The 137,346-nt window shown below is 36.6% G+C and overlaps 5 protein-coding genes across 9 annotated transcripts; 1 reads left to right on the top strand and 4 right to left on the bottom strand.

Moving 5' to 3' along the window:
- Positions 1-16,004: 16,004 nt before the first annotated feature.
- Positions 16,005-33,492, bottom strand: LOC117422648 (DNA repair protein RAD51 homolog A). The gene is made up of 10 exons (XM_034037879.3): positions 33,254-33,492; positions 32,524-32,632; positions 31,767-31,904; positions 29,309-29,426; positions 25,890-25,981; positions 24,357-24,451; positions 20,653-20,766; positions 19,420-19,549; positions 16,814-16,935; positions 16,005-16,221 (listed from the first exon to the last, which is right to left on the bottom strand). Exons 2-10 carry the CDS (start codon positions 32,617-32,619, stop codon positions 16,098-16,100), a joined length of 1,029 nt encoding a protein of 342 aa, XP_033893770.3. The 5' UTR covers positions 32,620-32,632; positions 33,254-33,492; the 3' UTR covers positions 16,005-16,097.
- A 5,515-nt stretch (positions 33,493-39,007) lies between these two features.
- Positions 39,008-65,702, bottom strand: LOC117421937 (kinetochore scaffold 1-like). Of its 3 annotated transcripts, none has more exons than XM_034928064.2 (30): positions 65,531-65,702; positions 64,444-64,494; positions 64,000-64,039; positions 63,639-63,698; positions 63,138-63,214; positions 62,843-62,889; positions 62,570-62,597; positions 61,598-61,635; positions 59,882-59,934; positions 59,062-59,260; positions 57,406-57,430; positions 57,192-57,229; positions 56,942-56,994; positions 50,448-55,982; positions 48,965-49,118; positions 48,387-48,454; positions 46,657-46,755; positions 46,366-46,481; positions 46,089-46,179; positions 45,132-45,248; positions 44,815-44,902; positions 44,070-44,156; positions 43,636-43,675; positions 43,118-43,222; positions 42,856-42,956; positions 42,493-42,561; positions 41,845-41,954; positions 41,253-41,374; positions 40,682-40,807; positions 39,008-39,602 (listed from the first exon to the last, which is right to left on the bottom strand). In XM_034928064.2, the coding sequence occupies exons 2-30, from the start codon at positions 64,473-64,475 to the stop codon at positions 39,479-39,481; spliced, it is 7,842 nt and encodes a 2,613-aa protein (XP_034783955.2). In that variant the 5' UTR covers positions 64,476-64,494; positions 65,531-65,702; the 3' UTR covers positions 39,008-39,478. The 3 variants fall into 3 exon arrangements, with proteins under 3 accessions (XP_034783955.2, XP_058843410.1, XP_058843411.1); XM_058987427.1 differs by having other exon boundaries at positions 64,444-64,491; XM_058987428.1 differs by having other exon boundaries at positions 65,657-65,701.
- Positions 65,703-65,732: 30 nt separating this feature from the next.
- On the top strand, positions 65,733-73,052 carry LOC117421829 (small kinetochore-associated protein-like). Of its 3 annotated transcripts, none has more exons than XM_058987429.1 (9): positions 65,734-65,836; positions 66,214-66,303; positions 67,228-67,369; positions 67,731-67,760; positions 68,535-68,634; positions 68,909-69,023; positions 69,336-69,397; positions 69,704-69,778; positions 72,455-73,052. In XM_058987429.1, exons 2-9 carry the CDS (start codon positions 66,225-66,227, stop codon positions 72,611-72,613), a joined length of 762 nt encoding a protein of 253 aa, XP_058843412.1. In that variant the 5' UTR covers positions 65,734-65,836; positions 66,214-66,224; the 3' UTR covers positions 72,614-73,052. The 3 variants fall into 3 exon arrangements, with proteins under 3 accessions (XP_058843413.1, XP_058843412.1, XP_033892118.2); XM_034036227.3 differs by having other exon boundaries at positions 65,735-65,836; positions 66,214-66,288; XM_058987430.1 differs by lacking the exon at positions 67,731-67,760 and having other exon boundaries at positions 65,733-65,836.
- Positions 73,053-73,890: 838 nt separating this feature from the next.
- On the bottom strand, positions 73,891-80,285 carry LOC117422222 (L-amino-acid oxidase-like). The gene is made up of 7 exons (XM_034036957.3): positions 80,165-80,285; positions 79,369-79,583; positions 78,050-78,162; positions 77,015-77,216; positions 76,848-76,922; positions 76,132-76,268; positions 73,891-75,345 (listed from the first exon to the last, which is right to left on the bottom strand). The coding sequence occupies exons 1-7, from the start codon at positions 80,175-80,177 to the stop codon at positions 74,553-74,555; spliced, it is 1,548 nt and encodes a 515-aa protein (XP_033892848.3). The 5' UTR covers positions 80,178-80,285; the 3' UTR covers positions 73,891-74,552.
- Positions 80,286-86,200: 5,915 nt separating this feature from the next.
- Positions 86,201-110,312, bottom strand: LOC117422520 (adhesion G protein-coupled receptor G3-like). Its single transcript, XM_058987426.1, has 19 exons — positions 110,255-110,312; positions 109,742-109,819; positions 107,592-107,687; positions 106,618-106,722; positions 106,063-106,155; positions 105,557-105,685; positions 104,727-104,768; positions 103,791-103,859; positions 101,540-102,290; positions 100,677-100,821; positions 99,216-99,347; positions 97,343-97,450; positions 95,421-95,460; positions 93,663-93,763; positions 92,588-92,709; positions 90,643-90,911; positions 90,158-90,248; positions 89,329-89,609; positions 86,201-87,295 (listed from the first exon to the last, which is right to left on the bottom strand). Exons 3-19 carry the CDS (start codon positions 107,671-107,673, stop codon positions 87,174-87,176), a joined length of 2,682 nt encoding a protein of 893 aa, XP_058843409.1. The 5' UTR covers positions 107,674-107,687; positions 109,742-109,819; positions 110,255-110,312; the 3' UTR covers positions 86,201-87,173.
- Between the last annotated feature and the right edge of the window lie 27,034 nt (positions 110,313-137,346).

Below are 137,346 nucleotides of genomic sequence, written 5' to 3'. Positions count from 1 at the left end.
TCTGGGTAGGAGAGGATCCCTCATGTCCTTTGTGTTCATCACCTGCAACATTAAGGCACATTTTGACAGGATGTAAGGTGGCTCTTAGCCAAGGACGGTTTACTTGGCGCCATGACCAGGTGCTGCGATGTTTGGCCTTAGCATTGGAAGACAAGCGTAACATGACCAATAAGTTGTCACCTGTTCCATCAAAACATTACACACAAAAGACAACATTCCTCCGCCCAGGAGAGCAACCACCAAGAAAAGGTGTTAAAACCAATCCTCGCCCAGGACAACTGGAAGCTGCTAGAGACTGGAAAATGCTGGCAGATATTGGTCAACGGCTTATTTTTCCACCTGAGATTGCCACCACTAACCTTCGACCAGATATTGTCTTGTGGTCTGGATCAGCACGCCTTGTTCACCTGGTAGAGTTAACAGTGCCATGGGAGGATGCTGTAGATGAGGCGTATGAGAGGAAGAAACTGCGGTATGCTCAACTAGCCACTGAAGCGGAACAGCGAGGATGGAGAGTCCGGGTTTACCCAGTGGAAGTGGGTTGTCGAGGATTTGTGGCACACTCTACAACCCGGTTTCTCAGAGACGTCGGATTCAGTGGCCAAGAGTTGCGTCGCACAGTGAAGAACTTATCTGAAGCAGCAGAGAGGAGCAGCAACTGGCTGTGGTTGAGACGGAAAGATTCTGGCTGGGGATCTCAAGCACAATAGAAAGAAAGAAACGCTGATGTACAGGTAAGTAAGCTGGGCTGAGTTGAGTGGGGGACGGAGGGGGGTGATGCTGGGATGCCAGAATCACCGTCGAGCCCTCTTGAGGTGTCGTGGGCTAGTCGACGAAACACTGAGGATGGAAGGTGCCCACTTGAAAACCCCAGAGATGTACCCTACTTAGCTCAATCCAGACGGTTGTCATGCTGATGCGCTGGGGAGGCCGCACTGTGGTTGATCCCCGGAGCCAGCATCGCAGCCGTTGTGTGTGCTGATGCGCCAGGGAGGCAAAATAAGCTGATCCCTGGAGCCAGCATTACACTTCAGCCATTAACACCAGACAGAAGGATATCTACATCATCATATGGAAGGAAACGTAAATGGATGGAGACACATATGGATCACATTAGTTTACTGTAAAGCTACGTCTTAGTTGGTGCTTATCTTGGCGAGTGCCGAGTTCAAATCAGCATGAAGTTTTATCATCTACTCTCGTGTAATGGAAATCAGAAATCATACATCGCACCTTAAAGACAAGGGCAATATTATGTTTTAGATCACACCCTTACAGCAGCTACGTTAAACCTAGAAAGGCCTTTTCTTAAACACTACTAACAGGCAGAGGGTATCTAGTCTAGCCGCACTCTTATCTCAGAACCAGTTTCAATGGAAATTCCCCAGAGGAATGGGGTGTAAGGGTACGGTCTGGAGATATCAATCATCCAGTGGATCCTGACAGTAGCGATGTCCCCTCGGGAGTAAAGGAATGGTCATGCATTATGTTTTTGAACAGGAGACCCATTTCTAACCTGTTTCTGTAAGTTAATGTGTGTTTACTCTTCTCACAAATCACTCAACACAAAAAAAAACAACATTTCCTTCTAAGTTGGATTTCATCTTGGCAGCGATCGTGTCCCATTAGCCCTCCCTTGGTTACACTTTATCCCATCCCAATTAAACATGGCTCAGCTGTATTATTATGGGCAGCAATGCCACAGAAATGCCATTTTGTTTGAAAGCGGATATTTTATTTATAGATATATATCTTTTGAAAGGAATCTGAATATCTGGAATAGGAGCATTTTTTTAACAGCTAATATTGACCAAGTCTTTCAAGACTTGCTATTCCTTTAAACTGCGGAGTAACACAACACTATGCTACTATAGTACATGCTTAATCACTCTTTGGTCAGTCACATATTCATATTATACTTCCAGACCCTGCCGTCTACTGAAACGTGTAACCTGACTGTTCCATAACAAAAACAAACAGACAGAACACTACCTGTAATAGCAGCAGCTCAAAAGAGACAACAAAACAAGAAACCATCAAATTATAGTACTAAAATAATGTGACTCACTTTAGTTTAAGGAACCATTAAAAAAATAAATAAACATGGTATTAAAGGACCTTATAAAAATATAAGGAAAATGAATAGCAGTTTATTACAATAGCATTTTAATGATACATTATTAATATGTTACTCATTATATATGACTTAGCTGAGGGAAAACAAAGCCGCTTTGTGGCTTGGAACTTGGGTTCAAGAGACTAGTTTTCAGGCCACTGCTTGGCACACCATGGAAGACAAGGTTCGATACAGCAAAGCTGCCCCAACTAGGTCTACCGGTCTCCTGGAACCAGGTTTCAAGACACGGTTCCTGAAAAAGTGGCTTTGTGTTCCCTCAGCTTTAGTTACATGTATAGCATGTTATTATTATGAACAGTCTAGGATACTCACTGGACATTGATGGAGTACTGAATTTGTTTACAGTCTTCCTCATGACTGAAATAAACCAAATGTATATGTAAACCTAAATTAAACACCTGAATTATGAGAATTACTTTCCTTAGATCAAGCTCCACATCTGCTCAGCAAATTTTAGAAACAGTTCAATTAGCTATCCTGTCTATGGATTTGAATGAATGCAAGGTAGATCAAAATAAAATTTGTTAAAAAAAAAAATTCATTGCTAGACCTCTCAACGCTTGTTGAAAAAATATTTCTTATATATTTCAGTGAAGTTAAGGAACGTGTTTTGTTTTGTATTTATCTGCTCGTGGAAAAAACCTTCTCTTAGGTTAAACTTTTCACGATCTGCACATTTTATTAGTCAAAATGTTTTTTAAAAATAGCCCTTAACTAAACATTCCTTATATTTTTGTAAATAGGGTCCTACTGTATGTGCATTTTTATTCACTCATTTTAAAGCAAGGGCAGTTCGATTTTGCATCACAAAACATTGGCAAAATGTCCTTTGACATATAGACCTTGATAAATGTGTCACAATGGGATGTATCAAGTGAGGTTAGGGGTGAAAGGGGAAAGTATCGCCCCAGCAAGGAGGCAGTCAGTGTAATGTAATAGGAGGTCATTCCTATTTCAGAAGCAGGCCTGTCTTTCACAGTTTATTTGGAGAAGGAACTGGTCTTTGGAAGGTAACACACATGGTCTGAATGGCAGCCAAACTAGAAAGAGACCCAGCGCGTCCGTCTAATCTGAGAAACCACCTTGTTTTATAGCAGTGATTAATGGTGTATAAACATAGAAGGCTTAGTAGTAATGAGGGAGGGAGAGTTCTGTTTGCCAGCAAACAGAGTGATCACTTTAACTGTGGACACAATTATAGTACAGTACTGCTTTTCAGAGCTATAACCTGCAGTCTAGTTAGCTGAAAGAAATACCAGTGGAGTGTGCTGTTGAACAGTCACACAGTCACACACAAGAAAATCATTTTTTATACTTTTTGAGGTGCTGCTTCTTACAACCAATGTCAACGTAGGTTCCAAGCACCAAAATGACTTCTTTTGCCCGTTTATTTTTAATAAGTTAATGCAGCTGATCCTGTGTCCCAAGGGCTCACAAGAAGACAAATTATTATAAATAGATATAAAAGGTAATTTACTATAGGGGCCTAGGAATGGCATTTGTGACGCCATGGGGTAATTAATTGGTATCTTGGCCCATTAAATGGAAAGGCACGGGCTGGACGCAAACTGGAAACCATACGGTTCAAAGGTGAAAGTCTTACCATTCAACTAAAGAGCAAGCTTTGTAGTCGAGAGGCAAGTATGTGTCTTATGCTGATGTCAGGTGTAGGAGGAGACTCATTACAATGGACCAATGCCACTCAGTACAGATGCACTTTCTACAGTCGTACTATAATAGCACAATCAAGTGTGATTGATACCGACTCTCACATTTGTTTTTCCGTTTTCATTTTCTCATATCAATGTGAGATATTTGAGGATGTTAATAGATACCAGATGTAGAGAAGACCCCTCCCTCACACAGACACACGTTTAAGATATTTATAATATTTATGTATTAGTGTAGCCCAAGCAGAATGCACAAGGAAGTCCAAGTTTTAAAATGTCTTCTGGCAGCAGCCATGGCAAAAGTTGTGTGTCTGGATTATAACAAAACAAGATTGTGCAACCTGTTCAATTATAGGACATTGACCATTTTTTCCACTAAATGTTAGTGAACACCTCTAGGATGTAATTTTCCAAATAGATATAAAGTGTTATAGCACTGTGTGACAGAGAGCGAATGAATCCTAGTCAACAATCTCCCTCCCGATCTGTGAGGGCGCTGTTTAACAGGAACAGAGTGCCTCGTACTGGTTGGTCTGGAAGTTCATTCCAGGGTCAGTCGGAAGCCAGCTAGCCAGGAAGGGGGCGGAGTCACAATGCCTGACGTCATCGCCCTAAAGCGGTATGCGATGTGTCAGTCATGGATTGGAGGAGACGTGACTGGACTAGCTATCGCAGGGGGCGTGACTAAGGGTATAATTAGGGATGTGACGATGTAATCTGTTCCTTTGATGTGGTTACGAGATTTGACCAAACAGGAAACGGACATCATTAATTATCGTCAGTGTTTCATGTTTTGTTTGTTTGATGTGCTAACGGTTTGTCATTTGTCAATGTCTAATTGATGCAATATGGCAGTACATGACTCAAGTCCTCACTGTTTCTCTAACTGGTTATATTTAGGTAATGCAGGCTCTATATTATTTCCGATACATCTGATATAGGAGCATAAGAGGAGCGAAACATCATATTTTGGTCTGGAAGTATCCTCTAAAATGTCAACATTTAAAACAAAGTGTGACTTGCAATAATTTGACTTAATAAAATTTTTAACATTAAAACATACAATTACAGCACATACTTGCTTTTGAAACAGTCAAGGGAATGCTGTCCTATTTAATTAAATGAAATGTGCTTTAAAAAAAGTGGGCATTAAAGTTTTGTGAATAGGACCCATAGGGGATGAACCTGGTCCTATCTTATTCGTCTTCTGAAAGGTTAATCTTTTTGAGAAAAAGCTACAGAAAGGCAAGAAATGAGGGCATCTAAAAACATTCGCTTTATATGTGTTTCATGTAAGATTTCATGGAGACTGACTAAGCTTTCACTCCACAGAGAAACAAAAATAGAAATAAACAATGTAGGGGTTCCCAAATGCAACCAAGTTGGCTTTTTCTAAAGAAAAAAAAGTAGTTTGTACGTGTTTATTTCTTTACAAATTGCTTGTAAAATCAAACACAAAAACAAAATCGTTTTTCATCCTTTCTCATAAAAAGTTATATTCATTCACGACAGACTGTATAATTTGGAGTTGTCTTTCCTCAGGAAAACCTTCATCCTCAAAAAAGTAATTTATTACCCTTTCTAACCACAGCTCCAGACACATCTGGTGACCTGCAGACCATAAAACACACAACCCTCAGGAACCAGCGCCAGCAAGGAACTTGTGACCCCCACATTTTCGAAAAATCTCACAAAGGTGATACATTTCAGATTTCTCTTGTTCTTGAACAGAATCAGCCGTGCTGCCAGGCACATTGTTTCTCACACCATATGCTCATTTCTCATGTTCCATATGCACTTCTAAGAACGGAGAATACATGTAGCAATGGATCGACCAAAATCAAAACATCATTGTACGACAATTGCTGTGCAAGGTTGTGACACAGACAGAAAGAATCTAAGCTGTAAATCTCCCTCTCAACCAGAAAGGGCGCTGTGTAAGGTAAGCGGTATGCTTCTCCGCAGATTGGTTGACTTGGCGGTAGGCAGAAACCAGAGGTTCGCCATCTTGGCGGAAGCACGTAGCTGCACGTATACAAAACGAATCCCTTGCGATTGTTTACGAGGCAGGCAGTGATTGGACAAACCAGGGCGCTGGTCTGTTTGCAGGGAGGAGTTGGGTAGTACAAAGGAGACGCAGCTATGTGAGTATGGCCCCTTACACTGAGACGTAGTGATCAGCCGGAGTGTGTGCACAGTTTCGTGCACGGAGGATTGTGGCTACTGGAGTGTTATTTTTGTTTGGGACTGCAAACCCGTCCTATCCCATCACTGGTATAGGGGTGACTTGTTTTCTTTTGTTTGTGTAAATAACTTTAAATAAACACGGACTGTGTTTGGGAGTACTCCAGTGTACTGTGTGTCATAGTTATTCACCACTCACCAACCTGTCACAAAGGCACAATAAAAAATATACTTGTTGGAAAAATAGATATTGGGACAGTAATGTCATGTAACTCTTTCAGCATATTAATTTAGAAGAAAGACTATCATTAGATAACTACAGTAGTTAAATAGTTCCAGTTACTTATACTGAAAGAATACATACAAATGTGTATAGCTATACATATTAGTATGTGAGATTTGTTTAACGGATCCAGTTGTCATGTAAATCAACCAGAGTGGTTCTAAAAGTTCCATGCTGTGCTGATATGGTGACATATTTGCACAGGTTGGAACGCTTGTTAGCCAATCAGATCTCCACATGTAGTTACATTCTCTTCAGAGAACTGTAAACTAAAATAATCATAAGCAAACCAGGATTGTACTTGTATTCGCTGATAGACGAAGACACTAGCCCGTTTTCACAGACAGGCTCCTTAAAGAGAGTAAACATGATCAAATAACGTCTTCTTCCCATTTTTTTTTACAATCATTCTGAGTGATTCATATTGCAATTAGTCAAATATTCAGTTCTGGTTGCTGGCATCAACAACTGTAATGTAGCCTGGATCAGTCAAAGGGTCTTTATAGAAGTAAGAGACAGCTCGTGATTTGCTACAAGGACGTTTCCTTTAGTATTGCTGACAATACAGAGCACTGCTCTTGACAGTGCTGCTGCTTCCTAATATAAAGACACTTTGGCTGAACTAGAGGCTTCATTACATTTGTATGGGAGATAATAAATGCTCAAAGAAAAAAAATATCTCACATATGTTTCATACAGTTTTCTATAAGTTTAAAGTAATAAATCATTGCATGAAAAAACATCTGCATTCTAAATTGGGAAAAATCAGTTTGCCATGTTGGGAACTGCAAACACATGCAAAAATAGCTTTCAATCCGTTTTGCTTTTGCAGTATTTTTAGTATTCTCCCCTTTGAGAGGGGAGTTTGGGTCACAAGTGCACAGCCCTCCCATAGGCCTGGGATGAGTGCTGCTGTCGTCGTTGATACATGTTGACAGGACGGCTGTAGCGTGACAAGATATACAACACGGCCACAGAGCTCTGCGTGAGAACCCTGCCCTGCTCCTGCTTGGCTTGCTCTGTTTGCGTGACCATGCTGCTCCCTCTTCTGCTCCCTCACCTTCTCACAGGCTCTTTTAACCCCATTTGTGCAATAATTAGACAACAGCCTGGTTTATTTTTATTTTTAGGGAGGGGGGGGGGGCGTGAAAACGGAACATTTATTAAACAGCTGCAGTGTTTCTGGTCACACATAGAGAAGGCAACCTTGTAAAAAGTATGTTTTATTTTATTTTTAGTTAAACCAGTTATATAGGATAGTTATCAGCTAGAGCTGATAAATTCTTTGTGTCAAGTATACTGGATAGTCAAGTTTTTAAAAGGCTGGCTGTAAAATGTACTGTAATTTTCTTGCTAATCATTTTATTTTTACCAATTACTAAAAAAGTAATTTCTTCAAGTCAAGTATTTGCTCAAATATTTAGAATGTCTTATTTAAAATGTTCAATTATGTTCCCTCACAGCAGCAATTCCCCCACAACAGCTCAGGAGCCAATTGGCTCTTTACATCCAGGTACTCCACAGCAGAGGTCAGTGAGTTATCAGCCCATGGAGGGCAAAGACCAGCCCTGCAGGTATCTGCTTTGAGCTCATCAGGTGCCTGGCCAGTAGAACCATAGTGAGGAGAAGAAATGTCTTTTTGGTCCCCCTAACCCGCATGAGCACCAGGCGTTTCTTTTTGTATATACACAATAAAAGAAATGCAAAATGCAGACTTGAAATCCAGACCCATACTGCTAGGTATAATAGCAGACCACCTGTTTGAGGCATTCACTTTAAATCTGCATTTTCTCCTTTTCTCCTGGTAACCAAAACCTACTAAATACAGGTTTGTGTTACAGAAACCTTTTTTCATATATGTATGTGAACATCGGCTTTAGCAACCAGCTGTGTGTATTCATAGTAATATGTTTATCTTTGCTGGAAAAGCACTGTTAAAAATGCAGAATGAATAATTTAGAAGTAATTTCAAGGGTTTCCCTTCAAATCTAGAGAACTAAAAGCTGCTTAACCTTAGAACCTTTTTTTTTTCCCCAAACGTCAGGACAGTGCTTCCAAAAAGTACGTTTGGGATTCATTTCAACAGCTGACAGGATGAACAGATCTTTTATTTATTTTTATAAGTTATACTTCCCTTTGAATGCTTCATCTAGAACAGTTCTGTGAGAACTGTTTATTTGTAAGATGTTTATAGGAGGTATGATTGAAAGTTAACCAGGCTTGGGTTTGAACAGCCCCCTCCTGTATGGATTAAAAGGTTACAACACAGCCATACCTCGTCAACATCTCTTGAGTCAGTAACAAGCAAATACATGCACTGCTATAAGAGTATCTCGTATATTGCAAAAGCAACTTGATGACAGCAAGAAATACAACATTTCATCTTGTAATTAGCTAGAGTTTACAGTGCAAAAGCAGTCCAGCAGTTCATTTCAAATATGAAATAGTTTATTTTTAGTAAAATTGAATACATGAATTTCTATTACGTAGACATACTGAAGTTTATGTTTAGTACTTATGTTTAGTAGAATTGTCTTCTTTCTTTCTTTTTTTTACATCTATTTTATATTAATACACAACAAGTCAACTGTCAGCCCACTTCTAAATTAACACTCCAGAGATCTGAGTAATTTCCAGAAACATGAAATTCAATATACTAGGGGTTTTGTTTGAAAAACTAAGGCTGTGTTCACAATGAGCCCACGGCTGGCTTGAAAAATGTTTCTGGACAAAACGGATGCTTGGCAAAATCAGGTGTTAATATTGGTTCTATGAAGAAGAAAAAAAATTGAATATCTGAGGATTTCCTTTATGGTTAACATAATTTCTTTTTTGTCAGACAGACCCTTCCCCCCAAAAAAGTAGTTATTCATGGTCTCCTTAGCTCAAAAGCAAGTTCTAAATACAATGCTACAGCAAAAAGCATCAAATTAGTAATTTATATGAACATCATATTTTCAGCTGTAAATTGAAATTTCTTTAATCAGGCACAGGTTGTAGCAAAAAAAAACACATACATCTATCCTAATTGTAGTGCAATTCCATTCACAATATACATCTGAAATGTGCACTTTTGAAAGAAACACATGATATTATAAACACGTATTTTCATTTGAAAACATCTGCGACTACACTTGGAAGAATGAATTTCTCAGTTCACTTAACTTGACTTCCAGAAGGTCTCTTACACTTGCTAGCTCAGTGTCTTCTGGGTCAAGCATCTTACTGGTTGCAAAGCATGTCAGTCATTAAGGGAAGCATCTCGTTGGTGACTGACAGGAAGGAAGGCCCTGAAGAGGACAGTTTCACTCTCTAAGTACCAGGCGCCATGTTTTAAAATGAAAATACATGTTTGCTAAAACTACACATTAGAGACCTACTGTATACAGTGAATGAAGGTGTACATCGTGAAAAAAATATCTAAATAAGAGCTGCTTTAAAAAAGGCTTTTAGGTTAGGAGCCGTGCAAATTGTCTTTACACCCATGCTTCTACTGTATATATCACAAGATTTAATTGTGCAGAATATTACGGTACCAGAGCATTACCAGATCTTTCACACCCAGATTTCATTGACATTTACAAATGTCTTGGCTTAAAATAGGACGTCCTGTATTACCAACTGTTCCACTACGTTCTGGTTAAAATGTATATTTTAAACATACCATGCCTGCCTGCTCCGACTACACCCTGGAATAAGGGTGTGTCCTCCAAGACTTTTGCCGTGTATATTAGGTTGTAACAGCATTAAGGTAACGATTACATCATTGTTATTGACAAGAGAAGATCCTTAAGTCCCTCCAACTGCTTTTAATTACAGATGGCTCATTTTGATGTTTTGTTGTGAGGCGCATGAAGGAACAATAACTAACCAGAAACAAATGAATTCCTTTTTTCCAGGGTAGAATTCTATACAGTTTATTAAGCCTTGGCTTTCTCTTGTATTTGAATGCCAGCTGCATGGTTTTTTAAACCTTTTTAGGAATCATCCATATTGATTATATTAGCACTGTTCTGTGGAATGTACTTTAAAATGTTCAGTATAGCAAAGGGGTAAAAGACCATGGCTTTGTCGAAGTCCGGGTTAGCTTCTCAAGCAGCAACAGACTGAGGATGTTATTTGCTTTTGGTCCCCAGAGTGGTAAGCAAGTTGGACAAATAACAATTTCAATACAGTTCAGTTCTTAGAAGGATTAGCAATGAAAGAATGTAGTAAAGAGACCAACATCAAGGAATTCATTTGTATGATTATAGTGAACTGCTTAAAGCCTACAGAATAACAGGAGACCAGGATTGCATGAAATAAAAAATAATGGTTGCATTTATATATTATACCAATGGCCTATTGCTTCTCAGGTGATGTTAAATGCTTGTAGATAAGATATGAAATCTCTAGGTACTCTTTATATGTCCAGCAGGAGTTTGAATTGAATTGAATCCCTGGGGTTCATTTTTTGCTAATCGTCTGTTATCAGCAGTCCCTCAAATAAAATAATGAGATTACAGGTCCCTTAAAGTCACTGCAGCTACCAAAATAATTCCACAAACCTTATCTGCCATTCACTTCCATTCTCTACTTAGGTCTCATGTGTAGTTTAAAAAGAACATATGTTACCGGTACAGCAAACATGTATTTTCATATAACAAGTGTATCTGGTACTGCACTAGGTAGAAAAAAGTTCAAATTATTTACTTTCAGGTAGTCTGTTATTCTTCCTAGATAATTCCACCTCAGTGGCGTCAAAACATTTAACTGGTTGTAAAAAATGTCAGTCAATAGGGGAAGCAGCTGGTTGGTTAAAGTAGATGTTGAAGGGGTGGGGAAAGTCTCAGTGTCCAGGTGAAATTACCAAAGAAGAGAATAAACTACCTCAATGTACAGCTTGCTCAATATATCGAAACTGCACATTTGAGACCTAAGTAGCAAAAGGAAATGCACGACTGGCAAAATCGATAGAACTATTTTGTCAGCAACAACTACTTTAAATTAAAATGCATGCTAAAAGAAAATGTTACCTTAGCATTATAGAGTATATACTGTGATAGCAAGTTAAGTGTGTAATACATACAATATGAGGAGGGCAATCAGAACAGAAATTGTCGGCAAACACACACATATGAGTAGTTCTATTCTACAACTCACCATATTACTTGAATAAATAACAGTCTAATTACATATTGACACAAGCACTCTCAGCTTGCTGTACAGTACTTTTACATAAAAAATCTAGAAAGGCCAAAATCCATGCAAATAAAGATTATCACTTACTCAGTAACTTTTAAAAAAGGAGAGGCTGCACTTTTCACAGGAGGAATCAATGTTGTTGCTTTCTGTGGTTTAGAGTTTCTTTTAGGTGCAAAACCAATACGGTCAGTAACATTCAAACTGTGGAGACAGGTAACAGAAACTAAAGAAAATATAATGCACTAATGTAAAACCCAATGAATGAACATGAGAAATATCAAAATAAGAAATACAACAAACGAATGGACTATTGTACATTGGTCAACATATAGTGTGTAAAAGGGTTATTAATATGGGGATACAGTATCTCAAATTATTTTAGGACAAAATTGGTGTTCATAGAAAAGCTGTTTAAAATGCATGTTATATAAATGAAGTCCTTGAAGAATGTGTTCAATATGGTTCAAGCTAATTTAATGAAATGTATTAACTTGCATCCTTGCAGGGTTTTTAGTTTTTTTTAGTTGGCAGAATCACATTACCTCCACAGGATGTTATGTTTTTATTCAAGCACTGATGTGACATGAAATGTCACGAAAGCAGTAGTCTTTCATAATTAGAAGTAGTGGATTATAGGAAAGCGGTTGGTTAATTACAGTGAAATGGAGGAATATAAATTAAACCAAGAGTAGTTATTTAGAGTAATCAATCTGTCAAGTGTATACATGTTTGACTAGACTTCAAGCTCAAGTTTCCATAATGGGAAAAGTGGAGAAGTGGTTTAGCGGAAATGCTGCACATTTAAACTAATAACTACAAATGCATATTCCTACTGACCACACACAGCTATAAATATAAAGGAAGCGATATCATGCTACTGTGATTGCTAGCATCTTAAATAAACCATTTACAGCACAACACCAGAGCATTTTCTTTTTGAAAAAAAAGGACCTGCTGTACTTTCCCTCTTCCAGTGGTTAGGGATGAATTGAGTTGCGTATCTCAGCGAGACATAACTCCCATGGGATCAGCAACAGATGTTACTGACCACAACAGAGGCATGTCTGAGCTGTGTGCAAGTGGTGGCAAACCAGTCCTGGAAAAGATAATATCATTCTGAGTATTGTAAAACAATGTTGACAGCATTTTTATAATGAGGATCAGAGCTGTATGGAATAAACGACACTCTCCAGCTTGTTTGTTTGGTATACACTATATGAGCTTTACGTTTTTTATTTTACAGAATGAGTCCACGTCTAAATGGCCACTCCAGAGACATCGGAGAAATTCTCAGAAACGCCTAGAAACACGAAATTCAGTAGAGTACAGAAGTTAGGATTTTTGTTTGAAAAAACTAAGGCTGTGTTCACACCGAGTTTGGGGTTGGGTTCCAAACAGTTTGCTTCGTTAAGAGTGTAATGTGAACAACAAAGTTCACATGGCAAATAAACCAAACCTTAAGAGGTCGTCTCAGTTAGTTTGTTTGCTTAAATGTGAACTGGGGCAGTTAGTTTGCAGAGGTTTGTGTGTAGCTTGTTTGGTAGTCTGCAAAAATGTAAAGTACAGTATAAAGTTTGAGCGAATGTCCAACAGAACAATATGGACAGGGAAAAACGGAGGCATTTTTTGAATTTGGTCGGACACCAAAGTCCATGCAGAACTTGACAAAATATATAAATAGTATAATATATAATTGTGTGTCTTTGATAGGCTGAAGGAACAAACGATACCAGAATTGCAGGATCGTGTAAACACTGTGTCCACCAATCATAAGAAACAACTGCAGTGTGAACACAAATGAACTATTCTGAAAAAAACACTTCCATTTTACACCCAAACAAACTCAGAACATTTGCTTCCAGGTAAGTGTCAACAGCAAGCAAATCGATTAATTATTTTAAACGAAGGAACTGAACTGAGACTGTTTGGAACAAAGCAATATGAACGCACCCTAAAATAGCCTTTCACAAGAGAGACATAAAACCAGAAAATGGCCCTGTTCTTGCAATGGTCTTGCAAATCTATACATAGAAAAGAACAAAGCATCAGCTCCTTTACAAATATAAAAGACACCTGCAACTTAGCAGCTTTCATCTAGATGACAGCAGACACCTTCAGAACACATCACAATGTGTTTTTCAGTTTGTTCCAAGAAGCTGGTACTTTTTTCTTTTGAATACTGTATATACAGACGTGCTCGAATTTGTTGGTACCCCTCCACAAAAAACGAAGAACGCACAATTTTCTCTGAAATAACTTGAAACTGACAAAAGTAATTGGCATCCACCATTGTTTATTCCATATTTAATAGAAATCAGACTTTGCTTTTGATTTTTTATTCAACATAATATTGTAAATAATAAAACAAATGAAAATGGCATGGACAAAAATGATGGGACCGCTAACCTAATATTTTGTTGCACAACCTTTAGAGGCAATCACTGCAATCAAACGTTTTCTGTAGCTCTCAATGAGACTTCTGCACCTGTTAACAGGTAGTTTGGCCCACTCTTCCTGAGCAAACTGCTCCAGCTGTCTCAGGTTTGATGGGTGCCTTCTCCAGACTGCAAGTTTCAGCTCTTTCCATAGATGTTCGATAGGATTCAGATCAGGACTCATAGAAGGCCACTTCAGAATAGTCCAATGTTTTGTTCTTATCCATTCTTGGGTGCTTTTAGCTGTGTGTTTTGGGTCATTATCCTGTTGGAGGACCCATGACCTGCGACTGAGACAGAGCTTTCTGACACTGGGCAGTACGTTTTACTCCAGAATGCCTTGATAGTCTTGAGATTTCATTGTGCCCTGCACAGATTCAAGGCACCCTGTGCCAGGCGCAGCAAAGCAGCCCCAAAACATAACCGAGCCTCCTCCATGTTTCACTGTAGGTATGGTGTTCTTTTCTTTGAAAGCTTCATTTTTTCATCTGTGAACATAGAGCTGATGTGACTTCCCAAAAAGCTCCAGTTTTGACTCATCTGTCCAAAGGACATTCTCCCAGAAGGATTGTTGCTTGTCAATATGCATTTTAGCAAATTCCAGTCTGGCTTTTTTAATGTTTTTCTGTCAAAAGTGGAGTCCTCCTGGGTCTTCTTCCATGGAGCCCACTTTCGCTCAAAAAGCGACGGATGGTGCGATCAGAAACTGACGTACCTTCACCTTGGAGTTCAGCTTGTATCTCTTTGGCACTTATCCTTGATTCTTTTTCTACCATTCGCACTATCCTTCTGTTCAATCTGGGGTCAATTTTCCTCTTACGGCCGCGCCCAGGGAGGTTGGCTAGAGTTTTGTGTCTAGAGTTCCATGGACCTTAAACTTCTTAATAATATTTGCAACTGTTGTCACAGGAACATCAAGCTGCTTGGAGAAGGTCTTGTAGCCTTTACCTTTACCATGCTTGTCTATTATTTTCTTTCTGATCTCCTCAGACAACTCTCTACTTTGCTTTCTCTGGTCCATGTTCAGTGTGGTGCACACAATGATACCAAACAGCACAGTGACTACTTTTCTCCATTTAAATAGGCTGAATGACTGATTACAAGATTGGAGACATGTGTGATACTAATTAAAGAAACTAATTAGTTTGAAATATCACTATAATCCAATTATGTATTATCTTTTCTAAGGGGTACCAACAAATGTGTCCAGGCCATTTTAGAATATCTTTGTAGAATAAGCAATAATTCATCTCTTTTCACAGTTTTGCTTTATTCTATGACATACCAAAGGCATGCAAGTATACATGATAAAATAGCTTTAATTTCATCACTTTTCAGAAGGAATGAAGCATTATTTCAATGAGCTGTAAGGGTACCAACAAATTTGAGCACGTCTGTATAATTTCAACTCCATCTAGTCATTTATAAAGGCAATCTAACAACAAGAATGAGAAAGGAGTAAACTGCTGCAAGACAGCTGAATATCTACTGGTGTCACTGTGTAAATAAAGTTAGAGCCTGCAAACCAGGTGGTTTAAATGTTTTTTGTTTTTTTTTTATTTTATTAGTTTACATATTAAATCTTATATACAGAAGAGTATTACAGAAGACAGTGACTAACAAAATAGGATTGAAACTAGTCTTTTTTTTTTTAACTACACAAAAAAACTAAAACCAACAAACACTCCACTCTTTTCCACCTTACTGTAAGTTACTCAATAGTGTGGGTGTTTCTGATCAAGGTCTATGGAGTAAAGCAGGTTATAAAGCCATCTCTGGGTTAGTCATGTTGCCTCCACCTGTCATACATTCACAATGTTGACTATTGTGGAATCTCCTCTCAAGGACTGTCCCATAGCTACATGTTGCCTCTTTCCTTCGATGCATTGCAAAACCAAAAACAGCCACGTCTGCTTGTTGCAAAACCACAAAACGGCTTTTTTCAACCTTTTAAAATCACCATTTGGAGCCGTTTCCTAATGAAGCCGCCTTATACAAGCGAGAATTTCTTTCCAAAGCCATTTAACTAAAAGATAATTAGGCTAGTTCTACACCATCCAACAGTGCAAAGTGGCCATTATCTCCGTAGTGGATTTAAACTGACACACAAATGAAAGTAGTTTTTTTATTTATTGAAGTTCACATTGTATTTGTTGCTCTAGGGTCTCCATCTTCACGTGCAACAGGCTTCAGCACTATGAAGCTCAATCTTTTGCATCACCAACACCGTCCGGATTAATTGCAAACATTGCCTCTGCCTCCGGAAGGCAAGGGGAGTCGTAAATCTTACAGATCCTCGTTTCTCCTCGACCTTTTCTCAAGTACAGCCTGGTTAAAAAGAAAGATAATGTGGCAAGTTATAAAAATGTAATGTAAAAGTCAAAGCACAATGTACTTTGAAACCTAAAAATTCAATAACAAATGTTTACTGATAAGTTTTTTTTTCAGTTTTTAATTTCATTTATGAGGTCTGTGATTTCTAAATTCAGCACTATTGGTTATAGATAGCATTCCAACAGGTTAAGGAGTCTAAACATACCACTGGAATAGTTTACCCCAATAACGCCAGTCACACTGCACCAGGAATCGCAACACTGGTTGCTTTGAAACCAATAAAGATTAGCAAAACTATTACTGTACAAATTTAAGTAAGTAACACATTTTAACTGGCAAGTAAACATGTATAGCTCCAAATTGTTCAGCAACAAGAACACGATTGTAACACATCAGCTGAAAATGTGCAATTAGGTTGTATCAACTACTGTGTCAAATTCAGTTGAATTCTATAATTAATTGATTAATTAAATAAGGAAGTAAACATAGAACTTGCCCAAGGATCTATAATAAAATCAGTTTCCCTCTTATTTAAATTCTGTAGGTTTTTAAAATGTAATGGCTAAAAAATAAATTGTACTCTCACCTAGTGGTTGAAGCATGTGCAATAATATTCCCTCCAATCGGCTTCTTCGGATCTGCAGCAAACATTGCTGCACCGTCCACTTGTGCCACCACCTGGTTAGTAATCACCACAGCAACACCAAACTAGAGAGAAGAGACAACCATTTTACCAACACAGCTCTACCAGCAATTATGGCATTTTACTGCAAATCTACTTTCAAATGCAGTATTAAAAACTATGTAACCCAATTTATTTAATACAATGTCAAACGCAGTTACGTTTAGACACATAAAAAGTAGATATTGATACCACTGGATCTACACTCCTAACACCTGTTGATCATTGCCTTGTTGAAACCTGGAGATTCCCCAATAACTGTCCTTAGTAATTCAGAAATTCATGGAATTTAATTTTCCCTGCTGAAATGACACATTTTGGGCAAACAGACTTCCCAAAAATGACAATGAAAGGGAAAGAAAAAAGGTTTTAAAAACCACAAAATGAGTCAAAGAAAAAAAAAACTTTTGTTTGCTGATTTATTTCAAATACAAATGAGACTTTGATCGGGATTGGCAGAGTTTCTTCGTTACTAGAGGAAAACCAAAAAAGTAGTTTTGCTTACTTGGAAAGAAATAAAACAAAATAAATAAATAAATCACAGAATAAGAACCTCACTTCGGACAAGCTGTGTTATTGTACCCTCTGGCATAGCAATGAGACATGTAGAACTTTTGATGTTTATACAAAAGGAACTTTTGTATTTATATATATAAAAAAAAAAACACACACACACATGCCACACTTATGCAACAGTTAATCCAAAATAAAAACAGACTTTGGTAAATGTTCATCTGCTTTTACCACATCCGATGCTTGAAGCAACTTACTGCCTGCCTTTAGTAGTATGAACTTCAAATGAGCCAGTCTAGGTTAACATCAAGCCTGGTTTGTAATTGTTTCATTATTATTATTTTTTATATATATATATATATATATATATATATATATATATATATATATATATATATATATATATATATATATATATATATATATATATATATATATAAAAAATTAGACATGACATCGGGTAGAAGAATTCGGAGTTGGTTCTAGGCCTTCTAGGAACCGGGTTACCCGATTCCTGGAAAGGGTTAATTACACAGTTTTTGCCCCTGAAGCACTACGAAGTAATGCACGCGTGTTTGTGGCTGTAGGTTGAAATAATCAAGTTTGAAGGTCGTTGTACGTCATGGACGGAGCAGGGGAGAAGGGAAGGGAATGCAAGTCAGCTGACCTCACGCATCTGAGGCCAGCACTCACGAATCATGTCACATATAAAAAAAAAGGTTACAATTTTCGCAAACGTCTAATAATACTGAACAATGAGCACAAAGTGTGGTGATGGAAGGAAAATAGATAAGAATGGTAATGAAAATGTAATTTTCAATTAAAGAAGTTTACTTAGGTCTAGAAATTTATAAACACAATGATTATGCACATCATCTTGAAGTGCGGCACCTAAAAACAGAATAACACTAATTAATTAATATATATACACAGTGTGTATGTATGTGTATATATATATATATATATATATATATATATATATATATATATATATATATATAAAATATATCTCAGACTGACATTATCTCGCATTCGTAAATATTGACACTTGCTTGCCATTTTTATGCCTAACCCCTGAAAAAGTTGTTATTTTTTTTGGTTTTTTTGTTCTTGCATTTCTAACCATTTTAATCGCATCATAATTTCTCATTTATCGGTGCTTCAGTGGTACAAACAGATTGATACACAATGGTGCGATTGACAGAGCATTGTGTTTTGAGGAATCATATCATTACAACAGGTCGCGTAGAAAACTGAGATTTTTAGCAAAAAGGGATTTAAATCCTGAAAATGGATTCAGGTAATATTGAGAATACCTGAGTACCCGGATACCTGAGTACCCTATGTCATCTCTAATATTTATTTTATTTATTTATTTATTTTTATATTATTTCTTTTTTTTATTCTTCTATATGTCGCATTGTCTAATTTTAGCTGTTCTAATACAACAAACCTTACATCATTTATGTCATGTCCTTGACTGGTGAAGTGCTGTACTATCGGTTCATTCATTTAAAAAAAATTTTTTTTTCCAATTTTTCTGAATTATGTAGAATCTATCTATCTATCTATCTATCTTGAGTAAGTCATTACTAATGGGACTCTTTTGACCTTTTTATCTCTTTTTACAATCTACTAGATCATCTAGTTTTAGTTTATCTACTTTTCTTAACTCTAATTCTTTCTTTGTATCCTCTTTTTAAGATTTGTTTTTATTTCATTTCTTTGTTTTACACAGTTACTTTCTTTTGAGCATATGCTTCATATTCTTATTCATAGACCCTTTGGGATTTTAGTGTGTATTGGATGTGCAGATGACATGTGCAAATACTGGTGCATGTCAGTAGGTTTACAGAAGAGGTCAGTCTCAATTGAACCTTGCTCAAGTTTTATGGTATCTGAAAATTCTACTTCTTTTCTTGTCCATATATATAAAATTCTTCTTGGAATCAGATTATACATTGTGTGATATAACTTCAGCAACCACAAAACAGTACCTCATCTGCGAGTCGAAGCAGCATTCGTAGAAACCTGGCCAAGTGCATCTGTCTGGCAGCCAGCTCTCCCCTGCCTGAGTAATCTGTCCTGTACAGGGCTGTGGCGCTGTCCACAATTAGCAATGCATATCTGGGGACCATGAAAGAGTAAAATACTTCAATCCCTTGTACTGTTAGGGTATATAGCACGCCAGAAATCTATTTTGAATGTATTATTAGAACATGTATTTTGCAGCACAAACAGTTGTGACAGTAAAGACTTTTTTTCCTACTAAAACAAGAGTTCACAGTAGAAGACAATCTATAAATGCAGCAATATTACTTTTCTGTTCTAGGTGTTTCACCACCTCTTACCATAAACTTTTCTCTAACAGTGGAGAAAAAATAGGTTTGTGATTTGCAAACTTACTAGCAAAATAGACCAAAACATTCCTTTTATTTTATAGCCTACAATGCAAACTATAATGATTTTCATATGGGCAGATGATACACTATATTGCTATCTCTCCCCAAGTCGCAGGCTGACTGTACCAATTACAGACACCACTGGCTAGCTTTCTGCTGGCAGACCCAACATCTCATTACACAGCTGCAATTAAACGTTTATCTCCAAGAATTTAAAAACTTTTATACAAAAATGGCACGAGATGTTGACTTCTAAAGTTTCAACACGGAATCTGGTAATTATGTTCAACATTTGGGGTCTTTAAGAGGAAACCGATCTTGCAGAACAACCTTAATGAGTTATAATTTCTCAGTGAAAGAAGTCAAAGATATTTTGCAACGTCAGTCTAGCATCTGGATTACACAGCAGCTGCTGCTAAAATCACCACTATTTACTAGATAAAAAAAAATATTAGGGTTGCTACTCCTCACCCCATCAATCTTTCATTAGTAACCATCTCTTTAATAATACCAGATGGGTTCCAGAAGTAACTGGTTATGTTACATAGCTTCAATTAGGCAAAAGTTTTTTTTTGTTTTTTTTTATATTACTTTAATTACATCTTTGTGCACGACACTATAACAGCTATAGTTATGACTGACAGAATCCAATGGGGACATGACTTATAGTACTTCAAATAACTGCTTTTAACATAAGATTATTTTGGTGTTTATACATAGGGTAAGCATTGTACATCAATTATACTTCTCTATGTATTTTCAAGCCAAGGTTTATTCAAAGAAGCGTTCCCAAAATGGCACTGCTTTCCTCTTAAGATGAAATATTACCTGGACTCTGCCATCATAGCAGCTGCTTGATACAATAGCTGAGTTTGGTGGTCTGTGTTGAATGCCCGGGCGTATGCTACATTATCCAGCACATCACTTCCTGATAGCCCGTACCTTTAAATGGAAAAAAAAAAAAAAAAAAAAACCAAAGTAAATAACAATCCTAAACGGTTACAATTTTTACAACAAATGTGGTACACAACATTAATTAAAAAATACTAATAGGATCTCACAAAATCCATGAGATTCTGAAAGCATTAAAAAAAACACAGGTCAATGTATTTAATTTGGCAAAAGTAAATCTCAAGCAACACGCAGACGCAATTTTAAACTTAATGTTCAATGTATATAGGAAATACAGGAAATACAAAATGCAACAGTATACTGGCAGTTGACCTATATGCAATTGTGGCCACCTAGACAGTGTTTAAGCAGAAGTCTAGAGTTGTTTTTCACGCAATACTATTAAAAACATCAGGAAGGAGGTGGGACAGCCATACCGTGCAAGATGGGAGAAGTTGATAGAATATGTATAAAATATACGTATAGAATGACAAGGTAGCAGGTATGTTTTCAACCATGTGGTAAGCACCGCTAGATAATTAATGATCGGTTCACGGGTCACTGTGATAACTGCTGTAGGGCCTAAATCTCAGGGGTAAAGGAAAAAGGGAGGCCAGAAGTACACACGAACACAGCAGGAGAGCGAGACCTCATTATGTAGCACAGGGGAGCTCAAACACTTCATAGCAGCATGCCGTGAGAAGGCGAGAGCATGTTGCAACAGCAAAGGAAGCGTGAAATCATAGTTCAGGCATCCAAAATAATGTATTTTGCAGGTCTTTTAATGCTTTTACAGTGGTTGGGTAAATGGTTATACTTAGGGGTCTACTTAAATCGCGGTAAATTTACCATATTTTTCACGGGTAGGTTGCAGAATAAAATTAGGAATTTGTGGACCTGTTTAAAGATTAAATAAACCCAAGTAAACTGTATTTTAGAACACTATAAAGCCTAAAAATAGTGGTACTTGCTTCCTCACTAAAACAAAGTGCTGTCATTTGTTAAAGGCAAGCATGCAGCATCCCCCTGCAGTTGACTTGCCCATGCATTGAGACTGCACCTTCTGCATCCACTGAATTGATTGGAAGTTTGGAAATTTTATTAGTACCGAGTCAAAACAAAGAAAATGTAGATATTTGGGTCTAAAATTCCATCAGCGAAAAAGTAAGGAGCAGGTTGAACTGAAGCGAGGTGGCTGTGCTAGATCATTGTAGTATTGATTTAACTTGCCGACAGGAATACTTTTTGTCTGGGCTGACTTTCCAGGTTGGTTTCTGAAAGCTGTTTTTTTTTTTTAAGTTCTGTTCAGCAGCCTGTGTAGTAGCCTTTTGTTTAATGTGTGATTTTGAAGCTAAATAGTGATCGATCTTATTTTCTCCAGTGCTTAGGAAAGATTGTCAAATACGCATTGCTAACAACTAGTAGTCATTCACTTTGCTTAAGCCCAACTGTTTCTTTTATAACTGATAAATTGAATAACTTGGATGACACGTAAACAATTGACACTGTGCATAAACAGGTGACTACCAGAATCAATCAGCTTTGCACAGACTAGATTGGTTATTTTTGATAGAGCTGGGGCCTCAATGTAATTTTAAATTAATTAAGTTTATACTGATGCCACAGTTTACTGTTTAGGTCACTTCAGATTTGTTATGAAGTTCTGTCAGAATATACTTGGTGGATATGGAAGAACGCTACCCATTGTCCAGTTGCACTCTGGAGCCCTTAATATTATAAGCACCTAGTCCTAAGGGATGTTTAAGGATTACATACTGTACATCATCATGAACACAAGTAAATTCTAAGGCTGTAAGAGTTAAAATAACATAAAAGGTTGCAGAAATGACCAACAAGGCAATTCTCACAGACTATGATACACAGTGAAGTTACATACTAATTACATACACATTTTAAAACATATAAAACATTGTACTCAATTATTTGCTACCTGGATTAATGATTTTCATGTCTGCACAATATTAATTCCAACATTCTCTTGGAAGTTAGTTCTCTCCCTTGTAGAATGTGCTGACAAAAATGTAATGGTACTAACTAAATTTTAGGTTTAGTCTGATTAAAGTATAATAGAAAATCATATTCAACATTTTAATGATCTGAAAGAAATAATGAAAAGAATGCCAACATTAAGGCTTGTGGGTGCATTTCCAAACCACTACTGGTCAGTGTTAGTACCAATGATAAGGATTATATTACTTTTCTTCATGTGTCTCTTAATTATTTAAAATGATACAAAAACAAGACACTGCTTTGCCATTGTTTTCTATGGAGGTCATTAACTACACCTGTTCTGAAACCACTTACTGATGAAACACTTCATAGGGACAATCAAGCCCAGTTATCAAAGTTACCTCAGTAGACTACAATTATTATTTAAGGCAGAGTTAAAATAACTCTTAAAATTGACTTATTATTATTTATTATTATTATTATTTTTATTATTATTTGTATTATTATGATTATGATTATTATTATTATTATTATTATTATTATTAATAATAATTCAAATAACCTGTGGTCTCTGCCTTGGACTCAGGAGTTCCATTATAACCTTGTAACATGCCATTATCCCTTAACTAAAACACTACTGTAACACTTTACTACTGTAAGCCAACCATAGTTTCTCCACAAAAGCAACAATTTTAAACCAACAGGACAGAGTTAACTAAATGTTTCCAGTAAATCTTAGCTAGTATTTATTATTATTACCATCACTTTGTAGGTCTTACAGTTAAACAGTCTTTCATAGAAAGCCACGACGTTATATGACGTTGTGGTACAAAAAATTTAAATGGGACTGGGATTATTTGGGGTGCTTTTTTCTTAATGTTCCAGATTATATTGGTTTGTAAGGTGATGGGGGCTTGTAATAAAATAATATTGACATTCTCTGTACAGTAATGACATTTGTTTGGTTATTCACATGTGACTAGACAGTGAGAAACTAGACTGATTTCCCACTTCTGCAGACATCCTTCAGCATGATTCAGTCTGGTAGGTCATTACAAGACTGAAGCACCAGAACAGTGCATGACTTCCATTATCTTGTTTAGCACGGAGAGAAAGACAGGAGGTTATCCATGGTCTACTGCAACTCATTTCTGGTAAACAGGAAATGTTCTCACGACAGACAGGCACAGCCAGTGGGGATTACCAGATTGAATATCAGGGAAAGCCAGGTCAACAGTTTAGAACCATTTCTTCATCTTAGTCAAATCAGAAGTGATATTATACAAGACTCACCACCAGCATTTACCACAAACATTAGTATACAATTTTTCACACAAAGTTATATTTTTACCATGTTGACTAAATGAAGATACAACATAATGTGTACCTAGAAGTAAACGTGTTAGTCTGTATTGTCTTTTAATAATGAACATGTCAAATGATTATCATACAATCAAGTTTTATCTGTAAATTTAAATAATAATTAACCAAAAAAAGGAAGTGCTTGCCACTGCTACCAACTGCAGAGGGTTACAGAACTGTAATATTTTACTTAGCATTGGGGATTGGAATTTTCCCTTCCTGAGTTTAAAGTAGATTTCGGGCATTAGGCAATGTAAAACTGGCACAGGTAATCCCTGTACCACGACCTGGTTCCTGACAAAAATTACCTTTCAGCAACTGCAAGCAGTCGCTCAGGCCGGAAGGTCCCTTCTGTGTCAACATACATGGCTTTGCCCTCTCCGCCACCTTGGTCAATTGGAAGCTGGGAACAAACAAAAACACTAATCCTTTATAAAGATACTTAGAAATATATGATACACAGGGATTCAAATAAAAACAATCGACTTTTTAAATTAATACATCAAAAATTCTTGCAATGTTGTAAAGCTTCATGATCACACTGTAGAACCCAATTAAGCAATCCCTTGCTATACACACAATTTCAAATTAACTGCAACAAATACAGCTTTTTAACTATTTTTTGTTAGACCATTATGCCTATGCAAACACCCTGAGCTTATTGGGTGCCTGGTTGAATGGCCAAGAATGTTTCCAAATACCTTCCCAAAGCGATGATGTCAAACCGTCTCAATGCCTCAATGTGGGAGGGACGAGGGTTACTGAAGGTTGTCTTGATATTTCAAAGAACCAGCAATACTTACTAAACAAAATTGCACAAGTCTAATAGGCACGCATGGGTAGATCAACAAACTGTCTTTTAGGGAATACCTAAGGACAATCTTTATTGAGAAGTGATTAGCATGGGTGGGAGATCTGGCAGGTTGTGGCATTTTACATTTATTGTGTCTTTGTTCTAAAGTCATCAAGTAGTCAGCACTCACTTATCCACCTCTCATTAAATCATTCAGTCAACACTGTAGCATATTGATTCGATTATAACATACACATAACCGTGACACACATTTTCAGTTGTTAACTCTCATTTATCCATCCTACGACATGTACCTGGGTTAAAAACAAATCAGGAAGCATCGGGAACACACATTAATAGCTACTGAACCATGTAAATAGCCTAATGACTTTTTTTTATTTGTTAACGAAGTTGTTACAGTAATGTATCGTTGCCGGTATTGCATTTGATAAAATGAAAGCAAAGTGCTAACCGACAATACTAGTATCATAAATGCACTGGTGCTTTATATTGTAATACAATATTTTGTTTTATTTTTCATTACTGTAGGTTTTAGTGTTGATGTGCGTGTAAGTTTGTTTTTGTTTCAATGTGTTTTTCAGCACAGAACTGTACTGAGAATGTTGTTTCCGGTACTGTAACTTAAATTGTATGTCTTACTGTAAATAATGTTTGAAAAGTATATTTTTATACAAAAACGTATGTGCTTTTAGTGATTTCTGGTATAATGATGTTAGATATATATTTTTTCTGGTTCAGCATCGTAATCTAGTGGAGTCATAAAACACTAATGCTCATTTATCCGTAAGGGGAACGTCTCATGGTTCCATTCTTGCTATAAAAATGATTGCCAGGCACGTACGTTTATTTTCTATTCCTTTGTACTTTATCTGGTGGCTACTGCACACATGGGACATCAGGTACAGTAAGACCAATTCCAAACAACCATGTCGTCATGCACCAGGTTCAAGTTTTGCTTTGAATTGCAGTGTTACTCAACTGAATATTCAGAGAGGCCTGGCGATATTTAGATAAATATATTGATTACCTGACAGGTCACAGCCAGAGTATGGCATAGCTGTGTTTTACCAGTGCGAAACTCTCCAAACATTTCTGTAATTGAGCCTGTTTCAATTCCACCTGTAAATAAAATAGAAATGAAAAGACTTAAGCACTACACTTTATACCTGCTACAGTGACAGTTTACTACAGTTACCATATGTATTAGTAATTCAATAAAAACCTGTTTAATTTAGGTAGTAAATTAAAAAATGATATATTATATATACATATATATATATATATATATATATATATATATATACACACATACACACATATATATACATATATATATATATATATATATATATATACACACATACATATATATATATACATATATACATATATATATACATATATACATATATACATATATATATATATATATATATATATATATATATATATATATATATATATATATATATACACACACACACATACACATACATATATATATATATATATATATATACACACATATACATTATATATATATATATTTTAATTCAAGTGATTTAAATCAGCCAACCATGTATTTATCTATATCCAAGAACATACATAATTTTAATAATCAATAAACTCATCAAGGGGGTCAAAGGTTATACAAAAGCTTTTTCCTAATAAATTTATCAACGTTCATGTTTGACACAAACAAGCCCCAGAAGATCCTCCAAAGAAAACTGAAACAAAACTAAAGCCAACCTTGCTGTCTAAGTTTCCAGAGGTACGACGACCAATTCTCCAACATGAACAGTCCCTGTAATTCACACCCACACTGTCCTACTGTGGCCCTCAACGCTGTGTGCTTAGGCAAACTTGTGCCTGCAACACAAACTGACACTGGGTAATATGTACACTGATGTAGTACTGTAGTAGAGGAACTAGTTATTGGAATGTCTGATTTGTGCCATTTGATAGGTCTGTATTTTAATGTAATGTCATGTACAAAAATATTATCAAGCACCCAAATTACATGTGGCTATGGCCAAAAAACTGAGGACCACAGCTGTAGGGTTACGTGAAGCTCCTACAAAGAGGGCAGAGAAAGGGCATAATTACAGCGTCTGCTCAGCCATTTTCCTACCATCTGCAGTTTGTCAGTTTCATTCTCTTTGTGCCCAGTCCACCCAGATGGATCAATGGGGAGCTTTTGGTTTTCCCTAAACCGCATTACTAAGTTAAGATGATCCCTGCAACAGAACTTTGGAATGTATCCAGACTGTAAACACCCAACCTTTTAAAAATAACTTTCATTTTTTCATCTTAAAGAATGCAACATTTTCCTTATTATGAGATATGATACCCATCATAGAATTTTTATTTTTTTATTTTTTTTTAATAAGACACATGAATTTAACATAGTATTGAGGACAGTATGAATGGGTTTCACCCAAGACCAGTTTCAATTTAAAATGCTTGCATTATATATTCGTCTTTAATATTACAGAGAATTTAGCCAACACTATATAATTTATTGCTTTCCAAACATTCAAATTTTTCTCTGTCTCCTGATTCTTGAATCCAATTAGTTGCTGTTTTGTTTTTACTCATAGTTTTAAAAAGTCCAGTATTACTCAGTGACGGATCCTTCCATCACAGTCCAAGTATTACATTGTTGAAAAACTACATAGCTTCGAATGCATTGTGCAGATTAATCTTAAATTGATTACTAAGGACGACCTTCCCCTTAACCCAGCACATTTGTATTTAAAACTAAACTCAATCTTGTACCCCACAAATGTACCTTCCGAACAGTGGAGTTAAGTTTAATTCGTATGTCAATCACTTGTCAAATTTGCTTTAAAGCAGTAAGCACTACGGGATAGAAATCATGAAGAGACCCCATAGTGTGAAACACGATGGAGCTGCTGTTCCATGAAGTTTACAGTAGATGGCAGAAGTATTTTTGTGGGCATATTCCACATGTAGAGTGAGACTGAGAGCTGTTGACGGAAGATGGCCACAGGCTGCAGGGAGCATATGAACCAGAGCTTCAAAGACGGGGGACCACAGGGACAAACATGTTCCCCTTCCATGCACTGCCAAACTACCAAATAAATCTAACACAAGTAAATGGCTTGAGACAAAATGTGCTGCCACATTTTTAGCACTGCCCTAAAATCCCAAATTGAAACCCAGAACTATAAACTGGCTGCTGCAATGGTCACAACTGCTGTCAAGAAAGCAATCCCACAGTTTGTATACCCTTCAGTTGCATTTTTCAAACTTCGTTGAATCCTACAAACGACTACCCCCGGTACATCAGGAGGAGCAGATGCTATGGTTTAAAGAAAACCAAGATACAACAGATGCACTGGAAATGGGACAATGGGAAAAATACTGCGGACAAGAAAGATTTAAAGGACAGATTAAGGCCCTCTAAGAAATCGGAGTCTATAGAGAAGTACCCACAACGTGGGAAAAATCCAAACCATGCCCTTTACTGTATTATTGGGAAAGGATGGATATAAAAGAACACATACTACACAAAGCAAAAACTAGACTAAGTGAGCGTCTGGTACAATCAACAGGGTTTTAGATCTCAAAATTCAGAAGGACCCATGTTTCCTAGATCCTACATCAGCTTGATTGATAGATGTTAACTAGGGACCTGTCAGACTTTTTAGATTAAAGTACAATGCTCCTTATGAGTTTGAGTCCAAGATTTGATAGTGGACCCCTAAATTAACACATTTAAGTGCCCATCTGAAACACAAAATGTGAAGAAATTCAATCCCTGGTTTTCACTGTAAAACTATTAATACAGGAGTCAAACCTATGCCTCCAGCAGTCAGCAACCTGAACACAGCACCTTAGACCACTAAACCATTTTGAATCGGGCACTTACACATTCCTGTTTGACTTGTGAATACTGTACTAGATAATCATACATACTAATTAAACCATACAGACACAAAGGCTTAGGTGCAAGGTGTATTCCATAGTTCATTTCAATCAGTTTTATTTGTCATATGCTTTATTTAGGGGAAGAAAAAAATCACTTTTTGAACAACCATTTCTTACGATCTATTAAATATTTTAAAATGCTTTTTAATTCACATGCAATGTTCAAGTGTCTAGATGTACAGAATCTTACAGTAATGATGAAACTTCAGTAATTGCAATAGCTGTAGCAGAACCCTAGATTGCCTGTAAACTTTGGTGCCTTTCGTCATTATCTAAGTTAGCCGGAGTCACTATGTACAAAATCTATATTTTTTTATTAAACCATTTACATTAACCGTTAGGTATTAATGTTTTTAAATCATTTTATAGAAAAACAAGCAAAACAATTTTACAAGATCCCTGAACTAGGACATGTAAAAAACGCAGAAAGAGGGGAAACATAATTAAGCTTCAACCTAAAACTGTGACCACAAATGACACACAACCACTCACCTTGAAGTAGCTTGTCCAGCTCTTTTGACCCTGTTGAGATCTGTATTATCTCAGATCTGCGCTGATGGAATTCTGTGGCAGTTGTGAACCCCATTGGCACCAATTTAGCCGCCTCTGCCTGTCAAAGAAAAGAGCATACTACGACTTAACATTTAACAGGAATTCATTACAAGTCCTATTTTAGGGTCTTTTCAGGCAATAGGTTAAAGAGTAAATTTTTGGTCTCAGATAAAACATTTTTAGTTACATTTTGTGTCAATTTCATTCCAAATTTTCACCAAGCAGCCTTCAGATCACAGAAGAATTTACAGCTTTGTAAAGACACTTTAAATGCAGCAGAAAGAGACAGTTTGTAATTAAATTATTTTGTACATTTTGTAAACGAGCATGTTTTAGATGCAGTGGTTTTAAATGGGACCAGAGAACATTATGGGAAACAGACCTTTAGATCCTAATGGGGACCAACTTCTGTAGTTAATTAAAAAAAAAAAAAAAAAAAACAACAGACTAACAATGAAGATAGAGGTGTTAAAATAGCATTTGGTCAGTAGAAAGTTTGTTTGCAAACTCTCAGAAAGTGCACTGCAGAGAACACAGGAAACTATGCATTCATTTCAGCAGTATTCCTATTATAACAGCTTGTATGTAATGGAAAAACATGAGCGAGAAAAGTATTTGATGGTTTACAGTTAAAAGTTATGAACATTATACCTACCAACATTTATTACATTGTTAATTAATCTGTCCGGTAATGACTTGCAGGGGCAGTTGGACCATAATCATTCCTATATTTTAGTAGTTTTTCATTATGTTACAGGTTAAATGCATTCTGTATTGCCCTTTTTGCAAAAACAGGTCCCTTTAAGGAATAGGTGATATGATCTGAATCTGTACAGCAATGAAAACGACACATGTATCCTAATCATCATATATGCACTTATATAAATGATATTTTGCATGTTTAATAAAGTCATCAGAATATGTTCACTGTATTAGCATGAGATGCTTTAATTATGGAAAGGGCATGAAGTATCCCCTTATCAGCATGAATTTAAACTCCATTTTGCTGGTTGAGAGTAAGAAAAAGATTGTGACAAGCAAAAAAAAAAAAAAAGTCATAGTTTGTGAAATTTGCTTCTAATGTCAAGACACAAATCAGCCATGTTTCTTAATTTTATGGAATATATGTAGTGTTTATTTCAATCTTTGTTAGATTTTACAACTGGATATTAATCGATGTAGTTTACTAGTTTGTTGAACTAGAAAATTCAGATCAGTACAAAACAACTTTAAGCTGTAAACCTTTTTGTTTCATTAGCGGTCTTCACCAGTGAGTTATTGAGTGTTAAAGCTGCAACCTGGCCCTAACAATGTTCCATTAAGTTTAACATTTTATTAGCCATTGTAAAACATGATTTAAATATGCATAGACATCTTCCTTTCTTCCAAGTGGAGAAAAAACTGAATCGCCAAGTTTCAGTGGTAGAAGCTAATGCGTTATTCAACTGGTGTCAACACATACCTTGTATAACATTAGCTGTGACTCAGTTGCCTTAACTTGTATAAAAGACTGGGAGCCCATTTGTAGGTCTCAGGATAACACTGACTTTTAATCGTACACAATTGAGCCATGCTTGTTAATTATATGCTCAATTGCTTCAGACTGATGCTTAACAGGTGTAAAAATACTGCACAAGACTGGTACCAGCCGGAACATGATAAGTTTTATTATGCGTTCTGCAAGCATGGCAACAGATTCATCATGCACTACTACTGTAAATACTAGATTTTTGGGAGTTTCAATATTATAATACCTACATTACCAAAATAGTGGTAGCGTATTTTTCTTAATAAATATTCAGATTAAAGCGAGTTAAAATAATTAGATAAGTATATTTAACTGACATACATAAACTTTATATATACAATTATGAAATCTGAACTAAAAAAACACACATCCAATTGACAAAAACACAATTGAAGAGGACACCTTGTGAAAATGTTTGTACATGTAAATTTTTTAGATTATTTCGTTTAGGAACATTTTTGCGACATTGTTTATTTAGCAGATGCCTTTATCCAAGGTGACTTACAGAGACTAGGGTGCGTGAACTATGCATCAGCTGCAGCGTCACTTACAGCAAAGTCTCACCCGAAAGACACAAGGAGATTAAGTGACTTGCTCAGGGTAACACAATGAGTCAGTGAGTGAGCTGGGATTTGAACCGGGGACCTCCTGGTTACAAGCCCTTTTCTTTAACCACTTTTTTCTAGTAGCTATTCCAGTCCAGTATTTAAATGCCCTTCAAGTCCAAGAAAACTTAAATGCAAAAGTGTAATATGAGTGAAGAGCAATCCTTTAGCAGAGATATATTCTCAGGATTGATAACTGGAAAGAATTAACATCAGTCACACCTAATGTTGCAAAAAAATGGCTAATCAGAGACATATTTCTTACCAATATTTTCTCAGCTTTAGCTTCACTGATTCCTTTAATATTCAGCAACTCTTTCTTCGGTGCATAAGAAACTGCCTCCACTGTATGGAACCCAGCTTCCTCCAACTTTTTTACGTCGTTCGCACTGATCCCACATTGCTGTGCCAGGGAAAATGAAGCATATTACTAAACAGACGGTCACAGGGGTCTGTCACACAACTTAAATTTGTACAAGAATGGTGCTCAGTAGAACATGTTTAAAACATGCACCAGAGCACAGCAATGGACAATGGAAACAGCTGAAAAGACTCACTTCTCATTCAGTTTCATATTTAAACATTATCATCTTAAATATAATGCTTTGAAATGACTCAATACCTTATAAGCACAAACATTGGTTCTTAATTGGTTACAAACATTAACGATTAGCAGACGTGAGGTTTTTGGTTACAGATTTATAAGTGAAATAAACACATGTATGCTCTAGCACAAGGGTTCTCAACCGAGCTCTCAATTACTTTACTTGACCCTTAATTGAACTGATAATTTGCTTAATTAGATATTTTTACTTGTTTTCAGCTCTTAAACAGTTGCAGTTCAAGTTACTTACAAAATGTTACAGCTAACTTGAAATATACAACTGTCAAGAGCTGAAAACAAGTAAAAAGGTCTAATTAAGCAAATTATCAGTTCAATTAAGGGTCTAGTCAAGTAATTGAGAGCTCGGTTGGAATGAAAACCAAGTTTCAGAAGCCCTGCTCTAGCATATCCTTCATACCTCCAGCCTGCTTAAGGGTTGTGGTCCAAAATTCTCCTCCTGCTCCACTTCAGCGTCGGCGGTTTTATTATTACTACTCAACAGCTGCATGGCCATGCTGGAAAACTGTCTGAAAACACGAAATAAACACAGAGGAAGTAAATAATAATAATAATAATAATAATAATAATAATAATAATAATAATAATAATAATAATAATAATTACTGTGTTGCATTAAATCAATTCATCTTAGACGCCCACTTTGTGCAGACAGAATCCATATAATCTTGTTTAAATTAAGAATAAAGAGTTCGAGAAATAACTTTTTAAACCATTGAAAGCTACATTTCTTCTCACTGCCAAGAAAGCAGTACTCGCCTTATAATACAATACTATAGAATGATGAACAGACCACGTAAATAAAATCAAAATACAATTCCTGTTCTTACAAAATATTCAGACCTCCCCCTGAAAAGACAGACTGTTTACATGCAGAACGGGAAGTTAAGAAACATCTGGCCGGAGGCCTGTTCTACTACAGGCATTAGCTAAAATAAACTTTTACTACGGTAGCTATGCAAATGATGTATTCAAAACTCACATAGGCTAGATATAAAAAATATTTCTTGCACATAAGACATGTCATGGATTTGTGTTCACAGGACATTAATCCAAAATACAGTATGCAAATCAAAGTAAAATAACAAACATTATAAAGCTTGCCGTAACCAGTTGCATAATGTACCCACCGTGTTGTGTGAAATACAGTTCCGTTGGGATTTTTGCAGTAACACTTAGTTCTAATTAATTCCTTAAATAATGTATCTTTTTTTTTTTTTTTACAGTATTGCAATCTGTATTATGTTTTTCTTTCCGCTTTCTCCTCCTTCACTGTTGTGTTATTGTCCCTGTGTTAAATATTAAATCTCCCGCTCGGCCAGCCAGGAAGTTCTCGCGTGATGACGATATTCCTTTCAGGAGGGAAAAAAAAACATTTTCTTAAAGGTGCAGTGTCACATGGTGTTTTAAAATGGTCAGACACATGTGATTTATGTTTGGTATTTATATATTAAAAAAAAAAAAAAAAAACATATACAGTATATCGGTGTCAGATAGAGAGACACATAAATATGTCCATAGACAGCCTCCATATTCCCCATATCCCTAACATTTACCATGATTGCCATTACATGTGAGTATGTTAAAACGTCATGCTGATTTGAACTCGATAGATAAGCACCAACTAAGACGTAGTTTTACAGTACACAAATGTCTGAACATTGGTCTGAACAATGCCTACGTTCGCTATGCTCTATTACACTCTGCTTTGCTTTGCTTTTACAAGGGATGTTGTGATGTACTCAGTAACTTGTGAAAGAACATTATGATACACACACTAACAGGTGCTAAAGAAGAAGACATTGAAAAAGACTTCTAGTTGAAATGTTTGTCATTGAATTTCAGTTTCTTTTAGTAGTTCATATTTCAGCACTATTGAGTGTTTATGAGTCATAAATCATTACAATTGAACAAGCGGTTTATAGATATATGTAAAACTCTAAAGCACGACATACCATATACATGTACACCATCCTCCACTATGCCCTGGGCAGGGATATGCATCCCCAGCAAGGGATCGTTATATTTTCAACAAGCGCTTATAAGGTCAAATAAGTTAAATTCAGTTCTACACGGGTCAAGCTGGATGTGGGGGAGAACAGTTGCCTAAATTAATGATTATTTTTAAATTAAGGAATTATTAAAAATGTACTTTTAACAAATAAAATACTGAAATGGCTTAAACTGTAAAAGTTTGTATTTACTGTATCGTTATTGCTTTTGTTATTTAATTTCTGACATTGTAAAGCAATTTAAGATGCTTATGAATGAAAATGGAATTAAAGCAACTGGTTATTCCACATGCGGTGTCCTATTAATTGCATATACACAAGGATGTTAACAATATGAACTAATGATGAACGTTTAGGAGCTTTTGATATTTGTGTTAAAGTGTTAACAGCATAACAAATACAGGTGTTAACTGTTCTAGTATCTAGAATGACAAAGTTTTAAAGACTATAATATACAGACTCCAAGTAATCCTACTGTGGGACACTGCATCTTTAATTGGCTGTTACAAATGTAGTCTCGGGGCCTGTTGCCTGTAATCTGCTCAGAATGAGTGATAGTGTCTCAGTGTCTCAGTCAGATATACAGTACAAAGGTGTACATGGATTATTACAACATTCAGACATTTGCCAGCTGTGAATGAAAATTGCCACGGGCGTGTGGTCTGTTTCCATTGCAGAGCTGAATTATCGGTCCCCTGAGAGGACTTCAGTACTGGAGTTGCCATGCATGCTTCCTCTGCTTCTGTCTTACTATTATCTATTTATTTATTTGTTTGTTTGGCAGGTGTCTTTATCCAAGGAGACTTACAGGTGTTACAGGGCAGTACAGGGTTACAATGCAAGGTCAATATTTAAATACAGTTTGCAGTGAGCGCAAATTATACTACTAAAGTACAATATGAAATAAGATGCAACAAGTTAGGATTACAACAATTTACATCTACAAAGACATAGTAGTAATGCAATAGGGCAAGGATAGTGCATCAGCTGAGGATCCAGTAACGTGGTGCTGAGGTCAGTCCAGTACAGTGCAGAGTAGGAGGGGTAGAGCAAGAGGTCTAACAGATTGACTTCATTGAAGTTTTCCTGGCAGTTACTGCAGTATACCTTGCTACCTAGCAAAGTGTAGTAAAGCATAGTGAAAGCATGGTAATGCCTGGATATGGGAAAGTAAAATAGTAGAAGTTAGCAAGATATGTCTTAGATTCGGTCATATAACAAGGTATTAGTATTGTGTGAAAGTCAACATGATGTCCAAGTCAAATTGTCTATTAGAAGAGCGGTAATTAAGATAAAGGTAAAAAAAAAAAAAAAAGACTAATCGATGGATGGGTATATCTCTGTCAACAAGAATATAGTAACATGACTTCAAATGAACATTTGTTTTGGTAGCAATTCAGTTTACAGTATTTTATATAAATATTTGTTTTATCTTATCTAACCCCACATATTGCAGTTTTAAAGTAGTCCATTCAGCCATGTTATGATATCTTTACCACGAGCAAAACCTACAAGTGGCCAGACAAATTCACAAGACTGTACCTGTATTGTGTAAAATTTGTGAAACGAAATGTCCCAGAAATTTACATACAATTCATTTTGCATCGAAAAGCTTGTGATTCACAAAAGCACCCCATCAATATGGATCCTCAAATCTGGGATCCTTCCGACTGCCACATATACTCCACTTTATACATTATTTATATTTTTATTGTCAATAACGTGAGTACATATTAAAAGAGTAAGTCTCTTCTTCTTAGCTGATCATACACTGCTGTGATGTGAACCAGATTGTGCTGGTAGAATAGGAAGGTCAGTAAAGGGTACAGAGTGCTTTGACTGCAGTGTATGTAATGGGATCTCCGCTCTGGCCTCCAGCCTGGGCTCAGTGGCAGTGGGCATGACCTTCCATGCACAATCCATAGCCTCAGCACTGGAGTTAGATCAACGTATTCCTCGGTTAGTCTTTATTAGCCGCAGTCCATGTGCACAGAGGTAGTTTGAAGTGAGTAGAATCAGATTACAAAGTTACATGTCTGTGGGTTCTGCTTGCTCTAGGGTCAATCACATTGCTTAATTATTACCAGGCACGCAATGTTATTCACCTGAAACTACTGCAGTGTGGTATGGAGTGCATAAGCTTACTTGATTGTATATTTAAAATGATTTCTAGAATTACCTGTTATAGAATACTACTACTACTAATAATAATAATAATAATAAAGCAGAAACCATGCTGTTTTCCGTTTGACACCAGCAATATACAGACAGTTAACTTCAGTATAATTGTATATACTGAATATATTATAATTTAATAATAATACTGCACTGTCCCACAAACATATTCAATTATATACTAAAATATAATCAATCGATTTCTGTCTTCCATGAATGTGAGCGGAATAGGCATGTGTCTGCTTCTATTGCAACTGTAGATAGAGGACACCATGAAAACGTGATACATAGTGCTGTTAATGCTCAGGTCATTTAAGAATGAAAAAGATGTGGAGGTAGTACACCTGGTCCAGATTTCTCTGTCTTATTAAATTGCACCTTTATGCTGATGAGTAAAAGTGGCAGTATGAACGACTACCACATACGCTATATATACCCTGTCCACATTGATTCACAGGAAACACTGAATTATGGTTAAAAGTATTTCCTCAAGAATCAGTATGGAAGTCATCAGGTACAGTAGTTACTAGAAAGCAGAAAGCATACTTCGATCATTACTCAGCATGATGAAGTGAGTTTGTATGAAGTGGGCATGAGGTTGCTTAAATTTACTATTACATCTTTTCTGTGTGTGTCTTCTACTGCCCTCTGCAGTTTAGATTAGGTGGTGCATGTACTGCAATACTTTAGGTCAGTAACTGCTGTTCAAAAATGATTCAGTTCCCTGGGCTGGGAGGTCAGGGTACTTACCTCATCCTTTTGATCCCCATGTCATATGACGACATATTCAGACACATGTCCTACATCGTAAGTAAAGTGAAGCCACTGTATTGACTATGACCACGGCAGAGTCATTCGGTCAACTCCATTTAAAACAGTTGCGTTCACAACCATGTTACATTTTATAAAAACATAGAATTTGTAGGTAATCGTTTACTACAACATAACAAATGTATGACTCAGAGGAGGCCATTTGGGCCATCTGTGCTCCTCCAATTGCTATTAGATGATAGATTTTAAAACTTTGTAAAGTGGGGTCTTAAATTATCCCAGTGATTCAGCATTCAAAACATGACTAAGTAACCCTTTCCATACCCTCACTACTCTATGTAAATAAGTGTTTCCTACCCCTGTCAAGTCTATTTCCACATAATTTCCAACTGTCTTGTGGTCCTGGTTTCTCTGCTGCACTTTGATGGTTATTGGTTAGGGCTAACCACCACCCCTTTAAGACTTTAAGGCCTACAATCAAGTCCCCCCCCTCCCCCCCAATTGTTGTTTTTTCTAGGCCCTTTTGTGATATAGCAGGCCTCCCATGGGTAAGGAAAAAATAATGACCACCCACCCATTTTTTATACCCGACAATACTGAAAAACAAATGTAAAAAATATGTCAGATGCCTGCAGAGCTTGCAAGGCCTCACTTTTGCACACACAACACAATGAAGCTGGGGATCACCGTGGTTTCCAAGCTACGTAAACCCGACTTCCAAATACTTTTCATATTTTCTGAGCTCATGTTTTACTGAAGTACATCTTTCACGAGATCAACCTCCTTTGCTGAATGAGGCTATAGTGTTTCTCCTTTTATCAAAATACAATCCAGAATATCAAACCCCTATATTACATTTTTCTCTGTGTAGAGCAGAAATATAGTGAAATTTAGGATCACAAATATTTGTTATTTTCTTTACAATTTTTTTTTTTTTTTTTTTAAAATCAGTCTTGTTAACTTTAAGGGGTTACTTTCATTTCTATACATATTTTCTTTATTATTTGTTTATTTAGCAGATGCCTTTATCCAAGGCAATTTACAGAGACTAATCATATTGATATTACAATAAAAACAAAACCATACAACACAACAATATCAACTTTTAGCTTTGTGGTTGCCTTGTCTGCTTCTGAATTGAGTTCAGTCACAGAAGAAGTGCTTGCATCAGCAGCTGTTCAAATGACTTGCAGAGCCAGTCAATGGTTAAAGAATGGAATTTGCAGCATTTTACCTAAATGCATAACCCTGGTAAAATTAATAGATATCCACACTGAATTTAACCAGTTATACACCTTGAACCAACTTGGCCAGTTGAAAAAAAGCACTGTCCAATTCTACTACCAGGTCTGACCAGTGCTAGAGTATCTCCCTCAGTAAGATAAAAAGGTTTAAAAAAATAACAATAGTTTTGCACTCTGATGGATCACATTTATCCTACCTCAGCACCACATGTCTGATAGATGTAAAACACTCTTGGTTCTATATACTACTGTTCTGGTTAGCGCTTTAAATCAGTCTACCAATGAAAGGTGAAATATGCCACTGGATACAGCTTCCCATCAAAGCTTTGTCAGTGCTCCTCACTTCTTAACTGTCCTTTTGATAAATTTCTTTATTTAAAAAAATCTGATACCCAAGAATAGATTAATTTCCTAATAGTTCATGCAGTTTCAAAATGTCAAATCAAGTGTCCTGAGACAACTGAATTCAAAAATTGGGTATAAAATGGTTTGATCGGAATAGAACCCTTTATGTGTAGTAGTCAAGTCTACTTTATGTTAGGAGTACACAAAGTTTAATATATGATTGAATGTAAAAATTTACCACTTGGCATTAGGAGAGACCCACAACTCAAATGATTTATATTAAAAAAAAAAAAAAACAAAAAAAAAACACACACACAACAACACACCATACATATAGTTGGATGCAAACACATTTTATTCAACAACTGAATTCACTTTGTTTTTTAAAAAGGGACAAAACTCTTAAAAAGTACTTCTCTGATTTGGTTAGAATATCACTGCATTTTCAGAATGTAAAACAAAGTCTTTGTCATTTATTAGTAATGAAAAATAGCAAATGTTGCCCCTTTTTAAAATTATGCTGAAATAACATTTTTTACTTTATAAAAACATCAGAACACTGATTTGAATATCTGACAAAATCCAACTTTCTAAATATTATAACAAGAGAACACCAAGTTTCATATTACAACAATTCTTTACATAAACATGTTTCAAAGTTACAAAAAAAAGGTTGAGACAAGTTTTCAGGCTTTACCTGCATATATTATCCACAGTATTGGCAGGGGTTGCTGCACCCATATGGCTTTGTACAGCATCACGTTGCATTGCATATATACAGAATGACATGAGGATATATTGAGCTTCTTCAACACACAGTGTTCCAGGGATGCTCTTTAGTGAGTAGATTCTGGTGAATCTTTTCAACTATTCTGGTCAAATAAGAATTTGCTGGTTTAACAGTAGATATAATTTGTTCCACCTGGTCACAGCTGAAAAATGAGAAAGAATTGTAAGTAACAATTATTTTATTTTATATACCAGGGATGATGGCAGCAAAAAACTTCAATGAATGCCAGTGTCAGAGTGGGCAGGTAGAAGGTTAAATATGCATCTTTACTACAGGTCTATTGTATTTACATTTCTCAAGATATATTATCAACTCAAAATACCTGTATTGTTTTAGTAAAATCATTTAAACGGGTTGGTTTCCTAGTATAAGCATGTAAACCTATACATTCAGGGAGAACGAGAGAAATATAACTTTGGCCGAGACACTAGGAGGGGAAATCTTAGCCTGTGTCCTACAAGGCAAGACCAAAGGGTATTAGGAGAGATAAACAATAAAACAAATGGGGTCAAATGCAACATTCAGGAAGTAGGAAGAAGACAGCAACCAAGTACAAAATTAGGTATAATCCTTTAGTCCTGTTCTACTACTCCCTGCATTAAAAGAAATTGTTCCAGTAGCATCAAGTCGTACGTTGACATCTAACTTCCAGCATCAAGTTCTTTTGATGTGTTATTGAATTTATTAAAACCATCATGCGTTCATACTGTCCAAATGTATAAAAAAAGTCTATTCAAAGTTGTAAATTCCGAACAAAACAAGAAAATATATAACTATAAAATCACTAAAAAATATTAGCGTTTGGAAAAAGAGAAAAAACACAGAGTTAAACTTTGAGGCATGGTCTAATTTAAACCTGTAAATGGGGTTACATTAAGCCACTGCTGGTACGTAGGTTTTTAAGTTTGACACCTTGGAAATAAATAAATAATTTAAATGTGTGTGTTGAAATTGAGTCCACAAAGCAGTCTTCAAGACTACTTTAAACCTCAGTTAAATCCAGTATAAGTGCAACCTTGCAACTGACCCATGAAGTCTTGGTATAGTGTACCAACTAATTGCTTATGGAACCAAGAACTTTACAGATACTGTACTAGGTGATAAAATTAAGCTTTACAGAAGGTGCCTTTACACCCAAGTCAATTCACATACTGACAAGCCACTTCTAGCTCTCAGTTCTGCATGTACTTCTGTATTTAATTTTGATTACAACCTACTCACCTTGCGTTTCCAATGTAGTTTTTGAAACTTGACAGATGAAGTCGAGATGCTGGGTAAACTGGGGTTAGAGACAATGTGATCTCAAACTTGGCAAATGCTTTGAAACTAGAGAAGATGATCTTGATGCTGTACAAAAAAAACAAACAAAAAAAAAAAAAAAACACACACACACAATGAGAATTTTAGAATGGAACCACTAAACAAAACCCTAAATGAAATAATGTCTATCTAAGGTCTGTAATATGAAATACCCAAGGGGCCGGACATTGAGTCAATGTTTTGCGAATCTTGTGTTTCTCCAGTATTGTAACCAATTAAAGTAATGCCATTAATCTTTGTTGTGCACTTCTATTCACTATATACTGTAGGTCTCAAATGTGCAGTCCACCCCATGTAGGTGCATGAAAAATAGGTTAGACTGTATTTGTGATTACATATCTGGTCCTATGAGTCCAAATAAATCCGTGCACATTTGAGACCTCTGTAGCAAATGAAAGTGAACAGGTAAGTTTTAGGGATTTATTTTGTTAGCAACAACCACTTTTTACTATTTATCCCCTAAAGTACTTACTCTGTGTTCAAAATCACCATTTCCAGGATTTCAAACTTAGCAGGGCCATTCTTCTGGAGATAATGGAGTTCTTCTCCAAGGAGGCGACAACGACAGACCACAAGAGAAATATCAAGTAGAAGCTGTAAAGATAGCAATAGAAAAAAGTACAAAAAGTAATAAAATACGCACTAAATGGACAGAAAGTTAACATTTATTTTTATTGTTGCAGGAAATACCATGACATAAAAATGTTCACACGTGTTTTGATAAAGGCTGTCTAATAAACCAAATGTCTGATTCATGTCTTTTAGCATTCATATATGATAGGGACCCACTTGGTGTACAGGGATTTTCTCCAAGGACTACATCTTGCACCGAAAAACAAGAACTTAAACTAAAATGAAACAGTACTTGATGCAGTGTCAGAACTGTAGATTACATCATCGCACAACAGTAGTAATGCTTTACAATAACTTTGCTATTACATCAATAAACAAACAGAATATGATGTATTTTCTAATGGTAGTAATAAAAGTAGATGTACAGAAATAATTAAATATTTTTTTATTTGGCCAAAGTAAAGATATAAGACAGCATCATGCAAGCCTACCTTTTGAAGATCTTGCTGTGTTGTGTATTTCTGGCACAAGCTGCCTTTACTCTCAAAAAACTGGGTGATCAGTTTGTGAGCAACAAGTGAAGATGATGGGGCTGCCTCATCTGTGGAAAACAGTACATATTTAAAATCAAATTCAACCAAATGTGCTCTCAAATTACGATTTTACTGAATTTCCCTGTACCTCGAGAACCTGTAGTATACAATGATCCAACAATAATAATTATTATTATTATTATTATAATAATCTTTGTGATAATCCTTTATGAAAGGCGCTATATAAAACAAAGCGCTTAACAAAGGAAGGGAAGACAAGTAAAATAGCAATAAAACAAACTCATTACCTATAGAGAATTGGATACAAACTACTAACAAAAAACAAAAAACAACAAAAAAAAAGAAAATCAAAAACAAAGAATCTAAGAGAATGCCAATTTAAATAAATGTGTTTTAAGGTGAGATTTAAAAACAGGCAGGGACTCAGAAACTCGAATCTCGAGCGGCAGCGAGTTCCACAGGCTTGGTGCATAGGACAAGAAAGCCCTATTGCCCACTGCATCGGCAGACCGCAGAGCGCAATGGCTGCTAAGACAAAAAGGCAATGTTTGAAACAGGAGCACAACCAAGAGGATTCGTACGTACCATCCAGGAGTGTGTAAACCTTTATATCCAGTATCTTCTTGCCTGGTTTGCCATTAAACTGAACTCCATCTGTCCAGGGATAAAATAAAGTTATTGGCCTGGGTTTGTGTCGAATTGACATTTTTTTGTACACACGTGACTTGTTGCAGGCTTACCACAGTCATCAAGATGCCAACATTATAGCATTTAAATATCAAAATTATAAAATCTTAAAAGAAACGAAATACATTTTAATTACAGAAGTTTCGGCTTTTTCAATGTCTTCAACATATTATTTTGAAGTTCTAATGCTAAAGTAAAAAAGACAGAATAGGCAGAGATTCAAAAACAATGGTTTCTGTCATGTCTACTGCAGGTACCCACCAATTGGTTCTCCAAATATCAGTTCAAGTTCAAGGGAGCCATTAAGAAAGGTGAAGACGGCTCTCTCATCCAGCCATTCAGAAAGTGTCCATTCTGCCAAACTGAAAAGGGGTAAATATGTGATGAATGTGAGTGAAACCATTTAAACTACTCTGGATAGTACAAACCCTCTTTTTTGAAAGCTCATTACGTTACTACAATTCAAAGTTTTAAGGAAAGTCCTTCTAAATAATGAAATGCAATGCAAAAAGTACTAACTAACCTGCTGAGCTCTTGAATTGACATTTCCAACTGCCTTTTTTTCTCCTGCAACTTACAAAGTTTACTCTTCATGTTCTTTTGTTCAGAATATAAATTCAACTGTTCTCTGAAAAACACAAGGTTGGAAAGATATTTTAGTTTGCTTAATTTTTTTATTTGCATTATAAATCATGTATAAATTCAACCATTCACAGTACTGTTGGAAGGTTTGTTCTTTCTTTGGGCTGAAGAATTCTATCCAAATCTTTGATGAGTATGAAAAAGCATGCTAGATCTGCCTGGTTTACGCAAACAAATTACTCTTAAGTGGACTGTTGTCAAAATATTTATATTCATGTAACTTTAAATTGATCTGAGGGGGAGAGATGCAGTACAGGGAATTAGCTATTACTGGATAAGCATCAATGGGCTGAATGGCCGTCTCCAATTAATAACTTTTCTTATGTTCACCAAAAAATAATTAAAAAGCACTGGCATCCCATCTTCACTGGAAAAAAAAAAGATTAAACTGAAACTTACCTTTCAATATTTGCCTCCTGTGTCTTTAAATGTTCAAATTCTAGAAATTAAGAAAATGTATTTAGTATTATTGTGGAAAACACAAAATCAGAAAACTCACTTCATAGTTAGTCAGACAGAAACCTTGCTTTTACACATAAATGTACCATGTCAAGTTTGTGATGTTACAGAAAATGTCTTTCATCACGTTTATGGCAGATTCTAGTACACAAACTGAAAAAACTACAATTGAATTCCCCTATGTTACAATCAACCCTTAATTTCTAAAATATCAATAAAAGGCATTTAGGATATAAGGAATATTAAGATGTCTAAATGCTGCTCTACACATTCCGCACAAAGACTAGCCTATGTAATGGGGCTATTTTGACAGCTATACTTGTGGATGTCTCCATTAAAAAGTAATTGAAATCACATCCATTTGCTTTACTTACCTTCTTCCATGGCTTTCACAGCGAGTTCCAGCTCAGAAATACTGTGGTCATCATCTTCCACCTCAAATAAATCCATGTTTGTAGCTTCTAAAAAGAAAGACAAAACATCTTTGCTTGCCTAATTGTTGTTTATTCCCTCATGTAGCATGACACAGTGAATAATGAGCTTGTCTATGCTGTAGTTGAACATTACAACAGTATATCAATATAAATACTAATTCAAATTGTAACAGTACTTATGGCCAAATTAAACAAAACTAGGACAATAAAGCAGACTGAAATAAAGTTCAAGGTAATTTACCCTTTCCCAGCTACCATAAAATGCAAAGACTGTTGTTCAATACTGAAAGTACTGTACATATTTTCTTTTCCCATTTGCATTTCTGATATAGTAGGTGACATACTCTGGTGCTTTAATGTACAGTAAGTGTTCCCTACTGGCACCTAGAAATTAAAAAGTAATTTAACGTTAATTATTGCGCGTTTTTCATTACGAGTTAAATGTGATTTGCATTCTGTGTCTCTTATTTGTGTCTGTATTTGGGGATGCAACTTAAATTCGACTAAACATGGTATTATATAATATATATATATTATATAATCTCAAAACAGGTGGATCACCATGTCATTTTCATTCTAGTAGTATTCATATCATTAGTAGAAATCAAGGGAGGTAGGTTGCAAACTGGTGGCAATAAAGATTAAGCAGCATATTGCAAATGTGTTATAAAAATGCTCCATTTACCAGCTTCCAGAGAACTCATACATTCATCCAGGTCAGAAAGTAATTTGTCAGTCATGGTAATCTTGTCTTCCAATTTCTTCTGTTCAGACTACAGACACAGTAATGAATATACTTAGAAAAAAATATATAAACAAAAGATGTACAAATTGCATAAAACATGATAAAAAAAATAAGACTAAATGATACATCGAATTCTTCTCTACAAAAAATAAAGGTGTGTATGAATTGCATAAAACATGATAAAAAAAAGAAAGACTAAATGACAAACTTCTCTACAAAAAACAAAACAAGTCAGTGGGAGCTAAATCGTTTCTTACTTGTGCAGACTGCAGCAGCTTGGAATACAGGCCAACCTTTCTTTCGTGAGACAACATTTTAGATTTCCTTCTGAAATCTGACTTCCTTTCATTCAGCATCAATCCTAGGCTTCTCAACTAGATGGGGCAAAACAGTATCAGTAACAAAGACAGCCATTTCAGAAAATGCATGCGTCGTTATTTCAATATTTCCAGGTAAAGTCAAACATGAGTTATGCTAAACACTAAACAAACCTACAACTCTCTCCTACAACACAAGCAATCATGAAAGTGTTTTTAATTTAATTGAAGGTATTTTTTTTTTGGGTGCAACAAAAACAAAGCATCCTAGGGGGCATGGCATCTCGAAACATTTTGAAAAGTGAAACTGATATTTCTGGAGGAAAACCATAGGGCAGTGAAATACAGTACAGCTATGTACCAACTGTAAAGACAACGTCTTGTAATGGAGAACAATTTGGCAAATGTCAATTGGACATCACCTTTATTTAAATCTTTATTTAGAGAATTATAGAATACACCTGCGTACCAAGACAATAGTCAAAGCATGTAGCTGGATAAAACAAATGTGACAATTAAACATTCTTTTTTAATGGAATTTTAAAAAAATCTAAGAATTCAGATATGTACTAAATGTTAAGACAATAAAATGTGTAGTCTCCACTCCATACAAAAGAAAAATGTTACATGACCTCAGTATGGTAGCCATATTAAGTCAGAGGTCAATGTCATTGGGTATGGAGTATAAAGTCAGTACCTTTATGTGTTAGATCTTTAATGTCTGGAAACTTAAGAGTCATATGACCAAAGAGGTAGATAGTATCTTAGATTAAAAAGTGAAAGTTGTTGGCACCATACCTCAAGTTTTAATATCAAAAGGAATAAAAATGAATGTATGGACCAGGTATTTGTCTACAGGTGTTATGGAGCTCTTAATAAGAGTAAACTAAAGTTTACCTGTTCTTCAGAATACGTTTTCACCATCTTCCAAAGAGGTTCATTTAAACTCCTCAAACTTTTCTCCTGATCACAATTTCGTTTCTTTAACCTTAAAAAAAAAAAAAAAGATTTTTCAAAAGGTAACACTTTGACAATGACAAACTCTAGAAGCTTTTTAAGTAAGCCATACACTACATGGTGGCTAAGACCTTTAACGGCATTAACTCCTGTGTGGTCTCAGTTTTTTCTCTAGACAATGGAGTTCTTTGTTTACAAGATAAATACTTAAACTTACTTCTCAACGGTTTCATACAGGGCTTGGCAGTCTTCCTCATAAACCTTAAGTTGTGGCCGATAAACATACATCTCATTTAGCCAATCCTCAGGTGTAGGGGCTGCATCGGTTGCAAACTGAAATACGAAAAGAGTAATTGGTGTCAAGCTTCAATTAATAGACATGCTGACCATGAGGTGCTTCAAGTTTTAACAAATTCACATTATGCTCCACTCATCATAAAAATCATTTAAAGAGTATGGTAGCTGCTGTGCCAGGCACGATACAAGAAAAAACTGTTTTAAGTCTTACTTTGGGGGGAAGCTGGCTCTGTCTAGGTCTCTGGATAAGGATATTGACCCCAAGGACCTGTAAAAACTCTTTAACTGTGATACTGCCATCCAGACATTTCTGAAATAAAGAGGAGACGCTTACTAGGAAGCTAGGATACAAGAAACTTTATAAAAACAATGTGTACACATCCATTTAATACTCTTGTTTAAAAGACAAGAAATTCATGACATAGGGCTACATTTTAAGCAGCAGTGCTTTTACTGTCATCCATAACTATCAAAAGGAATTCTGGCAAACAAAAGGATTCCACAAATCTTAGCTATTTTGCAGTCCCATTAGCTACATATGTCCCAAATGTGCATTATTTAAAAGAAACATGTTACAGCACACATCTATTTTATTTATTTTTTTAAAAACACCACACCTGGTACTACTTTAGATTAACACTAGAAGCACTGGAATTTCAAACTACCTAGAAGCGCCAAACCTGTCATTTTAACCGGTAGCTTTTTAAACAGCTGTAATATGACAATGAAAAGCAAACAATCATACAAAACTCAAACATTTTATTTATAAACATCAAATCAAACATTTGCATTGCAGAAACACCATATTTAAATGGAAAACAAAACAAAATATTTTTCAAAAGGAGCAGTACAAACCAAGAAAAACAAATAAAATATAAATATACATTTCACTAGTAACTACTTTGTAACGGGTCTTTGTACATACAAAATTGCATAAACATTTAATTTGTTTGTAAAAATAACATCAAAAGGGTCTTTTTTTCTTGAAAAATGGTATAGAAATGCACTACAAAACACAAATAACTATAATAACTACAATAAACTATTTACATAACATTTCTTTAGCCTACATACCTGGTAGCTTTCTAACCTCTACAGTCCACACACAATACACGCTTCTCCACTTTCCCTGAACATTTACCGCACACTGCCCTTCCACAACCGGCGTAGACATCCAAAGTTTTGTTGTCGTTGCATTTTGCAACCTGGCATTGTTTCCTCTTGTGTGTGGGTGCAGCGGCTGCAGCACTGCCAGAAGGTGCATCTATCTCTGCCCTTTTCTGATCCATATGTGCTTGCCAAAGCTCCGTGGCTAACTGCAACACACACATTGATGGCTGCCAGGTCCAAAATGTTAAAATACAGCCACAAGCCACCGACGAGATCCGCCTTTGAATACTGTCGTGCCATCTGGTCCAGCACATCCACACCGAACTTTGTGGCATTGTAGTCTCAGGCTTTTTTTGTTTAGTGCATAGAGCTGAGAATAATCACTGTTTTGTTCTTCTTGCACTTGTAAACACTGATCGTGGCACAGTTGCAGTGCCTGAACAGTGTAGTCGAGTGCAAGGGTGCTCGCAAGCCTGGAGCTGAAGGGGGTAGTTCGCATCTCGCCTAAATTTACAGTTCCTTTCCTACCAGAATGTTTTGTTTTTTCTTCAATTCTCTGGCCATATACATTTGATAAATAAATATTTATTGAAATAACCGATTAAAATGACCTGTTTAATTATCAATTACAGGAAGTACAAGACCGTTAAAAAGCATGACTTCCAAATAGTTTTCTTTAACCTAATGTAGCACCAGATATGTTTTGAAATGAAAATACATGTGTGCTATAACATGTGTTTCTTTCAAAACTGCACATTTGAGACCCAAGTGCATTGTGAAGAAATGTTATTAATCATGACCATTCTTATATTGACTTCAAAAAGTTATTACCTCTCTTAAGTTGTGTTCATACCGATCACCATCTAGAAACTGGGACTCCATCTGACTGTATCTCTGTTCTGAGAAGTAACAAACAAGCAAAAAATTAATAAAAATCAGCTAATATTCCGGACCGCAAGAATGTTGCATTTCAATAGGGGTAATCCAAGTTAAAGTGATAGGACTGTGACCTCTTTTAGAAGTGCAAATCTTATGAAAGATGCCGTTCCTTGAACTCACCAAGAAACCACATCTTTATGAACTCCACTTCTTTGGACCAAATACTATTACCAAATTTTCCACTGTATATTGCAAAACAAGAAATGTTTTTCATAACATATTTATAAATATAACGCATGAGAAGGTACGATCATATAAATCATATCACATATACAGGAATTACTTTAAGAACATAAGAAAGGTAACAAACGACAGGAGGCCATTTGGCCCATCTTGCTCGTTTGGTTGTTAGTAGCTTATTGATCCCAGAATCTCATCAAGCAGCTTCTTGAAGGATTCCAGGACCCCCTTGTAGATGAAACTGGAGTAGACAGAGGCTTTTAAATTAATTTAAGTATAGTTGTATTTACCACTTAAGTCACCGAAGGTACTATCACATTTGGTGAAGTTCAGTGTGTTGCTGCTAGAGTTGGTGCTGTCCAAGGTCTTAGCCAGCATGCTTGGTGGATTTTCTGCTGCGATACCTTCTCCACTGCTGTCCCACTGGCTCGTATACTTTGTCACCTATAACAGAAAAAGAATAAACAGTTAAGTTTAAAACAATTGTTATAAAAAGAACAAGCTGAAACATTTGTCTAATGAGGCATACATACTACACAAAGTATATGCACAGCTTAAATTTAAAATATGGTACAAATAGCATTACAATTTACAATAGAACACAAAAACCATGTGTAATATTAACAATATTTTTTTATTCATATAAATAAATAATTCTCAATTCCCTTCCAAGTTCAGAATTAGAATGGTAGCACCATAAAGCAAACACAAGAGGAATCACTTCAAGAAGTATGTTTTACTAATACAAGCGAAAGAGGTGTACAGATGTACATTTGCTAAATGCCTTTTAGAGAAGTTGAACTGAGTTCACCACACTACCATTTTGTTTTGGACGGCACATATACTCATTTTGTGTTTTCTTTGCATTTCATGGTTTTACTTCAACTGCTCAGAGTTGTGTCAGCCACAAACTGGCCTCAGTGTTGCTTCTCTATCATTGTCTGCAGTACTTCTATTTTAACATCATGTTACCAGTAAATCATATACCTGATGCTTATTTATATACACTGTATATATATATATATGAAAATCATGCACGGCATTAGAAAACTAAGAATGTTGCCATAATACGATAATATAAAATGTGTCTGTCTACACAATCTTTTTTTTTTTCTATGCATGTTCATTGCGCGGACCGCTCCATTCTTTGTGCTATGTTCGAGTCATGCTGTGTTAGCTCTGCATGACTAGTCTGGCACTTAAAACAGTACCAGGCTCTCAGAGTGACGTTGCAGCCACATGTGGGTAGTGGAGCTCAAGTCATGCTGTATTCAAGTAGCATGAAAGTCTGCGACTGCGTACTGTCGTTAGCTCATACTGATTTAATTTTGTTTGCACCTTTAGAGCGCCCCATAATGCATTGCGCACCAAACAAGGCAGGCAGGCTAGCCTTTTCACTGGGTCCTAGTGCCACCCAAAAGTACTGGCTTGTGGTATATGAATAAAATTACTGAGAAAGAAAGAAAGAAAGAAATAAATAAATAAATAAATAAAATAAGCAATGGCATATTTTCTCAAATTAATAAATCAATACCCGGGTAGTAAAATTGGACCCGGGTTTGTGTCGGGTAATTTAAATCCCAACGGGTACCCAGTTTTCGGGTACCAGTGCCGACCTCTGTCTAATGTTACATTCATATAGTCTCACTGCATGCCACTGATTATATATATTTATATATATATATATATATATATATATATATATATATATATATATATATATATATATATATATATATATATATATATATATGCTTTTTAAAACAGACATACCTGTTCTCTGTTTGAAGACACCCCATCTTGGCTCCTCCTTTTCTCAGTACTCTCAATTAACATTTTATCCTCACTGCTGTCTTCTGGCAATGGTCTTTTCTGGCCTCTTGTTCCCACTGGTTCTGGGCAGACAAAGAATGAATCCTCTGTGTTACTCTTTTTTTGAAGTTCCTCCATAGGCTTGGTCTCGTCATAACAGCTTGTTGGAAATTCACTGTTCAAGCTTTCAGCTGAATCCATCTCGTCATTAAATTCTGGAAGTATTTCTTCATGTAGGTTTTCCACTAAAGAAAATGTACTTTGTGGCCTAGATGCATCTTCTAGAGCTCCCAAACCAGCTGTTTTAGTGAGGTGTTTTCCAAAGAGATGGTAGCCTGTTAACTTAGTCGGATTACTGTCATCCAAAAAGCCTTCAGACGAATGTGGTCTCTTTTTATTCGGCAGCTTAGGACGGAAAACTCCAAGTGATACCCGTTTTGTTTGAGGCGTTTCTTTGCTGAAGTTTACTGGCGTAGTCACATTCCTAGTTTGATCTCCAAGAACAAAACTGCTTTCCAATGGCTGATCCCTAGGCTCTTCAGGTGCTTCTTCCATGAACTCACTTTTGTCAGCAAAGCTTTTATTCTCATTTCGACAGCTTTTGTTAGATAATGCATCTTCTTTCTTGCGATCTGTGTTTTCAGGTTTTAACTCTATTACCTGCAAAGGCAAAGGGGCTGTATGACTAGACATTTCCTTCTCTGGACATTCTTCATAAATCTTTCGAATGCTTTTAAGCTTTGAATGGATATCAGCAAGACTCCTCCTTCTAGCTTTTGTGGCCACTAGTAGAGGCTCTTCTCCTGTAAATATGGATTCTTCGCAGAAAGATGTTTTCTGCAATGATATATTTCCATCACTTTCCACCATTGGAGGCTGGTGGGGTGCATGCTCGTCATCATTTCCCATGTTTAAGTTTTCACTTGCCTTATCCACATGAACAGTTTCAGTAAGTTCTTTATTTAGTGTCTGACATCTGAAACTTTCAGTGTTTTCCAAAAGAATAGTATTCAAACAGTTTAACTCGGTGGTTGGATCTGTACAGATTATTTTTACTTCCCTTTCAGAATCTAATTCATGTTCTGGAAATCTGAAAGAAACACTCTTTCTCTTGAGTTTTGCAGTTTGATTACTGACATGAGCAGCATCTATCTTGTCTTTAGAATCCACAACTTCTGCCTCTTGCTTCTCAGGGTCAAAATTTTTTTTTTTATTGTTTAGATGTGCACTGTTATCATTACTGCCACCAATACCACGGTTTGCACTCATGTTTTCCCCTCCAGAGAAAACACTGTTTTGCTCATTAGGAGCAGTCAATACTGATTCTCTCACATTCTTAGTGGTCTGCAGATCTTTGCTGTCGATTGCTACTGTATTGCTTCTGGTTATATCCATATCATCCTGTTCAGATGAAAATACTACAGTCCTATTATCAGATGATGATGCAACACTGTATATACCTCGAGTCTCCATAGGAAGCTGGTCATCTATACAGACAGTATGACTTCTGGTCATTTCCATTTCATCTTCAGTCTTTTTGTTCTGAGAAATCCAATTTATCTGCAGGGAACTTGCTCTTCCAGGCTTATTTGGCATAATTAAGTTCTGTTTTGCACTGGCCTCAAAGCTGCTACCGTCAATAGCAACTGTGTGACTTTTAGTAATTTCCATATCATTCTCTTCCCCTGAAAACACTACAGTTTTATCTGATGGATGGGATGCTAAACCAGCACTTTTCCTAGAGATCCCCATTACTAGTTCACAATTTAAATCAATATTTTTGTAGTCAATTGCAACAGTTTTGCTTCTTGTTATTTCCATGTCTTCTTGCTCATCAGACAACAAAACAGCACTAAGGTCACTTTTACACAAAGAAAGAGTAGATTCTAACACAGTCGTTTCTTTGTTTGGAGCTTGTAAGATGCTCTTGCTGTCAATAGCTACTGTATAACTTTTAGTCATGTCCATATCATCATTTTCCTCTGCAAACATAACAGTTCTATCTGCAGGAAGAGAACATATACCAGCCACACTTTTTCGAGATTTTCTCGTCCCAAAAAGTGGATTAACAGTCTCTAAATTTTTGCAGTCTATCTTTTCTTTACTGGAGGACTCTGAAAGGACCCTGCTGTCAATAGCCGCTGTATGGCTTTTAGTCATGTCCATATCATCATGTTCCTCTGCAAACATAACAGTTTTATCTGCAGGTAGAAAAAATAAACCAGTCACACTTTTTTTAGGCTTCCTGGTGATCTCCATTTGTGGATTAACAGCATCTATATTCTTGTAGTCCATCTTGCCTCCATTTGAAGTTTGCAAAAGGCCACTGCTGTCTATAGCCACGGTATGGCATTTAGTTATGTCCATATCATCCAGTTCTTCAGAAAACACAACTGTTTTATCAGTGGGAAGTGACATTACTGGGGCACCAACACTTCTGCTGGTCCATGTAATTGGATTGCTAACTGCCTCAACATCCTTGTAATCAATTGCAACTGTCTGGCTTCTTGTCATGTCCATATCATCCTGTTCTTCAGCGAACATAACAGTTTTATCTGCAGGAAAAGAAAATAAACCACCCACACTTTTCCGAGGTTTTCTACAAATCTCCATTAGTGGATTAACTGTTTCCATATTCTTGCAGTCCATCTTACCTCCAGCTGAAGTTTGCAAAAGACTTCTGCTATCAATAGCCACGGTATGACATTTAGTTATGTCCATATCATCCAGTTCTTCAGAAAACACAACTGTTTTATCAGTGGGAAGTGACATTACTGGGGCACCAACACTTCTGCTGGTCCATGTTATTGGATTGCTAACTGCCTCAACATCCTTGTAATCAATTGCAACTGTCTGGCTTCTTGTCATTTCCATATCATCCTGTTCTTCAGCGAACATAACAGTTTTATCTGCAGGAAAAGAAAATAAACCACCCACACTTTTCCGAGGTTTTCTACAAATCTCCATTAGTGGATTAACTGTTTCCATATTCTTGCAGTCCATCTTACCTCCAGCTGAAGTTTGCAAAAGACTTCTGCTATCAATAGCCACGGTATGACATTTAGTTATGTCCATATCATCCAGTTCTTCAGAAAACACAACTGTTTTATCAGTGGGAAGTGACATTACTGGGGCACCAACACTTCTGCTGGTCCATGTTATTGGATTGCTAACTGCCTCAACATCCTTGTAATCAATTGCAACTGTCTGGCTTCTTGTCATTTCCATATCATCCTGTTCTTCAGCGAACATAACAGTTTTATCTGCAGGAAAAGAAAATAAACTACCCACACTTTTCTGAGGTTTTCTACAAATCTCCATTAGTGGATTAACTGCTTCCATATTCTTGCAGTCCATCTTACCTCCAGTTGAAGTTTGCAAAAGACTTGTGCTATCAATAGCCACGGTATGACATTTAGTCATGTCCATATCATCCAGTTCTTCAGAAAACACAACTGTTTTATCGGTAGGTATGGTCCCAGGAGTACCTCTTTTGCTGGAACTCACTGCTGCAACATTTACTGCTTCTATATTTTTGTAGTCTATTGCAACAGTCTGGCTTCTTGTCATTTCCATGTCATCTTGTTCATCACAGACTAAAGCACTGTTTTGGCCACTTTTAGACAAAGACTTGGATTCTGAAAAGACTCCTGAAGCTTGCATAAAGCGCTTACTGTCAATAGCCACTGTATGGCTTTTAGTCATGTCCATATCATCATGTTCCTCTGTAAACAGTGCAGTTTTAACTACAGGAAAAGTCAAACCAGCCACACTTCTTGATTTTCTGGTGAACTCCTTTAGTGGATTAACTGCCTCAATAGTCTTGCAGTCAATAGCAACTGTTAAGCTTTTAGTCATGTCCATGTCATCCTGTTCCTCAGTGAACATAACAGTTTTATCTGCAGGAAGAGAAAATAAACCACCCACACTTTTCCGAGGTTTTCTACAGATCTCCATTAGTGGATTAACTGCTTCCATATTCTTGCAGTCCATCTTACCTCCAGCTGAAGTTTGCAAAAGACTTCTGCTATCAATAGCCACGGTATGACATTTAGTTATGTCCATATCATCCAGTTCTTCAGAAAACACAACTGTTTTATCAGTGGGAAGTGACATTACTGGGGCACCAACACTTCTGCTGGTCCATGTAATTGGATTGCTAACTGCCTCAACATCCTTGTAATCAATTGCAACTGTCTGGCTTCTTGTCATTTCCATATCATCTTGTTCGTCTCTAAAGGCAACGGTTTTATAACCAGGAATAGAACATAAGCCAGACACGCTTTTTCTAGATGTTCTTGTGCTCTCCATTTGTTGATTAATTGCCTCAATATCCTTGTAGTCAATTGCAACTGTCTGGCTTTTTGTCATTTCCATATCATCTTGCTCATCAGGTTGGGAGTAGTGAGTAGTGATGTTCTTTGACAGATTCAGACCAAGTTCAGACCTTTCTGTACGATTCTCTACAGTACTGCTTGTCTTTAGAGATTTTCCAGATTCACAGCGGATTTCCCTACCAGTCCCAAACACACTTTGTCCAGTCATGTTATGTTGTAGACTCTGACTATCTATTGCAACTGTGTGACTTCTAGTCATATCCATATTGTCATCTCCAGCAAACACAATGGTTTGATCTTTAGGGAAAAGGAATGAAGAACCAGGTACACTTTCAGACAATACCCGGTTAACAGACTTTTTGCTAACAGTGCCACTCCTTTTTAGTTCCTGGTCAGTGGGAAATAATGACATACTTGGTTGAAGACTGCATGGTCTTTGATTTCCAGTAAAATCCTCTTGTTGACCAGTTAACTGTCTCATAAAGTTGTCGTCAATTGCAGCAGTGTGGCTTTTGGTACTCTCCATATCCGGCTCCTCAAACAAAACATTCCTTTTTTCTGGAAAGAAGTTCACGCCTAAACTATCAGTGTTAGTTGGCAAAGAACTATTAGCATTGTTCGCCCATGGTTTGTCCAAGTCAAAACTGAACATCTCTGTACTTGCAGCAAAACTGTTTTCTTTAGCAGTCGTGGATTTACCCGCATTAAGTCTGGAAAGAAAATCCTTAAAGTCTACTTTTCCATCTTTTAATGAAGGAGGATTTGGCTGAATTACTGGCAGATTATCAATTGGTCCATTTAAATTTACAGATGCACTTTGTCCATTAGGGTTAATGCTTGACAGGAACCCTGTAAACTGAGATTTGTTTTCTGCAAGGGCTTTCCCAGAGAGCGCTTGATCTTCAGAACTACTATAAGGTGTATGGGCCTGCCTTCTTCCGGACAGATTATCCTCCTCACTTGTCTTTACACCTGAAATTAACGTTTTGAAATCCAACTTGACGGAAGTAGAAGCTCTACTTTTCCTTTTATCATAATTTTCATCAATGAGAACGGTGTGGCTACGAGTCACATTCATGTCTTCATTGTTATCACTGGAAAATACAATTGTCTTGTCTCCCATGGTTCTTTGCAAGTTGAATTGATCATTGCAGTTTTTCTGATGGGAAAAAAAAAAAAAAAAAAAACTTATAAAAAGTACACATAAACACAAACTTAACACCAAGACAAAACCTTGCAGTAGTATAGTATGAGGGCTGATGTTAAATAATGATTTTTTAACATTATTATTGTTATTACTACTACTATTGTAGCGGTAAACCTTGTAGTGGTGATTGGTTATTCACATGTAAAAACATATACTATATAAAACACATACATATAAATTTACAAACGAGGAGGAGGCTATTCGGACCATCACAGGTTTTAGGAGCCGATTGATCTCAAAACTTTGTCATGGTGGTTCCAAGTGGTGTCAACATGAAAAGGTAACCCTTTCCATACCTTCACAACTCTGTATGTGAAGAGGTTGAAGTAATATGCTACCACCCTCAATAATATTTACAATATATGCATTAAAATTACATGTTGCTGGCTGGATCATTAATTTTATTAAAGAAATGTGGTCTACTCATGATACAGATCATCATGTATTGGAATGCTAATTTTTATAAACACATTTTTCACAAAAATATCAAGAACTATAAGGACATTCAATCTGTTTGCATTCCCATTTCTACTAAATATAATGGCATCCAATCTTTACTAATGTGAAATGGGGTTACAGTATACTAAACTATACATATCAATTTCTCTCACGTTATTTTTTTTAAATATAAATGAACACATGCAATATTAACATGTAATAAATTGGAGTACAAAAACCATCATGTTTCATATTTAAACCAATATTTGGAAGCAAATGTATTATTGCATTTGAAATATCTTCATATCCTCAAAAGCAAATGAAGAACCAAAAGATTCTCAGCAACATAAAAGTGGACCAGTAAGAACATTAAAAAGTGAAATAAGAGTCAAGTAAATTAGCACTATGTCTAATAGTAGTCTCCAAGTTCAAATAATACTGGTTTTCACAGGACTCAATACAAAATGTTTTACCTCAAACTTTTGCAGTGTAACTGGGTTGGAATCACAAATAAAGGCTTCCATGTCTGGGGAAAAAAAAAATTCAATATGCTAGCTCATGCAACCTTAAAATACATGCAGTCTTTACAGATAGTGAGGGTGTCAACAGCTACAATATTGAGCACAAAGTAACTATAATTTGTACTGTAATGCTGAATTATATCAGCATTTATTCACAGGTCTTCATTCACCCACAGAAAATGTCAGTTAAATAAATACTTACCACTTGTCTGACGGTGCACATTGTGATTTTTTGTTATCCTAGAGTGACAAAAGTGCTTAGTTAATTGAGTATTCTTTATACAAAAAAAGTATATTATATATATATATATATATATATATATATATATATATATATATATATATATATATATATATATAAATAAATAAATAAATAAAAAGAGGGGGAGAGATTTAAAATTGGATTTTGTACTTACTTTAATTGTTCATCTGTTTTTTTTGCTGGAATGTGAGAGAGAAAACAAGCTGTCTTTAGTGCAATTATAAAATCCTCTTAACAGTTGAAGGACCATGTCCTTAAAATAAATAAATAAATAAATAAATAAATAAATAAATAAAATATTGTGGCAAGGTGGGGAAATGGAGGGAAAAGTGTGAGTTGTGGTTGGCAGGGGAAAAGAATGCTGCCTTAGTGAGTCCTTTGAGTCCTTGCCTGGAATGTGGCTGAGGCATAAATTGGGTAATTGGCGATCAATTAAGCCTCATCCACATGGTATAAAAGCAGGATTTGTTCTCAGTATAGGGGTGGGCTGCCAGGGAGCTGGGAACAGAAAGGAATGCTGTATGTTTTGACCACTGAAGGCTTTGCCCAGCCTGGTCAAATTAAAAAGAATGGTTTTGTTGGGAAAACCATCCCAACCCTTCAGTTAAGGAACTTGTGTTTAGTCTAGGTCTCCAATTGGAGACAGGCTTGTGTTTTGTTTATTTTTAAAATGTATTTATTTATTTATTTTGATTTAGTAGTCACCAATTTTTTTAATTTTTAATTTTTTTGTTGTTTTCTCCCCAATTTAATAGTGTCCAATTATTTTTGTTTAGCTCAGCTCACCGCTACCACCCCTGCGCTGACTCGGGAGCGGCAAAGACGAACACACGCTGTCCTCCGAAGCGTGTGCCGTCAGCTGACCGTTTTTTTTTTTTTACACTGCAGACCCACCATGCAGCCACCCAGAGCTACAGCGTCGGAGGACAACACAGCTCTGGGCAGCTTACAGGCAAGCCTGCAGGCGCCCGGCCAGACTACAGGGGTCGTTGGTGCGTGGTGAACCGAGAACACCCTGGCCGACCTAACCCTCCCTCCCCCTGGGCGGCGCTCGGCCAATTGTGCGCCACCCCCTGGGAGCTCCCATCCTCTGTCGGCAAAGGAATAACCTGGACTCGAACCGACGACGTCCAGACTATGCATCCTGCACTCCACGTGGACTGCCTTTACTGGATGCGCCACTCGGGAGCCCCCTTGTTTTGTTTATTTTTGTTGAATAAAAGTGTGCAACCACGCTGAAACTTACAGTTCCTGTGTGTGTGTCGCTAATTGAAGGGTGCAAACCAGCGTGGGCTGGGACGCTTTGCTACAAATAATATATATATATATATATATATATATATATATATATATATTATATATATATATATATATATATAAATAAATAAATAAACAAACAAATTAATTACACCCACATCTTATACATGTACATAAATAACTTTTTGCAATTAAACTGGCTTGCCATATCCCTTAGATAACTATTAGTTTGCGTGGTCACCGTAAATAAATATTTTTGAACAAACAAGATATGCACTCCGATGTATCGGATGCATGATGCTGATAAAATTCAACTTCATACTACTTTTTTTGATACTCCAAATTTCAAAATAAGGAAGCAACAATTACAGTTCTAGCTGCAGAATGTAGAAAAACCAAATAGCACATCAAACGATATAAAGCTGGTTATGCAAATTCCATTTGATGTTTATACTGTTATTTATGAGGCACTATAGTGAGAAATGGACAGGTTTCCACATACTTTGTATGTGTGGTAAACATTCAGTAAATAATGGTTTATTTAATTATTTACCTGCATTAAGCCTGGAAAGAAAATCCTTAAAGTCCACTTTTCCAGTTTTGGATGAAGAAGGATTTTCATTACTGGCTGGATTTTCATTAATGAGAACGGTGTGGCTGTAGGTCATATCCATGTCTTCATTATCACCGGAAAACACAATTGCCCTGTCACCCGTGGTTCTCTCGACGTTGACTTGTTCATTGTAGTTTTCCTGAAAAACATAGGAACACAACCCTTCAAGATTCTTAACCACTCAATAATCCACATTTTTAAAAATGGCATGTAAAATAAATTAGAAAGATTGTATTAATTAGTATGAACAAATTACACGTGCTGTGCTATATACATTAAAAACAATCAAAAAGACTTTGGAAGATTTTCCAGTTTATCATTAATAAAATAACTAGTCAGAAAGAAAATAAGTTATTCAATGAATTCTGCAAAGGAATGCCCACAGTAGTAATGTTTATAAAAGCTCCATTATTCATACATTTAGTACTTTGACAATTCTGTGTTTACATCAGTTGCTTCCCCATCAACAGGGATTGCATAAAGAATACACAACCACAACGAATACAGAAGTTGTGTGATAGATAATATCTTGGAATGCTGGGAAGTGAATTTATATATTTGATCATTTCTTGACAATGTATTTCTGTTTAATTTCAAGCTACAAAGATCTGTTACAAATGAAAAACTAAAATAGATGCTTTGCTTAAACCTTAGGCTTGCCAAATCAACCAGCAGGCACACACACACACACACACACACACACACACACACACACAACTTCAATATATAACTTCAACCAATGTTACACAAAATATCTTACCCCAAACTGTTGCTGGGAAACCTGGATGGGAGCATGAAGCAATGTTTCCATACCTAAAAGAATAAAGAAAAAACACAATTATTACAATTCATATTTCTGCTAGTAATCGTGTTGTGCAAGTCAAAAAATACTGTTACAATTTGGATGAATGTGAGATTTTGTATCCTATAAAGTGCACAAATTAACCTTTAAAAGGTAACCGTTTACATTACGGCACAAATTGCCATTTTTTCCACACTGAAACACATAACTAAGGGCAGCGTTGTCAGGAACCACTAATAGCTAGTTTCAAACACCTAGATTAACACTAATCGTGGACTACCTAATGTTATTTTACCTTAATGTTATTTTAAGCGTGGATGTTCCTAAAGCATTTGAGTCCAGAAGAATTAACGTTCAACAGGGGTCAATTAACAGTAGCAGTACTGCAAGCATATATTTTTTAATTCCAATATATCCCTTTCTGAATCCACTGATCATTGGAAATCGGCACCGATCAATAATAAAATACCATAATCTGCTTTTCAATGTAATTGATCAACAATTATTATTATTTATTATTATCTGCCATTTGTAATGACTCCACTGTAGCCAAGCTGCAGTGTAGTGAACATGCTGTGTTGATTCCAATACATATCAAATTCAAAGTCACCGTCCCAGTTTTCATCTCCAATCCACACTGTTTAATGTATTATTTTTTTTATGTTGGTATTGGTAACACAATATGAACACGTGTTCTGTTTATGCATAACCACCGTTTGTATGCTTGAGGCTTTTCAATTATTCATCATCTGCCTTTCTTTTGTTATTTGTTTAATTTAGCAGACACCTTTATCCAAGGCGACTTACAGACTAGGGTGTGTTAACTATGTATCAGCTGCAGTCACTTACGTCTCACCCGAAAGACAGAGCACAAGGAGGTTAACTGACTTGCTCAAGGTCACACAGTGAGTCAGTGAGTGAGCCGGGATTTGAACCCGGGACCTCCTGGTTACAAGCCTTTTTCTTTAACCACGGCCACACAGCCTCCTATGGACCTTTGTATCAGGTACTAAAGGTAATACATAATAAACAGGCTTGCATACATGTGAAATCTACAGAAGTATGTTGTGTTTATGTTTTTGACACAAGTATGTTGAATGCACATTATTATTTAGTTTCTTTGCAGTCTTATTGTAGCATTTTTATGTACCAAAATATTTCTAAATAAAAATGGTTTTCAATGCAAGCTTGTCTAATAATAATAATAATAATAATAATAATAATAATAAAAAAAAAAACACACTACCTTTACCAATGCAGTTCTGAATACTTTAAACCTACCTCAACTACTGAGTGGCAGCAAATCCCTACGTTTCTATTGGAAGTATGTGCCTGTGACTAAGCTTTCGTTGTGGAAGTCAGCAAAGAAAAGATGGTACAACTTAAATGTGCAAACACTGTCGAATTACTATATATTGTGCCAGGAAAAAAAACAAACGGCCAAGACTTTGGAAAATAACCGAAAACAATGTCATACACTATATAAAAGCAAAAAACTCAAATCGCTCAAAATAAGCATTGAAAAATGAAATTTATAAAACAGAAGCCCTAAATTTCGGTAACCTGAATCAGGCCAGATAAACACACCACAACAACAAAACCACCACCACACCACACAATCTGTGCATCCCTTGTGTTATATAAATCCTCATTTTAATTTAAAAGAAGACTTACCAGTAATTTGTCGTTTCACATCTTGAACAGCGTCCATCCTACACAATGAAGAAGTTTGTTTTAATTTAAATTACATTTTACAAAAGTGTATACAGATTCGGTTTCAGAAATGATCATATTAATAATTCAACTGGATGCAAACGGATTACAATCTTACACTTTTATTACTGCAGCTCACGTGTACACATTGTTTTACTAATCTTTAACTAACTTTAACCGAACACACGCTGTCCTCCAAAGCCGCCCGATTTTTTTACACTCACCATGCAGCCACCCAGAGCTACAGCGTCGGAGGACAATGCAGCCCTGGGCAGCTTACAGGCAAGCCCGCAGGCACCCGGCCAAACCACAGGGGTCGCTGGTGCGCGGTGAGCCGAGGACACCCTGGCCCACCTAACCCTCCCTTCCCTGGGCAGCGCTCCCTCCCCTTGTGCGCCGCCCCCTGGGAACTCCTCGGTCGGCAAAGGAAAGCCCATTGTAAATATAAATATTAACTTTGAAATAATTACCGGTCCTAAACAATAACAAACACACTCTTACAATAAAGTGTGTGCATTAGCAATTGTGGTGATATCTTCCCAAAGTTAAGAATTCAAAAAAAGTTCAATGAAAAACAAATCAAACAAATATGTATCTGATAAAGAAGTCTCCAAGGTTAGAAAAAAATGGATCAAAAGCATCAGTTACCCATGGTGTGCAGATTTTTGTTTGTTTCACAACATTTTTAAAAAATGGTTAAACTTGCTGTTGAGTGATGTTTGGTTAATTATTCAAAATAACCCTAGCAATAATCAATTGATAAGATGAATAATCATTTCATGTAGCAGTACTACCTAGTAACAAATGTTTCTTCAGTTCACTATATAATTACAATAACTTGCCATATATTGCTGGGAACTCTAATGTGGAGTTACCATAACAAATGTGAACTTCATGAACAAATTATCTATTTTCAATTTTGTTTGTACTTACTTCTGCTGCTCCCCTTCCACTTCCTTTGCTGAAATATGAGAGAGAACTTTGTGACATTTTAATTACCCCATCTATAATGTAACAGTTGTTTTCCCTATCTGTGTTAAAACAGAGTCAAACATATGTATACAGCTCAAATTCTTACACATGGTGAACTTTTTTTCCCTCACTGGGGTTAAAGAAAAGCTAATGCTGTAGGTTTGCTGTCTGTAAAAGCAGAATATGGACAATATCTAAAATCTAAAACACCTGTTAACAAAATTATAAGATTACCTGCATTATTCAAAAGTGTTATCTCTGTAGCATCTTTCTCAAACACCCTGGAAATTAAATCAACAATATTTCAGACATTGGAATTGTTTCAGGGTTTTTTGATACAGTAATGTTTTGCTCTACTTTACAAGTGGTTGATTTATTATTATTATTATTATTATTATTATTATTATTATTATTATTATTATTATTATTATTATTATTCATGCAGTTTGCTAAGGAATTACAGACCAAATTTAAAAAGTTATCAAAATGTCAATTAATATGAAAAATACATTATTTGTTAATCTCTTACTTTACACCTGTGGTCTCAGCAAAGCTGACTCTCCGAGATTTGCGCTGTTTTTTTTCAGCTGGCTTTGTTGGACACTCCTAAAACACACACACACACACATAAATATATATATATATATATATATATATATATATATATATATATATATATATATATATATATATATATAAAATCAATAATTCTTTGCAAATGTAAAATAATTTGATACTGGCCCCTAAACTTGCAAATTCATTAGCATTAGAAAAGCAAGCAATATGTGCAGTTAGACTATATATATATATATATATATATATATATATATATATATATATATATATATATATATATATATATATAATATTTGTATACAAAAGGCCCTGTAGATAAAGCATTTAGATCCGCTTAGATCAAATAAATAGGCTCCTTCGTCTAGTTCTTAGTTTCACTTCCATTCTGCAGATTCTCAATTATTATTACATTTAGAAAATTGGAGATGTTATGCTTTCATTACTGAAATATTACCTTAACTCTGTCATTGATAGGCCCAATAGACGTAAGGGGACTCCGAGGTGCCTTCAATATCTAAAACATAGGGAAAAATATATGTTTACATGTAAATTGCAGACATTTTGAACACAGCATAAATATTGGAACTACACATTGTACATTATTTTTTTTTTGCTCTTACTCAAGTCGGAAACTATATTTTTTTAAATGTACATGTCCTGGGGCATAAATCAGCCTGGGGCATGGCACTAAATCAATTTCACTAATCTCCTCACCAAGAACAATTTACAGTATGTTTGAGAAAAATCTTTTAACACTGTAAATATGGGCATCTTTTATATTTTAATTAAGTTATTTGACAAATAAATACACTTACTGATGAGATCCTCCTCTTCGGTTTCAGTTCAGTCTGACCACTGCATAACACAATTCAATGACGAGATTAAATTATACAATTATTCACTTAAAATAAACTTGGTATTAATACATACGATCCAAAGATAAGCAATTACAATATTGAAAACAAACAGCCTATCTGGATTATGGTCCTGTGTTATTAGTATCCTGGATTTGTTTCATTATGCAAGTATTTGGCAGCTTGGATTGTGGGATGTGGTCAATTTTGAAGATATTTTCTTTGAAATCGTATATTGATTATGTACACATATCAGAGCTCTGGAAATATTGATTTTGTAGTAACCAAGTTTCATCATTGGATAATCAGTTCAAGTTAACCTTGGGCCTATCAGGCAATATTAGGAAGTAATATCAAGAAGCATTTTCAAAGTCAATATATTCAATTGGAATTAAAAAAAAATACTTTTCATTTTGTACAGATCCAGGGTCCTCCATTTGTGCATGAAGATACCTGCTGAAAAAATATTTTACAAAAATGAATTATTAAAGAAATGATTGTACACATATGCAAAACTAGAATATCACCAGCATGGTCTGCTTTGCACTTCTGATTACAGATGTACTGTAGTGTCAGAATGTTTGTTAGATTCTCAGACTTCATTAGTATTTCTAAAAGATTGGACGTTACATGATATGAATTAAATACTACACTATACAGCAACAGCCACGACCTCACTGTAAAAAACAGACCTAAGAAATATCCCCAACCTTTGGAGAAAATAAATAAATAAATAACTTTAAAAAAACTTAATTGCTTGCTTTATATTAAAAAACATAATAGTGTAATGAACCACCAGCCTGTCACACACAAAAAATACGAACACCTTCAATCATTCATGCTGCATGCACCCAAGTTACGATTTTTGCAGCAGGAGATGCAGCTTTACGAAATCTATATAATTGAATTGAAGAATAATAATAATAATAATAATAATAATAAAGCATTCACAAAAGGCAGCTAAAAGTGTGTTATGGCCCTGTGGTTTTACTAACGTTTTCACCCCGTCCAGCATAAATTGTAACTCATGCATAGCTATAAAAATACCACAGCATCATCATGCAGTTAAATCATGCTGGAATCTTGGATAAGGCGATTAATAGTAAATATTATTCCTACTAGTATAGACCAATTGTAGCACTAATGCAGTGCAGTCCGTGAAATTACATGAAATGCAATTTTCAATTATGAATACGGTAAACAAAAGGGAATATCCTACAGACTCTAACTTAGTACTGTTTACTCTAATGTAAATTATATACAACGATGACATCGACTGCAAGCAATGTATATCATAAACGTCTTTGCACAAAAATGTGTATAAACATTTATAACATGTACTTCTAAATTGCATATTTCTATTTCGTTGCTGTATGAAAAAACGTAACAAAAAAAAAACAAAAAAACACTTCCGCTAGTCGAGCTAGTAAACAAAAAAATCAGGCAAATAAGTTAAAGTTTGAGCGCTATCAATTTAAAAGCTCTCACTTACCTGTTACAACAGTAAGGAAATGTATCTGTATGATATATGTGTCTTTTTCCAAATAATACACACTCTTAGTAATCCTTTCTCTTGGCATTGTCCTCCAGATACATTTTTTAAATTTAACCGCCTTACCAAACGCATGCGTAGTCACTGCTGTCACCACCAATTCCGCTCCCTGCAAGCGGTTAAAGGAAGTGACATTAACATTTTCAAACGGATTTCAATATTCATGACGTATATTTGTGGGTGGTGCAATTTTTCAAACTTTAGAGCGGGTGTTGGAGATTGTCCTGCAGCGGAATAAACAAAAAGGTTTGAGTCTAGTATGTTATGTTATGTTTAAGACGTAAGTTATTTTATAACTAATAATGTCACTGCAGCTTGATGAATAGCGCACCCACGGTAGTTTTCTGTAGTTACACAGATGGTTTTACTGGTGTAAGTCTCGATACAGGCGTGAAATTACAGGGGATATACTTCAGTTTGTAAAAGTGGGAACGGTGAAAATGGTCATCACTTAATATTAATTATTTCCAAATTATTAAGAGAAAAAAGGCTTCAAATTAATCGGAAATATAGTTAGTGGGTACAAATTCAGAAGTGGTAAAAGACATGTCACAAACTTCAAATGTAGGTTGTTTAATGACAAAACCAGCTGTAGAAACAAATACTATTCTATATCTTTTCAGGTATCAAATTCATGGAACAAGGAGACATGCAGTCCTCAAAACTTCCATTGTATCAAGGCTCAAAAGATAATTTGGGTAAAAGACTCCCTGGTAAACTGTTTATTAAAAATAATAACCATACTGCAGATGTAAAACTTTTGTGTCAACATCACATTAATACATACTACTTGAAAGTTTATGCTATGACCTCATGTTGGAATTCAGTGCAGTTTTCTGTTTCTGATTTTTAGACAACAAAATCAGTATTAATTTTATGATAAGTATTTTTTTAAATAGTTGATAAACACACATGCAACCACATATTTTTGTTGTAGAAAGGCACAGAGGTTTTAAGAATGTTATTTAGAAAAAATCTTGTTTGTTCTTGGGGATTGGTGGCACCATTGTATTCAGTGGGCCGCGTACCATCGTATTCATATTTCCATGGGATTTCATGACTTCTGCCTTGTTTTCACAAGGTGGCTTGCTCAGCCCCAGCACCCTTTGTGTCCGTACTTGCCTCTTTATACACCCCCAGTCCTGATATCATTTGCTTCCAGTGCTGGGCCAAGCGGACAGGCTTTGAAAACAAGGCAGGGCCAACAGAGGATCAGTGTCTGGCTGTTATATTCTAGGTTTCTGTCAGCACTTTTAATACATAAATGTTTCAAAGGGTAGAGAAAAATATTACTTTTATACAGTTTATTTTAAAAGGGAAAATTGCATTTTTTTTATCCATTAATTTAGTTAATTTTTACAAAAGTGTATATACTGAGGTGCTGATGAGTGTACCAAACTACTAATTATATATATATTTGATAAACATAATTAATGTGTTGGAATAGAATCCCCAGAAGGCATTTTTAGCTGCAGGGACAAAAGTTTTCCTATAGAAGCAAGCTTGACTCGCAGGCTTAGTAGACCTTCAGCAGTAGGGGGTTTTAAATGACCTTTTAAGGAAAATGTTGTCCAGAAAAACCTTCAGAGCTCATATTTTCAGAAAAGGGTTTTATAATAATCTTGCATGTTTTTCAGCTTCCAAACCTATAGACAATGGAAAGAAGACATTTGTTCCCAAGCTTGAGCTCAATAAAGAATTACCTGTTCTTTTCAACTTTGCTTCTAAAAGTCAAAACGGTGCAGTATTCAAAGCACAGACTACAGCTGCCAACCAAAGGTAAATAGAGACGTTGGTGGATAGTGTTTGCTATTTAAGAACAACCCCTATTTATATACATCATCTCTCTTAATTAAACTTCCAATGCAAAAAACAGTCACTCATGCAAATTGAATATTTAAAAACATTTCTCATCTGGCTGGATTATAAAGCAAAATATGCTTATTTTAAATATATAATATATATACATACTTACGTATAAATGATTTGTACTGATCGAAACGGGAACAATCGCTGAGTGCTAAGAAATGATAAACTGGATTTTACAATTACTGTTCTTTTTAAATTGATACTGCAATTATTAGAAGATCTGAAGCAGACTAGAAAACAAGAGTATTGAGTCGCTAATGTTCTGTTACAGGAAAAAGCCTTCTACGTATGCTGCCAGAGGGTGAGTTAACATTTTCATCTTGTACCTGGGCTCGAAGTCAATGCTGGCAATGGAATTGTATCCTAATACCCTTCCATGTTTCTTTCCATGGGTAAACTAACTGTCATAAACAAAACTGTACTCTATAAACATGGATATTTATTGATTGTGTTTAATTCACAAAGTACAAACCAAACCAATTGCCGCAATGAAATTAAAGTCAACATTCAGTAACAATATTTTGCCCAAATTCCCTATTTATTAAGCGATGCATTATATAATAAAATAAAGTCTGTGTAATAACAAAGCAAATTACATTACATTACCCAGCATTTGTTGCAGTGATTTTTGGGACAGTATTCAGAAACAGTAACAGTTGCCGGAGAGTTTTTTCATAACTTTAAACTGTGTTGTAGCTTCAGTTTCATAAATGGTGCTATCAAATAAAAATGCTAACAAATACGTATGGGTATATACCATATTATATTGCAAGACAGATGTTTTTTAAACGTGTTTAATACATTTTAAGGTTATACTTGCTGCCAGAATAAACCTCACACGACCACAAAGACCAGTGTTACAGCCTTTTATTAAAAATGTATTTATTGTCATTGGAACATCAAGGGAGACGAAAGTGACAAGAATGCTTGTCAAAGACACGGAAACAGTTAATGCAGAACACATTCATTAGTTATAAGATTCTAAAGATATTAATCTAATAGCATTACTAATAATGCTAAGCACTTCCTTGCCTATATAAATCAATGTGCTTGCACGTGTTTTTTGTCTTTCCAGACCGGCAGCACGACTCAAGTTGGAGGCAGAGCTCAGAGACAAGAATCAATTGCTTGAGGCCGCCAATCATCAGCTCATTGAAAACTTGTCGGAAGCAAAGGTAATTTACAACCTTCCTGTCACCTATAACAACTTAATAGGCTCTTTGTTTTATTTTTTATAAACATTACTGGCTCTTTTGTTTCTTCACTTCATCTTTTTTATGTTAATTGAGGATACACTGTAGAAAAAATGCAGCATCGTGGTTGCTGTAGGTCACATGATCCGACTGCAGCTATACCATTGACTTGAATTTGAACTAAAACTCCTGGAGTGAATATGTATCATAAAGCAGACCCTGCTTTAGTGAATTGAGATATTTTTCTGTTTCTAAGGAGAATATTGGAGAGCTGTTGGAGAAAAACACAAAGCTGGAGGGCAACAGTAATGAACTACAAAAGCAGTTGGAGACCTGCATGCTGTATCTGGAAAGCAGCAATATTGATCCAGGTAACCTTTTACGGCTGCACCTTTGTGTTACAATAAAGGTTTGGGTTTTGTCTGAGCTGTGGATTTGCCTGTGTAAAAATGTTTTTTTAATTAATTAATTAATTAATTAATTAATTAATTAATTAAAGAACAGTGGTATTTGGATCCAACACTGTTTAGATCCATGGGTATTTTATGGATTCATGAATGATGTGTATTTTAAATTGTTTGTTTTATAATATTACAAAGAAAATGCTATAAAACGTATGCAGCTTCTGTTGAATTACTGTATTTTGATTGTATGTATTTATTTATTTTTATTTTAATCATTAGTTTCCGGTGGTAGAATCCTTGAATCAGCACAACAGAATGATGAGCAAAGAAAAGAAACCATGGTAAGCAAAACAATAACTCCCCTTCTGTTGAATACGTCACCAGAAACCAGACCTTGTTGGTATTTCTAGATTAAATACTGTACTTACCACTGCTTTTTAAAGTAAAGCTTCACAGTAAAGGGTACTCCATTTTAAAAGCAGTAACAGTAAAACATGTCTGATCCAGCCCCTCTATAAACCGCCATTCTGTATAATTCGTCATCATTTTTCGGTCCTGACAGGCTTTACTGTTATTTAGGATACTGGTCTTAGAAACGGATGGCACCAGGATAAGATTAATAGTTTGTCTTTTTTTATTTTCTCTAGAGTCTAGTCCGGGATCTAAAGAATGAACTCGAGCAGTTCAGCAGGAATGCTGCTATACAGAGAGCACAACTGGAGGTAAATGGACACACACAGTAGATGACATGTATAGCAAGCATATCGGTGGCATTCATGCCCTGCCTCTGCTAAAAATTCTGAATTGGCATCAAACAGGACATTTTTTTTTATTATACTGATTAATATACTGTACCTCCAATATCGTGTACTAAAATATGTCCAGACCAACTGAATTAGTGCCTTCCTCTCTCTGTAAAAACTTGGTGTAACAAAGATGGAGAGACAGACAGGTGCACATACACCCCAAATGCTCTTAATAATTCACCTTTTAATAGATCAATTAAACAAATTAAGTGAAGTGTTATAATGCCCCATATTTGGTTAAAAGAAAAAAGAAACGTAAATAAATGAGGAGTGCATTCATTTTATATTAACTTACCTAATGGAGGTCACAGCTGTGGAGTGTTCATTAAGGTTCAAATTAATAACCCAATAATACAATTAATGCCACCAATGTATACAATCAGAGAATTTATTGTTTGTTTGTTTTTACCGTTTTGTGCTAAGAGCACAAAGGGTCAATTGCAGCATACCAAATTTAGGCCCTGTCCAAACTACATAACCGATCTTGAGAACCGTACTCAAAACTGCTCTAATTAATCCAGCTCAAAGTGTCCACACTGAAGTACCGTTTCATGTTTAGTCAGGCTTATTGCGTCCACACAACATTAGAATAGTTCAGTTACAATTCCCAGCAGCGCAACGAACCGTGGAAATTAATACGATAGTATCCCACCATGCACTGTATCTTATTTTAAAATAATGTGTTATGCCCCATATTAACAGAGGTCCATATTACATAAATGAAATATAACAAGTATTGCGGAAAAAGTAAATCCGAACACACACACACATCACACATACACACAAGTAGGGCTTGAAGTTTTCAGGTTTTATTTTTAATCAGGTAAAGTCCCTTTAAACAAATTGAGCTGATTCTGTTTTATAATTAAACTCAGAAAAAGCTGTTAATTACAAAACAATCTTTGTTTTTACCTTCATATCTTGCCAGAGCCTAATTCTGGTCCTCTTAATTTTATTTCAAACAGAGCTGACAAATTACGTAATTTGTTCATCCCCGATCCTACTTTTAACTCGCATTTCATTTTTTCAGTCGCTTAATTTAACGTTGTGTTTTTGTTATTTTGCCCACTAGTTTAACAGAGATGTCCTGACAGATTTTTTGAAGCATAAAAATGAATACCTAGTGCGGAGTGTACACTGATAGCAAGTCTTTCAGGTGCCTGCTCTGAGTATTTCGCCAAACATACCACAAAGCATTTTGGGATATTGGAGGATACACAAAAAATGTAGTTTGGTATTACAGTGTTCACACTTCTGATAAACCGCACTACCTGATGCGATCTAATTAGAACCTGACTCGAGACTACCTCCTGAGGTGGTCTCAAGTACGGTATTAAATGCTGCGTAGTGTGGACGCAAACCGTATTTAGCACTTTTAAGCCGTCTTAAATGCAACTAATACGGTTTAAAGGCATAGTGTGGACAGGGCCTTAGTCCACTTGCTGTGCCTAACTAGTGGATTAAGCAGGTTTAGTCCACTTGATTGGACTAAAGTTAGTACACCTTCAAATCCCGATTGCAGCATACCGGAAGTTAAATCACAGGTGGATCATCTGTACGTTTCTTATGCCCATCATGCTCGTGCAGTCAGATCCGTGAGAATAAAGTCTTGCACAATATATACATAGTGTGTATGTGTGTGTGTGTGTGTGTGTGTGTGTGTGTGTGTGTGTGTGTGTGTGCGTGTGTGTATGTATATATTATAATTAGACCCTACATTTAAAATACACTTTAATCATGTACCATTGATACCGTTTTCAGTTTAACGCAATACAATTTCAGTTAATTTTCTTTAACTATAACTATGGTCCATTATCAGGCAGTTAAACTTTTCTGTGCCTATGTGTCGGTAGCTTAAATAAATGCAAATATGAATGTGCACAAAAATACATGCCATTTATTTTTACTTAACTATGTTTGGTGTAATAATTTTTTTTCTTTTTGTATTTATCTGACACTGAATTCCACATATCGGATTGGGTTTACACAGCTATGGCCAAAAGTTTTGCATCACCTAGAATGCAAAACTGAGACGATTAAAAAAAAAAACAAAACAAAAAAAAACAAACTATATGAACATAATTTAGATCTTTTATTTAACATCATGTAATCAAAGAACCTACAAAATGATATTGCAAAAAAGTCTACTGGAAGCCGTAATAGTAGTGTAGTATTTCGTGTTAAATTTCGAAATGGCACATTTCGAAATTTGTTAGGTTTTTGTTAAGTAGGTGGAAAACTACAAAACGGTATGCAATTTAATATACTAATGTAACATTATTTAGTAGGTTTCATTCGACTTTATGAAACAAAATGTGTTAATTCTATAGGGTGATGCTAAACCTTTGGCCATAGCTGTAGGTTAGTCCCCATTATCGGCCTAACTTGTTCCGATCAGTTAAACCAATTACCGGGATCATGTGTTTGGTACGCTCCAGTCAGGATTAAGTTAGATAGATTTGCAGGATGTTCTAGTTTGTATTTTGATGTAGACTAAGTCACTGGCACACTGCAATTGACCCATAGGGTTTGGTGTTTTTGTTAATGTTTTTGCCATGATAATATATAAGCTATTTGTATTGTCACGTACAGGAACTGAATAACAAGGGAAGAATATTAAAGGAAGAAAGAGGGAGTTGCCTTCAGGAGCAAGGTGATTTTCAAGCCGATTTGGAAAACATGCAGAAAGAACTGGAGGAAGCACAAACGCTGCTAGAAACTAAAAATGCTGTAAATGTACAATATTTGTAAACTATTTTCTAATTAAAGTGTGTACTGTACTGTATGTCTTAAGTCATTCATGATTTCCACAGAACCCTTACATGCTGGATACCCCTCTCTGTAAAAGCGTGGTCAGCTTGAATTGCTTAATCATTTAAAAATATATTTGTATCCCCTTCACAAGGCTGGAGAAACGGTGTCAGGCTGTTGATAGGCTTGCAGGTTTATCAGCTTTTTAAATTATTAGCTACACTATATACACTACTTTCTTCCCATTTGTATTTAAGTGCACTGTAACGCAGTGTTTAAAAAAAAAAAAAAAAGAATCTTCAAAGGATCGCAACTTATCCTGATCAATGCTTTGGTTTTCTGTTCCCACAATATGCGTGCAATGTTTAGAAGGAAATAATCTCTTCGGTCCAAGTTTATATACCTATGATTTGTGAAAATAAAATATATATCAAAACTACTTGTATCAGGAATATGTTGTTGCTGTTGTTGGTGGGGGGAGGGATTTGCTGCAATGCGGACAACACGTATAAACACAGGAAGAGGTGCTTGAAATATGCTTGTTTCATATAGGTTCGAAGTTTATTAAACTCAAGAATACAGTCGTTACGTTTTTCTTCTGCTCCACCTGGATGAACCTTACAGCACTGGGTAATCATTCTGGGCTGCATCAACCACTTCTCTGTAGTTATCCTGGAATTAAGTGGTTGATGCAATCCAGGATCCTGGTACTGTAAAATTAAATTAAAAAAACAAACAAATTGTGTATATATAGAATGTAGTGGCGAGGTTGGTTAAATCTTTGAAGTTTTTTATTTAAACTATTGTCTTAGCAAATTTTATAAATTATCACAGCAGCTTTAGGAACTAAAATAGTATAGTAACAGCAACATTTCCTTGGCCCCATTATTTTAAAATAAAACGACGGCACACTCAATATTTTCAGCTGAGGAAAACCTTGTTATTGAGAATTCACTATAAAAATCCTGAAGCGTTTCGACAGCAACGTCTTTCATCTAGCTGATGTACAGAACAAAGCTGATTTATAAATAAAATGTAATACAGTACACCGTCGCTATAACGAACCTGTTGGGGTCCAAGCCTTTTGTTCGTAATATCAAGGTGTTCTATAGTGAAAGGACAATCAAAATGAACGATACACTGTTGGAGTAAGTTAATGAGATGAGATTGTGAATAAAAGTAGAATTACACATATCTGTTCGTCTCACGTATGCAGTATTCTGCCTTTACTATCCTATTCGTTAAAGAATTAAAACACAGTACAGAAAGCACAAATCCCTAATTGAAGCTGAACATTTATTCAAAATCAATCTGACATCTTCATATCTGAAAAGTCAAACATAATTGTAAACAACATATTTCCAAAGTAGTATACAGATTCATAATCCAATATCTGTACATGCAAAGATCATAAACATCAATATATAATATAAGATAGTTTTACTGAGATCCAACTCTTCATTAAGACCATCTGGATTCAAGGTGCCCAAAGTGTATATCCAAAAACATTAACATTTTAACAAAAGATAATTGACAGTGACACCTCTTTTGGGCACAAAACCCCTTTCAATACCCAAGAATCTAAACATAAATAAATTGTGTTTATTCTACAACAAATGGTTGGTAACAGGATTGTCAATAGCACTGCGGCATTGGACAGGATGTTTTACCAATATAAGTCAAATCACGGGCATGATTGTGCTGGCTCCATTCCATAAAATCTTTGTATTTTCCTAAAAAGTATCCAGTACAAAATCATGTCTCTTTTTTAAAATTGTATGCCTGTTAGTTTGCAAAAAAAAAAAAAAAAACAGAAACATACAGAAACAAATGATCAAGTTTTACAAATATTTGTTTCAGACAAAAAGGTGGTATTTTCACATTTCTGCCTAAAGATGATTTGTATATAGACGACAACACTTTTGAGTTTTTTTTTTTTTTAAAGTTCTGTCTTTTCATTAGGAAGGACTTCAGTACATGCTTCATTATTAATATTTCTGGCTGCCCTAACTGCAGACTTTATCGAAGTCTCGATCCAAGCATGAGGGAGGGCAGTGTGTTCTCCAGCGAAATGTACTCTTCCTGCAGGCTTAAACACATCGGAAGAATATTCTGTCAGCTGATACGGGGTGAACAAAGCAAAGGCACCAAGGCTGTACTCATCCAAGCTCCATTTTTTCACCACACCACCTTCATAGAGGCTTCGAATCTTTTCACCATGTATTGAAGCAAGGTCACTGAGTGCCAATTGCATGCATTCATCATCACTCATTCCAAGAAAGAATGAGGAATCATCTGACCAGGTATACGAAGCAAGCACTAAACCAACTCCACTTGGGAAACTGTTACTGATGTAGTAAATGTACCTTGATGGGTGATCTGTGATTGATTTCCCACCACGTATCCCTTCCTCCACCCAGAACTTCTCTCGAAATGCCAGGAATATTTTAGTTGAACTATCATAGTGGGTGTTACGAAGGGCCTCTATTTTAAAATCTGGAAGTGGTGGGTTAAATTTTACATGCAAAGCAGCCTTTGCTGTCCCAGTGAACAGAAGGTAATCTGCCTTGAGGTTAGTGACTGAGTTGTCATCCTTGTCTTTGTAAACAATTCTGACATCCTGCAGGTTTTGATTTATTTCCACAGCTTTTGATTTCAGAAGAATTGCACAACTAAGACGTTGATATATAGCTCTGGGCAGTAGTTCAAGACCACCACTTATTCCATGAAATCTGGAATAAAAAATAAAACATCTTTACATGTATTGTATAGAGCATGTCGATTTTTTAAACTTTTATTTAAAGTTTAATTAGTCCTAATTTGATCCTATTGACAATATAAAGCCCCCTTAAATATTAGGTAAAGTCCTGCATTCAGTATTAAGGCCACCCTCATTATTCCCAAATATATCACACCATAATTACCTAACATCAGCATGCTGTAGACTACCAAACCCTCTGAAAACTTTGATATATAAAACAATAAATTAAAACAGTTAGAATAGAAGAAAACTAAAACAAATCCGCAGCTTAGTAAAAAATATTCGACAAATGTGTAGTAAAGCCATCCCTCTTATTAAGGCTACATTTTGTTCATTCCTTGTCTGGCTTTCACTGTACTGGTCAAAAAACGTAATAACTGACCATTTTCATGATTATAGTTGCTGTTCTTGGAATAGTCAGACAGTAGGCTTTGTCACATGGAATGTTCCACATGAAAATATAAACAGATAGACCTCACCATCGACTGGCATTTGGGTTTCCATGATCAGTTTTCTGTGTTGTTTTTCCAAACCCGTTTACACACTTATAAACTCTATAGCTTGTCTCAGTAACAGCACTTAGTAAATTACATTGTGGTACTAAAGGTTTTCTTATACTTCAGTATAAGTAATATACAAAGAAGAAACAAACAAATATTGAGAGTATTGTATGAAATCATATGTACCACTTGCAACCACCCCACTCCCTAGTATGTTTAGTTATAAAGAAACAAATGCAGATTTGAAAATATCTTACGTGACTTTGTCATTGAGGTCAGCTTCATCTCGTAGACTTTCAGTTAAAGCTGTGTAAAACAAGGACTGCTCATTGAGAATATCACCAACCATTCGGACTGCTGCTCTACTTAAATTGCCTTCCTTCTGTAAATATTCCTGTTGAGACAGAAAAGTATCAAGGAAATTAGAATTCATTCAGTTTTGGTTGGAGATTGTACAAAGCGTAAGAAGATGGTAATTCCTGAACACCTTGTTGGATTAATCTGAACATTTTGCACATGACTTCATATTGATGGGAGTACAAAACCTGCACAAGTACAGATTTTTATACCATACTGTTCATTCGAAACAACCCAAAAAAACAACCCGCTGACTGTTAATAGATCTGCAAGCTGACAGTGGTGTCATTTGCCGAGCTCGGAAAACATCTACTTGGTGATTGAATACTAAACAGCAGTTCTAAGAGTTGGTGAGGGTTGTCTTTATAGTTGGTTGATTTTCCCAGTAAAGCTTCATTGCCATATTGTTTTTTACATCTGGACATAGCAATGATCCTAATCTTTTATACATACAGTATCCACACTATGCCCCCCGGAGATGCTTTACACACACACAGAAAAAAATCATTAACCATATCTTCATCATATCTTGACGAAGCATAATTGAGATAATTCTGGAAATGATCAACATCAGCAACACAAAACATGATTTTTGAAAATGGAGCATTTAGGTCACCTTTATAGAATAGGAGTCATATTTCTTGAAGACGGAACTGCAGTTGGCTGGGGTTCTCTTCATTTCATCAGAGATCTAGGAAAGATTTATTTCACAGATAAGAGACCATGAGAATTTCTTTTCAGAGATTATTCACCGGCATCTAAATCACAGCAAGCTTACATTACCTTTGCAACTGCCTCAGTGTACAGCTGGTCAGCAGATTTCCCCTTTTCATCTTCTCTCACGGGATAGCCCAAGATGTCAGGGTTGTCATCAACTGCGTACGTTTTTGTGCGGCGTCCATTGACAAAGTGCCATGTGTTTCTGTCTGTATGGATGAAGTTGTTTAGGCTGAGATTGTAGTATTTAATGTAGTGGTGGATAATTCTGAAACAAAATGCAACAGTATTAGATCTATACATTTAAAGAAGGGATTGCGTTAAGGTGAGGACATGATCAATATTAGAAAATTAATCTACTGTTATCCGGTCAGTTTCTAGCAGGCTTCTTTCAGACGGATGTAATCACCTCGACTCTGATCAATCTTTGTTAGTACCAGCTTTTTCATTTGCACAGCTGAGCTTGATAAAGTGACAAGGCTTATATTAAAGCTGAATTTGCAACTATGGGACTGAAAATACTTTCCAATGGCCAAATTGGTCCAGGTTTTCCTCTATTGGAAAAAGGCCAAACTGGTTTTTAAGCTCAAGCGGTTAATCATGTGCTTGCCATATTCAACTATTTGGAATTATTTCTCAGAGTAGAAGACCCAACCTTCACCACACTTGCATCATACACTCCTAGCCTCCTACAGACATTTAGAATTGCTGGCCTTCAGGGAGATAGAGAGAGATACAATATAAAGCCAATATGGGCTCCAAAACCAAGAGCTAAGGTTTTTTGTTGTTGTTGTTGTTGTTGAAAAATACACCTGCTGAATTGTGATTATTTGAGATACAGGAGAATTCTAGGAACCCATCAAAGAAAGTCGAAGCAGAGAGAGTTTGGATCAGAGAGGTAACTCCTGTATACTGCATCTGTCCACCAATAATATATTAATACATCTCTCTTGCAGTATGTGCTGTGCTTTTGCATTTACCTCTACCTAAACCTCCACCTTGTTTTTGGCCTCATCAGTCAAACAGTCAAGGCTGTCAGTCATAATGTGCCAGCAGTACACAGTTTATCTGCCATGTTTACAGCTGAGCTCCTTCCCTTACTTGTGTGAAGAAGGAATTCTCATTGCTCCCAACTCTGCGTACCAGCCCCTGCTCTTGTTCCTGTAAGTGAGTACGCGCCCACCAACTCGGTCACTGGCTTCCAGGATAGTTATCTGTGAGAAAATCATTCCTTACTCATTCATCTCATTTATTCTAATACTAGCAATCAACATTAGCTCAGTGGCATCAACATCCTAAAAAGTGTTGAGTGTAAATATAAAAAAAAAAGTTTTTCAGACTGTATTCATAAAGTATGTTTACCAGGTGTTTCACTTTAGATGTGGATAAAAGTTGCACACATGCAAGGTGTGTATATCTGTGGCGGAGTGTCCCGCCCCTATATATATATATACTGTATATATATATATATATATATACTGTATATATATATATATATATATATATATATATATATATATATATATATATATATGCGCTGCTATTATTGCATTATGATTTATATTATATACGACAGCAAAAAGCTGTGTTATTTGTATTTTATAATTTTTTGGTCGGACAAGCGAGATGCCTTTCGCCATGGTATTGTTTTGTATTATTTATTGTTTAAATACCTTGTGACAATGCGTTATTAAACTCATGCAGACTATGGCCGAGGGGTAATAAGATAATTACTAGCTAGTTAACCCCTCGGCCATAATATAAAAGACCTGCAGTTTGGCTGCGCGGTGATGAGTGTGTTCGAGAGGCAGAACGATTCGGGTGGTGAAGGAAAGTAAAACTTTAAAGTGAATAGACTTTGAGGAAGGGTGCTAACGCTTTGTCACAAGGGTAAGATTCCTAGTACACATCCTCCATAACCTCCCTTCAGATGAGCTCTCAGAAGAACATCAATGATTGGACACCAATTGGTAGAAAAATGTGTGTTTGGGAGAATGTGAATAAAAAGTACCTTTATTAGAATATATTTTATTATAGCTCAATGTCTTATATATTGATTTTTTTTTTCTTAATTTCAGTAGTCCCTTCTGTGTTTGACTACTATTTTAATACTTAAACAAGCTCTACACATGTGACTGAAAGCACTGACAAGATACATTTAAAGATATATGAATATGGCACTTAAAATAGCTGCAGGTTTTAAGTTCAGCTAAAAAAAAAAAGTCTCTGTGAGATAAACATTCTTTATGAATACAGCTCTAATGGCTGGTTTCACAGACCCTGATTAGTACTAATCCTGGACTACCCAATGTTAATTTAGGTAAGGTAAACCAAGATTAGTGCTAATCTGGGTCTGTGAAACCAGCCATACATGTTTAGACTCTACCAGAGCAACTATAGAGAGTATCTGAATACCATACCCTGTGGCCAGCTTCCTCCAGCAGTTTAGCAGCAATTAATCCAGACATTCCAGCTCCGACAATTGCAATATGCTTAGGACACTGAGTCTTGTTGAGGCCATTTTCCGCAATCTGTAGTAGAAACTCATAATCGGGATCATGGAAGCATTTTTCAAGGGGATTCTCCTCTGTTTGTGTCCTTGGTAATATCACCAGAAGACCTACCAACAAGACACCTTGGAGAAAACAGTAAACAGTAAAGACAATTGCAACTTGATTCTTTGTAAACAAGTATGCGTGTATTGCTATATTTATATTGTATACGACAGTGTGACTTTCTTTATGTAATCTCATACAAGAACACCTAAGGGCACCTGTCTTTAAGATGGTGGGTGCCCCTACTCTTATTTCTGAGAGCAGTGTTTTGACTCTTTAAAAGATTATACAGCAGCTAAGTATTTACACCAATACAAAAACTTAAAGAGTAAGTAGCGGGGCTCCAAAACATATTGCGTTACACGTCCCCACGTGTTGCTACAACTGTGTAAATACAGTGTTACACATCTCCACTTGTTATTATGTTTTGTTTTTTTAAATTAATATTCCACCAGTCTTGGCAATTATCACTACGGAATTTTTTTTTAACTGATGCATAAATCGGAGAAAAAAGCTTACAAAAATATTTTCTTAATTCCTAGTTTCTGCATTAAAGCACCAATATTTATTTATTTTTATTGTACAAAACAGTTCCAATAATATTGAAAAACAGTTTTCACAATTGCCACAGCAAATAGAAACATACACTAGGGTTACATACCGCATCGCTCCATGTTTCAGTGTAACGAGAAGGTGATTGTACAGAATCCCTTATATACTGAAGTGGGACTGCAACTAGTACATATTGCTCAATGGTTCAACTTCTCAGAAATGTATTTTTCTGGTTATTAGAATGGCTCCTGCTTAACAGGAAGCAATGTTTTAGGACCATTTGGAACATTGCTGACACATTTAAAATAAAAAAAATAAGCAGCTGACATCAATACCATAACACTAACACTTGCAACACCCCCAATCATTTTATACAAAAAAGAGACATCTATACAAAAACTTTAAAGATCGATTGATATTAAATTCTGAGTAATCTTTGCACAGTGTAATAGTGAAGTGTAAGGTTTGTTTTGCATGTCTCACAGTAACGAGCAGTGTCACATTTTAGCATGCTTTACTATTCAGTACCTCTCTAGGCTTTACAATGCTTATCTATTCTATACTATGCTTAGCAGTCTTTATTACACATTGTCATGCTTTTTACTGTGACTTTTTTGAGGGATCTACTGTATCTGTCCATTTAAGTCAAGCTAGCTCACACAAATAAGACTTAGAACCTTTGAACTTATAACATAAGAACATAAGAACATAAGAAAGTTTTGGTATTGATAGCATTTGTTAAGAACATAAGAAAGTTTACAATTGAGAGGAGGCCATTCGACCCATCATGCTTGTTTGATTGTTAGTAGCTTATTGATCCCAGAATCTCATCAAGCAGCTTCTTGAAGGATCCCAGAGTGTCAGCTTCAACAACATTACTGGGGAGTTGGTTCCAGACCCGCACAATTCTCTGTGTAAAAAAGTGCCTCCTTGTGTAAAGCATAGGAAGAAATGACATCCCAAAAATATGATCTAGAACATACCTAGGCGACGAATCTGATAAGCATCACTGTCATGAGCTACTTGACCATACATGGTGTTCATCAAAGGCTGAGCAGAGTCACACACATTAACAGGGTTCGCTGCTGACAGCAGTATTAGTTCTTCTAAGATCTTTACACTAATTCATCTCTTTACATCATTGGGTTCACTTAAACACACTGCCTACTTTGAACTTTGAACTTGTTGACAACTTTTTGGTACCTCAGTTCATACTTGATACCTGAGCAAACTTGTCACTGCTACATGCAACAGCAGTTTCTCACTTGGTGAATTCCTTGTGCCTTCAGGGCCTCCATCTGCAAAGAAGTAGAGCAGAATCCCTCGAAAAGAAACTTTTCAACTTCCCCCATAACCAGTCCTTTCAGCTCTGATGACGTGCAAGAGCACGTGCTCAGTCTCAGAGTAGTCATCTCGGAATATGGGGGTTATTCTTGTGCCTCTTCTGCTAAGACAAAACCTTGCATTACATTCCAGTAATTACACTGCTGTACTAAGCAATTCTTTCTCAGTTGAAAACTGCTCATACTGAAAGTAGCCCTGGTAAACTTATTTCAGCAAACAGGAAGCATACTGGCTGCCTTGAGGTTTAGAGACCACTTCATAAAATTGTGTATGTTTATTAAAGGACTTGAAAGTCCAGAACTTAAATAGCAAACATCAGCTCATTAAACCATGGTTGAAATGAACTGAAACTAAAAAGGATACCATACAATTGATGTATACTCAACTGTGAATCATACAGCTATATTATAATACGTGGTGACATAACATAATAGTATTTTTGTGTTATTCTGCTCTCCCATACATTTCTCTGTCTTCTTTGGGTCACACTTTAAATCTCCAGGCCATTGTTGTTTGTTTTGGTATTGATAGCGTTTTGTTAAGAACATAAGAAAGTTTACAAACGAGAGGAGGCCATTCAGCCCATCTTGCTCGTTTGGTTGTTAGTAGCTTATTGATCCCAGAATCTCATCAAGCAGCTTCTTGAAGGATCCCAGGGTGTCAGCTTCAACAACATTACTGGGGAGTTGGTTCCAGACCCTCACAATTCTCTGTGTAAAAAAGTGCCTCCTATTTTCTGTTCTGAATGCCCCTTTATCTAATCTCCATTTGTGACCCCTGGTCCTTGTTTCTTTTTTCAGGTCGAAAAAGTTGTGTTGAGTTTGTTTTTAAAGATTGAGGCTAACAGTTTCATCATCAACCTTATTATACACAAGTCTTGCACCACCACTGTGTACAATAAGATAATGATCCTTCACTATCTATTGTAAAATTAATTATTTTAAATTTTTGCAAAGAGCTATTTTTTTGGCAGTGTTTTTCTCCATAGCTCCACAGCTGCAGCCATTTCTTTTTAATGACCTTGCTTATCAACTAAAATACAAAGCACCTTCTACCACTCTCATTAGAAGCCACCTACAAATGGCACATTTTGAAAGGCTGTATAAATGTTTCATATGAAGTAAAACAAACAGAGTTGAAGAAGTCTCGAAACCTCAAGCCACCCTGAGAATGCTTACTTCTTATTTGGTCAAAGAAGTTTGCCAGGGTTACTTATCAGCAGTTTCAGTTAAGAAAGAATTGCTTGTTACATGAGGTTTAGTCTCTCATGAGATCTTTACCTCAGAAGGCTCATGAACATATGGTATGGAGTTTGGATTTGCTGACATACAAAAATCCATAAATTGAATTTGTGGCCATGTGGAATGCTACGGCACTCAGCTGGATTTATTAAATAAACAAACCAAACAAAATATTTGAACAAAACAACACACTAAACAAAAAGGCACAAGGGCCAAACAAACCAGACAGACAAACAAGTAAGTGTCGTGCTGGCTAATCCAGCACGTTTTAGCAATTGTTATTTTAAAGTCTGTCTCCTCTCTATCTCCCCGTACCTCCTCTCTATCTCCCCGTACCTCCTCTCTATCTCCCCGTACCTCCTCTCTATCTTCCCGTACCTCCTCTCTATCTCCCCGTACCTCCTCTCTATCTCCCCGTACCTCCTCTCTATCTCCCCGTACCTCCTCTCTATCTTCCCGTACCTCCTCTCTATCTCCCCGTACCTCCTCTCTATCTCCCCGTACCTCCTCTCTATCTCCCCGTACCTCCTCTCTATCTCCCCGTACCTCCTCTCTATCTCCCCGTACCTCCTCTCTATCTCCCCGTACCTCCTCTCTATCTCCCCGTACCTCCTCTCTATCTCCCCGTACCTCCTCTCTATCTCCCCGTACCTCCTCTCTATCTCCCCGTACCTCCTCTCTATCTCCCCGTACCTCCTCTCTATCTTCCTGTACCTCCTCTCTATCTCCCCGTACCTCCTCTCTATCTTCCCGTACCTCCTCTCTATCTCCCCGTACCTCCTCTCTATCCCCCCGTACCTCCTCTCTATCTCCCCGTACCTCCTCTCTATCTTCCCGTACCTCCTCTCTATCTCCCCGTACCTCCTCTCTATCTCCCCGTACCTCCTCTCTATCTTCCCGTACCTCCTCTCTATCTCCCTGTACCTCCTCTCTATCCCCCCGTACCTCCTCTCTATCTCCCCGTACCTCCTCTCTATCTCCCCGTACCTCCTCTCTATCTCCCCGTACCTCCTCTCTATCTCCCTGTACCTCCTCTCTATCTCCCCGTACCTCCTCTCTATCTCCCCGTACCTCCTCTCTATCTCCCTGTACCTCCTCTCTATCCCCCGTACCTCCTCTCTATCTTCCCGTACCTCCTCTCTATCTTCCTGTACCTCCTCTCTATCTCCCCGTACCTCCTCTGTATCTTCCCGTACCTCCTCTCTATCTCCCCGTACCTCCTCTCTATCTCCCCGTACCTCCTCTCTATCTCCCCGTACCTCCTCTCTATCTTCCCGTACCTCCTCTCTATCTCCCCGTACCTCCTCTCTATCTTCCCGTACCTCCTCTCTATCTCCCCGTACCTCCTCTCTATCTTCCCGTACCTCCTCTCTATCTCCCCGTACCTCCTCTCTATCTCCCCGTACCTCCTCTCTATCTCCCCGTACCTCCTCTCTATCTCCCCGTACCTCCTCTCTATCTTCCCGTACCTCCTCTCTATCTCCCCGTACCTCCTCTCTATCTCCCCGTACCTCCTAGCTATTAATTATCTTATTACCCCTCGGCCACAGTCTGCACGCGTTTGGTAAGGATGCGTGACTTTCAGCTAGTTAAATAATCAGTAGCTGATCAGTCACGCATCCTCACGGGTTTTAAATTATAAATAATAACAAAAGACGCAGAGCTTTTAACTGCGCCGCAAACAAAAATACAAATAATAATAAATAGGGGCGGGACACTCCGCCACAGGCCATTATTGTAAAGTGTTACCATTTTTTAAAATGAAAATACATGTTTGATGTGCTTCATCCAAATTGTATGATCTACATAGTTAATGGAAGTGCAAGACAGGTTTGTGGAAGTTCAGTGGTGAATGTTCAGTCACCATTTAGGATCAAACATTGGAAAAAATAGCATTATTCAAAGCAATCATTTGTTACTTTACATTACAGTTTATGCCACCAATCCATTTTCTGTCCTTACAAGAATATTTTAAAATATAATTTACGACAAACACAATGTAACTTATTTGAACCTTTATTAAGATAAATGATATCCACAATACACACACATAATTGAATTCCATATTCCAAAACTCATTCATAATTACAAAATTAATATATGATATCTTTATTAAAACATGTATAAATTACTGATGTAAAACATAATTACTACTAATAATATCAAAAAGGTATATGATTATTTGTAATACTACTACTACTAATAATAATAATAAAGCACACCTGGTAAGAATGTCATTTTATTTCACAAGAGAGAAGTTACTTCTTGTCTCCAGCACTCAGTTGTAATGGATCTCCTCATAGTGGCTGATGAGTTAATAATACTGACATCAGCAGAAGACATGTACCTCTCTACTATAGAGCTTGCTCTTCAGTTGAATGATTATTATTATTTATTTCTTAGCTGACGCCCTTATCCAGGGCGACTTACAATTGTTACAAGATATCACATTATTTTTACATACAATTACCCATTTATACAGTTGTTTTTTTTTTTTTTACTGGAGCAATCTAGGTAACGTACCTTGCTTAAGGGTACAGCAGCAGTGTCCCCACTGGGCTTTGAACCCACGACCCTCCGGTCAAGAGTCCAGAGCCCTAACCACTACTCCACACTGCTGCCCTTATAGGTGTTTGTCTTTAAACTGTATGGATTGCAGTTGGTGTCCAGACCTTGCCTTTTCATTTAATGTGTTGAGATGCCTATTCATTACACAGTGTTAAAATGAAGGGTTTCTGCAGTTTGTCAGTACATTCATAGTTTATTTTCTCAGTTTTGCAATATTTTCTTGTTGAATACATTTTTATTCTCTTGGAATCTGTTTGCATTTTTGCTGGTATGTTTTCTAACTGTCCTTGATGAAGGCGGTGAAGATGTGTGTGCTTTTTAACTACGAGAAGCATGTGCAGTCTTACTATCCCATGACAACTGTAAAATAATAACGCTGTAAACTCCTGTAGGTATAAACATTACTACTAATTGTAATACAAATAACAACTGCTAGCTAACTATACAGCATGGAGTATTCAAGCATTCTCTAAGTAAAGCTTGATTGCGAGGGTTCTATTATTAAAATAAAAAGGTCTGAAAAGTAACTATATATTTTCTAGTTCATTTTCCACCTCAAATAAATCACAACTTAATATTGAATACGTCTACAATGACTACAAGTCTATGCTACATCATCTTTGATAGGAACCTAGTTAAAAGTTAAAAGCACAGTATTGCATGGTACTGTAAATGGTTGACTGAAGTATTTAAATGTAAAATATGTAGTTAAAACCTAACAAACTGTACTTTTAGTATGATATATATATTTTTTTTTTAAGTATTCATTCAGTAAACGTTAGTATTTTTATTTGTTTATTTAGCAGAGACCTTTATCCAAGGCATCTTACATAGACTAGGGTATGTGAACTATGCATCAGCTGCAGCGTCACTTACAATTACGTCTCACCCGAAAGACAGAGCACAAGTGACATGCTCAGGGTCACACAATGAGTCAGTGGCTGAGGGGGGATTTGAACCGGGGACCTCTTGGTTATAAGCCCTTTTCTTTAACCACTGGACCACACAGCCTCCTGTGACGTGAAACACAGCATACCAGAGGAAAATGCTCTCTACACAGTCTGAAAATGGAGGAATGGATTTTTTTTTTTTTTAAGGTTACGGTTATGGTATTGTTTGCTTTTTACGTTGTACAGACATGGTCTGTCAGTGTACATCAATAAAATAATGTATTTTATCTAAACCATGCCATCTTCCATAGTCACATGATCAATGAATCTCTCCCGATTGGACAAAGGCAGTGTTTCCTTGTGTATACTGGGCTTGGTAAACATTTTTTTATTTACATATTAATCTTTAGGAGGCTGTGTGGTCCAGTGGTTAAAGAAAAGGGGCTTGTAACCAGGAGGTCCCCGGTTCAAATCCCACCTCAGCCACTGACTCAATGTGTGACCATGAGCAAGTCACTTAACCTCCTTGTGCTCTGTCTTTCGGGTGAGACGTAATTGTAAGTGACTCTGCAGCTGATGCATAGTTCACACACCCTAGTCTCTGTAAGTCGCCTTGGATAAAGGCGTCTGCTAAATAAACAAATAATTTAGGGCTTTTCAGAGCAGTTGAACATTTTTCATGATAAGCGGTAAAGCCATTTCAGGGTTTATTAGGAGCTTAATTAGATATATCCTTGGTGATAAAGTTCACACTAAGTGTCTCTAATTATGGTGTCTTTACATAGTAGTTACTTAGTAAATACATGTGTACTTACACATAATTGCAGTGGTATTATGCATAGTTAGAATGTACTTAATTTATAAATCTTTTTGCACAATATATGTAAGTATACAATTGTATCAGAAAAGGGTTAGGGTCTTGTGATTTCACAGGCCCTGATTAGCACTAATCTTGGAGCATCTAATGCAGTAGTAAGGTAGTGTTAATCGAGGTCTGTGAATCCAAACCTTCATAAGAAAACCATCTCATCCCAGCCCTGCCATGTCTTTAAGGCATGGTTGAGGAGACATGTGTTTAACAAGGTCTCCCTGTATCTGTCTTAGTGTTGCTGGAAGTGCTGTCAGGCTTCTGGCTGATTGGGTCCAGTGGCTTGGGAATTTGGCTTGATTTGTAGTACCACACGAACAGAAAGACACCTGTTGGGACAGGGGTAATAGAATGTACTGATAAGTTCCTGACCCTGTCAATTCAAACAAAACAAGGTGATATCTTATTTCCTGACGTTACACCTCGCTGCACAGGGGAATTGGTTGCAGCTATCACGATTCTGCATTATGGTACGGCAGGGTGCTGGGATGTGCCTACGGCATCGTGCCTCATAACACCTTCAGCCATTGAAGGGGTTAAATGAATTATAATGTAGTATTTCTCCAAGGATATGTGTGAATAACATAGGGTGGAACTAGGATAAGTGAGTCAACGTTTTGCTAAATATAACATCTTCCCTAAAATGTAACAGAGACAACACCCACATGAGTAAATGTTCTACTGCACGTAGACAACAAGTCTACTCCTTTGATAGTTATCTTGTCACTGGTATACGTACATAAAACAGGTCTACTTCTTTGATCATTTCTTTGATATCTTGTCTGTGCACTGGTATAAAAGGCTGTAACTTGTGATTACGCGTCAGAGAACTAACTGCAGACTTCCAGTATTACTTCTCTCCAGAATCTGTACAATATACTTCGCTGTTACATCTACACACTCAAAGGCTGGTTTTATTTCTTCTGGGCCCCTACACCGTTTTTATATTTCACAACATCACAAAATCCTGGAGAACCATAATTCATCATTCATTTATCATAATTTAACCATTTATCATCATTACTGACTAACATGCTAATCAGGTACTTCAGCTCTTGACTGTGATTTTCATTGCTGTGTCCTTCTGCTGTTTTAAACAAGAATGTGTGTTTTTTACGCTGTGTGTTTTTAAAATACAGTGCAAGGTGGGATATTATCGTATTCGTTTCCACTTTTCATTGCGCTGCTAGGAACTGTAAATGAACTTTTTTAATAGTATGTGTACGCATTAAGCCTGACTAAACATGAAACAGTACTTCAGTGTGGACGCTTTAAGCTGGATTCATCAAAATGTTTTTGAGTACGTGTGGCAATGTGCCCCGCCCCTGTGTGCATATTATGTGTTGTATGTTGCGTGCGTGTGTTAATGTTGGTGTATAGTCATTGGTACACAGGATATAAACGGGTCTGTGTTTCACGTGTATTTAAAAAGTGTAGATTTGTATTTAGGCACGAGGAGGGCACAAATCACTTCACGTGCTGGTTAAATGTAATATGTGAGCACGGGGTTGCACAGAATTAATTCACGTGCTGGGATTCAAGTGAATAATTAATTAGTAATTGAATCCCAGCACAACAGTATATATAGATGCACGTTTCATTCACTCGGGGTTGGGTGTTCAGTGAGTGGAGAACGGGATTGGAGACGGAGGTATAATAGTGATAATAATAATAGTAATAATAATAGTTAAACGTATCTGCTCACCGTGTTTGTCTGTCTAGTCCGTTTTGTTTGTCTATTTGTTTTGGCTCGAGTGCCGTGTCCTGTGTTTTTGTTTCAAACCTTTTATTTTCTGTTCTGTTTGTTTATTAAATGCTGAGTGAAAGCATTCGCTCAGCTTCACCAAACCACACCTCTCTGTTGTTTTATTTCCTGCATCTGGTCTGACACCACCTACTCCGGCCGTCTTTGTGACAGTACGGTTCTCAAGATCGGTTATGTAGTGTGGACAGGGCCTAACAGCATGGCTTAATAACTGAGGGTCAGATATTCAAAGATTTTGCAAATGTGTGCAACTCTGCTTGCATTGTGACCTCTTCAAGGAGTGCTAACCAGTTCTTTAAAATCAATTTTTTACCTTTCATTAGCCTTCTTAATATCATTACTGCTATTTTGCTATGTTGTGCTGATAACCTTTATGTAGTTTTTCACTTGTGAATGAACTTGAACTAAAACACATGTAGTCATTAAGTACAAGGAAGCAGCGTCTATTTCCGAAATATCTACATATTCCAACCAAAGAATTAAAGGTCTTCAGGTAAAGAATAGGTGGATTCGTGATATCAAGGGAAGAAATTCATTTTAAAATCATGGTTTGCAATCCTTAAAAGGCAGTGGCAGCACATTTTTCATATTGCTTACCTTGCAGGGAATTCAGGATACAAAAGATATAAAATGAAGGCTCCTGGAGGGGTCCAAAGCTGAAGAACATCACTCCCCATGTTATGCCCAGTAAGCAGCACAGGCCAAGCAGGATACATGCATTTTTCTTGACAGTATCCTTTTGTGAGTCAGGACCAGCCTTTGTCAGACGAATGATTCTCACTGCCACTGCAGCGAAGATCACCAGGTTAAAGACAAACAGCACTGCATAGTAGCCAATGATGGTGATGTACTGGGCTACAGGATCCATCAGCCAACACCTGGTGAGGAAGGAAACACCAAAGCTATATCAGAGACAAGTAAACACGAGGCTGTAGAGAAAAGACTGCTGCTCTGACTCTTATGCTATAGCCAAGGCCCTTTATTCTCAGCTGTAGGTCGTTGTTTACTGATTGGTGAACATACTAATTTAAACCAAGAAAATCCATGACTTTACATTCGGTAGGGGCTGTCTGTTTAACATACTGAACTTAAGAACTGAGACAGTTGAATTCTTAATTCTTATTAGAATCACTGCACATTAAAAACTGCTGGCCTGCTTTTCTTGAGGCACCACAGCTTAACCTGTTCCTAGTGAGAAGTGGCTGGTGTCCATTTGAATGCATTAATAGAAATTATTATGAATAAATGTTTATTACTGTTAAAAAAAAAGTTAAATATAAATATATATATATATATATATATATATACACACACACACACACACACACACAGTATAATGCAACATGTATTTAACTGTAAAATAGTAATGCTAATAGTAAAATATTCCTTATTTGATATCTGGATGTTAGTATACTACTTGACTTACATGTAAACAGACTTCCCATCCTTAGTGGATATGCTGTATTTTCCATACTTGCCCAAACTTCCAATCACCATGACAATTAACGTTGGTAGTCCTAAAATAAAAAAAGCAAGATTCTGTTTGACACCTTAATTAATAGAAGTATAAAAGTATTTCTAAAATGTCCAGACCTAGCAACAGTAAGTAATGTACTAGCAGTAAACACCACATGGTGTTCAGCATCTTTCTGAATTATAGACAGCTATTTTCTGAAGCTTTCCTCAATGATTTGAGGAAATAACATGGAACTAAAGGTCAGAGGGTAATTATGATATATTTTAGCAACGGGAATAAACTTTGAATAGTGACTTAAAAAAAATAGATTTGTGTTCAGAAAGTTCTGCTGGCCCTGATAACACAGTTTTAAAAAAAACATGTAAGTTTTGAATGCTATCTTCAAAGCATTTCCATTACTCCACCACCTCACACTGCAATATACTGAGCCTCACCCCAGCCAACAACAGCCAGCTTCCTCAGATAGTGCTTTATCTCAATGTTGAAGACCTTTATCATCAGCAGGTACAAGTGGAAAGCTTCAATTCCAAACCATGTAAAGGTGCAGAGCAGGGCATAGTGCATGGTGCCTCCGATGAAACTACAGAGTCCCTTGTTATTCATGTTTGCCAGCCACTCGTTAAGGAGGAAGGTGAGATTTAGCAAGGCCAGAGCAGCACACAGGTTTATGAGGATTGAGGTGGTATTATTGGATTTGGCTTTCCTGAAAGAAAATAACATTTCATGACTAGTAATGTTCTTCCTGCTGTACTGTACATGCAACAAATATCTGAATATCCAAATGCAAATTTTTAACGTGTGTTTGAAGGTAAAAAAAAACATGTCCGTATCAAATCGTGCTTTGTCTTGCACCGATTTACAACCTTGCTACAATTTGTGTGACAGTTTCTAAATTAGCAAGCAGAAAAATGGCTCTATCTGTGTGGGATTTCTATACTACCATAAAAATTGAAGATCAACACTGATGCTTTTTTGGTCCTGTACTTACTTCTGGATCTCCAAAAACCAGCATTTTAAATTTGGATACGCACACAAAATAAACTGCCAAACAGTGATTTGGAAGCGAGTCAATCGGGGTCTGTTTCTGACTTCCATATGATACAGATCAGATGCATCACTCTGAAATGCCTCACGGTTTCAACACTGGCCCAACTTAATAAATAAATGTCTTGTATACTGTAGGGGTCGACAGCTTGTCTTTCTTTAATGTTGCGATTCAACTTTTTGTTATGTGGAATGTAATAAAAGAGAATTAAAAAACGGTAAAAAAAAAAAATGTTATTGTACAACACCTTGTAATTTAAAAAGTAATGTTCTTACTTTATGAAAATGTGTCTATGGCCATTTTGTTTATTGAAAAGACACGACAGTGCAGAGGTTATAAAAGAAAAAGTGTGTTGTCTACTTTATGTACTGCTTATACCTGAAATACACACAAGGCTATTTTTTAACCATAACTACTGTATGCCGGCCTTTGTTTTGTCGTTAGTTCACTAGGGTAAAGTAAGGTCTTCACAACCTATTCTTATGACTGGGATATTTTTCAGCTTTCATACAGCGTTCCATATAATGTCTTTGATTACGCTTTGCAAATGAACGAATATTCCAATACTTGTCTGAATCTTGAATGGATAAAATCACCATGTTTGTCCCAGCACTGTTTTAAAGTGTAACCAGAGGTTGTTGAACAAATGGAAAACATCTTAATAGAGTTAACCTTTGTGTGGACCAGGTTAGTTTACCCCCACGAATGATGAACATGGACTGGTGTTAACAGCTAACAAAGTGGACTCACTGGATTCATTTTGTGAAGTGTCAACTACAATATTCAAGTAACACAAAGGAATGTTTATTAACCTATTATTTAAATCTTTTGAGAACACTGTCTGGAATGATTAGTTTCACTTGAATCAATTCAAGTGTAACTAATGACACTTTTGGGAATTTTTAGTTGCATTAACACTTGAAGGAATGCCCCCCTGACCACATGAAAATATTTTAAAATTATAAACATTGTGAAGGGTTAGTCCATTTGTGGCAGAGCTAGAGCTCTGCCTGTAAATAATGTAGTGTTTTATGGTGTTTTGGTGGTGGTTTAATCTGAACCAATAAGTACAGAAACCAGGTCCAGAGGACATAGTTGGAAATGAAGTGGAGATAGACTTAGGATAGAGGGAAGGAGGCACTTCATTACACAGAGTGGTGAGGGCATGGCATGGGCAACCTAGTCATGTTCTTGAGGCACAATAACTTGGTTCCTTTAAGAGCCAACTTGGCAATGTTCTGAGATTAATCAGCTACTAGGAACCGGATGAACAGATGGGACAAAAGGCCTCCTCTCCTTCAGAAATGTTCTTATGTTCTTAAGTTATACAATACCTCAACATGCAGTGCATGAACAGGACCACACACAAGAAAAAGAAGGAAGTCCCGCAGCCGATGTATGAGATATAGGTCAGAGATTTCAAGGCCTCTGCACTGATAGTGATGTTATCGGGGCTCTGTGGGAAATCAGAGAACACAAATATGTATCCCAAAAAATTGAAAAAGAAATGTATTCACTTGGATTTAAAGTGATTGTTAGTAACAAAATCATTTCATACATATTACCCATTTTGCACTTCCATTAGCTATACATGTATTTTAATTTAAAAACATCTGGTAATACACTTACACTAAGTTAAAGAAAGTTCCCAGTTTGCTTGCTTTGCCATCCAGGAAGTCTGTAACTGCTGTTACTTGTTACTGCTCATTTCACCCGGCAGTGTTTTGTAGGTCAAAGCATGTTACTGGTTGAAAGCATGTCATTCAGTAGGCTGCTTGTTGGTTATTGATAGAGAAGAAACCAGTGAAGGGGTGGGGACAATTTTACTCAGCAAATGAAATGAGCCAAGAAGTGCAAGCCAGTCTAAAAGCATTGCTTGAAAATAGAGATTTCTTTAGGTGGAGCTGTACTAGATATTACTTTTTTTAATTTAAATATGTGTTTGTTAAAACACATTTATTTCAGAAATTACACATTTGAATAGATATGCAAGTGAAGTGATACCACAAACTATTATCCAGCAAGAAATACAGAACTGCGGTTGGAGCATTTGTTGCCCCATTTTCAAATACATGAAAAGGATTTTAATAAGCAATGTCAGTCTTGCTGAAACACATTTTGGGGGGGATAAAATGCCTCATCCATCCTTTTTGCTTTAGTAGTAAATGAATAAGTTTTGGGGTACCATTAACCTGTAGAGTGGAATACCTATTACAATATTATGATTATTTTTGAATAGGAGGCAATTATCTAATTGAATTAGACAAGTTCTTAATTCAGCACTACTGAGTGTTTAATAGTTACGGATGATAAGATAATTATCTAAAGCAAGTATATTAAGATATTTAGTGAGCACAAATACACCTATTCCTAAATATATGAATCAATCCAGAAATATTTTTTTCTTACCACTAGTACAGCAAAGAAACTCAAGTGATAACTTCTGCAACTGATTTTATTTTCTTCATAAACAGTTTCAACCCCAGTTTCGCTCCAGAAATCTTTGCCGTCTGTGGGAAAAACAGAAAGACAAAAAAGAGTGAAGCGAAATGCATTATCATTTTGAAGAACTGGTCAAAGACTCTGCAATGCTGTGGCCACATATTCCTGCTTGACTAATTATTTATACAAATTCCATCCCAGACACATATCCTGTACTAGAAATAAGCTGCACCTCCATGTTGTAAGTCAATTTCAGACCCCAATTATACAAAATGTATAGTTGTATTTATATCCATATATCCATATCTGTGAGCTGAATGTTGGGTACAGAGCCACTATTTACATTTCTACAAAATACTTTTGAACTGGTTTTGCATAATTCCTTCCTTTGTTTGATCTTTTCATTGTAATACTTTGCATGCTATACAAAAAGCTTTTTGTTTCTTAACACGAGTTGTAGGGAAATGTTGTCTTAACCTGTGAAATGCATGTCTAGTGTTGGTTGGACTATATTCATTTTTATTGGATATTACTGTAGATGTACCAAACCTGCAGGACATAGTTAGAAAACATACTTGAATATAAATTTATAAAATAAAGCAAACTAAAGAAACACATGACTTGGTGCCGGACTGCACGATTAGACTGATTTTAGGCAGAGAAGACTTGCATGTCATGATGGAATCCGGACTGTAGAGACTATCAAACCATTAATAGGGATTTAGCACCAAACCCCAAAATTGTGCCGAATTATAAAGAGTGTGGGTTTGCAGAGGGCCTGGATTAGACAGGTTTAATATATTATACACATTCTAGGTCTGAATGAATCCAGCTGTTCACATGAGCTCCACATGACAGCTGTATTAGGGAAGAGGTCAGTGTCATAGTCATGGTAATGGTATGCTGCTATTTTGAAAGCAGTATATTCCCATATATAGCGTATCGTATGCAGTTCATTTTAATTTTTCTATAACAGTAGAAATTTAGTTCTGACAGCCTAGCAGTTTATTGTAAATTTGAATATTATGACGAAACAGATGAAAGTAGTTAGTAGTACTTTTTTTTTCCTTAATCGTGGTATGGAAACAAATTTAGCATGGTTATTTTTTGGTGAGATAAAATGAAATAAACTTCCCTTAACTCACTCGCTATTTGGATGGAAAACCAGTTAAAGTGAGTCAGTACGCAACAAAAGTAATTCTAGGACCAAATGTCATACTTTTTAATGTTGTATGCTACTTAAGAGTTAATTTATAGTAATAACACCAATTGTCCTTTGCCTGTAGCATACTGCACTTCTGTGTGTCTCCAGCAATTGCTTGAATTCCTTATCTAAACTTTAGCATATTCAATCTGTTGCCGCAATCATACACTACAGTATAAGATCTATGACTTGAAGCTCTTGTATTTCAGTGACAATCTGTTAAATTCCACCTTCTAAACACGCCCTCTAGTGCACAAAACATGCAAGAAAGGTAACCCAAAGCCTACATCACATTGACTTAAATTGTGGTGCTGAGCATAGAGTGCCACACTTGATCATTTTTATAGCTGGGCATGGCTGCAACTGTACTAAATAGAAGCTTGGGCAACTGTTTTTCTACAAGCTGACTCATGCACACACTCACATATGAACATATACCATTTTAAATATGTGCTTCTTGCTTAGGAATAGCCTCATAAAAAACAGATGAAAACTAAAGAAAAGAATACAATTTAAAATACCTTTTCTGTCCCTGAATACACATCGAAGAGTAGAATTGTTCTGAAAACAGAAATATGGAATTATCCTTGAAAAATGTTACAGGAAAACACTTCAGTTTAGTTAGTACCATTAACATTAAAACAAAGTATTATAATAATTAGTACACATATGCAGCAATTCCGAGACTACAATGTAACAAAAGGAATACTGTCTCATATTTTCCCTGTCCATGGCACAGAATATCTCTTTTTAATTAGTATGGCATCAAATCATAAACTCTGACAGGTCTTTTTCATTAGCATGTTGTGGTGTGCATTTTTAGTGCATTGCTGTCTGGAGAAACATGTAATTGCTTGAATGGATGTAGTAAGTGATTTAAAGCAATTGTAGCTAACAAAATAGTTCCATAAATATGACCTGTTTTGCACTTCCATTAGCTTCAGTCACAGGAAAGAAGCCATTGAAGGATGGGGACAATATCACCCTCAAAGTGACCAAGCAAGTGCAACATTAATGGAAAGCATGGCTTGCAAACAGAGATTTCTTTAAGAGGTAGTACAGCATTATGTATCATGTTTTAAAATAAAGATGTCTACCATTGCATGTGGAGTACCCAATGAAGGTCCATACAGTATGCTGTATTTATTTGCATGTCGGATAAGAGCCACTATTTACATTTTTACAAAGTATTTTTGTACTGATTTTGCATAATTCCTTCCTTTGTTTTATCTTTTCATTATAATACTTTGCATGCTGTACAAAAAGCTTTTTATTTCTTAACACGAGTTGTAGGGAAATGTTGTCTTAACCTGTGAAATGCATGTCTAGTGTTGGTTGGACTGTATTCATTTTTATTTTACTTTCTCCATTATGTGCACATGGATATTACTGTAGATGTACCAAACCCGCAGGACATAGTTAGAAAACATACTTGAATATAAATTTATAAAATAAAGCAAACTAAAGAAACACATGACTTGGTGCCGGACTGCACGGTTAGACTGATTTTAGGCAGAGAAGACTTGCATGTCATGATGGAATCCGGACAGTAGAGAATATCAAACCATTAATAGGAATTTAGCACCGAACCCAAAATGATACAGAATGTGAGTTTGCAGAGGGGCTGGATTAGACAGGTTTAATATATTATACACAGTCGTTTTATCCACATTCTAGGTCTGAGTTACACTTTTTGTACTTGACAACACCAGTAACGGACTAAGAAAATCAAAGAACACAGCTGTTTACATAACATTAAGACAATATCTTAAAGTGTACTATCTCTATACAGCAGAAAATCACATGACCTTGCATGACAACCATATTAGGAAAGAGGGCAATGTCATGGTCACCACCACATTTAGCATACAGGGTTTTGAAGTCACTACCTCAAATGGTATCTGAGATAGCAGGCTTGGCAACTTTGTACTACTGGCACTTAATAGTTCATTTGTCTTCTATGGTGAATTTAACTTTAAAGGGGTGCCAAATAAGACTTTTCAATCCTTTATTTTTAAACTTAATTTCAGAATATACAGATTTTTAAGTATGTGTAGAATTATTATTTTTTTATTATTATTTATTAGCAGACGCCCTTATCCAGGGCGACTTACAATTGTTACAAGATATCACATTATTTTTATATACAGTTACCCATTTATACAGTTAGGTTTTTACTGGCGCAATCTAGGTAAAGTACCTTGCTCAAGGGTACAGCAGCAGTGTCCCCTACCAGGGATTGAACCCACAACCCTCCGGTCAAGAGTCCAGAGCCCTGAGCCCTAACCACTACTCCACACTGCTGCCCAGGAGAAGAATCCTTGCAGATCAAACAAATGCTACTGTTGTTTAGGATCATTTACCTTGAAGTCTTTCAAGCATTTGAATCTAATAATTTGTGATGACAAATTGCTAAATGCTTAGAAACATGAAAAGGTCTTACTTGTGAATTGTAGGGAAATGAGATTGTTACAGGATCTGTGAGATTGGAAACTGGACTCAGCTTTTCAATCCCAATCACCTCAGCACTTGAAATTAAAATGTTGTTATCCTAAATAAAACAAAAACACAGACAGTAGCTTGTTAGAGTTAGGATTATAAAGTAAGACTATATTATTTTTCACACAATACATATCAGTACATTGATAAAATACACAACCGAATTATTTTTATTTGGAGTTATTGGTCTTAAAATGACTCAGCAACGTGCACTTGGTTTGTGCTTATGCATTTGGGCATTTCACATTCTGGATCAACGGTCTTCCTAAGGTCATTCACAATTATTAGCAACCTACTCAGTGACTGACACTTGACTTCAACACCAAAAGCTCATACGAAAAGAAAAAAAATCCTGTACAAATGCATTAGGAGGAGGCAGTAAACATTCATTCCTAAAAGGACAATCCTGCTGGCCTCCTGGATTTCTAAAATAAGCTACAGCAAGGAAAATGGATAACAATACGTGGACCTTCAAAAAGCCTTTGACAAAGTGCTAAGACAAATCCTGAAGCTCAAAATCAGTGGGAATCCAACGTAGCACATGCAAATGGATCGCTGCTCTTTCTAATCTAGATAAACTATCTTGACAGAAAGGAATATTAGCAATCTTGTATTTGTGGCAGCCCAGGAAACCCAAAGAGATTTAGATAGCAGGCAGAACTGGGATGAAACAAGGCATGTTACATGTTTTCCATGCAGCACACAATAATGTAGGATTTACATATCAATGGTATCTTGCTCTTATTGTATTACTTGTATTGTAACACTTGAAATGTATTTGCTTACGATTGTAAGTCGCCCTGGATAAGGGCGTCTGCTAAGAAATAAATAATAATAATAATAATAATACATAACTAGAATATAGAAAGACCTTATGTTTAAACAAAACTGAAACATCTGCCATAACTCTGTTAACTGAGTGTAGGGCCACCAAGGGCAGTTTGGGCAGCTGCTTTGACTGTTGAGAGGGATATGTGACGATCCTTCATTTCACCATCTCTATCTTCAGAAAATGTGGTGTCAATATGTAACAGTTAGAAAGTCATTGCTTTTGTGTCTGCTCCTCATGAAACAGTCATGTTGGATGCATCTTAGAGCCTACTGTGTATTCTCCCTCAAAGTCTGATCTGTTGCCTCTATCTTGACCTTAACCGACTGACAGCAACCCCTGTGCATCCCTAATGTCCTTGTGTCACCTCACCGGAAAGCCTGGTACAGGTTTCCTGTGATTAAATAACACAGTAACCATCTTTATTTACTGTTGTGCTCGGCATCAAATGTCCACTGGCACTAGGAAACTGGTGGGCGTGTACACCAGGGATTCAAAATTATAAAGCAGTAAGCTTTTTACGAGTGAAAGACTTTTTCAATTCTCAATCTTGGATACTCAGATGATCCAAGTATTTGGCACACCCCTTCAGTTTACATTTGACATATAGCCTAGGAAAATATAGACAAAAAAAAAGGTCTGTTGTCTGGTTTTTGTTGCACTGCAGTAAATAAATAAATAATCACATCAGTGATCTCACCAATGGCTCGTTATGATAATTTAATTTGGCAAATTTGATGTTGTTTGTTTTCTTGATTATTCTTATTATTTCTGTTTCAGAATGCACTAATTCGAATTTGGAGGGCAGCCAGGTTGTTGGAGAACAGTATTATTGAAAAAGATATATATTTGTATGAATACCATACTGGTACTGACCTCAACTGCCCCTCACAGTGGGGTTCAAGACTTGAGCTGACTCAACTGCTGGGTGGCAGAATGTATTTCTTCTGCAAGACTTGGATTGGGGAGTTGTTTTAATGAGGCTTACCTGAAAATATATGGGAGCAAAACTGACAACAGCAACTTTTACAGTTGTTTCTGTGCTATTCTTCCTCAATGCTTCCACTGAAATCTGTATTGATCCTGTAAAATTATTTGTAGGTTTTAGTGTTTCATGGACCTGAAACAGAAAAATGGAAAAAGAAACTAAACACACTCTGTATATTATATTTTCACAATATAAGTGGTGTTTATGAGAGGAAGAGTGAAGTCCTTTAGCATTTTAGGCAACCTTGTTAAAATCACAGTTTTTTTGTCATTGTGGGCTCTATTCACAAAGCTTCAACCCTTAAGTTTTATTTAAAGAATGTTTTTTTTTTTTTAAAGTCTGTTTTTATGAATTAGACATAACTGTTCTGGAATATTGGTGGTTTCCTTAACAACAGTAAATAACTATGCCATAAATATCAGAAATATTCAAAAACATTCTTTAAACAACTCATGAACTAAAGCTTTGTGAATGAATCCCGATGTCAAGTAGGTCGTTCACGGCTCTCATTGTGAGTGAATTAAGCACAGCACTCTCTGAATGTCCATGGAGTATTCTGATTATATAACATGCACAGCTTTGCAGCGTGGACTAATTTAGAACAGTGCGATTCGCCAGGTCCTTCCATCATTGGATTTAATGAATGCAAGATTTCTTGCTAAAGGTTATCAGTAGAACAAAAAGCTACACCCTCAAAAAAAATTAACTCCTACTGCTGCAAGTAGCTCAGAAACTGACGTGGTGGCTAGTAGGATACAATGCGAGAGAAGCTTGTGTTCTCTCCTGCTATCAGGGATTTGAAGTTAGCTTTAAAATGAACATTAGTGTATGATGCTGCAGCTTTAAATAATATATTCACATTTGTCTGCCCCAACAATCAAAATACACAGCACATCAAGTTTTGAACCCTTTCTGTAAAATGAATTCATAAACGTCTATACAATGGAACAAACTGTAATGATGTATATTATGATATCTCAAGCAGGAATAAAGACATACATGTTACAGCAATGAAAACAATTGGTTTAACTAATAAACTCTCCCGTGTGATTATGTATTCACCAGAGCTGAACAGGCAAAAACACTCAAAAAACTGGAAACCCTGATTGTAAAATAATTTGAGTAGAGCAGGCACACTGCGGAATAGTCCAGCACTATCCCCTCTGTTTGAGTACTGCATTTACTTTTGAGTTGGGTTCTCAATCCCACAACAGCAAACAATATCAAGAAAAGGTTGTGTCCACTCAAAAATGTATTGGAGGTATAGTCATAGATTTCTACCTTAAATTAGACAGTCTATACTCATACAGGGGTTCCACTACTTAAGTGTAAAGTTACTCTACTTTCAAACTTGCTGTTTTGTTGTCTGCACCATAGCATTTATAACCACAACAAAAAAGTCCCTGAAAATCGTATTGCTCTTGAAATATGAGCCTTATTATAACAGAAACTAGCACTTACTCCTTGTGCAGAAAAGTCAAACAGCATGTCTTTAAGGTCACTGGTGTTGGATTTCACCACAAGCCCTTTCATAACATCTGTATCGATTATTTTGATGGACCCATTGAAATCTATGTCGTCATCCAAAAGTTTCATTAAAAAAGATCTGTAACAAATAAATACACCCAGTTTATTTGCACACCCTTCGCCCAGAATGGTAGGCAAATAATTGCATACTTCTATAGAGAGTTTGCCTCTGAGAATAATAATGGGTTTGGTAGGCAGGAATACTGAGGGATTTACTAAAGAACAATCATGAAAATACTGGATTTCTATTGGCTGCTCAAAGAGGGATGCTAGGTATATTTTTCAGCTGAAGGACTTTTGTCTGAAAAGTCATGGTATTCTTTTTAACCCTTTAAAACATGTGTACATCCACTATTCTAAATATATAATAAAACAAATCTGAGGAATACATATCAGGCCGCTACAGTATATTTCATATATATACTTCACAATATTTCACATGTTCCAGACTCAAACAATACATTCAATAAAGCATTAGAATGTTTGCCAACTTGACTAAGCTTGTCTTTAATTAATTTCCTGTCCTTAACTGTATACACCTTAGTATTGCAAATGTAAATTGTCCATGTTAGAATATTCTTTATAATTCAGGTAAATATGTTCATAATCATTGTAAGGCCAGGTGTAAAATTAAACCCTTTATCCCACCAGATTAGAAAAAGTAAATATATACCCAAATCTTTTTACCAATTTGAACCATTTTAGGTGATAAAAGCTTGAATATTTTGTGGAAACATTTTTATTAAGAGGTACTGGAAAAAGTAATACTGTGTGCGAGTCTGTGCCTGCATACTCACTTTAATTTCAAAGAGACTCCACACTTTGACTTGATGTCACTTCCACAGTTCTTTTCTGCTTCTTGAATCATTTTCGGAAACAGATTTAGATCCTCAGTGAAATTACAGTCGCACGTGGGGGCGGTGGAAGCTAGTGTAGCAGTTGAAGGCACTGGTGTAGTACTTGTGGGTGTGGATGCTTGTGTAGCAGTTGAAGGCACTGGTGTAGTACTTGTGGGTGTGGATGCTGGTGTAGCAGTTGAAGGCACTGGTGTAGTACTTGTGGGTGTGGATGCTGGTGTAGCAGTTGAGGGCATTGGTGTAGTACTTGTGGGTGTGGATGCTGGTGTAGCAGTTGAGGGCATTGGTGTAGTACTTGTGGGTGTGGATGCTGGTGTAGCAGTTGAAGGCACTGGTGTAGTACTTGTGGGTGTGGATGCTGGTGTAGCAGTGGAGGGCATTGGTGTAGTACTTGTGGGTGTGGATGCTGGTGTAGCAGTTGAGGTCATTGGTGTAGTACTTGTGGGTGTGGATGCTGGTGTAGCAGTTGAGGGCATTGGTGTAATACTTGTGGGTGTGGATGCTGGTGTAGCAGTTGAGGGCATTGGTGTAGTACTTGTGGGTGTGGATGCTGGTGTAGCAGTTGAGGGCACTGGTGTAGTATTGGTAGTTGCTGTGGTGGTTGTCAAATTACATGTATTACAGCTGACAGTATAATTTTTATTTTGTGTAAAATTCACACTGAGGACATATATGGGCTGGAAATGAAAATCTAAAGCAGAGAGAGAGAGAGAGAGAGAGAGAGAGAGAGAGAGAGAGAGAGAGAGAGAGAGAGAGAGAGAGAGAGAGAGAGAGAGAGAGAGAGAGAACATTTTACTTTGGATAAACAGGAACTTATTGAATTATTCACAGCATATAACTTCACCAAACTATTTTTAAGTCTAAACAAATTGAGGTTAGAACTTGGATGATCAAGTTCTTGATACTAGTAACTGATTTAGGGTTAGAACTGAGTTACCAGTTTCTGAGATTAACAGTGACATATGCTCTGGTGTGAAATCTACAAAGAAAAGGCATAAGGTTAATACTAATGATGTTTTAATATTCCACCATGATGTTCACTTAAGTTAAATTATTTCAAACTGTTTTGACAAGAAAATTATTTTGAATTCAATGTCCAATTTTTTGTCCAGACAAAAGTACAATAATGGGTACACATTTTTGTTCTGTTGTATCCACAAATGTATAGCATTTCATGAATAATTATTATGTTAATAAACAATTTAAGTGTTTTCATCTGCAAAATGAAGGTATGTTTCTGGGTTGATTTTTGATTCAACATACATATCTGAAAAACAGCATTTAAAAAAAAAAATAACCTAAAAAAAAAGGTATATTTTTAAAAGTGAATCCACACTTGCTGTGCACTGCTTCAATAATATAGATGTTAAGGAATTGGCAGAAGCTGTATATTAAGTTGGCTTACTATCATTTAATTGATCAAAATACATCCTACACATACTGAACCAATTTCCCAATCCCCACAAGGGCCTAAGGAAACTAAAGAGATTGAGACTAATGTGATTGTCAGTTTCACTCATGACTGAGTGAGCTTCCCTGAGGAAATGTGTGTTATGAGGGGCTGGTTGAGTTAAATCGAGATTCTAACAAGATGTCATGATACTATGCATGTTTTAACGGTCTTTAGTAGGAAAAATACAGTTTTTTTTACACTAACTTGCAAATGTGTACCAGAGACAATAACTAAACAAGAACTTGAACTCAAATGCCATGAATGATAACTAACTTCTAACTAAAGGTCTGGTTTCACACACCCAATTAGCTCTAATGTTGGATGTTGTAAATTAACATTAGGTAGTGCATAAGATTAGTGCTAAGCAGCGCCTGTAAAACCAGTTCTATGTTCTTGTGTATTAGATGATTTATTTTGTATTTGTAAAACTTATGTACTCCAAAGTGTCAGTATTTTCCTTCCAAATGAAACGGGTATGACAGATGGTCCCAAATGTAGTTTAAAAACTAGAATGAGCTATATTTTCTGCTTTGCGGCGTATGTGTGGCTTTCATAGGTTCGGTAGTGTTTTAGATATGGACAGAACTTTTGCATGTCACCGTGCACAGCTTTAATAAATAGCAAACTTTTATAATTGATCAGGAATGCAAGATGAATCTGCTTAAAACACTTACAAACTGAGGAACTTAAATCTGATTAAAACAGTGTATCATGTTTTAAATGAAGTAATGTGTTTACCGTCACAAGGAAGTGTAAAATTATTGGTGCATATTTTGGATGCATTGATGCAGACAGCTAAGCAGTTGCCTGAAAAAAAAGAGCAAGATAATGAAATTAAAGGCAATGGAGTCTGACCTCATCAACCATACTCTATGTGCTGTGTGTAATAAAAGCTGCCATCTTTCTGATGAGATCCAACTCTGTTTCACAACACATGGCACTTGCAATGTGGATCAATAAAATAAAAAGGGGTGTGCAACTGCCCATCAAAATAGCAGTTTCAGAGGGTTACAAAGTACAGCAACATATCCCTAGTAGTGATTTTTTAGACACCACCCCCTAACTTGAAATGAACTTCATTCAGTGGGTGACGCAAAGCCATTGTAGCAGTAAGACTGGTAAAAAATATGAATAAGACAACAGGTAAATAATATGAAGTATCCCTTTGATCTATATCACAGCTCATGATATTAAATCCTGTTTTTGTAATGAGCTGATACAGTATTAAAATGGGGGATAACTAGACATACAGTACATTCAGAAAAAAAAAAAAAAAACAGGACAGGACAGGAGGAGATATATTCTAAGCAACATATACTTCTGCACATTTAGCTATGTAATCCGTTTGCCTGTTGTATTGCCTTTCCATGTTAGAAATTAGAACACACACTTTGGGGGTTTGGGTTTCTTTATTGGCTCATATGGTCTAAACCCAGCACAAGACTTTACACTTCTTCACTGGTGTATCTGATGCTCTGTTAGACATGATTCTGAGAGCTCTATTGAGTTATTTAAACTGCTCAGTTTTAAAAAGTCACCAGATGACTGATGACTAAAACAGGAAATGATTCAAAGCAAATAATACATATTTTATACCCATAATAAGTTACCTAAAGCTTATAATGTCTGTAAAATGATCATCAAAACCAATGGACAGGATAAAAATAAAGGTACCTTGAGTAAATGTAGTCCCATTACATGTGTCTTCACAGGGCTCTGGAATGGATAAACGGCCAAGTAATTCATTTGAGACATCTGGTTAAGTAAGTGATCACGTCAATGAGTTAAGCATGCCGTTTTATCATGAAAAAGGAAATTTACACCACTTATGTGGTTTAATGCAAAACAAAAAAAAAACTGTCCTTCCCTCACCTCTACAATTGAGTGCCAATCAATGGGAATTAACTTCTGCATTGAGTGTTTTAAAAAACTTTGAAAGATTATTTTCCTGAGCGCTTTTATTAGTGTAATAATAAATACATTGATAAATAGCCACAAAAAATCGAAACCAGGACCAGAGAACACATTTGGAAATGAAGTGAAGATAGACTTAGGACAGAGGGAATAAGGCACTTCATCACAGAGTGGTGAGGGTATGACATGGGCAACCTAGTCATGTTGTTGAGAAACAATCACTTAGACCCTTTAAGATCCAACTTGACAAAGTTCTGAGATCAATCAGCTACTAGGAACAGGACATGTTAAATGGGCCAAACAACCTCTTTTTTTTAAATGTTCTTAGTTCTTATGAATGTATGGGGAAAGACCATTCATTTTTGTTCTGACTTTAACTGATTTAGCATTAGGTGCTTTTATGTAGCAATGACAATAACTCCATTCATCAGTCAGTGCAGTGTTAACAGATTGTCATCTAACCACATCAGTTTTCCATATGAAATGCAAATGCAGCTCCTTAAGTAATGTATTGATGCTGATAAAGGAAGGGAGACATTCAAACCATTAATGGAAAACAAAGTAAATAAGAGATAAAACAGAAACGGTACCTGTTATGTGGCTGAGGCACCAGTGTACAGTGTTTCCATTGCATCCTGATAGTATTCGTAGAGTTGAAATGGAGAGGGATTTTAAATATACTGTGTAGTGTCCGCTCTCTTTCACTATCTTCATGCCTGCTAAGTGTGCATAAATAAGCACAATTAAAAACTGTTAGAAATAAGGAAGAAACAGACAGCTTCTTAGATTGCTTTATTTCAGTTGTCTTTTCACGGATTTCTGCTATAAGCTGTGTGATTATTATTGTGTTTAAAATACACTTACGATTTTAGTTGACAGATGCTGCTACCTGTACTGTAGATACAATTATATTAGCATAAGAACGGCTGTGGATATGAATGTCTCCCAGAGGAATTCAAAGAGACGAATTGAAAAAGACACAGAATTAAACATAAAAGACATTTGAGTATGAAAAATAACAATAAACAAGACAGTACTGAAACAGTAACAGTTTAGTCAAAAGTACTGTTTATTCAAGTAATTCAAGAGTACTTACCTTGTGAATCCATTACAATTAGAGAATTGATATTTATAAAAAATATATAACTGTTTCTACAGAAACTGTTGCTGCATCTTGATTCATAACGAGCTGTAGAAAATAAGTAAATAATCACAATTAAAACCTTTTGCAAAAATCACTGAAAAGAAGAAATTAAAAACAGACTCTAGCAAACATGAATCTACTCTACACTGAATTGTATGCATTTATTACGTTTATGAAAATGTGTACAATACATGCAGGGTTGTACAAAATATTAGATGCACCAGAAGTTTGGTTTGGAATTTGTGGTTTTGTGAAACTGTTTATTAAGTTTGTATTTTGTTAAACCATTTGTTAGTTTGTACATAAAAGTGCTGAAATGTACTTCTTCCAGTTTTGGTGTGTTTACTAGATTGACCATCGGCTGACCTGTCCCAGGCATCACATGACTTGAGCAGATCAGCATTAGCTCTCATATTGTTCTAGTCCATCTCTCCTGCTGTTCAGAGTCCCACCTTCCCTAAATCCTCCATTTAACCTATTAGTATATTAATATGAATGGAAAATGACCTGCAGTGTATTGTGGTGCACAGGTTTCAGAGCAACTTATTTGGGGGATGTCATCCATTATTATTAAATGTTCAGTACCAAAACAGTAGCAAACTCCATGGTCAACTGTAAAGAAAAAGAAAAAAAAACATGAAAATTAAAAATCTTTTACACAGAAAAAATAAAATTATTTAAGAGGGTTGGTTCTGGATCTGGCTGTTACATTATGCTTATGTTGAAATTGAACCTCTATTCAATTCTATTAACTGTAGCTCGCTGGATGGGAATTCTTCCCTAATTTAATTAACTGAAAAACTTGAGCCATAATTATCTTCATTTGATTAACACATCACTCAATTTGATCATATTTCAGTATGATTGAGGTGGGGACAGTAGCTTAGGAGTTCTGAGAGTTTCAGTGATTGTTCACAGCTGGGATTATACTTTTCTTCAGCATTATAGGTTTGACTCTTTCAAGAAGAACAGAGAGAGGGGCTCCCGAGTAGTGCATCCAGTAAAGGCGCTCCGCGCGGAGTGCAGGATGTGCCCTATAGCTTGGAGATCGCAAGTTTGAATCCAGGCTATGTCCCAGCCGACCGTGACCGGGAGTTCCTAGGGGGCGAAGCACAACTGGCCGAGCGCTGCCCGGGTAGGGAGGGCTTAGGTCGGCAGTGGAATCCACGGCTCACCGCGCACCAGCAACCCCTGTGGCCGATAGGGCACCTGTGGTTCTGCAGTGGAGCCGCCAGATCTGTGTTGACCTCCGGCACTATAGGTCTGGTGGCATCGATATGGATCTGCAGTGCGAAAAATGACGGCTTGGCAGGAGCACGTTTCGGAGGATGCGTGCTCCAGCCGCCGTTTCTCGAGTCGGCCGGGGGGTTGCGAGCGGTGAGCCAAGGATACAGATAATAATCGGGCATTCTAAATTGGGGAGAAAACAGGTAAAAAAAAATTGGCGAAAAAGAAGAACAGAGAGGGTTTGATTAATTTACCCTGGCCACACGGGACAGATGAGTCCAGAGTACACAACAGCAGAAGAAAGATCCAGGGAGAGATCCAGTGGGTCCAGACCATTCTGGATGAAGATCCTGCTTGAAAAAACAAACAGATGAGCCCATCCTCAAATCTCCATGTTAAAAACCCACACACACACACACACTAAATGTACTTAGCATTCCAAATCTGTCCAATGCTGAAGGTTTACGTGTTCAAATCCAAACTTGGTGCACTACAGTATTTATGTTGCATTGGCTTGAGTGAGTCACTGGCTTATTGTAAATCCACAGTAAGGATTTGTCAAAATCTTATCCTGTGTACAGAATATAATTAAGTTAATTGTATAAATTTAATTGTATCACTTAACTAATACATGCTGTTGCTTCAGCTGTTTTATGGGGTTTTTTTCAGTTTATTTACACAGTACATTTTACTTTCAGTTATTATGTTAAACAAAAATAATATTTAAAAAAGTATACACTCTTATCATGATAAAAACTGACAGCACCTTAGAATGTTCTCAAAGTTGGGACACTTTTTTAATCAATTGTTGCAGCATTTTTTCGTTAAAAAGGCAGCATTTTTCTCCCTTAATCTGTGGCTATGTAGATAAACTGAGGACTTCTGTTCTGACATCTGTAAAACAATAAGGCTAAATTCCTGTAGTTTATAAATACTTTAACATTTACTATTACAACTACTACTGCTGTAATAATACTATATATGCCCTGTGTTTACCCCAGTTACACATGACTGTAATAGTTAAGGTAAATATCATTATTTTTGTTAAACTTTTTAAAGTTTTGCTCAAAGAACTACTGTGTGTTGAACAGGAATAAAAATACGCGTCATACTTAAGCCGTGGTGACAGTTAATGAAAGACAAGGTCAATTATATACAGTAGTGGATGGGCAGCAGTGTGGAGTAGTGGTTAGGGCTCTTGACCGGAGGGTTGTGGGTTCAATCCCAGGTGAGGGACACTGCTGCTGTACCCTTGAGCAAGGTACTTTACCTAGATTGTTCCAGTAAAAACCCAACTGTATAAATTGTAATTGTGTGTAAAAATAATGTGTAAATTTTTTTTTTTAATTGTATGTAAAAATAATATGATATCTTTTAACAACTGTAAGTCGCCCTGGATAAAGGTGTCTGCTAAGAAATAAATAATAATTGTATCTCAGCCTGCGATGTTGCCTCCAAGTGATAGTTTTCACATTTAAACATGACTTGTTTTTCTTTAAAACATGTCAAGTATTTTAAACCATTTTGAAATTCCCACTTTAGAAGATACAGAATCATTCATCAGAGACCAAGAAAACAAAAACCCAACAAAAAAAGGTCTTTCGTACAAACCGTGTGAAATCATATGTACAGCAGTTAGAGGCAGGAGACTTGCATGAAACTGGCAAAATAATGTTCATTTTGCAAACTTTGCATACAGAATAAAAACCGAATGGTATTTTTTATCAAAGGGATTCACAGTACAAAACTCTGAAATGCCCAAGAGCAGGAGTTATAATAGATACTGACTCTGACAGCAATACATTTGTGATGTTTTTATTGTGTTTGAAGATTAAAAAAACATTCATTTTAACAAAAGTCAAGGAATCAATTTATTATGAAAAATAACAAATGGGGCTGATATTAGTTACTTCAGGTTATAATTGCATCTCAGGCTTTGCTCTCATGGTTTATGATGTCAGAACCCCTTTATGCAATTTATTCTACCGTATACACACACACACACACACACATATATGTGTGTGTATATATATATATATATATATATATATATATATAAATATAAATAATAGCAATGCACTCAATATACTGTAGAACTTTATGAGTCCCCCTTGGCAAATTGTATATCATTAGCTAAAAGACCTTCCATTTTAACCTGTTAGGATCTATTTTCTATATAGTTTCAAAACCTTTATTTTTTTGTGTGGATACCTATATCATCCAACCACTGAAGCAACAGACTGTAGTCTACTATGTCAAAACACTTTGTTAAATAGATATTCAAAGCTTGTAATCTTAAAATGCCATATTAACTCAATAAGGTTTGGTAGAAAATGATGCCAGTTTATAATAATAATAATAATAATAATAATAATAATAATAATAATAATAAATGATCTCTTACCTCGTAGCTTTTGACAGGTTTGTTGAGAGGTCAGTGTCCTAGTGCCTTCAAAACCAGGTCCTGTTATGATTACTCTACCTGATGAGGAAGTGACCAATTAAATTTAAAAGTATTTACACTTGTGAGTCACATTTACTGCATCATGATTTGACTAACAAAATTGAAAGGCTAGCAGAAACATTGCGTTTATCGTCATAACCGATAGCAACATACAGTCCTTCCTTTCATAGCTGGAGATGCATTCTCAATGAAACAAATGGTTCAATAATCTGCATGAATTATGCTTGGTACAGTTATTATCTCAAAGGAGGCCTGTGACAGGGCAGAAGCCATGCACATGGAAACTGTGTATTTTTACTACATCCACTAAAAGGAGGGTCTGGCTGCAAGAACCTTCTGCACTGCACACAAAAACTCAAGTCAACTTTGAGTGGGATTTAATCCCCTAAACAAATCCTTATCTTCCTGTTGTGATTATCCCAGTCTACACACAGTGATAACTCTTTTGCTCACTCTGGTTAACAACACAGCCCTGAGGGTTCTCCACACATTCATCTCCTGGTTGCCGAGACAAAGAAAGAACCAAGACCTGGCTTTCCAACTTGTAGCAGGTGGTCTGGGTTAATTGACACTCAGTGAATCAATTAACACCTGGCCACCTTCCACACCTGGCATTATAAAGGAATTCTAACTCTCAGCCCTGCCATATCTAGCACAAACTTAAATTTAAATAAAAATACACAATTTCCATGTGCAGGGCTTCTGCCCTGTTGCACAGCCATACTTCCAATAGGTATATTAAAGAAATCTATTTTTTCATGCCTGCCTCGCACCACCTAGGAATGCCTGCTTCGCTCCGCTCAGGGGTGCCACATCTGGATCGCCTGGGGTTGCCTGCTGCTCTGCATCGCCTGGGGTTGCCTGCTGCTCCAAATCGCCTGGGGCTGCTCCCCCAGCGGAACTTTCACGGCAGGAGAAACGGTGGCCAGCGACCCGGAAGAGGGAGCTGCTGGCCACAGAGAAGGGGGGGGAGGTCCGGACACCACCCCCACGAGCAGCTGGGTGGCTGCCAAAATTACCTTGGTCGGAGGAGCAGGCCTGTGTGAGGTCAGCCTGGCCACTACAGCTGTTGGGGTGGGAGGAGGACCTTGCCAGGAATAATTAAAAAAACTCGTGCAGATTGTGGCCGAGGGGTAATAGAATAATTGCCAGCTAGTTAAACCCCTCGGCCACGGTATAAAAAGCCTGCAGCTCTCCATGTTCTGGGTGGGTGTTCAGAGTTGGAACTGGAGAGCGAGAGGAGAGAAGCGAAACTAAAAATAAAACTATATAGGAACAGTGAAGACGATAGCCCAGCCTGACCTATTCAGTTTGTATTTTGTGTTCGGTATTTGGTTTTGTTTAAACCTTTTATTTTGCTCTGTGAGCAGGTGTTCTGTGTTTAAATATTTGATTTATTTTTGTATTTAAATAAACGGCGCACGCCGCGTTTGTTTTGAATCTGCAGTACTACCTGGTGTCAGTTTGTCTTTCCTGCTTCTGGCCTGACGTCACCACTCGTCCACCCTGTCACAATGAGTAATAGGTTTTCCGGTATGCACCCAATTTAACCGGGATGGCACATATCTGTGAAACAAACCTCAAGTTACCACTGATCCCTCAGATGGGGGGCTAGTGGCACTGGAGGGATCAGGTCTCAGAGCGACGTGCTGAGACGTGCGTCGTGCAACATGCTCAAAACAAAGGAGTCCTTGTGGGCTGGGAGAACACGCATAGCACTGCTGCTACAGTTAAATACAATACAGAGCAGATTAGATGTTAACAGCAAGTGCAATTGAAACAGTTTTCTTCATTTAGCCTGTATATGGGTCATTCGCCAGTACACTCCCTCTCACACATCAGACTGACACATCTTAATGCCCAGAATTTCAGAAAGTAAAAAATAAAAAAGATAAGAATCTGGGCTTCTCCCAATTAAACTGTGTTGAAATGACTTGTTATTTTCAGTCAAATATACTATTCTAAGGAATGTACAATATGAAAATAAATGTAATCTAAAGGAAACTATAAGATGGGTACAATTACAGAGAGCGTGACAGAAGCATTATTATTTATCCATTAATAAAGCATGCCTTATCATGACAGCACAGTGGAAAACAGGGCCCCTGGTCCCTTTGTGAATACTGTCAGATACAAATAGGTTAGTTTACCAAAGAGCCACAATGATATCTTCTGTATTTTGTGGAAACTGAACTGGAATTTTCAGTTGTTCAGGTTTATTGAGGATGATGCAATATACATAAAAGAACATCTACCTCAAACCTGGTTTGAGGATTCCACCACCTGGCCTGCTGGACGAGGCAGTGACCCCACATAACAAACTGCTAAAGGGTGGAGCTGGGCAAGAGAAGGGCAAGTTACCAGTTTATTTATATTGCTCTGATAGGTCAGAATCAGATGCGTTAATGTGTGTACGAGACAGCCCTTCATTTCAGCAGATCAGGACAAACCCCAGTAGCACAGCAACTACAATCATTTCTATTGATGATGTACATAAATAGGGTGGTGATTTAGATTGCTATTTAAAAAAAGATGTAGCCGTGCCATTGCAAACATTTTAGCTACGTTAGGGTCCATTCAAAGTGTTTTTGGTTTGGTTTTGAATTGTAGTGCCATCTTCTGGCAATCCTGAAAAATGTTAAGCAGCTACAGTAACAAATCATGTAATGCGATTTTGAATTACACCCAACACATAGTATAACATAATGTTGCTGTGGTGTAAAAAAAAAAAAGTCTGTCCAATGTTTTATTTCAGTTTTGCTTCCTTAGATATAGCAAAGGTTCTGACATTTCTGATGAACTGTATGAAGCATGTGTGTTATAGTGGTACCCTGCCAACCCTACGAGTAGTTTGAGAGAAAAAGAGAGTGGGAGCACATTGATACCAGATCTTTGTGATATGTGTTACAGCCAGTGTCAAAACAAAATATCAGGCCAGACTGTCACAGGATCTGAACCTCAAGCAAACACCATGGCAGCAGCCTGACCGCCTTGACCCTGAGTGACCAGTGGAAGCTAATCCTTGTTTACGAGACTGCTCGGTTTCTTGTGTCCATCCCGAGACAGGGCTGTTTTTAACTTGTCTGGGTGAAACTGAACCCCTACAGATGACCGCCTTGATGGCAACACAATAGCAACCTTGATTATTGTGATATCGATAGGGTCTGAGATCAGCCCGTACAGGGTAATTATTTTCCAGTGTTTGTCTTATTTTGCTTTCTATTGACACTGCTTAGGTCACCTCATGGAAGCACATATAAACAACACAAGTTAATATGCCAGCAGCAGTCCTTAAAAGAAATGCAGTTATGGACAAACGTTTGGACAGGAAATATTTAATGTATTATGTTTATGTTTGTTTCTTCTTGTGATACCATCGTCAAATTATCTATGAGTAACATTATAGATAATACTTAATTATTAGAGTAGTGAATTCAATGTAAAGAAGTATACAAGGTTTGTATGAGAAGTCTTTGTCAATGTATTTTGCTTGATTACTAAAATAATAAATAAAAAATAATAATGTATTTTGTGTAATAATTAAGTAGTACTTCTATAAAGATTATGTGATGGGATTTATATCCACCTTTGAACAAAAATAGATTTTTTTGATCAAGACCAGTTGTACAATTGTGTAAACAAATAACTAAACCATTTTGTAGGCAAATAACTATGCTTGAGTTAATGGTCTTGCACTTGGGTATGCCCCTATATATTTATTGCATAACCGTTCCAAACTATATCAATCCTTCATCAGGCCCAGAATTAACGATCTCTCAAATGTCTATGTGCACTTTAGAGGCTGCTCTCGTGGCATTGGGGACCCGCTTGAAACAATTTTTTGGGTGTCGACTACTTCGTCGAGCAGGCCAAGTGGTGGACCCTCAAACCAAACGGTTCAATGATGATGCCCATCAGTGTTTACAGGCTTGGTGCCACCATCACTTCATGAAGTACACAGCTCCTCGTTGTTTAGCATTATACCTTCTTGACCAGGTCTCCCTTGAGATCTTCATTCATGTCAGATGTATCAGGTGGGAGAGGCTCCCATGTTGCACAGTGTACAGTTTAAATGTATCCAGTAACTGCCAGGCCATAAACAAGATGTTCTTCTACCCAGTCTTTATTTTTGACAGCTGTTTCTCTCTAGATATTATTCATGTTCAGTGTAATGAGAAAAGGACAGAATTATCTTGTGCATTACTTCTCCTTTCAATTTTAAAACAGTATTGAATTAAATTGCTTTTGCAAAACCAGACCGAAGTAAAATATCAAGCAAATCTTCAGAATCCTAGTGTGTGTGTGTATATATATATATAGTTTGGGACATTTTGTCTGAGCCCAGTTATTTACAGTTACATCATTAAAACATGTTGAACTAGAAAATTGTTAATAGTGTGACAGGCGTCATTTACTCTGTCCTCCATAATAAGTAACTGTATGTGTTAATTATGATGTGTTTCTTTAATCCTTGAACCCTAGGCTTTTGTGCCTACCATTTAAACGCATATATCAAATCTATCTGTGTCATCTGGTTATCTGAAAAATGCCATGACTGATACATTAGAGACAAGTGCATGTTTCTTAAACAGCCAACAAATACCTTTCTACTTCAAATAATATTTACACTTTCTATATATTTTTTTTTTAACTTGTGTCCCGTTATTTATCCCCATTAGTGTGATTGACGAATCCCATATATAACTCCCAAGAAAGTAGCTTCTTTCATACATGCATGCAAAGACTGATTTAAATGAAACACATGGCAGTGTACAGAGCTGGGTGAAGTGGGTGATTACCAGGAGTTCTAAACCTCAGAACTTTCATTCACTTAACCTCTAACTCCACTAGTGGGCGCTGCCTCACTGTAGTTTACAAGACAAGCAGACTGTATTCTTTCAATTAAAATGACAAAACATCTTAGTGGATTTAAAGTATATACCTTTCCCAACAACTAAAATAAATATATACAAAAATGAGAGTAACCTTAACGAGTAGCTGGTTCGAGGGGAAACAGTAACCTGTGTCAAAGGTTTCTGTGATTTCCCTTATAAAAGTTTCCCATAGTAAAAGCATAGCAAAGTGCAATAGAGCTCAGTGGTAAAGCATAGCTTTATAAAAGCAAATGCACAGGGAACACTGCAAAATAACTGTGCAAATGTACTGTTTACTTTTATAAGGGTTGGGCCAATTTAGCACGTATGTTGCCTGACGTTTGCAGGCTCAATTATGTGAGTGTATAGATTGGTATACATTTTTAAATTGTACTTCCATTACCTCATTTGTTGTCCTGTCAGTGTAGTGATTGAACCAGTGGATGCACATGACTGGGTTATGAGAAAAGCAGGCACTTGTAGGGTAGGGTAGAATCCAGTGTTCACCTGTCCCACACTTGTAATTAGGCTACCATTTTTCAAAACAGTAAAAATGTCTAGTTTAGAATTCAACAATAGAACGTGGATTTGAGGGAATTACCTTCACTCTTAAAAAAAAAATGGTAACGTTTTTGTAAAAATACTGCAGTGTATACATTTCTGTAAATTTACTAGTTTACAATATTTCTGGATAAAAAAATACAGTCACTAAAATGTTGTTGACCTTGGTAATCACCTACCTTCCATACAAAGTAAAGCCCTCCAATGAAGTTTCTTTTTCTTAAATACAGTGTCAGTTAAGTGACTAGATAGAATAGTCAATAGCATTGCTGAGCTCCATCCCCTAAGCATAGCAGAGGAAGGCATCAGGCAGCAAGGAACAGTTAAAGTATTGTTGCTTGCTAGTTTTATATCAGTAAAATTATATTCCTTTCTGAAAATGTCTCTTTTATTTTGTAAAAATGGGCCCAAAGTCGTATCACATGGCAAACGTGATGGGGTTTAAAATGCAACTGAGCAAGCAGTATCCTTTTGCAAAGTGGAGGTGGAAATATTATACCTTGACAAAGGCTACACAACTATGGGTGGCCTTTTCAATATACTGCCTTGCAGATAAGGATACAGGAATAAGTAGCTTGTCTCACACTATTATGCTATAATCACCCCTGGGGTACGCCATCCAGGACTGCCTGCCAGCTACAGATCTGCTCTGTTCTTAAAGTTTTCTGAGCATTATACTGTAAGTGCGGAGTGATGTAAAAGTATAGCCACTTGCTGATCTCACAGTATCCCACTAGTCTGGTGCCAGGTTATAAATCAAATAAAAATCTATTGAACTCCATGTGCTCCAGATACAGACTAGACTAACACATATTGATGTAATTTGTGAATGTTTTGATTGTCTCAGATGTGGTCACTTTTTCACTAAACAGTAATTACAATCAGTGCAATCCATTTCTAACCACTACCTTAAAAGCTTTTGTCCTGTAATCTTTGTTTGTAGGGCTGCCTATACTATTTATTTATTTATTTATAGTTAGCAATGCTAAAACATATAGCGAGTAAACCCTGAAACAAGGTCATAAAGCTAAGCTTTCTGAGGCAGTTTCTCTTTGGGGCAGTTTCTCTAATTTGACAACCAAATCTCTTTTTAGTACTACAGCATATCTTTTGATTGGGTGTTTAAAGTTATGGATTAAGCACTGGTGTGTGACTGAAAATAGCTGAGCTGTTCAGGCTGCAGTTGGCGTGTTTTAATACAGCAGGTTGAGGCTTGTCCTGTTCGTACTGCTGGACTGGGTAATGGAAACCCAGACAGATGCTCTGCAGCTCTGACTAGCCAGGAGCTGTTAGCTGTACTGTCTGTAGAAAGTCCCTCGAAGGGAGGTGGTGACAAAAAGGATTGGTTTGAAACTGGCTTTTCGTAAGCTGGTATTCTGAATCTCAGTGGAAGAGTCAGACAGACTTCAGCGTATCGGTTGCAGAACATTTCATGAAAAGGCTCCTGCGATCACAAGACTCTTTTTTCTAATCTCCTAGACAACATTTCATCCAGTATTCTTAATTGAGCACACTGATATATGTTGATATATGTTGAATAGTAACAGTAATAATAATAATAATAATAATAATAATAATAATAATAATAATAATAATAATAATAATAATAATAAACACCCTTTTGTACACACAAAGATAGTCATTTTCAGAGATTTGAGTGATCAAAGGTTCGAATAACAAAAGTGTTATGGAATTACATTGGTGTTTTTTCTTTTTCTAAAACACACTGTAATTTTACAGCACCCTTTTAACTTCTGCAAGTTATATATCCCTGTCGGTAATTGCATTTTTTTTTGTATATGTGGACAAGAAGTTTCCCTGCCAAGATTTACACTGCTGTGCAAGTCTTAGACATGTTGTATTTTTCTACCCTGATGCATTATGAGCATCAACAATTTACTCAAAGCCTCCACTATTGTTTTCTACTATTATAACAACCTTGACTTGCATAAAGAAGGAAAAACATTGAGTGAAATAGCTCGCATCACTTGATAATATCCTTAAGGAATAGAAAGAAGACAAGCGTTGAATTGACAACAGAACTGGCAGAAGGCACAGGTGTTGTTGTCCATCAAATCAACAGGACAAAGACAGCTTCCAGTCCTGGGTTTGTCAATTACAGATAATGTTTGTACTTATAAAGCATAGAGCTGCACTTGTATACAAATGCTACGAATATGGCTTTTCCAACACTGTAGCTCTAAACCTGCTTGAATCTCACACATAAATCAGTTCTGTGCAGCTAAAGCTGCTTCTGAATTTCTCAGCCTATTCTAATTCCAAGTACTTCATGTCAGTATGACTACATCAATAGAATTTATGACCCAGAGAACCTTTAAGAAAACAGAAGGTTGTATTTCCCGCATTAATTTTTCATTGGTTTTCTTTTACAAGGTCAGTCAGTGGTACACTATCCCGGTCAAGTTTTAATAGCATGCCTGAGGCCTCACACACACACAGACGGAGAGGCAGGCAAATAAACACACATATATAAGCACAAGTAACATGCTTTTCAATAAATACTGAGAAAGCATATGGTACTGCTGAGCAGTTGTCAATCTTCCATCACTTGATATGGCCATATTAAAGAAACCCAGAAACTCAAACACAGTATGACATTAATGTTCAATGTATATAACTAAGTGATAAACCAAAAACAAACTCCCATGCCTGATCATTTTCCCTTTATCACACATTTGAAATATAAAATATTTCAAATATACGGGATATTTATTATATGTTATATTTTTCATAGACATAGACCTATTTTGCAATACATTCTTTGTTCTATATTTCTAAATCTGTTATATATTTAGTCCTTGTTTTATGTTTAGAATGTATTAATTTAAAAATGTTGATATTTCATAGATATCATTTTGATACGTGTAAATAAATGCCTGTGTCAGTTCCAAAGAAATACTACAAATGTTGTTAGTGGTATTCTTCATATATATATATATATATATATATATATATATATATATATATATATATATATATATATATATATCCCAAATGGGTTGCTGTGTCAGCTAATTGAATTGGTAGTTAAATAGTTTAGGGCCCATTTGAAGGCTATCTGGAGCATGGTGTGACCGGTGAGAAAGGGCAGTGGAGAGGTCATGGCTTGGGAGTAGAGTAAAGATGGTGTGTGAAGTGGAATGAAGGAGGGAGCAGGTGATGAAGAAATCTGTATAACAAAGAGGTGCAAAGGGTGGGGGGGGGAAGGATTAGGTGGCCTCTCTGCATTACAAAATCACAGAGAGGTGTTAAATGTGGGGTCAGGGTAGAGTGTCAGTGAGAGAAAAAGAAAGACAAAAAAAAGATAAAAAATAAATGGGGTAATTAGTGTAATAAAAAAAACCCAGACAGCTGTTGGTGGGACCCCAGGTGAATTTTTTGCTGCGTGGTCGTGTGTCTTGGAATCTGTGTAATAGTAAGACAACAACAAAATACTGAAAGACACAACAGATCAATCAATCAATCAGTCAATCAATATTTATTTTATATAGCGCCTTTCATAGTGGACCACTATCACAAAGCGCTTTACAAGATAGTGAGGAACAATGCAAATACATTAAATATAGGGATAATACATTAAAAAGGCTAGGATGTGAATTCTAAACATTGTGGATGCGTGTGTCAATCAGAATTTAATGAATAAGATGGAGTGAAAAACCTGAAATAGCAATTTAGACAACAGCTAACAACAGATACCAGGCTTGAGAGCATTAAAAACAAGAGTGAACAAGTGGGTCTTGACAGTTGATTTCAAGCGAGCAATTGTGGGAGCTGCACACACTAAAGCTGGGAGAGAGTTCCAGAGAGTCGGGGCCATGAAGCTAAAAGAGCGCTCTCCGAGTTTGGTGCTCTTTTGCTTGGGTATAACAAGCAGGCCTAAGTCAGAGTACCTGAGCTTGCGGGCAGGGACATAGCGGGTCAGCAGGTTGGACAGATACTCTGGACCTGTGTGATGGAGGGCCTTGTAGGCAAGCAGTAGAATTTTGAAAGTAATCCTGAACTTAACAGGTAGCCAGTGCAGTTGGGCAAGACAGGGGTAATGTGATCATGTTTTTTACATCTGGTAAGGATCCTAGCAGCCGCATTTTGAACCAGCTGTAATCTGTTTATCGCGCGTGATGGAAGACCATTGTAGAGAGAGTTGCAGTAGTCGATTCGAGAGATGAATGCATGACAGAGTATCTCTGCACTGCGAGGGAAAGGTAGGGACGGACCTTGGGTATGTTTCAGAGGTGGTAGCAGGAGGATTTGACTACAGAGGAGATGTGGCCATCAAAGGAGAGGTTACTATCCAGAAGTACACCAAGGTTTCGTACAGTGGGGGAAGGCAGCAGCAGACAGTTTCCGAGGTTCAAGGCAGCTATATTGAGATTCTTGAGTTGAGTTTTTGATTCTACTAGAAGTTCAGATTTGTTGGTGTTGAGCTGAAGAAAATTGGCAGACATCCAGGCCTCGATGTCTTGGATGCAAGCTGAGAGCTGGACCATGGCAGAGGAACATCCAGGGTCTAGTTTTAGGTAGAGCTGGGTGTCATCTGCACAGGAGTGAAACATGAGGCTATGTTGGCGGATAAGGTGACCCAAGGGAAGCATGTAGATGTTGAAGAGAAGAGGCCCGAGAACAAATCCTTGGGGGGCACCGCATGTGACCGGGTTTTCGTCAGTAATGCTTCCATCACAGAAAACAGAGATGACTTCTGTGGTATAATATAATGTCTGCATCTATTCCCATGAGTTGGAACAATGCCATTTTATGATTTTATAGGACAGTTACATTAAAGCACTATATAGTTTTTTTGTTGTTTTTTTTTTTTTTTTTTTTTTTGACTATTTGGAAGGTTACTGTTGAAGCCCATGTTGAAATACATCTCTACAAATGTTTCCTATAAAAAGTTACCAGTATTACAAAAAAAACCCCATTTGAAACAAAAGTATACCCCCTTTAATATGATGTACTGTGTATTGTTGTTTTGCACTGTTTTCAGTTCTTCTTAAATCTTGACATTATTAAACAACTCTCACGTGGCCTACCAGGTACATCTCTGTCATAGCCGCTTTTCCTTTGCATATCTTCCTTTGGCTCTGATAATGTTGTGAGAATTATGAATCACCCTGTATATTGTTTTGCTCAGCTGCCCAACCTTTCCGGTATATTACATACTTGGAGGTATTTGCAGGATATTGATGGCATTGTAACTATATATTACAGTTAAAAATGTAATTAGCTTAACAAAATTCCAAGTGTACATGGGGAGACAAGAGATCCTTCCTGATGTCTCTAATATCTCTGCCCCACCCTTTTTTTCCACTTCAGTAAGGTCATTTGGAATCACCTGTGTATAGTGTGGGGCACGTGTCTCCTATCCTTTCTCTAGTCACTATGCCTTCATAAACCTCAAAAAATGTACTGGTTACACATGGGCAACTAGAAATACTAAAAGAAACCAAAATGTATTTCTAAATTGGGACGTCAACAAGGACTGGTTTCTAACGATCTAGAAAGCACAGAAGGGTAAACAATGGGATATTTGCAAAAATTACTGTATAACACTAGCCATATCATTGTGCTTTAATTACAGAGCACATGTTTATCCAACTCCCAATTATCAGTCACACTGAAACTGATAGCTGAGTATTGACTATACAGTTCACAAGTTGTTTTTCAAACTGCTCCAAGTGTTTTATAGAAGGATCCCACTGTAAAATGAACCTGCAGTGTCAAATAGCTAACGAGGCAGAGGATACAGATAGATAGATGGACAAACTGACAGACTGGCATTGCCTGACAAACCCAATACAGCTGAAATATGAGCACCTATAGTAAACACAGACGCTTCCTTATTCATTGTCTAATTCACTGTCTGGATGCCAGTACATCACAGACAAGTTAGTCACTATGGGAAGTTTGGAATTTTACCCCTAGGAATTTACAGATAATGGAATGACATCAGTTGAACAGGCCTCTTCAATACAACTCATCGTAGAGATCCACTTTCATACTTAAACAAGGTATGTTACATATCTATCCCCCACAAAGGGCACCAATAACAACTTACAGTTGTCTATCCCAGACTGCTGTTGGCTTCTTAACAACAGTCTATAACAGTTACATGCAGACAACTTGATTGAATCCATATTTAAACATTATTTAAACAGTGCACGTGTCAAAGCTTTGTGAACTGGGCCAATAAAAACTAGAGCTACCATCCAGTATCATGAATAATGCTTTCCATCTGTATCATGATACCAGTGTGTAAAACAGTGCTTGAAATGGAGCAGTACTCACCGGTACAGAGTACCGCCACTTCTCAAATTCAAATATTTGAGTCCCGCCACTTCTGAATTTAAAACATTTGAGTAGCACTTTGGTGCTTATCACTGACTATCTGCCCGTTTTCTTTTCCAAACTGTCATTTATGTGACTTTCTACTTGTTACTTTGTTGTCCCAGCAGCAGCTGCAAGGTTTACGTCACAGCAGAGCATAGACTGCAACTCCCAGAGTGCATTACAAAACAACTGCAACTCCCAGAGTGCATTACAAAACAACTGCAACTCCCAGAGCGGGGGAATTTATTTTGAATGGTCCAGGCAGGTCAAGCCGCGATTAGGCGCAGTTCTGATTAGACGAAATGAGCTGGACAGGGAGAGAGGGAAAGAGAGACAGCTGGACAGGATGCCTGAGAGAGAGCTGGACAAGGAGACAGACATATAGATGGAAAGGGAGACAGAGAGAGAGCTGGACAGGGAGCCTGAGAGTACTGTGAGTACCGCCACTTTTTTTTTTCCATTTCAAGCACTGGTGTAAAACTTTATCTCATCTCATTCTAATATTAAATCGGTGCTGTGGCTGGATCCATCTGCAGTCTACAACCCAGTCTGCCACTGGACATTGCCTCTAGATTTCCTGTAATTGTCAGTTATGAATGTATTTCACTACCTAAAACATTTTCCTGATAATATAATTATCAAAGCCCTCCTTTTCGGCAATACACGGTTTAAAAAATGTCTAGCATCCTTCACATTGACTCTATTGGGACAGATTACAAACTTATTTAACTCAATCCCATAATCACTTGTTTGTACAAACTATATGTGACAAACAGACAGAAGGACAGTAATTGTATTCTCTCAAAAAAAATGTGCTAAGAGTGTTTCACAATTGGATAAATCCTTAGAAAAAAAATGTTAGTACAGTTGCCACCATAAATCAGACTAAATTATTAACATTATGTAGAATTCTGTGGATTTTGTCCTATGACTAGGATTGTATGAATCAGCTGCAGTCAGAATCCATACCTGCCACTCAGTCACCTTGACCGTGCGAAAGAGCCTGCAGCTATCACCACCCAGGTAAGGTAGCCAGGTACCATTCAGCTGGCAGTGCTAAACGTTTGTTTAATTAATTGTTCATTTTGTTTCTGCAGTGTTTTCCTGGGTCCTCTGCACTAACGTATGCATGATCGCTTAAAAACAAGATGATAAGACACTCAGGGCTGCCGACATGCTTTTGAATCTTTTATAGGCCGTAGTGTCTCCTGATCCTTCGATTCCTGTTGCCAGGGCTCTGGTCCAAATCATAGACAGAAGAGTCCTCTCACTGACAGATTGATGCTGAGTTTTGTTTACCTGTGCAGCAGGACTGATGAAAGACGCAGTGGCCCCTGGCATAAAGTGCATGTAATGTATGACACTATTACTCTTCTCTTATTTTGTGTTCTATAATATCTCATTGACTGATACAGAACACACACACACATACACACACACACACAAAGATAACAAAATGTTCTCACTAAATGGGTGTTTGAAGTGGACCACTTTGAATCCCCTATTCAGCTTTCAGTGTAAAAATTTTCAAAATTAATATTAATTCAAAAATATTTTCCCTTGTACCTTCTTAACTAGATAACTCTTCTTCTTCTTCTTCTTCTTCTTCTTCTTCTTCTTCTTCTTCTTCTTCTTCAGACATTTAAGGGGAAGCTTCATGAGCTAACCGGCTTACTTTCTAATGTCCTTCTAAATTAATTCTAAATTTACTAGCTGGTATATTATAGCTGCTGCATTTGTATTAATGTATGTACATTATCTTACCTTTCTTCCTTGACATGTACACATAACAGCACCATAGGAGGCTGATTTGCTTTTGTTAAGTGTGTATATGTACGAAACCAAATCATTTTACTGCTTTCTAAAGGCTTAATGTATATGATACTCTATTGTTAATTTTGTATTATTCATATTATTATTATATATGGAGAGTTGCAATCTCCCATAGAGCTTGGTGAAGCTTACAGTCTTATTACTACCATGTCTGCTAAGAAATAAATAATAATGTAAGTGTGTGTAATAAGACTGTGATGTCACTGCCGTGGCCTGTCATCAATTACAGACCATGGCGGTGACATCATCACCCTGTCAGAATTCTAAACTGAGAAAAAATGTCAGGCTCAAGATTTCCTAAAAACGAAATCCACAATACGTGCAAAACAATGGTGTCTCAAAAAAAAGGGTAACGGGAAATGCTCCTCACCGGGCTGATGGGTTTAACAGATGATGAAATAAATGTGGTGTTTACTTCAGGAACAGTGGGAATGGCGGACCCGGCAGCCCTTCTGAACATGGTGTCTCCATTTCGAGCTCCAGACCAAGGAGCAGCACAACCTCGTGTGAGGAGACATCGCTCTGAATACCGACTCGCTTGGAAACAAGTTTCTACAATATTCAGAGAGACAAACCAAGACACGGTCTGGGGGACAAGCATGTTTGTTAAAAAATGTTATTTCTTCAGCTTTGCAACATTTGTGTTTGTGTGTTCGATCGATTACAACTCTCCATATATAATACATAATTAAGGATAGGTAAGTGTGTATAATGAAGCCTGTTAAGGGCTCCTCGGGGTTCTGGGTTAGGGATTCGACTTACAGTCTCATGGCCTATGATGTCCCATAACCCCTCGAAGCCCTTAACAGGCTTACTGCACACACTTACCTATAGTTAATACTCTATATGTTATCCGCTATCCACTATTGATCCCAAATACTGTAATACTGGTAAGCAAAGGATTCAAATGAGGCTAATTAGTTTAGATGTTTTTGAACCAGAACCACTTGCACAAGCAGAGGATGAATGACAAGATCTGGTGAAGAGCAGCTACTTTCTGGGAAACTGGACACTATTCACACTGTTTAAATAATGCACAATTAAAATGTGTTGAAAACATGATTGTGGATGATAGCATGGATAAGTGTTAGTTTAAAACTGGATTCATCTGCTTAATATCACACACTCCAGTGAAGAAACTGAAACCAGAATAAATTATATATAAAAAAGTGAGTGACCATATCAAACAGAAGATTCACAGGCACACACTCAACAGAACACGCAATCCGGCACTCAAGACTGGTTCAAAGTCCATTTATAGCTTCTTAAGGGAAATTAATGTTGGTGTGACAATTTACATAAGCAGTTGGGTTCTCAGCCAGTGACTGTTCTTCACACAAGTAACATAAATTACAGTACTCTGACAAAAATACACAGCTTGCGGGCGTGGTGGCTGATTACATCAGCTGTGATTATTTGATGCCAAACCTCATAGATTACGTGGGGACCTATCAAATGTATTAGTTGATGCTGATAATCATGGAATGAGTCGCAGAAGTTACTCCTTCTGTATGTTTAGGTGTGATTTTAAAACGGATAATAACTCTTAAACTGTTTTCTTTTCTTTTTAAAAAGACAATTACAGTAAACTATGTTAAATACTTGATGTGAGTATTATAAAAGTCATTGTCTATCTCAGTGTTTGTTTCAGTACATATACAGTACTGTATAATATGAATACTTTTTTAATTAGAAAAAGAAAAACAGATACAAACTTTGCACCGACTTTAGCATAAACAAAAATATAGCAATTAACAAAAAATATAATAATGACTGTGATTTATATGCACCATGTTATCTACAGACACACAATCCATGAACACTGAGTAGTGGAATCGTCTCCCTCAATGAGTGCCAGTGGCTCCTCACAACTGGAGGATGTGAGCCCCCTTTAGCTGCACTCTCGTTACTGTAGCTTGATGCTATAGTGTGAGGAACAGTTTTGAATAGGGGCTGTTGTTCTTGTCAAGTCCCAGATTGTTAAATGAACCGTTAGCAGGTTTCATTAACTAGTTAAAGACCTGGCTGGAATAAAGACCTGGATTGCAATAGTCCAGAGAAGTTCTCCGCTGATCTACATGTTGGCAGAGCAAAGTAATTCAATGACACCAGAGACTGAAGTGCACTCTTACCATTGTTCCATAACCTTGGCATACAATGACTGGTTAAGTGATCTAAATAGCATTAGTATTTACTGTATTATGTCCTTGGCCGTTTAGATTAATTGAATTGACCTGATATTATCAGTTTATCTTTAAAAACAAGTTTTTTAATTAATAATAAGACAGTCCATATAAAAGTCTACTGTAGTTTTTTTTTTTTATAGCAGTTTTCCCATGCATCTCCCAGGGCTGTATAATGCATTTACCTTGGTTTGCCATGTATTTTTAAATATGCTTTACCACACCTCTCTTACAATGCGTACCTATGCTAAAGCCCCGTGAAATTTATTTTATTTTTTATAATTTTTGTAATATTTGTTGTTGAGCGTTAATTTAGCAAAGTGTTATAAATGAACCTGTTTTGAAAATTGACGCCTGTCCCTTTAAACTCAAGGCTGGCAGAGACCACATGAATGAGAGGGTTAGCTTCTTATTTAATTTGTTTAACCGCAAAAGGATGTTTGGAGGTGATGTCACCGGTCTGCCTTCCACAGATAAGCTCTTTTTAAACAATGCCTCGCTTTACAACTCTAAAGAAATAACATTCAAAAGAAGGTGATGTCACCCAGCAGCCGAGCTGCAGGTGGCCTGAGCTCTTTGAATCACAGCGGGTAGTCTGTCCCTTTGAATGGGACAGTCTCTTTCACTGGTCACACAGCAGAAAGGTGTGAATCCTTGTATTGATCTCCAGACAGTGAATAATCAGCTTGGCCCTAAACTGAAATGCAGCACTTACACTGTAGAGCAGTATTTATAGTAGCTTATTTTGAGCTGGGTTTGTAATTATGTTTCCATTAGTGCCACACAAACAATTTATGGCTACTGCAAGCCAATTTTGCTTGGGGGTCTTACAGTTCATTCAGAAATAACACAACATGGAAGGCTCTTAAAACAAAAATAAATGCAAAGCTGTTAAATATATATTTTTTAAAGTTGGTTCCCTATATGACCCCCCCGCTCTGACCCAGACTCGCAGATATAAAGTACAACATTCATAAAGCACCAATACAAATTATAAAAACTATTATGAAACAACTTGAGTCTAGTTACGAGCCTATACAATTGAGGTGTGGGTTGCTCATTTCTTATTTGGTATGTTACTAGGTGCATTTTTCCTTTTTTGAAAAAAATCGTACTAATGAAAGTTTGGAGTAAAAAGCAAGAATCTATTTGACATACACAAATTTCAAGTATCCCTACAATGCTAGAGCCCTGATAGCTCTGTATTAATGTTTTTCAGCCCACTTCATTTCCAGCATATTCATAAACCATAAGTTATTGATTAAAAACAGCACATATATACAGCACTACCAGCATGGGAATAAAAATGTATTTAGATTATAAACTAAAGACATACCTTTTATTTTGTGATTTAGACTGTTATGCTTATAAAAATGCAATTTTTAAAACTGCATCGTAGGCTTTTCTCATGGACAGTGATTGATGTACTCAAGCCAGTTAAATGTTTAATAATAGTGGATGAGATAGATAATACAAAATAGGATGTTGTTAACTAGTACAGAAGTTCATAGCAATTACAGTATCTGGTTACATCACAGAAAATGGCAAAATAAACACCTCAAATTTAAAAGTTGAACTTTTTTTTTCAGTAACTTTAATAATAATAAAAAATGCATATTGTAGCTTTTTTGACCATAATATATGTTGGTTTATCTATCATGTTTACATTTTCAGTTAAAAAGTAACCTATTACAGTTACAGAGTTACTTTACAAAAAAAAGATGTAACTAGTTACAGTTGCAAATAATTACATCTCAGGCAGAGTTTCTCCCGAACATACACAGTGTAGAAATTACACAAGAGCAGATATAAGGCAAACACACCAGGCCCTATTCACAGAACTTTAAGAACTGTTTGAAGGAATGCTTATTGGGTTTTCTGGGTTTAAAAATTCTTTGAAAATTGAGAAGAAACTTCTAACCTCCTCGGGCAGCAGTGTGGAGTAGTGGTTAGGGCTCTGGACTCTTGACCGGAGGGTTGTGGGTTCAATCCCCAGTGGGGGACACTGCTGTTGTACCCTTGAGCAAGGTACTTTACCTAGATTGCTCCAGTAAAAACCCAACTGTATAAATGGGTAATTGTATGTAAAAATAATGTGATATCTGTATAATGTGAAATAATGTATAATGTGATATCTTGTAACAATTGTAAGTCGCCCTGGATAAGGGCGTCTGCTAAGAAATAAATAATAATAATAATAAAACAATTGAAAACAGGTTATGTGAATTAAAAATATGATTTAATCAAGTGTAATGGGCTTTCTAACCAGTCCTTAACAAAGCATGTCTTAAGACAGTCCTTGAAAAGGGCCCGGTAAACCATTAAAACAAGCCATTTTTAAGGTACTTCAACTTGATTTGTACACTTGAGAGTATTTCCATTCTAGCTTTCAATGTGCTGTAATTTTATATCACTGAGTAGCTGATATGTAACTGCTCATTCATTTAGTAGGCTCTCATGCTTCATCAAAACGGAGAAATATGGATATTATAATATTCGTTGTTATTTAAAGAACATGTCATACAATACATAGATTTTTGGTGTGTATGTCACACTTTGTTACCAGTAACCATATACTGTGGAATGTATACTTTGTCTGAAAACATGCTGTTTTGATTCCCATTGCAAAGACCACACTATTTGCGTACCAGTTATCAGAGACATTCCTCCCAGACCAGTGAATGATGGCAGCATCATGGCTTAGGAATTTAGCGCCTAGTGCCTACTTTTTTTTTTGTTTTTTTGAAATAACATCTGTGTGAGTTTTGTTCTTTATTTGCTGTTTGCAAGCGGCAGGGGGCTGGGAGGGGCAAAGTCCTTGGGAATCAAGAAACAGCATATTAAGAAATTACATCATGTTGGCCTGAAGGGCTTTGGAGTCAAGAGGATAGAAGCCATTGATTCCAAGAGACTGGGAGTTACTGATGCAATTGCAATATATAGTCCTGATAAACCCTTTAAATGACAGGGAAAATATGGATCTTAACACCCATTATAAGTTGATGTGTTTGTTGGTAACCTATCCACAATGTATGAATATATTAAATAGACTCCCCACAGCAACAGCAATCTTAAATCTGTTAAACAAAAATAAATTACAATGATTATAATAAGTAAAGGGTTAGTTACAGGTGGTATAAAAAGAACACACAATAGGTCTTCGTGGGTAACTAAAAGATAATCAATTTGTGACTTTGGGACTCTGTTAATGTCTTCCCTCACTCACTGATTATTTTTGGGTAACCCACTTACAGTCATTGTGTAATGATTGCTATGTCTGTCGTGTACATTATTATGCTGGGATTGCCTCATATTTGACAGCCATTGACAGAAATAGACACTGAACCAAACATCATTTATTTCTGATTGCTCCAAACGATCATCATCAAGATTACATTTTTAATGACAGACTTGCTGTATGTTCTAGTCAACACAAGTTAGGGTTATCACCATCCAGTACAGTGTTAGTGAAACTGGTTGGATGCAGAAACCATTGCCTAACTTGTCACTCTAACAAGGGTTTGAAACTTACAGTATCCTCACAACATTAAAACAGAAGGCAATATAATGGATGGCAGTTGCCCAATTATATGTTGTACCAATGTTTTACAGAACTACAGTTTAATAGAATAATAGAATAATGGATGGGTCAGAATATCTTATCACAGAATAATATGTCTCCAGTTGGATTTGGGCACTAATGCATGAGTGGCACAACCACAAGTGCATTGCCAGCCCCAAACCGTCGAGAGACTTATATTATTGTGTGATAATAATATTTTCTGACCCATATGTTATTTTATATATTCTATGTTTCTTAGAGAATAAAAAAGAGTATAATGTTTAAAAACAAACTGCCTCCATTATTGCTCTTGCTATAGCCAGCACAGTAAATGGGAGAAGAAATAAGATCCACCAAGTCTCATAAAGGTATCATTTGGAATATGTTTGGACAATGTTTATTGGGATTTTTCTTGATTTTTAAATCTAAATCAGATGCTTTGAAATGAAAGGTTACCAGATATTAATGGTAAAATATGCATATTCATGGCCACTATACGTATACTCTTCTCTTGGATTTCCCCTTCTGAAGGTATGGTATATGATGTCATCCTTGATTGGCATCACTTTTATTTTCCTGTTATTAGTCAATCTGACCTCATCCTAACTCTCAAGGGGTCACATATCCATGCCAATAGGTCACATAACACATGTGACCCTATCCTCACATTACACAGTGACAATAGCCTCAAAACACAGTGGGATTGTTACTGCGCTATCCCTTTGAATCCTTTCATGACAACTACATGACCACAGATAGGAAAAATGACAAACGCAGTTGGGAATATGGGACTGCAAATGAGAATGTGTATGAAATCCCCCAGGTGTAGTCAATTACAGCCTTTGTAGTCATTTCAATAGCTTGTTTTCATTGGTTGAATCTAGTATGATACAATCTTCCTTTGTGGTTGTGTCAAAAGTCAAGCCCATTATTCTATTGATACTTTCTGAATATGCTGTTTATATTTAGAAATACTTGGATGTTTGTGTTTACTTGGTGTGCCACCTTAGTTTTGTTTTACATTGAAACACTTTAAAGAGCATTAATACTCAAGTGTTGTTTAATAAGTTCAATAATCAGAAAGCCATCGGAATTAGCTAATTCTCAGATACTAAACCAACCCTTCTACTCAAACTTGACTAATGCACGAGCATCTAAACCACATGATTGCCATTTACTTTCATTCATAATTACGTTTTCAAAATACCAATTATGTGGAACTGCAGAAGGGGAATTGGAAATCATACCAACAGGCAAGGCTCAGAGATACTAACTGGTGGTGGCCAATACCACCAGCTCTGACCTCAATGCAATACCACCAGCTCTGACCTCAATGCAATACCACCAGCTCTGACCTCAATGCAATACCACCAGCTCTGACCTCAATGCAATACCACCAGCTCTGACCTCAGTGCAATACCACCAACTCTGACCTCAATGCAATACCACCAGCTCTGACCTCAATGCAATACCACCAGCTCTGACCTCAATGCAATACCACCAGCTCTGATATCAATGCAATACCACCAGCTCTGACTGCAATGCAATACCACCAGCTCTGACCTCAATGCAATACCACCAGCTCTGACCTCAATGCAATACCACCAGCTCTGACCTCAATGCAATACCACCAGCTCTGACCTCAATGCAATACCACCAGCTCTGACCTCAATGCAATACCACCAGCTCTGACCTCAATGCAATACCACCAGCTCTGACCTCAATGCATACCACCAGCTCTGACATCAATGCATACCACCAGCTCTGACATGAATGCAATACCACCAGCTCTGACATCAATGCAATACCAGGCGATGCATATTAATTTAATATCCTGCACTGTACGCAAATTATACAGTTATTAGTACATAATACATAATACATAACTGCACTACCTATCCTGCAATTGAAATAAATGTAGTAATTGTTTTGATCAATTATTGTTTCAGTGTTTGTGGTTATCAAAATATCAACACTTTGATCTGCCCACCACAACTATGAACAGAATTGTATCTCAAATAACAGCAACTACTGTACCAGGGTATCTGCAAAAAACAGGTTAAAATATGATGACAGGCTGGGTATGATTTTACACCATACAAATCTCTCATAACTGTTACTCAGTCGACCACAATATTAAACAAAGCCAGCAAATCACTTTTTAACATAACACATTCTTTTGGTTGTAATTGATACCAGTCAGCTCAAAACAGTGGATAGGAAGCATATACAAATAATTAGCACACTCCTACTACATACAGGTGATTTAACACAGTAATTCATCACAGTGGTCACTGTAGAACGCCTGGCTGTATTTTATATAACAATAGAAGGCATGCTCCTATTTCAGATACGTGATGGAAGCCACAATATCAGGGCTTTATCTAATCCAGATGACAATCAGTGCTGACACCAGGTGACATAAGGAGTAAATATTTCATCAGCTAAAATGAAAGATTTCCTTATTTGTACGGAGACTTTGGTTGATGAAATTAAATCTTGACCTGGGTGTCAGATGCGCTGAAGGAGCGAGTTGGGTTTCAGACAGAGTGTGTGATGTCATTGTCAGGTCCTCAGAAAAATATAGTACAAACCCTTAAATAAAGAAACCCTTACAAATATTGCATTACTACTGCAGAACACTGAAGTAATACTTCACACCATTCCCACATGATTATTCATTGGTGTATGTTTGAAAACTTGGTTGGTTCCAAAACTGACAATAATTCAAAATAACTAATACAGCACTATTATATTTTTATTGCAACATACAATTTGTTAAAAAGTCCAACATAGATGTCTCAGTCAAATAGCTAAGCAATGCAAGACATTTTAAATAGATGTTTGTTAGGGCTATGCTTTCCCTATAATATACAATATTATTATCATCACCAGCATGTACACAGACACTGGTGTCCTCCATGTTGTTAGTTATTGCTACCAATTAAGTCCTTTAGCTGAGCCTTGGGCTCCACTACTAACCGATGATAAAATAAAAGTTGAAAATTAAGCAAACAACATGTTTTTTGTGTAGTTTGTGATATATAGACAAACTTAGAGTTGTCAAACTGACATATTACTTAAACTATTAGCAAATAAAGTTTACAAATTAGCAACAATTGGTAAATCATTAGAAAACTAATGTGAGCAAACAAATTCAGTTTTGGATAATCAGTGTTTGCCAACTAAAAAATAATAGAAAACCTTAAGCAAACAAACATTTCTCAATTTGTAAACTTGTTGTTCAAACGTACCTGCAAATCTCCACTATGTTTACAACCCAACGTAACCCATTTGCGAAATTAGGGTTTACAAAATGGTTTACAAATGATGTAAGTTTATTTAAGTTAACTGTGTGTCTCATGCGGGGTAAACACAAAACTTCATGCAGTGATTCCTCTTCAAATCGATGATGAACTTCTGCTAACTTCAATCACCGAGGGTCTAAGTGCCTTAATAACAAAATTGATTTAGAGTGACACAGTTCCTGTTTTATTCATCTGTGATTATTTCACACTGGTGACATGCTAGAATTTAGAACGCTGGGGAGTTTACCTCGAGTGAAAGGGGTAACAAAATATGCAGGACCAGTAAAAAACAAATACTGGGGCAATAAATTTGGCCTAGGTTTGTTATGAAAAGGACACACATATAGAATAGCATACTTCAAATCAAACAGAAGAAAAGTAATACTCCCAGTGCTCTACTGTTATTGTATTATTCAATAATTCGGTATTTCCCAGATAGGCCGTGTCAACAGTACATTTCTATGGACTATAATTTATTATAAGGGCCTCTCACTAATGCTTTTAATATTTTTTACCCCTGTGGTGGAAACACTTAATTAAATATCCATGCTCTTTGCGTTATTATAAGCTATAGCATCCAAGCTGGCTTACAAAACAAAGTCACTCGTTGGGGAAGCACGACATTGAAACTCCCTGAGCCTAGGTGGGTGTAAAGGTCCTAGCTGAAAACGAGTTAACAACACTGACATCAGCATAAGACACATACTCACCTCTCCACTACTGAGCTGGCTCCTTAGTTGAATGGTAAGACGTTCGTCTTTGAACCGCATGGTTTGCAGTTTGCATCCAGCCCTGGCCTTTCCATTCAATTCAATGGGCTGAGATGCCAATTCATTGTAATACACTGTAAATCAAGCGTTAAAGATTGAAACAAAAATCTTATTCAGCAGATTGCAAATATGTTTTTTTTGGTGTGTAATATTGCTTTTGGTAAAACGTTTGATTTTTTAGGTCTTAAATTAAATACTTAGTGTGTTTACAATCTGTTCCATATGATTTATGCTGAACTCATTTGGTTTTACAGTGTATAGTAAATTGAACAGTGATAAGCAAGCCTGTATTCTTATTTATACAAAAAAAACTGCATTTGTCGTCTTAAATTCCATTCTTGGTTACGTCTGTAGCATTCAGGAAATGTTTTTATCATTGTGGTTAATTACTCATAGACTGGTAAACCAATGACATCATTAAACCATTGTTGCATTATCTGCCATTTTATTAAATGCTTTCTAAACATGCTTTTTTGTAGACATTATTTATGTGATAACATCCTGAAGCTAAGATTGTATTCGAGGCATGAAGCAATTTCTGTATAAACAGAGCTTTCAAGGTTAAGCATGATGTAAGTGGGGTTTATGAAAAAAAAAAATTACAGACATTAAAAATAATATTGATTGTATTGAAGGTTGATTTTCAGTGGTCTTGCTTGTGAGAACATTTTGCACTTCTCCACTTTTCAGAGCTTTGCTCCTCAAAACTATTTTCAAAAGCCTTTTTAACTGAGAGCAATCATTTGCTCAACTGGTGCCTTTGCTACTATGTATCTGATTATCTCAGTGCGCCTACTTTATGGTGGTGTAAAATGAGGAGCAAGCTCTAAATGCAAATCAGTTTGGCCTGCCCACAATGGTTTTCTATTCAATTGATAAATCACAAAAAACACTTTTTAAATGTGTGAATTTAATTTATCAGTTTCTGAAATTAGCTACTACAGGACAGAGGGAAGCTGGAATGTTTGATCGTGTGCTCTGGAGCAAAACCAGGCTGAAAATACGCAATTTTTGCACGAAAACATACAAAAAAACAGAGCTGAGCAAAATCTTTGAAAGTGGGCTTGTTAGTGCTACAAAATTCAAATACAATACAACACAAACAATTCAATGCAATATAATCCGCTGTGATAGCTGAAAACAGAAGTGGGTAAATATAAAGTATATATTTTGTTTCTGTTTCTTCTCCATGTAAGTCCCAAGCAGGTATTTGTTGCTTATTTTAATCTGAAAGTGGATGAGTTTATTATATAAAGGTATGCAATAGAAATCTATATTTTTTTCTTTATACTGGGATATATATTGTCTATAGTTTTGTCTTTGTTCGTGAGGGATTCGTTTTGCACATTTTTTGCCATACTTTGAGAAATGTGGAATAAGTGATGTTATACCAGCCTGTCCATAGTACTGTACACATGGCTGGATCTCCATTCCTAATCCCCCCTGAGAGTGAATTATCCCATGTCAGCCATAGTGTTGCAGCAATAATATAGTTATCTGTACATATTTTAAACATCTGGACCTATGAGTCAGTTTTGAGTCAGATATGGTCAGACTAGACGCTGGTTGGCTGGTTAAGATAATTGGTTCCATTTCATAATTCAAGTGGAGGTCAACCTTCAGCGTGGCTTCAGTGTTGTAAAATGCATTTTCATAGCGCTTCCAGTTCAGACTACCACTGGAGATCTACTATGGCAATTTCCTGGAGAAATCAGAACATGTGATATTATTAGGCATATTGGTATCATTAGCCATAGGTGCCCTTGAATGACAATGTGTTGCTGTTAAAGTTTTCTCAGCCATAAATCAAAGCTGTGACAGAGCTGTGGTTTTAACACATTATTTTATGCAAATTCTCTATGAATAAATAACTGAATGGTATTCAATAGATGTAATCAGTTTGGTCCTGTAGCGTTTTGTGTCTTTTCTATTTGAATAATGAGATGTCCTTATCAGTTTTGTTCCCACAGTGTTTTACTGTTGCCTAGTAATAAGTTATTATGTGAGATACAGTTTCATTTACTTTGATTATTATTTATTATTTATTTATTTGGCAGACGCCTTTATCCAAATTGACTTACAAAAGTTACAGGGCAGCACAGGGTTACAATGCAAGATTCATATTTAAATACAGTGCAGTTTGTAAGTGCAAATAATACAACTAAAGTACAATATGAACTTAGATGCAACAAGTTAGGATCACAGCAAGTTACATCTACAAAAAACATCAGTAGTGCAAAGTGCAAGGAGGGTGCATTAGCTGAAGATCCAGTAATGTGGTGCGGAGGTCAAGCAAGTTTAAACAGGTGGGTCTTATTACAAAGTATTTTAATGAACATGTTATTAAAATACTTTTAAATAAAATAGACATGCTTCCCACACTGTATACTAGCTAGCGAGCTAGGTAGCTAGAGAGAGGCAAATCAAATTGACTTACGACAGCTGACATGGCAAAGCTCTTGAACAGGGAGCCCTTTTGGATGCAGTGATTTCCTTCAGATATTAAGAAGTCTCTGTCAACTAACCTAAATACTGAGTTATATCTTGCAAGTTGATTACAACTATAACAAAGCTTGAAGTGTAATGAATCTCCCTTTATATGCTGTTTTCTGTAGGGTACAGTAGTCATTTAAACCTATTACACCTGCTATAGATTACTCTCAAATTCTATTGATCTTGTATTCTAATATTGCCCTCCCATATACAGTAGGGGACAACCCCTTTACCAGGTGAAATGCTTAATCTGGATTTGGGGAACACACACTTTTACTGATGCTATGCTTGACTGGTTTGGTACAGAAGTAAACCTGGCAGAAGTAAACCCTCGCCATTGCCGAAATGTTGTAGGTTTTTAATATCGTTTTATTAACATGAGGTTTTTCTGTTTATCAGTTACTACTCCTGGGATTGATTTGAATCATTTGAGATCCACATACACCTTGGATATAGCACAGCTGGCCTCACCCCTCTGTCAGAGAATGCTAAAACAACAACAAATGACATAAAGTATTTAACAACGTGAAACTTTAGACCCGAATTTGATTCAACGTTGCATGGACAAGAAGTTATAATAAAGTACCTATTATTCTGTAATGTTAAGTATTATTTAATCTTCACTGTGTTTCTGCTTCTTTCAGTGCACCTTTCTTCATAACCGTGCATTGTGAGGAATCTGATAGACACATTCCCCCAAAAGGTGATTTCAGTTTAAATATATTTGGGAGGGATGATATTTATATGCTTTTTGTGTAATGCCTCTTGCATCTTTCATGAGCTGCTAGAATGTCGTCTGGCAGCCAACCTGTTGGCTTAGTGAACGAGCTGGATAATTATTTAGGCGAGTGTAAGTACAAATTGCTTCGTCCCAACTTTGAAAGGACATGCTGATGCGTGTCAGTGAGGTGTTGGCATCCATGTGCACCAGCTTGGTGCCCTGGTGCCGACTCAGAGCCTCAATTAAAAAACGCTCCACTATTGGTATCATAGGAACATATCTACAGTGATATCAGAAGCATTAGTTCATTTCCAGTTGAAGGTTCACAGTTGAATTTCCCATCATCGCTATGATGACTGGAGTATTCACAAACAATGCAGTATAAAAGATTGCTTGTGATGTCCAATGCTTGGAAAAGTTTACCATGCCAATTGGAACAGGCATTGTTGTTGTTTATCTGGATCTTCCCCTGCTATGTATCACCTCCATTTTGTATTGGTGTTAGCATAGTCCACTGTGATGTTCTTGATGTTATGCTTTTACCACAGTATATCATAACTTGTATGTTCTTGAAAAGATGCCAACTGCAAAGTGTTTCTTTTTTCTTCATACACAGTATTTATAACTGTGACTGGACATAAACCAGCTGCCCCATAGTAAGCATTTAGACCATTGTGCAAACAGCAGTAGTTTTTGAAGCTTAAAAATATTGGAAGGAATTTCTGACATTAGTCAGTTAGTTCACTAGAGGGGTTCAGCTTTAGTTTTTGTCTGCTTAACTGCGACCAGAATTTGGAAAGGGAAGCACCAATTACACCCCTGGTGTTTTTTTCTAAAAACTGACATTAGTTAGTAAGCCTGGTAAATAATGATATGCTATCTCCAGATTTGT

Source organism: Acipenser ruthenus, chromosome 15 (genome assembly GCF_902713425.1).
Source record: "Acipenser ruthenus chromosome 15, fAciRut3.2 maternal haplotype, whole genome shotgun sequence".
NCBI lineage: Eukaryota > Metazoa > Chordata > Actinopteri > Acipenseriformes > Acipenseridae > Acipenser > Acipenser ruthenus.
Note: the sequence above shows the minus strand (reverse complement) of the source record. Positions and strands in the feature narration are given on the sequence as shown.

Coding starts and splice junctions, on each gene's coding strand:
- LOC117422222 (XM_034036957.3), bottom strand. Junction 77,217..78,049: donor AGAATTCCTTCTTCACACAA/GTAAGGGAAGGA, acceptor ATTTTGTTTCAG/AATTATCCACCACTACATTA. Junction 75,346..76,131: donor GACCTCAATGACAAAGTCAC/GTAAGATATTTT, acceptor TTTTTATTCCAG/ATTTCATGGAATAAGTGGTG.
- LOC117422648 (XM_034037879.3), bottom strand. CDS start 32,619: ATGGCCATGCAGCTGTTGAGTAGTAATAATAAAACCGCCGACGCTGAA. Junction 29,427..31,766: donor CTAAAGCTGAGAAAATATTG/GTAAGAAATATG, acceptor TTTCTTTGACAG/GCAGAGGCGGCTAAATTGGT. Junction 25,982..29,308: donor GCTGGACAAGCTACTTCAAG/GTGAGTGGTTGT, acceptor TTTTATTTACAG/GTGGAATTGAAACAGGCTCA.
- LOC117422520 (XM_058987426.1), bottom strand. CDS start 107,673: ATGGTCTGGACCCACTGGATCTCTCCCTGGATCTTTCTTCTGCTGTTG. Junction 89,610..90,157: donor GATGGGAAGTCTGTTTACAT/GTAAGTCAAGTA, acceptor CTTCCTCACCAG/GTGTTGGCTGATGGATCCTG. Junction 87,296..89,328: donor TATCCTGAATTCCCTGCAAG/GTAAGCAATATG, acceptor CTGTCCCAACAG/GTGTCTTTCTGTTCGTGTGG.
- LOC117421937 (XM_034928064.2), bottom strand. CDS start 64,475: ATGGAGGACCCTGGATCTGTACAAAATGAAAA. Junction 63,699..63,999: donor CGAAGAGGAGGATCTCATCA/GTAAGTGTATTT, acceptor CCTATGTTTTAG/ATATTGAAGGCACCTCGGAG. Junction 44,157..44,814: donor TATGAGTTCTCTGGAAGCTG/GTAAATGGAGCA, acceptor CTTTCTTTTTAG/AAGCTACAAACATGGATTTA.
- LOC117421829 (XM_058987429.1), top strand. CDS start 66,225: ATGGAACAAGGAGACATGCAGTCCTCAAAACTTCCATTGTATCAAGGC. Junction 67,370..67,730: donor ACTACAGCTGCCAACCAAAG/GTAAATAGAGAC, acceptor GTTCTGTTACAG/GAAAAAGCCTTCTACGTATG. Junction 69,024..69,335: donor AAGCAGCAATATTGATCCAG/GTAACCTTTTAC, acceptor TTTAATCATTAG/TTTCCGGTGGTAGAATCCTT.